This window comes from Sorex araneus, chromosome 9 (genome assembly GCF_027595985.1).
Source record: "Sorex araneus isolate mSorAra2 chromosome 9, mSorAra2.pri, whole genome shotgun sequence".
In the NCBI taxonomy this organism is placed as follows: Eukaryota; Metazoa; Chordata; class Mammalia; order Eulipotyphla; family Soricidae; genus Sorex; species Sorex araneus.
The window spans coordinates 33114532-33246281 of NC_073310.1; the positions used below are offsets into that span (position 1 = coordinate 33114532).

Consider the following 131750-nt stretch of genomic DNA (forward strand, 5'->3'; position numbering starts at 1 on the left):
AACTATATAAATAAAAATTTAAAACCACTCGTTCTTTGGGAGGTAGAAAAAACATCAAGGATTTTAATTATACTGATCACTCACTATGTGTCAGCTACTGGGTCTTGTGTTTTCTACATAAAATTATTCATTGCAAGATCTCTGTGAAGAAGGAGCATAATGTTAGAGTTAAAGAAACTAAGTATCAGAATGGTTGATAAATTTTCCAGGGATGCATATATAGTAAAAGAAAAAGACTTGTATCCAGTTCATTCTAATCTTATATGCTGTATAAAAACAATATAGATATAAGGACCTATATAAAGATGTAGATATGATTTTATAATTTATGCAGAAATAATGTCGGAAGAAAAGACTCACGTAGTGGGAAACTTCCATCCAACTGACTCAGACTTAGTTGCCACAGTTCCTAACACCCCCAAAAAGAGGGGTCCCACTGTGGGCTTTGGGTGGACCCGGGGTGAGTAGCAAAGCTACTCTGGAATTAAAATGGGACAATCTAGAAAGCATAAAAGCACGGTCTTGATGTAAGTTGTTATGACTTAAGAGACAGGACCCCCATGGGGAAGGACAAGCTGAATCAGCCTGAGGACTTAGTCTGGAATTTATGGTAAACGTCTCGCTTGCCCTCAGAGCCTAGAGAACCAAGTTTAGAAATCTATATCTTACTGTGTTTATCCAAATAACTGCAAGTATTAACAAGAATTAAATTTATTTGTTTAATTTGTACAACTAAGGGGAAGGAGAAAAGCAATATAGAAGTCCCTGAGAAAGAGCGTCTCCTTGAGTTAATCCCCCCGAGAGAATTACCTCCACCAAAACACTTCACCTCTGTAAATGATCAACCACACCTACATGCAGTCCAATACCTAGAACCCCCTCTGATGTTCTATAAGTATGTTAACAGCTCTACATTACATGGGCCATTTTTACCATCTATCCGTGTGTCCTATCTCTTTGTCCTTCTTCTGGGGAAACCTGGGGAGTCATCCCCTGAATGCATGCATTGCGCACCCACACACTGAATTCATAAAGTTACTCTGGAAACTTTGGTGGTGGGTGAGAAAAAAGGTTCTCGCTAAACTTCATTTCTAACTGGATCTTCATCTTCATCCCGACCATTCTCATTTATTTCCTCTGTGCATGCCATCCATTCCACCTCTTTAACCATAAGTGTTTTATGAAAATGAGAACTAGAATTTAGTGATTCAATAACGTATTACTTCCCATTAGTCCAGTTAGGTATAATTTTTCTGTTCAATTACAGGAAAGATAAAGCAGGTTTTTTTTTTTTTTTGCTTTTTGGGTCATACTCGGTGATGCTCGGGGGTTACTCCTGGCTCTGCACTCGGAAATCACCCCTGGCGGTGCTCAGGGGACCATATTGGATACTGGAAATCAAACCTGAGTCAGCCACATGCAAGGCAAATGTCCTACCCGCTGTGCTATTGCTCTAGCTCTCGAAGCAGGTCTTTTCTACTCTGTTACTTTTTTTCTTGTTTACTTTCTTACTGCATTTTGGAGTGTGGGGTTTGTACCCGTGGATGCTCAAAGCCTACTTCCAGCTTAGTGCTTGGAGTTGCTCCACTTGGGGGATTAGGTGGTGCTGGCTAACCCTTTGAATAGTCTTCTGGCCGCTCTGGTTCTTGCCATCATGGTGAAGATGAACATGATAAAATATAACTTGAATTTGGATTCTCTGAGAAAAATATAGCATCACATTTTGTTTTCTTGACTCAAAGCTTTGGATATAAACAATATTTCTGACTGGCCAGAGACTGTCTTAGCTACTAGTTCCTGGAAGAAAAGGGAGAGGTTTTCACATTTGTTGTACTCCTACCAGTTAAATTCTTTCATCCAGAATTTTTTGATGCTTGTACAATCATGAGACACACCCACAGTGCATAAAAATGCTAAATTATGGGGCTGGAACAATAGCACAGCAGGTAGGGCATTTGTCTTGCACACAGCCGACCCGGGTTCGATTCCCAGAATCCCATATGGTCCCCTGAGCACTGCCAGGAGTAATTCCTGAGTGCATGAGCCAGGAGTAACCCCTGTGCATTGCCGGTGTAACCCAAAAAGCCAAAAAATAAAAATAAATAAAGTAAATGCTAAATTATGACACCGTGTCTTTTCTTTTAATCTCAGATTGCTTAAACATTTATTCAAACATTGTCCTGTACTGGATTAATGAGACAATTACTGATGCCATATTAAAGTCAGAAGTCTGTGCATTTAGTTACCCTCTGAATAATTAGTGTAGGAAATTGAGAATCTCCCATTAATAATTATTACTAATTAGTAAAGAGGTTGAGGACCCAAAGGGATGATTTCTAGCTCTACCTGAACCAGACATGAAGAACAGGTGGGAATCCTCAATCATCTTCGTTCAGTGGTTTTTACAAAGATCATAAAACCACAGAACCTAACTGAGCCTATTTTATCTCCCAAGATCAGGATGGTGTTGGAGTGTGGATTGTGGGGACAGGGTTGGACAACAGAAGGGGCAAGACTGCTGACCGCCACAACAGGATGCTCTGGAGCTGGTAGTCAGAAAAATCAGCTGTACCAACTGCAACACCATCAAATATTCATTGTCAAGTTGATAAACTGGAAATAAAAAGTAGAATATTTATCAGGGCCTGTTATCCCAACACTTTTCTACTAGTCTCAGGAATTGTACTCATAAACTCAGGTCCATTTTATGTTACAGAAACTCTGACATCTGATATTTTTGCCTGAAAACTTGCACTCCTGTCTTGAGATGAAACACGAAAACATTCATTCATCAGCAGCACTTTAGCTTTTCCTGGGACCTTTCTAAGTGACCTCAAACCAAATACGTGTGAAAGGGTAAAATGTAAAGCAGCTACCTTCCTGAGGTACGAGGCACCAGAGAGTATGGAGTATCTTCCTCATTTCTTCTTTTATTTTTGTTTGGGAGCCACACCCAGTGGTTTTCAGGGCTTACTCCTCGCTATGTGCTCAGGGATCATTCCTGACAGGCTCAAGGAACCATATGAAGTGCGTGGAATTGAAACCAGGTTGGCCAAATGCAAGGCAAGCATCCTGTACTATTGCTTGGCTCACTTTTTTCTCATTTCTGAGGGGGTCCCTTCACCTTAAAGGAAGACATGATTTATTATCTTGAAGGGACTTTAGGGAAAAGGAGCAGACTCATCACCTGGGGTTCTTTACCAGTGAACTGTAAAGATGTAGTATGCACTTCCTCTACTTTTTTCTCCTTGACCCTGTGATCATCCTGCCTGCTCCTTCCCACTAACTTCCTTATCACAACATGGAAGATAAGGGAACATGATTATGTGAAGCAGTTTTTCTTTCTTCTCTGGCCTCCTACCTGGACATAGCACCATGGAATAGAAATAACCAGGAGGAAGACATGTAGGTACTCAGCATGGCAACTGAAGGTGAAGCCAACTAAGGGAAAGACTGTTTCTGAGGCATTCATAGCAGATTTTAAGCTTATCCTCACACTGGATTCTCCAGGGACATTTTAAAACCATAACTCCTACTTACAGAGATTTGTATTTATTAGTATAGTAGAGCATGGTCAGGGGCTTTAAAATCTCTCCACATGTGCATTTAGTGTTGGAGAGGACTCAAATAATTCCACTCCTCTGGGGTGGGGTCAAGAACCTATAGCAAATGACTTTGGTCTATAGGGGTAAGAGGGCCAGGATAAACTCATAACAACCCTCAACTGGGGGTCTCCTGGGTTGGAAGTAATAGCTTGAATTTGAAGTAATAGTTGTTTCCTTTGTTCTTTGGGTTGACTAAGTAACTGTCCTGCCTCTCCCTGCACTACCATCACCCCTGCCATAGTTAAAAAAGTATAAATTGACACACTTCATAATTTCTAGTAGTAAAATCTTGGAAGATGAGAACTAAAGGTGAATTTGGGGGTCCTTTTGGTTTTCATGAGGTATAGGGAATGTAAGCCTTCCTCTGGAATCCTAGGGTGTTTTATATGGGTATCAATTAGAGGAGTTGCATTTATTGACTTATGTGTATGTTAAAAGTGAAGGAGTAGAAAACTGCCAAATTTCTAGCTCAATAAAAGTATAATATATTCAGATATCTTAATTACTTGCATAAGAAGTTAGTTGATAAATCAATATAATGCACTGCCAAATTAAGTGATATTATGGGTCAAGATACCCAATGTGTTTTAGTCTCTTTTTTTAAAAAAAATCTTAACCCTTTTCAGCATTCAGACTTTGTCCTATTTGATCATTTATGGTCCATTAAGTCATTTTAGGGAATTTAGAATCATGGAATATCCTGAAGAAACAAGACCTGATATAGCAGGTCTGAGGCGGGACCTGGAATTTTGTTTCCTTTTTTATTAGGTTACTATGACATTATTATTAGCTAATTACTTTATTATTATTACAGACTAATGCTTACACAGAGTATTATATGTTTAATGCATACAAAGTGTTAATTTGCTATATTCATGTGTTGCAACATCACCGTGTAATGCATAATTATTATTTCATTCTTCTGGAGAAGGGTCTCTTAGCAACTTTGAAGTTTATATCAGGTTCATTTGTCTGCAATCATGATGTGGTGATCTGAATTTCTAACAAAATCCCCTAGCTGTCCCCCCTGCTGATCCAAAGATCACATTCTAGCAGCTGGAAGGGAGCTATTTCTGGGACTCCTCTTGCATCTGAAATATTAATCCAGGAAACTTAATCATTTTTGCTGTGATCAGTCCCTGTGGTTAGCAAAGTTGTTTTTGGTTTTTCTCAGGTTTACATGAGATGTGTGCACATGTGCATTTTCACACACATGTGCACATACATGCACACACACTCCAAGAGTGTGACTGAGTGAACAAATTGGAAGCAGGAAAGAAGACAATCTGAGAAGTCCATATGGCAGAAGGAATAGAAGGACAAGAAGAGAGTTCACTAGTTCTAGGCTATTTATCTCAAAATGTTTCAGTTTCTATCTCTGCACAAACCATTTGCCCTTGGCTAATAAAAGTATTGTAAAAATTACATAAACAGTTTTTTGTAAAGTTCTGTAAACTGAAATCACAGCTAAATGTTAACCCTCACAGATGACACTTTCAGCAAATGTTTTTAGAAGATCAACTCTGCATAGCCCTAGTTGTATTCCTGAGTGAAAGGCTTAGCTTATTCATACCTCATTTATGTTGAGATGAATGAATTCCTTGTTATGGGTACTGAGAGACTGGAACACCCCTGATAGGAGAGACATGAGAAGGTCATTACTGCAGGGATAATTACTTCAGCAGGTTTTGTTATTTCTCCATGACCCTGGGATCTTTCCAGAAACCTGTGGTGGCAGGACATTCTGACAGTAATCTAGTGATAAGCAAGAGTCTTTTATCAACAGACCCTACTCAGATCCACTGTAGGGGGATTGCTCTTAAGTCATTTACATCTCTGTAATTCATATGAAGGCTGAAGCCAGTGACCTCAGCATTGGGTGGAACCTGATATTATTTATGATAATCTAGACTGTCAGTCAGCTCCTGGATCCCAAACACCTCCGTCAACTTAAATTTTGGAGAGAACATGCACATAAAGCTTTGCTTGACTCTTGAGAGCTGTTCATTTTATATGAGTTCCTTAGAGTAGGTGAGCACTGTCAATGCAATTATGTATAAGAGGAGCTAGCAAAGAGCAGACAGCGACTCTGAACCCCATATCTACTGTATGAATAAACTAAGAAACTTATTTTCCTCTCAGGACTTTGGTTTTCCCATCTTTGTTATAGTGATTGTGACAGTCAACAACCCTGCTTTCACTTGAGTGTCATCTAAGAATGTTTTAAAAGTACCAAAAAAAGGACAGGAGTAGGGGAGGAAGTTGTCAGAGAACAAATGTGGTGGTGTTCAATTCAAATGCAGTGAGCAGATGCTGAGACAGCCAGACACAGGTTGAACAAAGAAGATCTGGGAAATTTCAGCATGGACCGACGAAGTCTTAGAGGATGTTGAGAACTGAGACTTTTGTTTGGTGTGTAAATGGCACAACAATCATGCTGTCAGGTTGGAGCAATAGTACAGCTAGTAGGGCCCTTTTCATGCACGCAGACGACCCCAGTTCCAGACCCAGCACAACATATGGTTCCCCAAACCCCCATAGGATTGATCCCTGAACCTAGAGTCAAGATTGAACCCTGAGCACTGCTAGGTATGGCTCCAAAATGAGCAAATAAATAAATCATGTTGCCTATATGTTGGAGATATTTACAAAAGAAAGGACTGAATTGTTGCATAAGAAATAACTGAATTTTTGAGACATGTCATTGAGTCATTCAGAGATTAAAATGTTGCCTTAGGATAACATGTGAAATATATTATCAAGATGCTAATTATTGAAGTTAAAATATGAGGTACTGGAAACACAGGGAAATTTTAATAAATAGTGATGCTGTGAGCTTTTGCTTAAAAATCAGGAATATGTTGGTGACACGGAGTGCTAAACCGAGCATAGTGTCACAGGTAAGTGACAATTGCATAGATCAAACTGTAGTAGTGGGTGTTCTGGTACTGTTACTAGCCACTGCACATGCTCCATGCAGTTCTACTCTGTGTGATCTCACCTGTGGGGAGCAGAGTGGATAAAATTCACCTACACAAATCTCTCTCTTACTGGAGTGACAAATCCTGTTTGATACCACTGGAACAGTATCTAGGGATTATCATACCAAAAATGAGAAATGCAGTGGGGTGTGGTAGCAGAAGGGGAGGAAAGAATCTGTTGATTCCATGTGCTATGATTTGACCTGAATCAAACCTTTACTCACATTTAAAGCAAGTACTGGGACTGGAGCAATAGCACAGCGGGTAGGGCATTTGCCTTGCATGCAGCTGACCCGGGTTCAATTCCCAGCATCCCATATGGTCCCCTGAGCACCACCAGGAGTAATTCCTGAGTGCAGAGCCAGGAGTAACCCCTGTGCATCGCCGGGTGTGGCCCAGAAAAGCAAAAAAAATTTTTTTTAATTAAAAAAGAATAAAGCAAGTACTGCCATACTCTACAAAGGCACCATGATTATGTAGAGAATTGAATATTTGCTGTATAACTCACAATTCTCCATTCCTGCCTCTCAACTAAGAATGTGTACACACAAATCAAACAATGTCTCCCGACGACCTGGCTTTGACATAATTTTTGGCAATTTTTTTTTCTTGTTCTGGTATGATTGAACCCAAGTCCTCACACATGCAACACAAATGCTCTACTGCTGAGCTACTTACTCCCCAACAGTCAGGTGGTTTCTGATGTGCTCCTGGACATGACTAAAGAGAAGTTGGGGTCTCCCTGAGGAAGCGCAAACAGCCAGACACTTACTGCTTGCACTCTCCAGCCGGACCAGGCAGTTGAGGAAGTCATCAAAGCCCATTTGGAGCTCTTGGTCCACATACCTGAGGATGATCATCTGCAGAAGGTGACTGCTCAGTTGGAAGCCTATGGGGTTGGGGGAGAAGATATGGTCCACCATGGCTGAACCCTGAGGTGTTTACTTTGGGGGAGTTCCCAGATCCAGTGGAGGACCATAGTGTGACAGTTTGTGTCTGTGTGCCAGCAAACTCTTAGCTGTACTTTCATCAGTTTCAAGAATGTGGATCTTAATTGTGGCACCCACATCATCAAAGGGTTTTCTCATAGGACCTTATTGGGGGGAATTTAACGCTTGCCAATGTCAGAACCCCACTCCATTCTGCAGAGACTTCCTTCCAGTTCTGTTTTTTTTTTTGTTTTTTGTTTTTTTTTTTTTTTTGCTTTTTGGGTCACACCTGGCGATGCACAGGGGTTACTCCTGGTTCTACACTCAGGAATTACTCCTGGCGGTGCTCAGGGGACCATATGGGATGCTGGGATTCGAACCCGGGTCGGCTGCATGCAAGGCAAACGCCCTACCCGCTGTGCTATCGCTCCAGCCCCGACTTCCTTCCAGTTCTCACAGCTTCCCCTGCTGCTGTACTGCCAGCAGGCCTGGGACAATTCCAGCACTGACCCCTAGAGTAAGGGGACATTTATCAAGTAGATTTTGCTTTATTTTTTAATTTATTTTTAAAAACAACAGTATGTTTATTACTTTTTTTCTAGTTATCTTTTTCTTTTTTGGAGTGCCAGTGATAAAATTGAGTATCACACACATTCAAGGCACGTACTCTACTACTGATCATGTCCCTGGTTCAAGGAAAAATGAAGCTAAAGATGTTGGACTCCTGGGACTGGAGCAATAGCACAGTGGGTAGGGCATTTGCCTTGCACGCAGCCAACACGGGTTCGATTCCCAGCACCCCATATGGTCCCTCGAGCACCGCCAGGAGTACAGGAGTAATTCCTGAGTGCAGAGCCAGGAGTAACCCTGTGCATCGCCAGATGTGACCCAAAAATAAAAAAAATGTTGGGATCCTGAAAATTGTGTGCCCCAGAGGGGATGCTGTATCCCACAGTGCCTGATGTGTACAGGATATTGGTCACATATATCCTTGATTGAATGAGGGCTCTGGGCTGGAGCCAGGGACCCACATGAGTGCTGCTCCTCTACAGGCCTCTAGTTTTTGTTTTTGTGGCCTCTGGACTTCAGTTTTCTCCTCAGTTAAATGACAGCTTGAGGGGCTGGAGTGACAGCACAGCGGGTAGGGCGTTTGCCTTGCACGCGGCCAACCTGGGTTCGAATCCCAGCATCCCATATGGTCCCCTGAGCACCGCCGGGGTTGATTCCTGAGTACATGAGCCAGGAGTGACCCCTGTGCATCACCAGGTGTGACCCAAAAAGAAAAAAAAATAAAATGACAGCTTGAAAAGGGAAAATTTCTTTTAAGATCTGCTCCTTAATGCTTTGACTTCTAATCAATGTTCAATGAGTGCCACTCTCCCTCCAAGCTCCCAACCCCCTTCCATTTGAACCTACAGTCCTACTTTCTAGGAAAAGTTCATAATATTGCTTAGGACCTCACTAAGGCCTTCCTGTCTCCCCAGTCCCAATTCCAGAAGGAGAAAGAGACCACAGAGAAATTTCTGGAATCTTTGCAGTGGTGTTTGCTACTGCTGATGCCTAGAGTCTTGGCATCTGCCCTCAGGGAGACCAGGAAAAAAAGACAGTGACCCTTTTCTTCCCTTTCAGCGAGTCAGGAGCAGAAATTCTGGCCATACTCCTCCTCTCTGAAGGGGGGCTCCCTTTGTCTGCTGCCTTATTCTCCTGCCATATAAAGGGGGCACCAGCCTGTAAGAAAACCAGGCTTTTCTCCTCCGTGGTACCCTCAGCATGTATGACTAGCTCTGTTCTCTTCTCCCATAAGACTGAGGAAATTTGTTATTTTGTACATCCTGTCCCCTGATCAGATCATGAAGCAGACAATGTTTGCAGATGTTAGTGTGCCTTGGAGAGAACTAGATTATAACTTTTGGCAGGGCCAAGGGGCCATATTTATGAGGCATTCTTTGTGAGAATCATTACAAAGCTTGGTGGAAGCTGGTGTGTGTGAGGCCATGGAGCCCCTAGAGATCCCAGAGTTTCACATGGCTACAGTGAATGTCATATACAGTGATATGACTAAGAGCTTGGTAACACAACCTGGAATCCATCTGGTGTAGCACTGTAGCACTGTCATTCCATTGTTCATTGATTTGCTTGAGCAGGCACCAGTAACGTCTCCATTGTGGGACTTGTTACTGTTTTTGGCATATGGAATATGCCACAAGTAGCTTGCCAGGCTCTGCCATGCGGGCGGGATACCCTGGTAGCTTGCTGGGCTCTCCAAGAGGGACAGAGGAATCGAACCTGGATCGGCCACGCACAAGGCAAATGCCCTACCTGCTGTGCTATCGCTCCAGTCTCCATCTGGTTTACAGGGAGCAAAGTGCAAACAACAAGTGAGACATCTGGGTTGAAGTCATTCTGCTGGAGACAAAAATCAGGGACGTAGCCACAGGTGGCAGAAGGGGACATGAGTTCTATGAACTCCTCCCTGACTCTAAATGACAGGATCAGGTCTGCCTTCCCTGCCTGTCTGTGAAAATGACCTCTTAACTGCAGAAATGAGAAGGTTAGAAGAATCACAGCTTGCCACCAAAGTGTCCCATGCTTGGAAAGAAAACTCAATCAGAGGCTAAGAGTCCTCTGAGGGTCAGACTATGTCCATTCTAAGTGGATGCATTTTTTAAAAATTCTGCCAATATTGTTCAGTGGTTTCAACCAGGCTCTGCTGTGAGGAAAACAAGTCTGGGCCTGAGGCCTGGCTCTGCCCCTCAAAGTTCTGTGCTTTCAAGAAGGACCAGCACAGGTCAGTCTGGCCCCTCCAGGGGTCATGGGCTAAGCCAGTAGCCACTTCAGATAGCACCTGACATGTTATGGTTCTGCCCATTCTGAACCCCCCAATTTTTCCCTACCTGCAGCGTTCAGGGCGATCCGCAGCTCATAGGAGGACATGGTGCCAGATTTGTCAGTATCAAATTGGAGGAAAAGATTCTAAGGAAGGAGAGCAGAAGAATGGAGAAACATAGAACTCAAAAAGCTAACATGACCCAGTACTAAGGACTGACCAAGAGAGATGCTTGACAAGGGCCAGAAGCAATGGCTAGGTTGGCCCTCCAAGAGAGGACAGTTCCTGTTGTTGAAACCCAGGTTGCTTTTAAAACTATGGAAGGTAAGTATTGGAATTTCATAACGATTTCCTTTCTCCTTTCCTTCCTAAACATGAAGTCCTTTAGCCTGCAGCTCACTGACCTTTAAATATCCCCTCGCTGTGGATTTATACAATCCCCCTACAGTTTACAGACAATTCACTATCAGGTTACGTACAATCCACTTCTTCAGTTTATCCCAGAACACTTTGAATTCATCAAACTCCAGCTTTCCATTGCCACTGGTCTGTGTCAAGTGCGTTAAGGAAGGAAGACATGAGCAGTGTTTCAACCCAAATCATCTTGAGGAGAACCTCAGATCTGAGATTTCCCAAGAGGGGGCATATGGACTGATGTGGAATGGCTGACTTTAATTATGAAACTGTGAATGACTGGAGAGGAGACATGGAAGCACTGAGATGCTGGTGATACCAGAAGGTGAAAAACATTCCACACAAAATTCTTCATTTTCCCAAATGAGTCCCCAAAGTGGCAACAAGATACCCAAGTCCCTGTATTATCGAAGCTCAAACATGAAAGCTTTGTTACTGTACCTCACAGTGAATCAATTAAAAAAAATGCACATCTACATAGTGATACACTAGCTTCAAAATAAAAAAAAAATCCCCAAGTCTCTATAGAAATATCCCCACTCACGAGTCTGTGCTGCTTGACCACAACACCCAAAAGGAGAGAGAGAACAAAAGGGAATGTCCTGCCACAGAGGCAGGGTGGGGAGGAGGGGGGATAGGATGGTGATGGTGGGAGGGATACTGGGATTATTGGTGGTGGAAAATGGGCACTGATGGAGGGATGGGTCCTCGATCATTGTGACTGGAATGCAAGCACAGAAGTTTATAACTCTGTAATTGAACCTCATGGTGATCCACTAATAATCTGTCACTGTCACTGTCATCTCGTTGCTCATTGATTTGCTCGAGTAGGCTCCAGGAACGTCCCCATTGGGAGACTTGTTACTGTTTTTGGTATATCGAATACACCACGGGTAGCTTTCCAGGCTCTGCCGTGTGGGCGAGATACTCTCGGTAGCTTGCCGAGCTCTCTGAGAGGGGCGGAGGAATCCAACTCAGGTTGGCTGCGTGCACGGCAAACGCACTACCCACTGTGCTATCACTCCAGCCCTCCACTAATAATAATTTAAAAAAAAATTTTTAAATAGAGTCTGTGCTGCTTGATTCTTCTTCAATTCTAACAACCCCAGGGGACTCCAAGACTTTGGTTTTTCTTTGTGAAAAAAAAAGAGTCTCCAGGTTAAATAAGCCATGTTTTAGGAAAGTATGCATTTTCCAATCTAGGAAAATACCTAATATTTATTACTGCCCACATATTCAGAAGGATACGTCCATTAGAGAAATAATGTTTTTACAGGAAATCAGGCTTAGCTTCTTGAATTGGATGTCCTTCCCTGAAATTGAATAAAAACAGAGTTTAGTTGGCCTCTAATATGATTAACTTATTCTTGGGTGCTGAGAGTACCTAAGTCGTTAGACCCTGGCTGGTGAGGGTGCTGATATTTTCACTCTTTTAGGGCTGCTGCTGAGAGTTGACATTGATGTGATGTCTTGGGGAGAGAAGTCACACAATATGAGAAAAGATTTTGGTTTCGATTTTGTTAGGAGGAGAAAGCCTAGCTGTGCTCAGGGCTCACTCGTGGCTCTGTGCTCAGGGATCAACCCTGGTGGCCTCCACCAGCAAGGCAAATGCCCTGCCCGCTGTACTATTGCTCCGGGTCCAAGAAAAAAAATTTTTAATTTTTTAAAAATTTTCTATGCATTTATTCTAGCTTTTAAAATTTTTTAAATTTTTTAATTTTATATGCATTTATTCTAGCTTTAAAATGACTTATTTTCTATGCATTTATTCTAACTTTAAAACGTTCTTTTCTTTTCCTTTTTGAAGTCAAGTAAGTAGCTTTTATTGAAAGAAATTGAGAGATTTGTGAGAGGAAAGTGCGAGAGAGAGAGAGAGAGAGAGAGAGAGAGAGAGAGAGAGAGAGAAGTGTTCAAGAAAGGTCACAGGCTTGGAAAAAAAATCCCTAAAGTTATTTCAATCATCTATAGGATGTCATCTATAGTAAGTTTGGTTATGTTCAAACGTAACAATATATTATGTCTATATGTGATAATATATTACACAGCCTCTAAGAATCATATTTTTAAATCATATTTCATGACATGAAAAAAGAACCTTCTGAAATTTAATTTAAAAGTCACTAGTGGGCTGGAGCAATAACACAGCGGGTAGGGCATTTACTTTGCATGCGGTCGACCCGGGTTCGATTCCTAGCATCCCATAAGGTCTCCTGAGCACCGCCAGTGGTAATTCCTGAGGGCAGAGCCAGGAGAAACCCCTGTACATCGCTGGGTGTGACCCAAAAAGCCAAAAAAATAAAAGTCACTAATAAGGGGCAGCTAGTACAGTGGGCAGGGCATTTGCGCATTTCTGGCACCCCATATGGTCCCTTCATCCCTGCCAGGACTGATCCTTGAGGGCAGAGCCAGGAGTAAGTCATGAAAACAGTCCAGAGAGGCTCTCCAAAATAAAATAAACCCAAAAAACTTATTGGAAAAATTTGAATACTCCTACACAGCAGGTAGGGCGTTTGCCTTGCTCGTGGCCGACCCGGGTTTGATTCCTTAGTCCCTCTTGAAGAGCCTGGAAAGCTATCAAGAGTATCCCACCCTCATGGCAGAGCCTGGCAAGCTACCCGTGGCATACTCAATATGCCAAAAACAGTAACAAGTTTCACAATGGAGACGTTACTGGTGCCCGCTCGAGCAAATTGATGAACAACGGGACAGACAGTGCTACGACGGGCAGTAAGTACTCCACTGCCAGTGGAAATGGAAGAGACACTTTGGAAAATGGGCAGGCTGTTTCTTAGAACATTAAGTCCAGAATTACCATGAAGCTTAATGGTAACATCAAACCCAGAGTTACCACTGAATCCAGAGTTACCATGCAACATGTAAACACATAAAAAAGTGTTTACATGAATGTTCACAGTAGCATTATTTATAACAGCCCAAACAGTCAACAACCCAAATTGTCCTTCAGTGGTTCAAAGAATCAATGACACAGAATGTTCTCATAAAATAAAATATTCTTCAGCCATCTATTAAAAGAAATGGAATCTTGATACCATACAGTATGTATGAACTGCGAAAATGTTTTGCCACAAAACAAAAAAAGAAGCAGACAAAAGACCACATAACACATCATTCCATTTATATGAAAAGTTCAGAATAGTCAAATTTATAGAGACAGAAAGTAGTGGTTGCCAGGGGAGAAGGAAGAGGGGAGTGACTAGGGACCAGTTTATTTTTGAAGTAATGATGTGTTCTAAAATTGACTGTTGGGGGCCAGAGCTATAATACAGTGGGTAGGGCATTGCAGGCAGCTGACCCAGATTTGATTTCTGGCATCCCATATGGTCCCCCGAGCACCACCAGGAGTAATTCCTGAGTGCAGAGCCAGGAGTAACCCCTGAGCATTGCTGAGTGTGACCAAAAGAACAAAAAGTAAATAAATAAAATAAAAAATAAAATTGAATGTAGTTGGGACTGGAGAGATAGTACATTGGGTTGGACATTTGCCTTGCATGAGGCCAACATGGATTCAATCTCCCATATCCCATATGGTCCCAGGAGCACTGCCAGAAGTAGTTCTTTATTTTTGGCTTCCACCCCCAAAATAAAGTACAATTTACTATAGTAGAGCTTTGAACATACTGGATTGCTCAAGAAAAAACACTGGATTTCATACTTTAAAAGGGAAAATTGTATATCTGAATTAAAATTCAAAGCTTATTAAAAATAAAATTGTACCTATGATTTAATGTGGATTACATTTGAGATTTAATAAATATACCAATTAAATGTTTACATTCCTATTTAGAACTATACACATATACACATGAATATGTACACTCACAGCAGCACACACAGGCTACATATACCATACTATACACAAATTAATAGCACATATTAATAGCAATTACTAATTAGATTTGGTGATTTATAGATTTGTCATTAGGTTTTTCTGCAGTTTTGAGAATTTCTACCATAATATTGTATAACTTTTTGTGATCAAGAAATAAGCAATGAGAGCTACTTTAGAAGCTGAGTTGCACCAGGGAGCCTGGGGTGGCTGGTGGATACATATCCATTACATATCCTCTCAATAGGATCCCTGAGGTTCATGTGGGTGGTGGGTGGTGGGCGTAAGCACTTACTCTTTTGCAGCATAGCATTTAAAACACTCTGGAGTTCCTCTGCTGTCACTTCCAAGTCCTGTTGAAGGGGAGATAATTGCTTTTTATGGCGTGTTGAGTCTTTGCTTCAATTTCTTTCAGTTGAGAAGTTGGTTTGATTGAAATGATAGCACAGCCTCAGAACCCTGCTGTAGGCCCCTGTACTGTGTTCTGTGTGGCTTTAGCCTCCGCACTTCGGTAACCTGTGAGCCACCCAGGAAGGGCAGGGAGACAAAACATGCTTTTCCAAATCCTGAGCTAAGACTCTTCAAACAACCCCTGTGTGAAGGAACCTTTAAGTTTAAGTTCCCAAACGCCGTGAAACAGCATAATCACTTGGATAGCTTTTTAAAATAATCCTACGGGCTGGAGCAATAGCACAGTGGGTAGGGCATTTGCCTTGCATGAGGCTGATCCGGATTTGATTCCCAGCATCCCATATGGTCTCCCAAGTACCGCCAGGAGTAATTCCTGAGTGCAGAGCCAGGAGTAACCCCTGTGCACCACCAGGTATGACCCAAAAAAGAAAAACAAAAATCCTATGGAGGCTGGAGAGATAGTACAATGGGTAGGGTATTTGCCCAGCACACAGCTGATAGGACCAAGATCCTATCATTGGTATCCCATATGGTCCCCTGAGCACTGCCAGGAGTAATTTCTGAGTCCAAAGCAAGGAATAACTCCTTATCATCAGGTGTGGCCCTCAAACAAGTTAACAAAATATTTCCATGTTGGGGTTTATCGCTAGGACCATATCAATAAAAAGACCTGAGCATATGGTTCAATGATTATTTAAATAAAAACTCTAAGACTCAATTTCAGGACCATTGATTTAACATCCCATGGGTATTTATTAGAAATGCAGAGTTCTGGGTCCCTCAGAAATGTTTCCTTATTTTTCAGGATGCCTAGGTGGTTTCTGCATACATGACAACATGAGAAACACTAATTTAAGACTCTGTTGAGGGCTCTGAATCAGCAGAGTTGACACACAATCCCCAGTAGAGTTATTTTAACAAATGCCCACCCCACTTCCATTTCTGGAGCCTCTAGGTCCTGTAAAACAGAGGATGAGGATGTTCATGCCTAATGGAACATTTCAGACACAGCCCAAGCTCCTACTGAACAGAAAGATGGAACGAGGTGTCCAGATCATCCAATTGATCGGAAGAGAGCCATTAATTTCAAAAAGTACATTTAGTTGTTAACAAAAGTTGATGAGTTCTTCCACAACCTGACAAACCGAGGTGTCCATTCTCCAAGTTCTTTTCTTTTATCCTAATGCCTCCTCACTCAGGAAATGCTTTTACCAGCTCAGTCCTTCAGATAATACTGAAAGTTAAACATTTACCACTCTCTATCTGCCTCCCTGTACTTCTCTTTTCATGTCCAGGGTTGCAGTAAGCTCTGTAGTATAACGAAGCCACATGGGTCCCTGCCTCTCTCCACCTGTCTTCTTGTCCTCCTTATAAACATGGTGCTTGTAATTCCATTAGGATGCATCTCACACACATCTTAAGGGGGATTCACAACTCATGGGTAAGGAACAAATACACTTGTTAGCACTTCAGTTGGTTTATCAGGCTAATACTACTTATGGCTACCGATAGAGAGACTTCAGAGAACATGGGTGGAGAAGTTTCTAAGAGGACAGTAGAGGCCCGAGGCAAAAGTGGGGAAGATGCAGATCCCCTAAGAACAGCCCAAGTTCCTGCAAGCAAGATGAGCCGAGAGTATGCAAATGAAGTGAAGGAGAAAGAGGATGACAGTTTCCCCTTTTCCTTTGCCTTCTTGGCCTGCTGCCAAACAAAAACATGCCTCTGACTTTAGTGGATAAAATTCTAGTCACTATGGATTTGCAACAGTGGTGACCTCCTCAAATAATATCTTCTTTGACCTTAGCACAGAGTGATATAAAGAGAGTGATTTCTTGGGTAGGGTTCAAAAATCCACTTCTTAAAGCTTTCTTAGCTGGCACTGACAGCATTGGGGCCTGGTCTGAGTTCAGTTGGATATTTTTGGCCCCTAAATAGTAGCAAACAGGAGATGTGGATGTGCAGGAGGAAACCACCTTTAGAGTCTCTCTCAAAAATTCAGGGCTGCTCTCTCTTTGGGATAAGTTGACACTTGGGTCAACAGACATTTAGCACCAGACCTTGGGCACTGAGCCTCAAGGAAGCATTATTACACCACTGAATAAAGAAGCTGAGTCCTGGGCTGGAGAGATAGCACAGCGGGTAGGGCGTTTGCCTTGCACGCGGCCGACCCGGGTTCAAATCCCAGCATCCCATATGGTCCCCTGAGCATGGCCAGGGGTAATTCCTGAGTGCAGAGCCAGGAGTAACCCCTATGCATCGCCAGGTGTGACCCAAAAAGCAAAAAAAAAAAATAAAACAAAATAAAATAATAAAAAATAAAAAATTTATTAAAAAAAAAAAAAGAAGAAGCTGAGTCCCTCAACAGTGCAGGGATTGAGTCAATGGGAGCCAATGGGAGCCCTACCTCACCAGCAGTTTGTTTGAACAGGGCCCGGAACTGCTGCTCCTCCTCTGTCTCCTGTCCAGGTGCAGTTGGCTTCTGAGGCTGAAAATTAACCAGAGGAACTTTTAAGACCCACATAAAAATATACCAAAAAACCTGATTTGTTTTTTCCCCAGAAAAATGGCAGGAAAGAGGACCGTTGGGTTGGCAGTGGTCTGCCTGCGAGAGACACTGGGGTCTCCTTGCAGCCTCATGATGCTATGGTCTTCTGAGCTGGGCTCAGAACTGGCCTGTCTGTCATCTTTTTTTTTTTTTTGCTTTTTTTTGGGGGTCACACCTGGGGATGCACAGGGGTCACTCCTGGCTCTGCACTCAGGAATTACTCCTGGCGGTGCTCAGGGGACCATAGGGGATGCTGGGAATCGAACTCGGGTCAGCCCCATGCAAGGCAAATGCCCTACCTGCTGTGCTATCACTCCAGCCCCCTATCTGTCGTCTTAAGAGCAATCTGACACTTGATGAAGGCTCTTGGGGAAAATCTGGAATGATTTATTAATGATTAACAGAATTGGTTGCAACCATGTACATTTACAATTGAGATGGGTAAGGGAATCTGATGCCTGATGAATTTTACGGTCCTAGCTAAGTTGCCACCTCTTTCTGCGCTTTCTGAATCTTCCCATGTCTCACTCTTGGATGTAACTACTGGCCAAGTCATCTGGCAAGGTAGGTGGCAAAATCTTTGAGAGCAAGAGGCCTTTTGATACTGGGCCTAATGCATGGGGAAAGTACAGTAAGTGTTTGAAGGTGTTTTGCTTGGTTTGGGACCCTGTTAATAAATAAGTCACAGCCCTAGTAGTAAAGAAAGAAGCAGCAAGTTTACTGCTAAAAGCTGAGCTCTGCTCACTTTTTGTAAGTATTGGGCCATACCTCACACAATTACTTTTGGAAGTCTCACAACCCTTGGATAAGTACAAAAGTGAGCCCCCAACACAAAAAGTACAGAGGAAGTAATGTGTTTCCCCAAGTATATGTTAAAAGAATCCACCCACTTCTCTAATTTTATTTTTATTATTTTTCTTAAAACTTTCTTGAATGCTTTTGAGATATGAAGGGTTCTAAGGCATCTGTCTTCTCCAGAGATTTAGAATCAAAATGTATCCCTTATTGTTGGTAACTATTCCTTGAACTTCAGAATTTTAGATGTTTGCTATGCTTAGAAAGAAGTTTTCAGGAGTTACTGAATCCCTCCCTCCATATAATATGAAAAACGCTCACCTCAGTAAGGTAAATGTCCACATTTTCATCCAAGTCCCTGTGGAGGCAAAAAATACTCTGACAACTGTGGTACAGGGATGTACCACTGAATATTTGTGCTACTGATCTTCTTCTTTTTCAATGATGTCTACATTACACAGTGTCTGTAGGCACCAGACATTTGACCTCTCTCCTCCATGAGCAGGAAAATGAGAAAGGTAGGTATAATCATCTTTAAGGGAGAATTTACAACTTATGAACTTGTAAAAGTAGCACTGTCATCCCGTTGTTTATTGATTTGCTCGAGCGGGCACCAGTAATGTCTCCATTGGGAGGCTTCTTGTTACTGTTTTTGGCATATCCAATACACCAGGGGTAGCTTGCCTGCTCTGCAGTGTGGGTGGGACACTCTCGGTAGCTTGTCAGGCTCTCTGAGAGGGACGGAGGAATCAAACCCAGGTCGGTCACATGCAAGGCAGTGCTAAAGGGCACAGCGGGTAGGGCATTATTATTATTATTATTATTATTAAAATTATTATTTTGTCAGTCTGGCAAAAATAATAATAATTATAATAATAATGATAAACCAGCAATCTTTCTTTAGTTTCTGGTTTTCATGGAAAATTGGTTATTTTTCTCTATATATATTTTGGGAAACCTATAGTGTTGGTAAGCTATCATATTGAGAAGAGGAGAGACTTTAGTTTTTGTTAACATAAAAAATATTTGGAAGACTCCTTCATATAGGTTGAAACTTCCATCACTCCCCATGAAACACTGCTAAAAGCTCAAAGAGAAAGCAAAGAAGCAAAAATCAGAGGGAATCCAGGGTTGTCCCTTCTTTCCTCACCCTCTGGGGCACGCATAGCCCTTTCAGAACTTTGGTTTCTGGACCCCTTTGATTTCTGGACCACATTCTGCAGTGTGAAGCCATCTACAAATGATGAGGACCCTAACCTATCACTTTAATGGGTCAGATAACTTGTTGTGTAGGATTGGCACATCCTGGATTTCTCTTTTATTCTTATACCTTTTAAGAGTTGTCATTTGCAAAGATCCAGTGCACATGGAACATTTTCCAAGGTAGACCACGTGCTGGATCACAAAACATACCTCAATAGAATCAGGAAGACAGAAATTGTATCAACTATCTTTTCAGACCATGATGCACTGAAAATAGAAGTTAATCACACACAGATGCAGAGAATCAAATCAAACACCTGAAAATTAAACAACTCAATGTTGAACAACAAGTGGGTCAGGGAGGAAATCAAGGAAGAAATCAAAAGGTACCTAGAAACAAATGAGAATGAAGACACGAGCTACCAGACCTGTGGGACACAGTTAAAGCAGTGTTAAGGGGAAATTTTATAGCTCTGCAGGCATTTCTCAGGAAGGAAGAAAGGGCCCACATAAATAACTTGACTTCACAGCTCAATTAACATTGTTAAAATGGCAATGCTTCCTAAAGCATTGTACAGATTCAATATGATCCCTATTAGGATACCCATGACATTCTTCAAAGAAATGGAGCAAACACTCATGAAATTCATATGGAACAATAAGCTCCCACGAGTAGGTAAAGCAATCCTTGGGGAGAAGATGGGAGGCATCACCTTCCCCAACCTCAAACTCTACTACAAAGCGGTAATAATTAAAACAGAATGTATTGGAACAAAGGCAGAGCCACAGACCAATGGAACAGAGTGGAATATCCTGACACACACCCTCAAGTATATGATCATCTAATCTTTGATAAGGGAGCAAAAAATGTGAAGTGGAGCAAGGAAAGCCTTTTTCACAAATAGTACTGGCAAAACTGGACAGCTACATGCCAAAAAAAAGGGCTCAGATCTCTACCTAACACCATGTACAAAAGTCAGATCAAAATGGATTAAAGACCTCAACATCAGATCAGAATTCATAAGGTACGTTGAAGACAAAGTTGGCAAAACCCTGCACAACATTGAAGCTAAAGGTATCTTCAAAGAAGACACACCATTGACCAAGCAAGCGGAAACAGAGATAAACAAATGGGACTATCTTAAACTAAGAAGCTTCTGCACCTCAAAAGAAACAAGGACTAAAATACAAAGACAGTCTACAGAATGGGAAAGGATATTCACCCAATACCCATCTGATAAGGGGTTGATATCAACGATTTACAAGACACTGGTTGAACTCTATAAGAAAACATCCAACCCCACCAGAAAATAGGTCAATGAAATGAACAGAAACTTTCTCAAAGAAGAAATTCGAATGGCCAAAAGGCACATGAAAAAATGCTCTTCATCCTTAATCATCAGGGAGATGCAGATCTAAACAATGAGATATCATCTCACACCATAGAGACTGGCCACATCCAAAAGAACAAAAGCAACTGGTGTTGGCTCGGATGTGAGGAGAAAGGGACTGTCCTTCACTGCTGGTGGGAATGCCAACTGGTTCAGCCCTTTTGGAAAACAGGATGGGCGATTTCCCCAAAGTTAGAAATTGAGCTCCCGGGGTTGGAGCAATAGCACAGCGGGTAGGGCGTTTGCCTTGCACGCGGCCAACCCGGGTTCGAATCCCAGCATCCCATATGGTCCCCTGAGCACCGCCAGGGGTAATTCCTGAGTGCAGAGCCAGGAGTAACCCCTGTGCATCGCCAGGTGTGACCCAAAAAGAAAAAAAAAAAAAGAAATTGAGCTCCCATTTGACCCAGCAATCCCACTTCTGGGAATATATCCTGGAGAGGCAAAAAAGTATAGTCGATGGTTGAAGAAACTCTGGTACATCTATACAATGGAATACTATGCAGCTATTAGAAAAAGTGAGGTCATGACGTTTGCATATAAGTGGATCAACATGGAAAGTATCATGCTAAGTGAAATGAGTCAGAAAGAGAGAGACAGACATAGAAAGATTGCACTCATCTGTGGAATATAGAATAATAGACTATAAGACGAACACCCAAGAATAGTAGAAATAAGTACCAGGAGGTTGTCACCATGGCTTGGAGGCTGTTCTCTCATTCAGGGCAACTCAGAGAAGGGAACAGCAAGTAAAATGTGGTTGTTGGTCATGTGGGGGAAAGATGATGCGGGCCAAATATAGACTAGAGACTGAACACAATGGCCACTCAACACCTTTATTGCAAACCACAACACCTAATCAGAGAGAGAGAACAAAAGGGAATACCCTGCCATAGTGGCAGTGTGGGGTGGGGGGAGACGGGACTGGGGAGGGGGGGAGGGATGTTGGGTTTACTGGTGGTGGAGAATGGGCACTGGTGAAGGGATGGGTTATCAAACTTTGTAAGGGAGAAACATGAGCACAAAAATGTATAAATCTGTAACTGTACCCTCACGTTGACTCACTAATTAAAAATAAACTATTAATTAAAAAAAAACTTAAAAAAAAAAGTATAGTCGAAATGACATCTGCACTTGCATGTTCACTGCAGCACTGTTTACAATAGCCAAAATCTGGAAACAACCCAAGTACCTGAGAACAGATAACTTTTTTATTTTGTTTTGTTTTTGCTTTTTGGGTCATACCCAGTGATGCACAGGGGTTACTCCTGGCTCTGCACTCAGGAATTACTCCTGGCGGTGCTCAGGGGACCATATGGGATGCTGGGAATCGAACCCGGGTCGACCGCGTACAAGGCAAACACCCTACCTGCTGTGCTATCGCTCCAGCCCCTGGAGAACAGATGATTTGTTAAAGAAACTCTGGTACATCTACACAATGGAATACTATGCAGCTGTTAGAAAAAATGAAGTCATGAAATTTGCATATAAGTGGAAGTTATATGCAATTATATATAATTTATATATAAATTATAAGTGGGGTGGGGGGATGGAGTGGGGGTGGGAAGGATACTAGGATCATTTCAACATAGAAAAGTACCATGCACTGGTGGAGGGATGGGTGTTTAATCATTGTGAGATTGTAACCCAAACATGAAAGCTTGTGACTATCTCACAGTGAGTCAATAAAATTAAAAAAAAAAAAAGAAAAATATCATGTTAAGTAAGATGAGTCAGAAAGAGAGAGACAGGCATAGAAAGATTGCACTCATCTGTGGAATACAAAGTAACAGAATGGGAGACTAACACCCAAGAATAGTAGAGATAAGTACCAGGAGGTTGGCTCCACATCTTAGAAGCTGGCCTCACATGCTGGGGGAAAAGGTAGCTCAGATAGAGAAAGGAACACCAAGTAAAGTGTGGTAGGAGATCCTGCTCGGGATGGGAGATGCATGCCGAAAGTAGACTATAGATCGAACACGATGGCCACTCAATACCTCTATTGCAAACCACAATACCCAAAAGGAGAGAGAGAACAAAAAGGGTGTGGGGATGGGGTGGTGAGGTTAGGAGGAATACTGGGATCATCGGTGGTGAAGAATGAGCACTGGTGTAGGGATGGGTGCTCGAGCATTGTATGACTGAAACAGAAGCACGAAAATATGTAAATCTGTAATTGTACCTCATGGTGATTCACTAATAAAAAGCACTGTAGCACATCCCATTGTTCATTGATTTGCTCGAGCGGGCACCAGTAACATCTCCATTGTGAGACTTGTTGTTACTGTTTTTGGCATATCGAATACGTCATGGGTATCTTGCCATGCTCTGCCATGCAGGCAGGATACTCTCGGTAGCTTTCAGGGCTCTCCGAGAGAAACAGAGGAGTAGAACCCATGTCGGCCACGTGCAAGGCAAATGCCCTACCCGCTGTGCTATCGCTCCAGTCCTGCAGATCACTAATAAAAAATTTAAAAAAAAGAAATTGAGCTCCCATTTGACCTAGCAATACCACTTCTGGGAATATATCCCAGAGAGATATATTTTAAAATATATATATATATACTTATAAAAAAGTATAGTAGAAATGACATCTGCACTTGTATGTTCATTGCTGCACTGTCTACAATAGCCAAAATCTGGAAAAAACCCGAGTGCCAAAAAACAGATGACTGGTTAAAAAAACATTGGTACATCTACACAATGGAATACTATGCAGCTGTTATAAAAGATGAAGTTATGAAATTTGCATATAAGTGGATCGACATGGAGAGTATCATGCTAAGTGAAATGAGTCAGAAAGAGAGGGACAGACATAGAACGATTGCATTCATTTGTGGAATATAACATAAGGGGAGACTAACACCCAAGGATAGAAGAGATAAGGACCAGAAGGGTTCAGGAGGGTTGCTCCACGATTTGGAAGCTGGCCTCACCTGCTGAAGGAAAAGGCAGCTAAGATAGAGAAGGGACCATGAAGTTAAGGATGGCTGGAGGGCTCGCTCGGAACAGGAGACGCGTGCTGAAAGCAGACTATAGACGAAACATGATGGCCATTTAATACCTGTATTGCAAACCATAAACACCTAAAAGCAGAGAGAGAGTAAAAGGGAATGTGTCTGCCACAGAGGCGGCGGTGGGGAGGGGATATGGAGTGCGTGTGGCAGGAGGGATACTGGAAACATTGGTGGTGGAGAATGGGAACTGGTGGAGGGATAGGTACTTGATCATTCTATGACTGAAAAGTAATCACAAAAATTTTTAAGTCTGTAACTCATGGTGATTCACTTAAAAAATTTTTTTAAAAAAGCAATAAGGAGTTTTACTTAAGCTCCTTTAAAAAGAGAGAGAGAGAGAAAGGAAGAAAGAGAGAAAGAGAGGAAGAGAAAGAAACCTTCCTTCAGGTTTCTTAGATCGTGAAAAGATGTCAATGGGGTATGGCCCCAACAAGCCCTGGTGACTTCTCTATGAATGAGTCATTAAATGAAGAGATTGTCCCAATAATTACTCACTGGGTAATGGCTTTCTTCTCTGAAAAGATCCTCAGGCAGAAATCAGCTTCCAGATGAGGCTCAAAAGTGCTGGGAATCAGTATGTATTCTCCTGGGGGTAGTTTAAACCTCCCAGACACTTCTCTCAGATTAATGAATGTTTTGCTTCTGGCCAGTGAAGCATGGTATCTGAAGAAGTCTTTGTTTAAGTGTTCATTTTCACCTGGACACTGCAATAGAAAAACAAGAGGGGTGGTTCTTTGGGGGATGGCCTTGGACACAATCTGGGGACTGACTTTTGACTCTCTAGAGTGAGAATGAAGAGGAACTGAGAATTCAGAGCTCAGAGGGTGGATTCAAAAGTAATTGTGCTGGGGCTGGAGCAATAGCACAGCGGGTAGGGGGTTTGCCTTGCACGCGGCCAACCCCGGTTCGATTCTTAGCATCCCATATGGTCCCCTGAGCATCACCAGGAGTAATTCCTGAGTGCAGAGCCAGGAGTAACCCCTGTGCAATGCCAGGTGTCACCCAAAGAGAGAAAAAAAAAGTAATTGTGCTCCCACCTACTTTGTAAATGGCATAGCCAATGGTCAGCATATTGGCACCAAATCTCTTGAGTTTTCTTCGATCTTTCTGCATCAAGGCTATGAGATAAGAGCACTCCTCGTGCCCCTCATCTTTTTCAGTCAGGGACAATTTTATTTGTGGATTAGTCCAAAAGGTATCTGTAATTTGAAAGAGACAGATTATTTTTCCTTCCTTAAAAAAAAAGCAATAAAAAAAGCAATGAATAAAAAACCACATAGACATACACCTATTTTTCCGAGATATATATATATACACATATATATATACTCCCAAACCTTAAAAAATAATTCCCTTTCTCCGTATTCTGATCACCCTCTTGTCCTACTTTCAATAATCCTTGTGAGAATGCAAAGTGCTCCTCCATTCACTTCCATCTTCTTTGGAATGCAGCATTTAAAAACCACTTTTTCTGGGTTTAATTGAATACAATGTGCTTCATTTTATTTTTTCAATTTTTCATTTCAAATTACAGGGTGTCTCTGGTTGTTCCCTAGCACCCACACAATAGTTGTGTGATTTGGGTAGAACTGACCTCATTTTCCAGCTCCAAGGGTGAACTCTGGTTTATGCTAGCCTCTCTTGTCACAGAGAATTGGAACAAAGCCAATTAGCTCCTAGGATTCTTTGGACTACACCAACTCAAAGAATTTTCAGTTAAAGTGATGCTCAGAGTTTTTATTAGATGGGCTTTAGAAGTTTCAACTGAGCATTTGAATGAATGAGGACTCAGGAAGGACCCTGGATGCTGCTGGCAGCACTCCTGTGAATGAGGAAGAAGTCGACAGATGAAAGACAGTAGAATAGAGAATTATAAATAAAAGGACTGAGCAAGCTGTACCTGAAACCCACCATACCTCTCTGAACTTTGCAATAATGCCAAAAAATAAGTTATTTTTCATTACTAAACTTCTCATGGAAGATAACCCAACTAGTTAAACCAGAGATTTTCCCTGAGCAAATTTTATCCACAGTCCTTTTTTTCCCAGTCCTCACTAATATTTTTTCTTTAAATTCATGTTTAGAGTTTTCTCTGGGGTCTTGGTCCTCCTACAAGGATGTCTCTGAGTTACAATGGAAACTTGGAAGCGATGGAGAGATACAGGAACAAACCCTACCCCCTACCAACCCAGGAAATTGCGGCAGCCCCCAGCTGTGGAGCCCCGAACCCAGCTTCCTTGGTGGACGGTCACCTCCCACTTGTGGAGGGCATCTTCTTCCAATGCATCTGGTGTGAGGGTGCATATGTCAATTTTGTCAAAATGGTTCTTGAAGTCCTTCAATGCCATCCTGCATTAGAGTGGAGAGATAGTACATGGAAGTGAGGGCGATACATGAACCCTTCATTTTATTAGTCATTAAACAAACAGTTTCTGAGTAACTGTTCCTGAAATCAAAAACTGGGAAGAACCCAGATATGAGGACATATGAAACAGATCAACACAAAATAGGTTTTAAAAAGTTGAAAAGGTCTAAGAAGCCAAAGAAGAAACAAAAATATTGATTATATGTTAAGTGTTATAAAGGAAAATAAAGTAGGGTGAAAAATGAGAGTGTAGAAGAGTGACATTTTTCCTATTTTTTGAGACACTGTGGTTTACAGTACTGTTAATTATAAAGTTTCATGCATATAGTGTTCTAACTCCATACCCTGGGGTAGAAATTTTAAAGGAAGGGCTCATTCCTCTGGTGGAAATCTGAAGCCAGGAGGATATGCAAAATGAGTCTCTGGAGTGACAGGCAGATGAAAGTTCTGAGCTTGAAGTTCTCATGAAATACTAAGAAGGCCATTGAAGTGGGGAATGAAAATAAGGGAGATGACCCTAAGATAATGGTGGGTGAAGAGGTCATCAAAAGGCTTGTGGTCTTTATTCTGAGAAAGAGAACCACTGTGAGGTATTAACAGAAAAGCAACATGATCCATGGTTCTGTTGAGGGTAGAATTCAGCGGCAGAGATTAAATTAAACCACTAATTAGGATACTTCTTGCCTAGGTCAGGGTAAGAGTGGTTCAGTCATAGGAGAGGAGGTGATTTGAGACACATTCTAAAGGTTAATCCTACAGGATCTGCCAATGGATTAGATGAATGCTGGAAGGAATGAAGGGTTAGTAGAAATTTTTGGTTTGAACAGAGAGTATAAATGAGAATATATTAGAACAAGTTTGGGAAATAGATCAGGAACTGAGTTTTGAATATAATAGACTGAGATCCAAAGAGAGATTTTGAGTAGTATACACTTGAGTAAATAGATCTGAACTTTTAAGGAAAGGAGCTGAAAATTTAAAAATCCTGGGAACTATTAAGGTTGACTAAAATATCCTTCTTTCTCTGAAACAAAGTTTGTCTTTGTTTACAGCTTCAAATTTTTTAATTGTCGAAAGTGATAAAGTTGTCTTTTGTTATAGGTGTCTTTGAATATCTTAGAATAAGGGAAGTTGGTGGATAAACAACAAAGTGATTAGAGGGTCAGAACTTCCAGTCCCACCCTCACATGTTCAGTGAGGGAAGAGGGAGTGAAGAACTGAGTGCTAACAGATTCTTGCTTCTCAATTCTTCTCAGAACCTTGTAGCTTCTGAGCTTCATGAGGACAGAGGCTCTTTTGTTTGAAACTTTGTCTTATGCTTTTTCTTATCTAGATGTTGTTTAATATCCTTTAGTGTCCTTTATAATAAACTAATGACTTTGAGAGTAAAAGGGTTTCCAGATTTTTTTAAGTTGCTCTAGCATTAATCAAGCTTTATAACTATCTCACGGTGTTTCAATTTTTAAAAATAAATTAATAAAATACTGCCGGGACTTAAACCTATGTAAGACATGTCTTCTGTTTCTCGAGTTAAATCCTTTGCCCACATGTTTAGCTTATTTGTTACCATAGGCTTTTATAATTGTTGCCTTGAAGTACGGAGAATTTTTAATATATATGACTTATTTTGCCAGTTGAGCAGGAAGTTACAAGTGAATATTGAAACTAGGAAAGAGATATTCATGTAATTAATAATAAAAAATGAAATGGTTGTCTTTAAAACTATGGAAGACAGAACAACAGCTGTCTACTGAGGTTATGTTCCAGGGTAAATTAATGGGAAAACCAGAATATTAGTGTGCTGCTCTATGCTACTATTTAAGAATATGTGATAAGGAAAAAGAGGAGTCAGGAAATAATTGACTGGTTTCAGCACAATAAAAGGGATAGAGATAAGTGTCACTGTCACTGTCATCCCATTGCTCATCGATTTGCTCGAGCGGGCACTAGTGATGTCTCCATCATGAGACTTGTTACTGTTTTTTTGTTTTTTTTTTTTGTTTTTGCATATAAAATACACCACAGGTAGCTTGCCAGGCTCTGCCATGCAGGCAAGATACTCTTGGTAGCTTGCCGAGCTCTCCGAGAGGGGCAGAGGACTCGAACTCAGGTCGGCCGCGTGCAAGGCGAACACCCTAGCCGCTGTGCTATTGCTCCAGCCCAAAGCTAACTATAAATCAGAAATTTGTGGTATTTCATGTTTGGAAGAATGGATTATTTTGGAGTGTCAAAGATATATTAAATAATGAAGAAAGTTTCTAGGGATAAAGTCCCATAAAAAGTTTCAGTCAGGGGCTGAAGAGATAGTATAGGAGTAAGAAGCTCGCCTTGCATGGGGCCATCCCTGAATCCCAGGTACCACATATGGTTCCCTTGAGCATCATTAGTGATCACTCAATGAACTGGATATGGTTCCAAACCCAGTCCCCCTCCCCTGATATTTCAGTTAAACAAAGATATTCAGCTCTTTGGAAAGTCTGGATTAGGTATTTTACCTCCCCAATTAAGGCAGTATTTCCAGATGCTCTCAAGGTAGTTGTTTTTAAGGATTCTTCTCAAGGAAGGCATGAAGGAAATGGATGTGTGGACGCAGGAATGCCTTCTTCAAACTCATTATTCAATTTGGATCATAGATAGCGTAGAAGAGGGAAGATGGGCTTGAGAACCCACATTTTCTACATCACACTAATTTCCTTGAGAATTTTTTTTTCCTTTTTGGATCACACCTGGTGATGCACAGGGGTTACTCCTGGCTCTGCACTTAGGAATTACTCCTGGCGGTGCTCGGTGAACCATAATGGGATGCTGGGAATTGAACCCAGGTCGGCCACGTGCAAGGCAAATGCCCTACCTGCTGTGCTATTGCTCCAACCTCTCCTTGAGATTCTTAAGCAACTGAACATAGAGAAGTGGTGACTATTCCAAATATTGCAATTAAACTCCATGCCGACCAAGGCATGAGTAAGATGTTTGAGATAAATGTTTGATGTTTGAGAAATAAAATAAAACATAGGCAGAAAGGCAGGTTTGTTTATAGTGAAGAACCACGAGGACACAATCATATCTGTGAGGCAATTCAATTTAAACAAAATGTAAGTAAACAAGAACCATACCAGAATTCCCCATCATCGAGAGCAGCATGACATAGCCGCTTCTGCTCAACTGGATCAACAGAATGCCACTCACAAGAACTAGAAATAAACAAAGTCAGAATTCAGATACAAGGTAAAGAGCAGTAACAGAATGAACATGGGGGAGAAATACCTCCCTGGAAACTATAATATATATCTACTAACTGAACCCCAGAACTGTACCAGGAGACTTAGGGACCAATTGAAAAATACATTTTCAAGTACGGCTGAATGAATAAACCTGGTGACCATTGGCCCTTCCTCTGTAGAAGATTATCACAGGGCCATCAATGGGAAAGAATACCACCAGAGTAATTACAAGATCCCAGCTGGAAGCCAAAGTGCATGAAGTGCATTTAAGTGTCTCAGACCACTCACTTAACCTCTCCTTTATAAGCTCGTACTTTGAAAAGTGCACCTTACACACAGCCTGTGAATATAACTACGTGTACCTTCTTTATGTGTCCTTGCTAGAAGTCAGAAAAGATTCTGTCAGTTAGATGTGCCCATCTAATGGAAAAGAGGGCTCAGAGGAAGAGCTGTCAATCATATTCCAAATCGGGAGTTCTGCCTCATAGCTCATGGTGTTCTGTGACTACCCACAGTCACCTTAAAATATAATTGACCTTGAACAACTCAGAAATTACAGGTGGTTGACATCCCACAGAATTGAAAATCTGTATATAATACACTCTCTCTCCTTATTTCTGGTTGCTGCATCTTCATACTCAGTGAACCCACATCCAAGGTTGTTTGAATTTGGGAAAGTACATGTTGATAGGAAAAAAGGATCCTATTAACCATGTGTTATTTGAGGCTCAGTGTAGTTCACATTAAGTTGCCATCACTGCAGTGCTATAACCACTGTGTCTACTTTATTCACACCCTGAGATTCTGGACTTCTGGGGGATGGTGCAAGTAAAATAAGTTGATACAGACCAAGAAATAGGGGATTCCTAGTAAAGTATACTGGGAGAAAAATATATGGAACCTAAACCAGCCCAATAGCAAGAAGCCTTTAAGACAGAGAACCTAGCTGAGGAAATCTAGAAAACCAGAGATGCAAAATTCCAGGTTCAGAGGACGGCTGAAGCCCTTGGGAAGAAAGACTCCACTGTCGAACAAAGGGTACACAGCCAAACTGGATTTAATCCCAACACCACACAGTCCCCTAAAACCATCAAAAGTGATCCCTGAGTGCAGAATCAGGAGTAAGTTCCAGAACTCCTGATTTAAAAAACATTTAAGATGATCATCAACAACTCCAAGCTCTCCACCTTGACAATAACACAAGAACTACATTGGGTGGGGCTTTGGGAAAAGTATATAAACTAACATGGCATAGGAAAAGGTGCACATTCCTCACGTCTCTCCCCATTCTGAGTAAATGGCCCTCATTGCTGCCTGTGATGTGTTTTTGATGGTTTTTTTGTTTTTGGTGGTGCTATTTTTTGTTGGGGTGCCAGAGCTGAATTCCAGGCTTTGCGCTTGGGGGGGTCACTCTTGGCAGACTTGGGGGAATGTATGGGTTGCCAGAAACCGAACCCAAGTTGGCCGTGTGGGAGTCAAATGCCCTTCTTGCTGTACTATCGCTCCAGCTCCTGAACCTGTGACTTTTAGAGGCTGAGAGGAAGCATGAACAGAAACTCGGGCTGATTTTCTTTCTTCCACAAAGAGTCAATTCCTTGCTCCAGCCTGAAACCACGGCTCTCCAAAAAAAAAAAAAAAAAAACTTGGGTAGTGGAGACCAGTTTCTGCACTGTGGAGACCAAGGAAAATTCAAGCTCAGCTAACAACTGCCTTGTGGGTCTGTTGGGATGCCAGCGTCCGCGCTGCATAGTTGCTCATGGTGACTTTATTTAATTAATTAATTAATTAATTAATTTTTGCTTTTTTGGGTCACACCCGGCAATGCTCAGGGGTTACTCCTGGCTCTGCACTCAGGAATTACTCCTGGTGGTGCTCAGGGGACGATATGGGATGCTGGGAATAGAACCCAGGTCGTTCACGTGCAAGACAAACCCGCTGTGCTATCGCTCCAGCCCCCAGAGTGACTTTATTAGTCCTAACCCATACTAGGAATGTCCCCGGGTGACTCAGGTAGGGTGAGCAGAGAAGATGAAAGCACTCTTTTCTCTAGGCTTCTACCCTCACTCCTCACGTCACCCAAGTGACCTGTAACTTATGGTGACACTACCAGGAGTTTGTGACCCGCAGCATGATGTGTGGACCACCCAGGGGACCTGCTTCTTCTGGTGAGTCACCTCTCACCAGCTGCAATAGCAAATTTTTCTCCAACTCTGACTCCAATTTAAATCCATGTGTAGGCAGAGGCAGAACAAACCATTAGGTCCAATAACCCTGTGACCCAAAATAATCAGTTTCCAGCTCCACTGGCCTAAATGGAAACACAGTATGCCTTATCTTATAAAAATAAGTAAGGCTTAATTTAAGAGAATATCTGAGGTGAACAAATGGGAGTCATAAGCTGCTTTGTGACAATCCTCCTGACCTGATTAGAAACAAAGATTCATTTGCCTTTAAAAAACTATTTTCTTTACCCTTTAAGGCCTCAGACAATAGCCTGTATTTTGACTTTAGTGTCACCTATGCTAAAGTCCCTCTGTGTGAGAGGTTCTTTCTCTTCTTTTCTTTAGTTTTAATAAAATTTTCTACATGCTTCAAACTTTCAGTCTGAAGTAATTATTCTGACCTTTTTCATTCTTGGAAATCACTGAGAACTTGGGAATTAAACAATCACTGCAGAGAACTGCCATTCCTATATCTAAAGCATCCCTGTCCTCTACTTGCTGTACTCTTGAAATCAAGCAATTCTACACATCTTATATATATAATATGAAGCGATTTCATGAATCTTGGTTTCATTATTTCCGTCCTTTCCATTTCCACCAGGAGAGGGCGTCCGCACCTTCCCTGATATCCTGTAGTTAGGTCTCAGCCAAGGCCCTTCCTCGAAAGAACACTGAAGACAAGGGAGGTATGGACAGGGAGGGGTGTGGGTTGGGATATCCAGTGGCAGCAGGACAAGAGCAATCATGGGGATATCAACAGTCTCTAAAATGTGTTCTGTGTCCTCAGGCTAGATTGGCTAACAAAACTCACCAAACCACTGATATTTGACAACCTGGCAGCTTTGTCTGTCTGAGATGCTGACAGATACGATTGGCATTATTGCTTTATTTAAGTTCTAAACTTTCTATAACACCTGAGCCTTAGGTGAGCGGAGGAGGCAGCAGGGACACAAGATAGGAGAGGTTGTGGTCGAGGAAGGAGGGAGTGAAGAGGTATCTTAGGGAGGATACTGCTTGTGCACACTTAAGCATCCCCTCATCACAATCATCTGAGCTACTTCTCAAGGAACAGGTGGTGACACAATCTAGAAAGGCAGACCTTTCGTTATGATTGGGGTCAAATAAATATTTGTGGTCAATTACTATGTAATGCACACATTTCCTATTCCATTTCCTCTATTTCATAACCAGGTAACCGGACCTCGGGTTGATGCTCAGAATATCCTATAGAGAATGACCTCCTTGGCAATATTTCGAGAATTTGCACATCCAAAATAGCCATTACCATCTTTTCTTCCACCCAAAATGCCCACACACATACACACATGGACATATACATCTTATTCATGACTGGAGATAAAGCCTTTCACAAAGTGGCGAGTTACAAAAGATCCCTACAGGAAATAATGTTTCAGTCGCATAAATACAATTATATAAAAGTTAACAATTCATTATATAAGAATCCTTGAGAATCAAGATGGAAAGCAAAGTGGCCTTAGGGACAGAAAAGGGAGGAAGTAAGATCATCCAGAACCAGGAAAAAACTGTAGATAAGCTTCCTCCTTCAAGTGTCTGCACAAGTCAGCCCTGGTTCTGTAAACCTTCCCAACAAGAAGGTGGGAACTACCTGTCACTCCAAGACCCATTCCACTCCACCTGGCCCCATGGGTTCCGGATTCTGATGAGTTTGGTTCTCTGGTCTTGGAAACTTACCTAAGAAGACAAAAACATCAGAAAAATGTGAAAGCATAAATTCATGTACTAATTACAGAGGTAGTTCAACTCCAGTCAGAACTGGAGTTCTTCACTACAACACCTTGAAAGCATGAAAAAATTCATTTGTTTTTAATCGGTCCTTGGATTTTCCTAATTACTATTTAACATAGTGGCTAGCATTACCAGTGATGTTCTATTAACCACATCAAAGTGCTTATGCTGCATCTGTGAAATAAAGCAGAATTGTAATTAATGAGAAATTTATCCACAAAAATGAATGATTTTTTTTTTCTAAATGGTATCTTTCCAGAGATGGATGTAGAGGCTTATTTTTTCTGTGATGCTAAAAATCTAGAACAGCAAAAGGTAGAGTAGTTCTCAGAAGTACTTAGAAAACTGGTGATAGATTTTCCTCATCCTTAGCATTTTACTGATGAATGTGCAAATATGAGTGCATGTTAGAAATTTAAGCAGTAATAATGAAAACAATTTCTAAATATTCTAAATCTAATATTCTCCTCATTTCAGGTATCATATGAAATCCTCTGCATTGGTAACCCTTGAGTCAGTGGATAAAGTTGATTCTGCCCTGGAGCAAGAGAGGGAACTGGTGCACATTACAGAGATTTCGAGGGAAAGAGTGGAGACAAAAGCTTCTGTTCACCAACTAATCAGAAGTCGTGTGCATTTGTCCTATTTATTTGACACCAATTGTGTTTTTGATGTGTGAAAATTTGTTACTGCAAGGCTTACAGTGTATGAGGTTTATTAATAAAAATGTGTCGGGGGATAAATTCCTTATAGGTAGAAAGCAGAAACAATGAACAGAGATAATGGAGGTTTTTGTTGTTCCTTGAAATTGTGCTTGGAAAGAAGACTTAACATTAAAAATCACATGCGGGGGGGCTGGAGCAATAGCACAGTGGGTAGGGCGTTTGCCTTGCACGCAGCCCACCCGGGTTAGAATCCCAGCATCCCATATGGTCCCCTGAGCACCGCCAGGGGTAATTCCTGAGTGCAAAGCCAGGAGTAACCCCTGTGCATCGCCAGGTGTGACCCAAAAAGAAAAAAAAGAAAATCACATGCGGGCTGGAGCGATAGCACAGTGGATAGGGCACTTGCCTTGCACGCGGCCGACCTGGGTTGGATTCCCAGCATCCCATATGGTCCCCTGAGCACACCAGGAGTGATTCCTGAGTGCATGTGCCACGAGTAACCCCTGTGCATCGCCGGGTGTGACCCCAAAAAATAAACAAATAATAAATAATAAATAAAAATCACATGCCTGAGTGAATCCCAAAGATAGCAGCTCGCCAGAGATCCCTCCAGACCCCGTTCTGAGCCAGTTCCCTGGGACACCTCAGATGGAGTGGGTGTGCCCTCTCCGCCCACTCCAGATGAAACCCCAGTGGCCACGAGAAGAAAAACATTCAGGGACTAAGACTCCAAGCCACATGGTGGCAGCAGAGACATGCTGGCCCTTCTGTCTTCCCTCCCGCTTGGGGTCCTGGTTTACGCTCAAGATCTGCCTCCAGGCTCCACCTCAGCGCATCAACGGCCTTGATCCAGAGAGTCCAAAATGAATCTCAAAATAGATTAGCTCCTTATAGAAATGTCTTTGGACCCCAGTGATTTACAATTTTACAATTTCGGAAGTGCATGACCGCAAAGGTGGCCACGTAACCTCTTATGATATTCATAATAAGCAACTCTGTAGCACTGTCGTCCTGTCACTCATCGATTTGCTTGAGCGGGCACCAGTCACGTCTCCATTGTGAGACTTGTTGTTACTGTTTTTGGCATATCGAATACACCACGGGTAGCTTGCCAGGCTCTGCCATGTGGGCAGGATACTCTCGGTAGTTTGCCAGCTCTCTGAGAGGGACGGAGAAATCAAACCCGGGTCGGCTGCGTGCAAGGCAATAGAAAATAAATTATCTAGCATGTGTTCCTGGCAGGCAGGCTTGAATGGTGGTGGGAAAATTCGAAATAATGGTGGTGGGAAGGTGCAATGGTGGTGGGATTGGTGCTGAAATATTGAACATAATCAAGTAATGTGAACCTTATGAAAATAAATTTTTTAAAAACCACATGCCTACTCAAGTGTACGATTGGCAAGTTATGTATAGGTATAGGAAAAGGTAGCTAAAGGAATCCTATTATATGTGTCACCTTAGAGATGCTCCGCCCACAATACCTTTGTGAGAAGGAAGGAATGGACATTCATCTGTATGCTTTACTCTCCACTCCTTTGTAGTGCTTCTCAAAACGTGGGCGGCCATAGGAGGAGTTCAGAGATGCCTGAGTCCTCTACAAACTGAGTTTGGAACTTACCTCCCAGAATCACAGACTAGGCAAAGACAAAGCTTTGAAGTTCATTAAACTGAGAGAGTCAAGTATTTGGCTTCTTCTTTTCTTCATCCTTTTCCTTCCTTCCTTCCTTCCTTCCTTCCTTCCTTCCTTCCTTCCTTCCTTCCTTCCTTCCTTCCTTCCTTCCTTCCTTCCTTCCTTCCTTCTTTTTCTCATCCTTCCCTTCTTTTTCCCCACACATCCTTCAAGGACCTCTCCTTCAAAATCCAAACTCCAAACTCAACAGAAACAAGAACTGTTCCAGAGGAGCATAATGATCCCTGGGGATCCCTGGACTAGAACTAAGGAGGGTTGAACTTGGGAAAGTTAATTTTTGAGGCATTTTTTTGGAGCTACTACTAACACAATACTCAGGGGTCACTCCCATGGGTGCTTATGGAAAATTGTGGTTCTTCTGGGGCTGGAGTGATAGCACAGCGGGTAGGGCGTTTGCCTTGCACGCAGCCGACTCGGGTTCGATTCCCAGCATCCCATATGGTCCCCTGAGCACTGCCAGGGGTAATTCCTGAGTGCAAGAGCCAGGAGTAACCCCTGTGCATCGCCGGGTGTGACCCAAAAAGCAAAAAAAAAAAAAAAAATTGTGGTTCTGGGGATTAAGCACAAGGATCCTTCCTACAAAATCCTTTATTTCATCTCCCTGACCCATGAATGTTAATTTTGTCAATTTGTCAAATTTGTCAATTTGCCGATGCCATAGGATGCTCATGTATTTGGTTATATGTTATCCTGGGTATGTCAGTGAAGGTGCTTTTGGATGAAGTTAGCATTTGAATAGAGTGAATAAATAAGATGATCTTCCCAATGTGGGTAGGCCATGTGTAATCAATTGAAATTCTGAATAAAACAAGAAGAAAAGGAAATTTTGCTCTCTGCCTCATAGCAAAGCTAGGACTTTGGTCCTCTTCTGCTCTTGGATTGGAACTTGCACTATTGGTTCTGCTCTTTCTTTCTTTTTTTTTTTTTTTTTTTTTTTTTTTTGCTTTTTGGGTCATACCCTGCGATCCTCAGAGGTTACTCCTGGCTCTGCACTCAGGAATTACCCCTGGCGGTGCTCAGGGGACCATATGGGATGCTGGGAATCGAACCTGGGTCGGCCGAGTGCAAGGCAAACGCCCTACCCACTGTGCTATCACGCCAGCCCCTCTGCTGTTTCTTTAGGAATGCGAACTAGAATTACATCTACTTGGACTAGAACTGCCATTTGACAGATGGGTGATCATTGACCTTCTCAATATCCATGATCACACACATATGCATATGCTATACATTCTTTTTCTCTGGAAAACCTCGCAATAGTACTAATGTGGAATTTGGAAAGAAAAAAACATCCAAACAAAGACCAGTTTCCTTTCCCTGCTAAACAGGCAGAGGATGTTGGAATGTGTGACAGCACGTTTCTGTTTTCTGTTTTGAATTACAGTCTGCTGCTCCTAGATGCAACATTCTCTGAAATGTCTGGAAGTGTTGTTTAAACTACAAAGCACAGAATAAGTAAATAGATAAACGTGCCAAGTCTATCTCTGCATCCTGTCAATAGGGATTCGTGTTGCCTACCTGGTCAATTCCCGTCACAGTGTAGGCATGACCCTTAATAAGGCCCAGAGGTGTCCTGGCTTCAGAGTCAGCAGCACTGTTTATCTAAAACATAAAAAGAGTAGCATTGGACGCACAATGTAAGTCAAACCTTCCTTTCCTGGCTAGCTCTAGTAGGGTCTGGCCCTCCCAGTCTTTGCCTGCCCTACTTTTTCCCCAACAGTGGACCTGGAACATATCATATTACTATATAAGACATCCCCGAGACAGATATCGGTGACATACAGCAGTTCCTAGTCCAGCCCAAGGCGAGGAGCCCCTCAATCAGACTCCAGTGAAGAATTTTCCTTCTGACCACAAATAGAACAACTTGACTATCCCCATCATGTAGCAAGATAAAGAAATAAACTCGAGGAGAGAATAAGAAGCAGAAAATAGTATTACAACTTTATGTGATATACTTGAAAACTAAGAAGAAATGGATAATTTAGTAGCAAAGTATAAATTTCCAAGTTTCTATTGATTTCAAGAGAAAAGTAAAACTATTAGGTTCCATAATTAGACAAGGTAAAGTATATCTGTAGTACTGTAGCACTGTTGTGCCATTGTTCATCTATTTGCTCGAGCAGGCGCCAGTAACGTCTCCATTTTGAGACTTGTTAATGTTTTTAGCATATCAAATACATCACAGATAGCTTGCCAGGCTCTGCTGTGTGATACTCTTGGTAGCTTGCTGGGCTCTCCAAGAGGGACGGAGGAATTGAACCTGGGTCGGCTGTGTGCAAGGCAAACACCCTACCCTCTGTGCTATCACACCAGTCCAAAGTATATCTAGTGTATGCAAATGTAATTAGAAAAGTGACAGATTTTTATCTACTTATGTTTTTATAAAATTTGAAATGAAAGAACTATAAAAGTATATAAGATTCTGCTTAATAAAATAAAATTGATCTATCCCTATGTTTCTGTATATTTATGTGTGCCTACTTTTATATAGAAAGAGAGAAGTGTGAAGGACACATACCAAGAGCAATTAATATGTAAGAGGAATAGAGAAAAATACTTTAAATATCTCAGGGTTGTTTCATCTGGTACAGCAAATATGTTTTATCTTTATAATTAAAAAAACATTAAAAACTTCTGTTTTAATTAAAATAAGTAACACGGCTCTTTCTCCACTCCCACCCCCAAACTTATGATCCTCCTGTATGTCACCAGGGCATCTTCCCAAATCTCTAACTCTATCACAGTAACTTGAATACCAGCAAGTAAGTGACTGCTTACATCAATGGAACAGCTCACAAGGGAGCCCCGCTTCAAGGCCTTATCTAGGATCTTGTAGAAGTTGTCTGGAATTTCTTTAGTTGTGAAGGTCTCGGCCACCCCCCCAGTGAAGTCTTCCATAGCCTCAATGGCGCTGCCCCACTTCAGAGCCTCGTAGCTCCCATTTAACCTGAAAAGCAGGCAAGAAGGCTTGGAAACTGCTGCAGGGAATTAAAAATACCACCGACCGACTTAATAAGAACCATCCCTTATGCCTTGTTCTGGATTGTATGGAAACAGGTTTAATCAGTGTTCTTGGTTTTTCAAGTTCTGATTGTGCGCACTGTCCTAGTATGCATTGTCCTCCCGTTGTTCATCGATTTGCTCTAGCAGGCATCCAGTAACGTCTCACAACAAATTGTGAGACTTGTCGTTACTGATTTTGGCATATCAAATACGTCATGGGTAGCTTGCCAGGCTCTGGCATGTGGGGGCGTGGGGGGGATACTCTGGGTAGCTTGCCAGGCTCTCCGAGAGGGACAGAGGAATCGAACCCCAGTCGGCCTCGTGCAAGACAAATGCCCTACCTGCTGTGCTATCGCTCCCGCCCAAGTTCTGATTACTTTTATTTTTAAAAAGAGCTGGCCCTGGAGAAGACTCCCTAATGAGGACATGAGATGATGTGCCTGGAAGTAATTTCCTTTGTCATTTCAAGAATATTAATTCTCGAATCATTGAATCATCAGTGACATAGGTGTTTGCACATATCTGGGTGAGCACGTGGGTAAAGGGGATACCTTTTGATCTTCTTTGATAATTTAATCCTATTACGCTGACTTCGTCATTGATTTAACCCATTTACATTTACTTTATTTTTGCTCTGTGGATGAACTCATGGAATTGGAGGCATGAACATCCATCCTAGCTCCTCTCTCTGATGATAGGAGCCCCATGGTTTTCATATTAAGGTTGAACTCAAGAGGGATTCACAGGGGGAGCTCCGTTGTCATTGAGTACAGAGGGCTTCTGTGGCCTTTTGCTGGCAAGTTGGTGAACTGGGAATTGGGAGTGCAGGAGGAAGATAAGGCCATTTGACTAGTGATTAAAAATGGTGGCCTTTGTTTTGGTGGTGGTGAGATATGGTGACTGTTCACTATTATAAATAAGGTATCTTAACTACAACAATAATACAAATATATACACAAATAATATAATGACCTTGATTCTACTTTTTTTTTTTTTTGGTTTTTGGGTCACACCCGGCGATGCTCAGGGGTTACTCCTGGCTCATGCACTCAGGAATTAGTCCTGGCGGTGCTCGGGGGACCATATGGGATGCTGGGATTCGAACCTGGGTCGGCCACGTGCAAAGCAAATGCCCTACCCGCTGTGCTACTGCTCCAGCCCCTGATTCTACTTTTAAAAAATTATTCTTATATTTTTTAGGCACCATGCTCTATAATACTGCAAATGGTGTGCTTTCTTGCCTAAATTATTCCAGCATCAAACTCTCCCGAAGAATGTTTGCTTCCTTCAACCATTTTCCTAGTGTCTCCCCATCTTATTCCTCCCCACCCAAAATCTCCCCACCCCACTGGTCTACTTAAGACCGGTTGTCAATTTCTATTGCCTTTGGGCATTGATGACATTCCTAAGTTAGACCAGTTGCTGGAAAGAGTTGCAAAGAAGAGGAAGAGGTAGCTGGTGTTTAATTTGTGCAGAGTTTTAGTTTTGAAAAATAAAAGTTCTGGGTATGGATGATTAATATGTTTGCAAAACTCAGTGAATGTACTGACACTTTCCGCTGATTTTATATTTAATGGTTAAGATAATAAATTCACACTTTTCTTAAAGTAAAAGAAAGGAACATTACAAAACAGTGGGCAGCAGAAGTTAACACCTCAATCTTTCAATCTCTACATCTCAGATCTTTCAGTTCTGGCAGGGCTTGTTGGAAAATCTGGAGAATCAAGTAGGCATCCAGAATATTCATCCAGTTATCCCACTTGCTCTTTCCTTTTTTAAAAAATTTGACTCACCATGAGATACACAGTTACAAAGATGTTCATGATTGGGTTTCAGTTATACAATGTTCCAACAACCATCCCTTCACCAGTGTACATTTCCCACCACCAGTGTCTCCAGTTGCCTCCTGGCACCCTACCCTAGCTGCCTCTATGGCAGACACTTTTCTCCTCTCCCTCCCTCCCTCTCGCGCTCCCTTCCTCCCTCCCTCTCTTTTTTCTTTCTCTGTCATCTCTCTCTTTTCTTTCTTTCTCTCTCTCTCTCTGTCTCTCTCTCCCTTTGGGAATTATGGTTGGCAATACAGGTACTGAAAGGTTTCATGTATATCCCTTTACCAAATTTCAGCACTCAGTTCTTGTCTAGAGTATTTCCAGCTATCATTGCCATAGTAGTCTCTTTTCTATCCTGCCCCCCACTCCACACACACACACACACACACACACACACACACACACACACGTGGCAAGCTTCCTACCAAGGACAAGACCTCCTGGCCCTTGTTTCTACTGTCCTTGTGTATTAATCTCATACTACATTCTTTCATATCCTACATGTAAATGCAATGAGTATATGTCTGTCCCTGTCCTTCTAACTCATTTTACTTAGCATGATACTCTTCATGTCTATCCATTTATAGGCAAATTTTATGACTTCATTTTTCCTGGCACTGGTTGTATTCAATTGTGTAGATGTAGCATTGTTTCTTTATCCAGTGTTCTGTCGTTGGGCATTTGGTTATTTCCAGATTCTGGCTATTATAAATAGTGCTGTAAAAGTCAAGAGCAGATGACTTTTCTAGGATGGGATTTTGGGCCCCTAGGGTATATTCCCAGGAGTAGTTTTGCTGGTTTATATGAGAGCTAAATCTCTAGTTCTTTGAGGAATGTCAATATTGTTTTCCAAAAAGGCTGGCATTCCCACCAACAATAAATCAGAGTCCCTTTCTTCCTGCATTCATGCCAGCAATGATTGTTTTTGTTCTTTTTATGTGTTCCAGTCTTTGTGGTGAAAGATGGTATCCCGTTGGTGTTTTCGGTTTGCAACTACTTGATGATCAGTGATGTAGAGCAGTTTTTCATGTGCTTCTTGGTCATTTGTATTTCTTCTTTGAGGAAGTTTCTGTTCATCTCTTCTCCCCATTTTTTGATGGGCTTGGGTGCTTTTTTCTTATGAAGTTCTACCAGTACTTATATGTCTTTGATATTAGCCACTTATCAGAATGGTACTGGGTAAATAATTTTTCCCATTCTGTGGGCTGTCTTCATATCTTGGTCACCATTTCCTTGAGGTGCAGAAGCTTCTTAGTTTAGTGGAATATTTGCCTTTACCTCCCCTTGGTCAGTGGTGTTTCATCTTTGGAGATGCCTTTAACTTCAGTGTCATGGAAGGTTTTGCCTACCTTTTCTTCCATATGCCTTATGGATTCAGGTCTGATGTTGAGGTCTTTAATCCATTTTGATCTGACTTTTGTGCCTGGCATTATAAGGATGTCTGAGGGGTTTTCTTTTGGGGGGGGAGGGGAAGAGGGGTTTGCATATAGTTGTCCTTTTTTCCCAGCACCACTTGTTGAAGAGGGTTTCCTTGCTCCACTTCATATTTCATGCTTCTTTATCAAAGATTAAATGATCACATGTTTGAGAATATGTGTCAAGATAGTCAACTATATTCCAAGACCATGCTGTTTTAATTACTACTGCTTTATAGTACAGTTTGAAGTGGGGAAGGTGATGAATGCCTCACATATTCTTTTTCCCAAGGATTTCTTTAACTATCAATGGGGGGTATATTGTTATATATGATTTTCAGAAGTGTTTGATCAATTTATTTGAAAAAATGTCATAGGTATCTTTATAAGGACTGCATTGAATCTTTGGGGATTATTGCCATTTTGGTGGTGTTAATTCTCCCAATCCATGAGCAAGGGATGTGTCTCCATTTCCTAGTGTCCTCTTTTATTTTTTGAAATATTGTTTTATAGTTTTCTTTATATAGGTTCTTCATTTCTTTAATTAAACTGATTCTGAGGTAACAGTTTTCTGCAGCACAATTGTGAATGTGATTTTTTTAATATCTATTTTTTGTTTCATTATTTGTACAAAGGAAAACCATTGACTTTTCCTTATTGATTTTGTAACCTGACACTTTGTATATATGTATATATATATATATATATTGTTTCTAGAAGCTTTTTTGGTAGAGTCTTAAGGATTTTCTAAGTATATTATCATATCATCTGCACATAGTGAAAGCTTAACGTATTTCTTTCCTATCTGGATACCCTTGATACACTTTTTCTTGCCTAACTACTATGGTAAGTATTTCCAGTACATATTGAATAAGAGTGACTGTTACTGTTACTGTTACATAATGCGATTTGAAGACAATCACTGGACTAGAGGTGTTACTGACTGGATCCCATGGGATATCAAAAGAACGCCTGGCTGCCCACCTATGAGATGGTCAGACTTTTTCGTCAAGACCCTGGATAAACGGTTTGATGCTCTTCATGTTCCTAGAGTGAGCAGATGCCATTGGGCTACACTAGCACGCGACAGGGACAAATGAAGACGTTACTGCCGCCCATTCGAGCAAATTGATGAGCAACAGGATGACAAGTGACAAGAGATACAAGTGATTGAATATGAGTGGCAATACTGGGCAACTTTGTCTTGTGCCTGGTCTTAGAGAGGCTTTTAGTTTTCTCCCATGAGAATAATGCTTGCTGTGGGTTTGTGATAGATGTTTTTGACTATATTGAGAAAAGTTCCTTAAGTTCCCATTTTGTTGACAGCTTTTATCATTAACAGGTGCTGGATCTTGTCAAAAATTACATTTGAATGCAGGTGGAGAAAGAGGATGGGTGCTGCCATTATAAATGAACAAAAGACAAAAAAAAAACTGTTGTGGTTGCTCCATTAGCACCTAATCATAACCAAACCCCAGCAGAGAGATTCCTATTGTAGCACCTGTAAATGTGGTACCTCTATCTCCTGCTCCCTAGCCCTCTGAAAGGATACTGGGGAGTATAGAGTCCCTGAGACAAGGGCTGCCCAAGCTTGGATGCTAGCACTCACTTGGCATAAGCTTTTTCCAGCAAGGCGCTCCAGAACTCGTTTTGATCAGCAGAGTGGAGGAAGATTAAACGGTCCCTGAATGTGGGCAGCCGATCATCGATCACCACATCCAACCATTCATTGTATTGCCAGAACTGTTGGCCGAGGAAAGAAATAGAAATTATGTGATGTCTCATATGGAGGGCTAACCCATACAGAGGGTTAATCCCATTGCAATGCATATCACCTTGGTTTTTTTTTTTCTTCCCCTCCAGACTAAATGGAGAATCTTGATGAAAATTGCAATACGGGGGTTTCCGGAGCCACCTCCAGGTGAGGGCCGGGGTGGAGGTCAAGGACAGAGCTTTGTGGAACCTGTGGGACCCAGGCAGGTGACAGACCCATTTCCAGGTTTGAGCTGCAAGGACCTAGTACCTCTGTAAGTGAGGCTGTCTTCTGCCCGGGTCCTGACGATCCCATGGAACTCTGTCATCCTAATACCTCTGGTATTAGGTCCAGCGTGAAAATCCAAACTGCACAGTTCACAGTGGTAAAACAATGCAGAAACCCACCAAGCTTAGTGAGTGGAGAAGCTAGCCGAGATGACCCAACCAGTAATAGTGAGCTATATAACCTCTCTAACAAGGAATTTAGAAGGGAGATATTTGGGGGGCATAGGGAGCTAAATGAAACAATGGAACACGCTGCCAATAAAATATAAAAATATTTGAGAGCATAAATTAGGAAAATGCAAACAAAATTATAAACAGAAATGACATATCTGAAAAACCTGATAGGTGAATTGAAAAACTCAGTGGAAGGCCTCAGCTGCTGAAGACAGAATCAGTGAGCTCCAAGATGAGATACAGAGACTCTCCAGAAAACAGCAGAAAATGGAAAGAGTCTCAAAATAAACCAACAGATGTCAAGAGGAAATCTGGATAAGGACAAGAAGAATAAAAAGAATATTGAAGTCCCAGAGGGACAGGAAGAAAACCCTCATGAAGGAGAAACTTTGAAGACATAATTACTGAGACATTCCCAGAGCTGAAGAGCACATGCAAGCAGATTCAGGAGGCTCAAAGTGTATCAGCTAAAAAAATCCAAATAAAATACTTGAAGACAGATTCTGATCAGAATGACAAAAACCATAAACAGAGACAAGTTCTGAAAGCAGCAAGACCAAAGAAAGAAAAGGCTTATAAAGGAGCATGCTTAAGATTTACAGTAGCCTTTTCTGATGAAACTTTCAGGGCCCGAAGACAGTGGTGCAATACAGTGGGGAAAAAAAAAACTCAATGAAATAAACGCCTCACCAAAAATACTTTACTTAGCTAGACCTCTCATTCATATCCAGAAGGAACACATAGCTCACAAACAACAACTTAGGAACTTCATAGACTCAAAATCAAGGTTGCAAGAACAACTAACCGGGCTACTTTAAGACAAGACAAACCCCTCAAATACACCAAACTTTGGCATAAATATGGGACAAAACCCCATAACAATAATCTTTCTCAATGTCAATGGGCTAAATGCATCAATTAAAAAACACAGAGTGGGGCTGGAGAGATAGCACAGTGGGTAGGGCGTTTGCCTTGCACGCGGCTGACCCGGGTTCAAATCCCAGCATCCCATATTGTCCCCTGAGCATGGCCAGGGGTAATTCCTGAGTGCAGAGCCAGGAGTAACCCCTGTGCATTGCCAGGTGTGACCCAAAAAGCAAAAAAAAAAAAAAAAAAAACACAGAGTGGCAAATACTTTTAAAAATTCCCTGTCGGCCGATTGGGAGTATCCCCCGTTTCTCAGTCCAACTAGCCTATCTCCTGCTTGTTAAGATTGAGTCAAAAGAGAAGAAGCGCTTTTGTTTTTACAAAGCCAGCAAAAATTCAAGAAAAAGGAATCCATACTGCATTTTTTTTCATTTGCTATCCCTTATTCACTGAGAAGCTTCAGTCCTTTTGTAGAACACCAAAAGTGGTTTCTGTTTGCTGAAATAAAAGCAAAACCTCTTCCCCACCTTTCTACCTGGCCTGGCATCCAACTCCCAGAGACTGGGGCCCTGTAAATGACCTTACGTCTCTGATTTATTTTATCTAAATCCTTTTTAATTCTATTAGAACTTATTTCTTCTGAACTATCCTGAATTTCTCAATGTTTTTCTGCCGATGTCATTTCATCAAAGCAATTCAAAAAATTCAAGGTGAACAGTGCTCTGGATAGTGCCGTCTAGGAGAATCCACATATATTCCCCCTTTTTGTCTAAGTAACATATATTTAAGCAAATGATTTGCTCGATTTGCTCATTCAATAATGGCTTGTCCTGTACTCTTATACGGAATTCCCGTAAAATGATTGATACCATAAGCAGAGAAAAAAATCACACATCTTTGCAGAGGTATAAGCAAGTACATTATCAGTTTTCATTGTCTTAGATACACCCATAACAGCAAATGCTTCCAACAAATGAGTAATCACAGCTCCTGCTTTTTCCGAAGATAACGCAGAAGCCCATCGAAAATGTGAATAGGTATCAAATTGATTGATGAACATATTTTTGTTTACCAAAAGCTGGGACAATAGTTACATCCATTTGCCAAATTTAATTTGCCTTTATACCTCAAGAATTAGCTCCCAAAGGCAAATGAGGCATATTGATTGCTTGACAAGTAGGTCATTGCCTAATAATGTCTTTAGCTTGCCTCCAAGTAAGGGCATATTTGGTTTTCAACACACAAGCATTTTGATGACGTAAGGCATGAGATTTTTCTACATTTATTACTAAAGCAAACAACTTATCAGCTTGATCATTTCCCTGAACTAATGAACCAGGTAAACCCATATGAGCTCGCACATGAACAATGTATAAAGGATGTTTGCGGTCTCTCAAAACTTGCTGCAAATTTTTAAATAAAGAAATAAGCTAAGAGTCACTCAAAGGCAAAGCAACAGTAAGTATATGATTGACAGTCCAAGCTGCATACTGAGATTTCGTTACAATATTTATTGGTTCAGAATAATTTTGTAAAGGAGAAATAATTGCAGACAATTCATTCTTCTGAACTGATTTATATGGAGCTTGTAAAACCTTGTCATTTTGCATATGAGTATAAGCAGCCTTTCCTTCTTTACTAGCATCTGTGAAGAATGTAACAGTGGACTCAATAGGTTCAGCTTTTATAATGTTAGGCCAAATCCAATTAGTAAATTTAATAAATTGAAATATCATTTGCTTTGGAATGTTGTTATGAATTTTGCCCAGATAATCAGTGCAAGCAATTTGGAGTATCATGCTAAGTGAAATGAGTCAGAAAGAGAGGAACAGAGAATTAGTGCACTCAATTGTGGTATATAAAATCTTATAATATGAGACTAACAGCCAAGAACAGTAGAGATAAGGGCCAGGAAGATTGTTCCACAGTTGGAAGTCTGTCTCATCAGCTGTGGGAGAAGGCAGCTGGGATAGAGAAGGGATCATTAAGTCAATGATGGTTGGTGGGATAGTTCAGAATGGGAGATGTGTGCTGAAAATAGGCAAAGAACCAAACATGATGGCCTCTCAGTATCTGTATTGCAAACCATAAGGCCCAAAAGTAGAAAGAGAGTTAGAAGAAAATTGTCTGCCATAGAGGCAGGGGGTGGGGTGGCAGGGGATATTGGGGACATTGATGGTGGAAAATGTACAGTGGTGGAGGAATGGGTGTTCAATCATCGTTTGACTGAAACTCATCATGAAAGTTTTGTAACTGTGTATCACGGTGATTCAATTTAAAAAAAAAAAGAAAAGAAAATTGCATATGGGCCACACGATGGAGCTCAAGTTTCACTTTCTTAAGTTTCGCTAAGCTACTTGCTGAGCATCCTACCCTACCAAGGACTCTGAGTGGAAGACATAAAGAAGAACAGGGTTCACACCTGGACACCACAATGGGACTCTGAACTAGTTGTTCACTCTCACAAGAGAAACAAGAGAAACGTGGTTGTTTGAGGTTTGTTCTGCTCCCACACAGCCTGATCTTTCTGTCTGCATGCCAGTTTGAAAAGCATTAAGTGTAGAAAGGTTGAAAACCACAGGTCTATTGCCTTGGTTATAACTACTGATCCATAGACTGGTATGCAGGTATGCAGGATAAATGTCAGGAGGAAAAGGTTAAAGAATGTTGGTCCAAGATATTCCTTTACTTCATGTCCCTCTTCAAGTAGGGATGGACTGTCTAAGAATATTTTTGCTACACGCTCTCTTCTTGGGAAGGGGATACCCCTGGATCTCTCCCGCAGGCAACACATGCTCTTAAATCCTTTGGGATGTCTTTTATAGCCTCTGTGTTTGAGTTTTTGACTTTTACACAGAGAACTTATTGTAATGCAGGTGGGCACTTGTGCCAGATACACAAATACAAGAGGCTTGCATATGGACACATGCACAGAGTGCACACATATCCTGAGAACCCTGCAAGGCAGATATCATAATTCAAGGCCCAATTTTAATGAGGGAAAAATAGTGAATTTGGGCTCACCCACTGAGATGACCAACCCAACTAATTAGAAGAAACAAATTTTGCTATCTGGCCGGTTCCTATTCAAGGCCTAGACTGGATGAAAGATTATATAGGAAGGGCAGATGGAAACACAGGAAACAAACGCCCAAGGAAGTTTCAATATTCCTGTAACTCTCCCAGAGTTCACATAGGAATTCTCAGTGTGTCTTTAAAGGGATTTCAGCAGACTCTGTCTTTTGTTTACCAGTTTATGCCCCACCCCACCTCCTGTTTGGTAGTATTGGGGTTAAAGCCCAGGGTCCCAGGAATACAAATCAGTTTCCTTATCATGACCCTATCATTCTGACTCTTGAGTTCTTATTTCATTAAAAGCACTCATCTCCCAATTTGTATTTCATAAACAAGGAAATTCTCTCAGTTTATGAGAAATTACCTAGTATGCAATCGTGGTTGTTTAATGATGGTGGTTAATAATGTATTGTACATAGGACAGGTCCAAATAGGCTCTACCATATAGCCTATGTGTTCAGCAGCTAGCTTTGAATAAGTACCCTCTATGATATTGGCACACTAACAAAATTTCATAATGATGAATTTTTAATAATATGCCATTTTAGAATGTACCTCTATCTTTAGATTCTACATGATGATTATTTTAGGTAACTTATGATTAAAGCACAATAAATTTCAAATAAAAAAATCCTGGACAAAGGAGCCTCTAGAACTTGAAGTTTGGCTTCATTCTGTTCCCTTGCAATACATTCAGAGGTTATTCTGTAACAACACAAGGTTTGAGCATGGATTTGGACAAAGTGTCACATAGAAGAGAATCACATTCCTCTTAGATTATCAAGCAGTTACAGAAACACATGGCCACTGGTCTGAAAGAGGCAGTCCACTGACCAAGATGCTCCCTTACCTGGAAGTGGAATATTCCTGCATAACCGGGGCCAAAGCTTTGGTCCTGAGGAACAACTCTAGCCAGAGCTTTTTCATTAAGTGTAAGGGAAGCAATGGCGGCCAATAACCAGCAGTCACCTGAAAAATGAAAATTCATAAATCAGAGTTTTTACCTACAATTAATGGTGAATGGGAAACTCTATGTCAGAAGACGTAGAGAATTCCATGTCTGGCTGTGCCTTGTGAATTACTTTTTTAGAATACAAAGATTATCTGTAGGATATCATTGGTTTGTCCTTTCTCCCTTGCCACAAAGAGTTTAGGTTTATCTGGTAATAATCTCTAAACATTTTAAGACAACATTGGTATGTCCTGTTCCATGCCACAGGAAGCTTAGGTTTATCACAGTGCTCCTGAGGCACTTCCATTCCACTGAGTTTATCTGTAAACTCCTCTCCATGCTCTCTTCCCCAACCAGTCTATCACCTTTTTCCCCCAATCAGACTCTGTTAACTTGTAAGGTCAGATTCCTCAGAAATCTATGATTTTATATGTATGAGTGAAATATTGTCTTTCTCCTCTATTTATGTCTTTTAATAGTTTACTTTAAAGCAATGCCCCTTTTTGTATAGACACAGGAAGACAATCATGCTTATATGCTTTGTAATTTGGGATTTAATTGGCTTTGAATATTATTCATTCCCGGACATCTGCTTTCTCGACTTAAGCCTCAATTGCCCTTAGTCCCTAGCACCCCCAAAGCAGGGTCCTGATGAGGGACTGAAGGGACCCAGGGCAAGCTGTGAGCTACCCTGGCATCGATATGGGCCAGGCCAAAGCGCCACAATTCTTAACTATAAGTTAAGATCTTGATCATGGACAAATGCTGTCATGATCCAAAAGCATCAGCGAGACTAGGACCCTGCTAGGGATAGGAAAGACTAATCTAGCCTGAGCACTGTAGTCTGAGATCAAATGACCCCAGGAGAGCAATTCTATTAGTTTAATGTATCTCTTACTGTGTCCATAAAACACACGCACATTTGCCTTTAGGCCAGTCACCTTGCTGGATAAGATGCTGTCCTGGAAGTAGCTTCCCCTGAGGGAAGGACCTTACATCCTGCTGATTGTATGATGATACCCATGTGTAAGCCCCAACCCCTCCGGCTGGGGGATTTATCTAGACTATAAGAGGGGGATTGGGCAAGAGTGAGATGGAGAGAGAGGAGTGAAGGGAAATGAGATTGAAATAACTGTAATTGAGACCAACTAGCCTGGCTCCCGTTCCTTCCTTCACCTGCGCATTTTCATCAACCTCCCTGGGGTGGGGAGAAGTGGCGTGAGACTACGGAATGTGAGCGGCGGGATAGAGATAGAGCACCGCTGCCCTGTGCCACTTTTGTGTGTTTACACAATTATCAACAAACAATTTTTCTTCTCCTGATTTCTCTTCCCTTCTCACTTTAGACAAACAGGTGTCATTGTCTTGGCCTTATTGCAGGATATGCTTACCTGGATTTCAGGTTGCATTACGCATCAGCTATGTGAAATTCCAGTAAGTTTCCTACCAGAAGACCAAGGATGCAAATGTAGTGTGGGTTTGGGGAAGGAGGGCAGGTGAGCAGATATTTTTACCTACCTGGGGGAAGGGGTTCAGAAAGAACTTTGCATTGAGGTACTAGGTATGCCTTGAGGGAAGCTGGGTTCTATCTCCATCCATCATTTTATAATTAGAGGAGAGCCTTGCCCCATCCCTACATGCTGTCCCTTTTTCACCTCACACAAACTAATAATTCCTGCTGGTAACACACTAGTTAGCTGCAGAAATAGACTATTCTCACAACAGTCTTCATCATTAAAATAGAGCTAACCCAGCTTCACTGTATCACTGTCATCCCATTGTTCATCGATTTCTCAAGCGGACGCCAGTAACATCTCCATTCGTCCCAGCCCTGAGATTTTAGCAGTCTCTCCTTACTCGTCTTTCTTAATGATTGGAGGCTCTTTCAGGGTCAAGAGAATGAGACCTGTTATTGTTACTGTGTTTGGCATATCAAATACGCCACAGGGAGCTTGCCAGGCTCTTCTGTGAACCCAGCTTATTCTACTGAAATTCCTTCACAATACTCTGGAGATGGCTCTAAAACATTTGAGCCAGATTATCCCCACAAAAACTGATATCATTAAAACTGAAGGTTCTAGCTCTAACCCTGACTACCTTGTTGAAATATCTTCACAAGCAGTGAAGACAGCCATTGCTTGTGAAGTCAATAGAAACATGAAAAGTGCCTTGTAAACACCACTCAGATCTTGTGGAAACTGGAGCGCCATTGTCAGTTCCTACAAAGCATAAGAGCCATGGGAAGACAAAGGAATTCAGCCTTTCCAGCCAACAGGGACAGAAGTTCAGGTAAGCTCTCAAGTTCATCAAAGTCTTCAACACTGGTCTAGGAGGACCTCAAAACTGCAATTCTTTAAAAGGTAATGGAAGTGAAAGAAGCACTGGAAGAGAAATTTTATCATCTTAAGGAAAAGGTGATACAGAAGATTTTTTCTTTTTCTTTTTCTTTTTTTTTTTTTTTTTTTTTTGCTTTTTGGGTCACACCCGGCAATGCACAGGGGTTACTCCTGGTTCTGCACTCAGGAATTACCCCTGGCGGTGCTCAGGGGACCATATGGGATTCTGGGAATCGAACCCAGGTCGGCCGCGTGCAAGGCAAACGCCCTACCCGCTGTGCTATTGCTCCGGCCCCGGTGATACAGAAGAATATTAAAGAGCTCATCCAAATGGAATTGAAGGTGTAAAGAAATATAGTTATGAATCACAACAAAAAGTTCAGCGTATCAGAAATTCTATAGGTATACATACGTCAGGACAAAATAAAAGCCCAAATGAAGAGGTAATTTAAAAGAAATATTTAAAAATGGAAGAAATATAAGGCATTTAGTAGCAAAAGTCATATGCCTTGAATCATAGGAATAACAGGAGAAGAATGAGAAAAAGATAAATAACTGATGGAAATTAAATTGCTGGGAACTTTGAACAGATTGATTAGGCCCAAATAGTACCCCATCAAAAAAATCCTAGCAGAACTATTCCAAAGCACATTTAATAAAGATAATAAGAACTAAAGAGAGAAACAGATTATTTAAAGCAGCAAGAAGAAAAACCTCAAATACAAGGAAAATGAGATTTAAAAAAACACTATAATCTCTTAAAGAAACTAAACAAGCAATAAAGGAATGGACTGGCATATTGGAAGTACTGAATGAAAAACTTTAAACCAAGGCCTTCCACCTCATAGAGCTGTCATTTAGATTTGGGAGGAATGAAAGCTATCTCAGATAAACAAGAGCTGGCAACATGTGCTCAATCTAACCAACCCTACAATATATATTGAAGTGCTTCTACAAAAAGCTAATGACTAATTGCAAAATCAAACAAAATTCACATGGAAAAATGGCAACACATTTATTTGTATCTATAATATTTCTCTAAGTATCTTTCTCTATAAAAAGGCATAGATTGGCTTTCTGAATAAGTAGAAAAAAACTAACATCATGCTGACCAGGAAACATTGAATTCACAGGATACATACAGACCCAGAATAAAAGGATTGGAAGCAGTGATAAAAAGGAGAGAGAGAAAAAAAAAAAGGAGAGAGAGAAAAAGAAATATCAGGGACAGTTCAAATAGCATTCCATTTGGTGAGATTGGCTAACCCAGGTTCGAATCCCAGCATCCTCCATGGTCCCCTGAGCACTTCCAGGGGTAATTCCTGAGTGAAGAGCCTGGAGTAACCCCTGTGCATCGCTGGATGTGACCCCCCAAAAAAAATTTCCTCGGAATGAATGGAAATTAAGAAACAAACTTATTAAAACCTGTACAACAAAGCAAAAGCAGTATTAAGAGGGAAATTCATTGTAATATAGGCCTACATTAGCAAAGAATAAAAAGTTCAAATAAAAAACCTAAACATACATTTTAACAACCTAGAAAAGGAACAAAATAGGAATGAAAAAATGAAAACTAGAGCAGAAATCAATGGTATAGAAATCAAGTAAACATAAAAAGATCAATGAAACAATTGAAAAACAAAGGCTTTTTGGAAAACAATGCAGACTCCCATTTCACCCAGCAATACCACTTCTGGGAATATACCCTGGGGGCACAATAATACACAGATGGAAACACCATCTGCACTTCTATGCTCATTGCAGCACTATTCACCATAGCCAAAATCTGGAAATAACCGGAGTGCCCGAGAACAGATGAGTGGATAAAGAAACAATGGTATATCTACACGGTGGAATACTATGCAGCCATTAAGAAGAATGAAGTTATGAAATTTGCTTATAAATGGATGGAAATGTAGAGTATCCCTTCTGAGTTAAATGAATCAGAAGGAGGGGGACAGGTATAGAATAAGTGCATTCATTTGTGGGAGGAGACTAATACCCAAAGGCAACAAAAACACAGAACAGGGAAAATGGTCTTCAGTAGAAAGCACGCCACTTAGGGGAGTGGGAGGATTGGACAAGGAAAGGAAGAGGAAGAGAGAGCTGGAAGTATGCATGAAACCCTATTTGAAACAGTATCATAAAACAAAGTATCAAAAGTGACTTTTTTTTTAGTGTCTCTCATAGAAGCGGTGGGTGGGTGAGAGGAAAACAAGGATGGGGAAACAGGTGGAGGGAAGCCGACAGGGGTGAACGGATGAGTGTTGAAATATTATGTTCCTAAAACCAAATCATGAATAACTTTGCAATTCACAGTGAATTAATAAAAAAGATAAAACTGGGGCTGGAGTGATAGCACAGAGGGTAGGGCGTTTGCCTTGCATGCGGCCAACCTAGGTTCGAATCCCAGCATCCCATATGGTCCCCTGAGCACCGCCAGGAGTAATTCCTGAGTGCAGAGCCAGGAGAAACCCCTGTGCATTGCCAGGTGTGACCCAAAAAGCAAAAAACAAAACAAACAAACAAAAAAAGATAAAACTATAACTTTCCAAATTAAAAAAATAAATAATAAGAATAGAGCCCTGAAGTTATCCAGCTACTTCACTTCTTGATGTCTACCTCTCAAAACCAAAAAATTTATCCACAAAGACATACACACACCTGTGTTTATTTCAGCACTACTATAATAGCCAGGATTTGGAACCAACCCAAATGTCTGATAGATGAATGAATAATTAATATTTTTATTTTCTAGGGGACATGCCCAACAAGTACTCAGGGCTTACTCAATATAGACTCAAGAATCATTCCCGGTGGTCTCAGAGGACCATATAGGGTGACAGGGATCAAGCCCGGGTAAGCTGCATGCAAGGCCAGTACTACTCAGTACTCTGGCACTAGATAATAAATTTGTGGTATACATACACAATAGAATGCTATGAAGTTATAGGAATGATGAAATCCTGACATTTGTTGCAACCTCTGTGGACCAGGAGTATGTCACATTAAGTGAAGTAAGTCAGAGGAAGACAAGTACTGGATGTTCTCACTTATCTATAGTTTATATAATAACATAGACAAGGGAATCAAAAATGGGCAAACCTTGGCCCTAGATTACAGAAATGAAAATGTCAAGGAAGGAGAGAAATTGAGGAGGGAAATAAGTGGTGATTTGGAGGTAACGTAGGGAAAATGATTGGAGAATCTTTGATGCAATAGTGGAATGAATGTGAGGTACTTGTGTATATCAAAACCACTATGACAAACAATACCTCAAGCCTGGGACCCAAACTACAGTTAAACCTAATAATGTTCCTATTAGGTATTGTCGGACGCAGAGCGGGGCAGGAGCAACTCCATCATGCCTGGTTCCTGCTCCACGTCCTGTTTTACTTAAACCTTTTTGTTTTTCTTAAAATCCCCGCTTCTCCCCCTGGCCATCTGCAAGGGAAGGACAACTGGGCTGAAAACTCAGCCTTGGCAAATAGTTTCATAACCGCTATTCACTGTCTATAGAAGCCACCCAGACACAAGCAGGGTGGGTAGCTGCCAGAATGTTCTGAAAACATGTCTAGATTACCCATCTATAACCGCTTGTTTATGCTATTTGAAAGTATGTTTTCTTCTGAATCATGAAACTTACATTTTTACTCATGCTTTTGTTAAAATTTGTACGTATAGGTTGGGATGTTGTGAAAAACTAAAAATAAAAGAAAGGCGCGGGCAAGGGAAGGGACGGAGCCAAGATGGTTGGTCTCACCACAGTTTATTCCAAACTTCTTTCTCCATTCTCCTCTGATTCTCCTCCTCTTCTTCCTCCCCCATCCTACTTCATTCTCTCTCTCTCTCTGCCTCTCTGGAATTTGCCCCCAGCCCCCTCATACAGCTACCTTAAATCTCCCATATCCGCTCCACTCTGGATGCCGCAGGCTGAGGCCTATGCGTAGGTGTGGTTACAATCCATAGGAGGTAAAGTTCTATCCCTTAGGGGAATGCTTTCACTAGGACAGAATCTCTCTCAGCAGGACATCCGCCCAAGAGCGGAATCCCATGGGTGTGTTTCTCCTCTCTTTGTCCGACTAACATATAAGTATTCATATTATAAGTCATTTTGTAAGGACATAGCAAGAGACGCATTAAGCTTATAGAATTGCTTTCTGGGGGTCACCTCGATCTCAGACTACAGCTCTCAGGCCAGATTAGTCTTTCCTAGCCCTAGCAGGGCCTAGTCTCGTCGTTGCTTTTGGATCATGACATGACATGCCCAAGACCAAGCTCTTAACATATAATTAAGCATTAGGTGCTTTGGCCAGGCCCATCTCGATGCCAGGGTAGCACACAACTCACCGCTTGCCCTGGGTCCTTCCCGTCCCTCGTTGGGACCCTGCTTTTGAGGGTGCTAGGAAGTAAGGCCAGCTGAGGCTTAAGTCAAGAAAGCAGATGCCCAGGAATGAATAATATTTGAAGCCAATTAAATCCCATGTTACCAAAGCATATTAATAAATGTCTTTCTTTGTCCATACAAAAAGGATATTGTTTTAAGGTAAACTATTCTAAAGACATAAGAGAGGAGAAAGACAATATTAACTTCAAGACAATAAGACAATATTAGGGCCGGAGCGATAGCACAGCAGGTAGGGCGTTTGCCTTGCACTCGGCCGACCCGGGTTCGATCCCCGGCATCCCATATGGTCCCCCAAGCACCGCCAGGAGTAACTCCTGAGTGCAAAGCCAGGAGTAACCCCTGAGCATCGCTGGGTGTGACCCAAAAAGCAAAAAAAAAAAAAAAAAAGACAATATTAACTTACACTGTCCTAGCAAGGTCTGACCTTACAAATTAACAGAGTCTGATTAGGGGAAGAGCAGATAAACTGGTAGAAATGGTTACAGATAAACAAAGGAATGGGAGTGACTTGGGAGCACTTTGATGGGTGTGACTGATAAACCTAAGCTCCTAGTGGCAAGGGGAGCAGGACAAACCAGTGATATCCAATAGGATGTAAGCAGATGTAAGCACTGACTATAAAATTTGCAGCTATTCCCTTGCTCAGGGTCTTGCTTACGCCTACGTGCCTAGAAGCTTGACCCCAGCTAGCTGACTAATGAACCCCACTTGTTTTTTACACTACTGGCTGAGCTCTTTGTGCGGATTCAGAGGAGGAAATTATCAACACCGAACCCTAACAGTATTTTCCTGAGAGATTGGAGGGAATCTGAGATCATTAGTAGAGAGAGAGAGATGTTGACACTGGTGGTAGGACTGGAGTTGAAATGTTATATGCCAGAGACTCGATTATTAATACAGGTTTATAAATCATGGTGCTTAAATATAAAATAAAAATTCAGAAAAGAAATAACTTTGCACTGTCTTGGAGCACTTTTGGGAACTGGTGCCTCTCGCTAATCCAGACTCAGTTTAGTTGTACATAACAACAGTTCAAACTGCATCTGCTTTCAATGCGTTTTTAGTTTTAAATTTGTTAATGATTCATTTTTCCCCAGTTCTCTTTCATGTTAGCATATATCTAGGAAAACTAATAAGTGAAGTCAAGCACCAAATGTTCACATCAAACTCCTACAGACAATCTATTTGCCCACAGTGACTCTGGGGTTCTGTGTCTAAGTTAACAGTTCACCTTGTATGCAGTGTAAACGTCAGCATAAACATTTCATCATGGTCCATGTTATTAATAACTGAGTAAGCGTCTGAGTCTGTTCAGTGTTACTGACAAGTTTGACGTCTTTCATTAATTTCGGTGTTACTTTTTTTCAGATACAACAAAAGTAAACCAAGCTCAATTTTGGACGAAACCTGAAATACTCCCTATTTGGAGGCAGTCAGGTAAACTGTAGGAAGAATATTAGGTTGCTCTGAGGTTGGGTGGTCTTCCCCAACATATGAAACCCCATGTGTGACAGTGTGACATAGGCATATGTTTGGATGTTGCTTCTAACTATTTAACACTCCCATGACATTGAATAATTTATGTAGATGATCCCTCATCTCTGAAATCAGTAGAATGATTCATCTCTGAATCTGCAGAATCAGGAAGGTAATTTGGGATGATAAAATTAAGCAATATATCCTTAGAAGAATGTCTAAGGTAGCCAAGTTAGTGTATGTGTTCTGAAATGTATTCTGAAAAATGTATGTGTTAGAAATACAGATTAATTCATCTAGATATCTCTGTTATCTCTGTGGCCCAGGACCACGCATACATTCATTTACAAATGTTTAAGGGGCTTGGAGTCGACTGAATCCTGTTAAGCCAGGGAACAGAGCAGCAAACTGGAGAAGGAGGAAGCAGTGAGGTAGCAGTGACTCTCTCCCATTCTGTGTAAATGTCCAGGACTCTCAGATATTTGGGCTGTGGTGGCAGCTCAGATGCCTCCACAAGGTGGTCAGTTCCACCACTTCCTCTTCAGGCTCATCTCCCTCCACTTACCAAGCTCTCCTTGGCAGATATCGGTCCTGGTGGCCCCTCCAAGAATGAATTCTGGGTTTTTCACTATTTCCTACAAGAACAAGAACAGTGTTAAAGTGAGCCTCCACTCTTCTGCAGTACGATGGAGCAGGTTCTGGGTCTCTTTGCTTCCTTGGGACAAAGGGTATTTTCCTTGATTCTTTCCCCAGTGAATGGACATAAGGCTGTAGGGACTCTACACCCTGAGATTATCTTTAGTAGATCAATCTGTGTTGGGGCTGGACTGAGCAATTCAGGATGTAGCACTGTCATCCCATCGTTCATCAATTTGCTCAAGCGGGCACCAGTAATGTCTCCATTGTGAGACTTGTTGTTACTGTTTTTGGCATATTGAATACGCCACAGGTAGCTTGCCAGGCTCTGCCATGCAGGCAATTCAGGATGAGCCCATGTAAACTGTTCCACACATGGGCAGGAACATAGGGACTCATGAAAATGGGCAAGATTTCTCATGTGTCCTGACTGATTTGGATGAGGCTGAACATCTTTTTCTTTTGGCTGCCTTAGTAAATAATTTCCTAAATTTCAGTAAACTGAAATTGTCAATCTTCCTTTTCTCACAGATGCTTGGTGCTTATTTGTTGTTAGTATGCAGATACTAGGTACTTAGCTTGTTAATTGTCAGTATGCAGATCCTAGGTAACTTAGTTTGTTTTCAGTATGCAGAAAAGCTTTCAGCTTTATATGTTCTTCCTGTAACTCCTTTGTTGATGTCCTCACTCTATTGAGCCCTTTAGAGTATGAACAGTAGGATGATAATAAAAGGAGATTTCAGGGCTCTCTACCTTTGTCACAGATCTGAGAGAACCTGGGCCCTCCATGACATTAATTTCTTTTGTGTTCCTTGTCTCAGCGCCTCCAGCTGAACAAACGTTCATGCAACAAATCCCTCAGGGAGAAGTTCCACTTTTTTGACCAGCCATTGAGTGCCACCTTCTGACCAAATAGACTCCAATCTTGCCTCTGTTAGCCAAGCACTGAGGCTTTCTCCCATGGCATTCGGGCCTTGAGTCAGGAGTCTGAATCCATGGCTTTGGTACCTACCCCCGCCATTATGAGCATTTTAACCCCTGTGAGCTTTAAATTCCTCTGTATAAAAGAAAGTAGGAAGGACTGGAGGGATAGCTCAGAGTCACAAAGTGCCTGGAAAGCATAAGGATGAGAGTTTATTTGGTGTTGCTGCCCACATGAAGCTATCCAAGTCAGGCAATTACTGGTGCTACAACCAAATGTGTGATCTCCGGCCAACTGCAGTCAGATGTACACGTTTACCCCAGATATACCCCACATAGCACACGTGTGAGCACCATAATGATCCCCAGTCAGAACCACAACCAAAATGTATGAAAACCATGGCAGGCTTGTGTGTGACTCCTAGTCTTTGTAATAAATACGGCAACAATGAGAAGGGAAAGATGAAGAAGGAGAAAAAAATTAATGAGGTAATACATACATCTGCTTAGGATTAAATATAAATTCCCACTTCCTGCCCAACTTTTTAAATATGCATTTATATATTAAGAGATATATGCATATATATCTTTCATATAATTTGTATACTATATGTAATATAGTATATGTATATAATTATCAATACACTTGTAAATAACATGAAAGGTGGTGTAGAAAACTTTAATAAAGATATGTTAGAAAACTTATATAAGACCTATGCATTCTTTCATGTTTTATGAGAAGAGGACCCAGATTCCATTTCTGGCATAGACTGCTGTCAGAACAGTAGAGAAAGAAGGTAACTTCTGGGACTATGAGTGACCATAAACAGGGTGAAAGGCACATAGATTTGGAACCCCTAAGGCTAGGATGGAGAGATGGTGTGGGAAGGACCTCTCTCAGAACATCCTTGGTTATCTCTCAGATAACTTCCTTGGTTATCCAAGGAAGAAGCCAGTAGAACTGATAGTCTGTGAAGGTTGGAAAAGGTAATAACAAATCTTGATTTACAAATGAACATTCTGCAATTCAGCAGATGCTCCATCATGTGTTGGATTTGAATGCAGAATACAAACTTTTCCTACCTAATTGTATACACCAGCAATGAAAACAAAAAACACCTCACCATTATCTGGGCAAAGACTTTGGGGAAAACTCAGCCTTGAATTTTCTTTTTGTAGCTCCCCAAATCATTTTTCCTCTGGTCTGTGTCCCAAAGAATCTAGGGAAAATGGTGATTTCTTTGGAGGAAGAAGGATTCTCAGGAGGAAAAGCTGAGACCTGCATTCAGGGAGGACTCCCTGTCAAATTCTGTGGCCTTCGCAAGTACTCTCACTTTCATTATTACTTTCTTAAAAACTAATTGGCCACACATGGTGGTGCTCAGCACTTACTCCTGACTCTGATACGATGGGAGTGGAAGGGTGGAAAATCAGGTCAATTTAATCAGTCACTTTAAATTGTGCCTATCCCCGGAGATGGGTGTCTGAGGCCCGCCCTGCCCCAGCTCCTGCAGCCAAAAACCTGCAGAACTCAACTGCTGCCATGCTCGAGGCCATTTTCACACGCTCCAGCTGAGCCTCACCCACAAGTGAATCCACAGAAAACTGGGACTTGTATGCGGGACCTGTGACTGAAAACTTTGGGGTTCAACAGAACTGAGAATGAGTGACTTCTCCCCAACTCCCCATTTCTGGCAATATGGCAGTCACACCCACAAGCTACCTCTGGCTGGTGCCAGATAATCCAATCAATGGCCATGATCCAGAGACTCATTATAAATCTTGGGGCTGGAGCAATAGCACAGCGGGTAGGGCATTTGCCTTGCACGCAGCCGACCCGGTTCGAATCCCAGAATCCCATATGGTCTCCTGAGCACTGCCAGGGGTAATTCCTGAGTGCAGAGCCAGAAGTAACTCCTGTGCATCGCTGGGTGTGACCCAAAAAGCAAAAAAAGAAAAAACAGAGACTCATTATAAATCTCTTGGGAGAGAGCATAAAACAACTCGCCATAGCCATGCCGCTGGACCCCACACCAGGCTGTTTCATTCGGGGCACCATGAAGGGGGGCAAATTAGGCCTCTCTCCACCCCAAGGGACCCAGCCCTGGCAGCTGAAAACCTCCAGAACCCAACCAGCGCCATGCTCATGGCCACTCTCCACAAGCTGGGGCTGACCCTTAGCCGTGAGTGAACCTATCCCAGGACCGGACGGCATCCACGTGACATCTCATACCTCCCACCACTCATATTTCAATAGTAACAAGAGTGGATTCCACAGGACTCATTATCACCCACCTACGAGATGGTCAGACTTCTTCAAAACCCTAAACAAACGATTTGAGGCTCTTCGTGTTCCTGGAGCAAGCAGATGCCGTGGGGCTACACTAGCACATGACAGGGACAAAGGGAGACGTTACTGGCGCCCGCTCAAGCAAATCACAGATCAACAGGATGACAAGTTACAAGTGATACAAGTGAAAGTAAAAGGCAACCAATCTTAGGAGTAAATATATTTTTACAGAAATATATATATACATATATATGTATATGCACACAAGTCTCAACCTTTAACAATATGTTAGTAATCTCTTATAGAAGGGCTTAATGGCCTAATGGCCCCTGGATGAAATACAACAATCTTCATGCACTTTCCTCTAAGGAAACTTTTTTGGATCATTTTCAGTGGTTTATTCATAACCAACAATACAAAATAAATTATTTCGGTTCTGCTTTGGGGCAGGGATTGGGGTTCGGGATGGAAATATCTGAAATATGGTGGTGGGATGGTGTAATAGTGGTAGGATTGGTGTTCAAATAGTAAATGTAACCAAATATTGTGAACCACTTGATAAAAATACAATTAAAAAATAATAATAATTGGTTCAAAAATAAATAGATAAATAAATAAATAACTTGTGTCCATGAAACAGAGAGCCTGTGAGTTCAGATGTGTGGCCAAGAGCCACCTCCCCAGGCCTCCCCAGCAGCGAAACAAAGAAATAGGGAACTCAACGATAAATAGTCAAACTGGCCCATTTAATTGCATAACCGAAATAACCTTTACACAAAACCTGAGGGGGCTGAGGTACAGGACTGTATGTAGTTGTGATTGACCATTTTCAGAGCTAAAGCATTTTGGAGGCAATTCTCTTGTGGGGATCAACTCAAGGAGACACCCTGTCTCCCCAGGGCATCTATATTGCTTTTCTCTTTCCCTTGACACTAGTCCATATTAAACAATTAAGTTTACTTCTTATTAATACTTGCAGTTACTTGGATAAACACAGTAAGAGATACAGATTCCAAAACTTAGTTCTCTGGGCTCCAAGGGCAAGCTAGGCTATTGCTATAAATCCCAGACTAGGTCCACAAGCTGATTCAGCTTTTCCTACTCCATGGGGTCCTGACTCTAAGACATCATGGCTTGTGTGAAGACTATGCTTTCTGCTTTCCAGACTGTCCCATTTTAATGCTGTGACATTTTCGCTGCTTGCCCTGGTTCCTTCTAAGTCCCATGGCGGGACCCTCCCCCTTTTTGGGGTATTAGAAACCATAGCAACTGCAGCCTGAGTCAAGTAATTATAACAGATGCCCAGGAATAAATATATATCAAAGTCAATTAGCTCCCACATATTAGAAGCATGGCATTAATGATCTTTCCATGTTTAAGCAAAGAACATTACTCTATAGTATAATATGAAAGCTATAGGGGGAAGGGAAGAGCAAGTAATTCACTACAAATACAAAATCCAGAGCCACCAGAAGGTTTGAATCTATAAGTTACTGAGCCTGACTTGGGGAATTTAGTAGCTATCAGTGAGAGGTAAAGCACAAAGGAAAGTTTAAAGACAAACTCGGGGCGTGGGGGGGGCGGGTTAGGGCTGCTCGTAAGAGTACCGTAAGCTTCTCTAGGGTAGGAAAAGGGACAATTCACTGATGAAGTCTGAAACACTTAGGGTTAATATCTAACAGGAGCCAATCATATTAAATAATGGGATGACTGGGGGGTGGGATATGGCAATAGATAAAAGGAGCCCCCAGCCTTCCTTCCCCCCTTCTTTCTCCCTTCCTCCTCTCCCCTCCTGACTTCCTCCTCTTCCCCTCTTCCAACCTCCTCTTCTCAATCCCCACTTCTCTTTCTCTCTCTCCCTCCCTCTCTCTCTCTCTCTCTCTCTCTCTCTCTCTCTCTCTCTCTCTCTCTCTCTCTCTCTCCCTCTCTCTCTCTCTCCTCTCCTCATCCCTGCTCCCCAAGCATAAGAAGATCTCATAGGCCCAGACAGCCAGACAGGCAGAGCTCTGATGCCCAGTTACTGATAAGGTACTGAGCGCTGGAGTCTCACCAAACACAAGTATCCATGGCCTAAGAAATCTGGAACATGATGACAGAACTTTTTGGTACAGTTTGGAAGTCCAGTTATAGGTGCAGAGCACACACACATATTGTCATGGCTGGAGATTGAGGAAAGCATAAAATGGAGAGAGAGTGATGCAGGGTTAAGATCTGGCCATCATTCATGGGAGCTAGTGAACTCTGTGGAACGAGATAAAAGGAGACAGGAGATTGTTCACGGGAAAGGGCAACATCAGGGACAGGACCAATGACATTATTCATGGGTAAAGGTATGACCTGGACATCTGGAGAAGATGCTGTACCCAACTACTTTATTTCTTTTAGTCTTTCAGGCTTTGGGTGCAAATCCTTCATACAATTCTCAAGAACCCACCAGTGCAGGAAAATCCACTTCCACACTATCAGTTCTGCACTGAAGGATCACTCCTGGAGAACCACATGGGGTCCCAGGGTGAGAATCCAGGCGGGCCAACCACGTTACACACTGTGCTGTCATTCCAGCTCCACGGACAACTAGTCTTAAAGGGGACCTAAAATGGATGCAGAAGTCTGGGAGGTCCCCACTTAGGCAGCTGTCTGAGCTGAGTGTGGAGACGCCTTCCTTCCCACCTTGGCTGCAGCAGCCCTCTGTAGCCTTAGCTGCCACAGCTTCTCAGTACTGTGTTATAACTGATTCTGTTTGGTTTACAGGAGCATTTCTGTTTTATCATAAAGTACCCAACTATGAACCGGTTGAGGAAAGTACAAAAGGAGGAAACTCAGTCTCACAGAGTGAACACTAGTCATCAGATCCATCCCTGGTTACATAACATACATCGGTATAACCAGTGTTTCTGTGAGCGGGTATGTTCATAGACCTCATTCAGAGAGCTCTGTGTATGTATACTGAAGGCGCAGTTGTGTTGTGGATGAAGCCCATGTTCTACACCCATGTGCCATGTGCCATGAAGCAGCGTATATTTAAAGTTGTGGTTCCACCAGGCCCACACATGTATGACTTGTGTGGGGATGTGGGATATACCCATCCATGCGTAAGTCACACCTATATGAGTACTCTGGGTGTATGACTATTCTGAGTGCATAACATTTGTGCCAGGGAGTCATAAATATCTGTGTAGACCCCAGAGGTAATATTATTTAGGATTAGAGGATGAGATTTTCCTGAAACTGAAATCTGAGTTGAGAAGCAAATCTGAAGGGAATCCAGAATACAGCTTGGAAACCCAGGAAGGAGCAGGTCTCAGCACTATGAGCTGATTTTCTAGGAAGACCAAGAATGAAGCAAGAAGGAAGTTCTATTCTCAGAGACTGTAAATGTGCATGATCAAGGACTCTTTCAAACACACATATTTTCCTCTACTCAGCAATTAATTTGAAAAGGGAAAATTCACATTTATAACAGGGCTGAACACTATGATTGAAAGCTGTATGCTAGTCTCAAGATATGTGTGTGCATATCCCTGCTATGGGTGGGAGTAAGTATAGATGCAAAGGAAACTTGAGCCTGTGAGGATGAGGGCTATGTAGAGTCTGCAGGGGGGGTGGGGAGGAGGAGGGCATAGTCTGGACTAAAGGGATATTCATTCCTTCTGTTTGAAAGTGTCGGGTTTAGGCTGGGAAATTGGGGGAAGAATTTTATGGAAGAAAGAGGATAGATGTCGACAGACAGAGAGATGGGAAGAGAAAGGAAGTCAAGACACGCCGGAATCAGAGGCCTTGGATTAACTGCACTGTGGTCATTTTCCCCACAACCAATCAGTCTAGGATACCCCATCATTTGAGACCCATTTAATATTTCTTACGTAAACAACCCTCCAAGACGACACCCTGGGGAAATTCTCTTTTCTCTGAGTTGAGCTTGTCAGCCCCCTATGTGTGTCCCCAGATTATCCTCCCTGGACTCTCTCTAGGGCAGGGCTCGCTGGCTCCCACCTTCCTGTCCTGTTGACATCCCTGATTCAGCTGCTCTTGTGTGCCTCTCCCCTGCTTCCAAACACAGCTGTGTTTGACAAGAAGGTGGCACTAGGGTCCTGCCCCAGAGCCTCAGGCACTACCCAAGGGCTGAGCAGAAATGTAAATAGCACCCAAGCCACAAAGGTCTTCTGGAGGAATACTGACAACTCTCACCGTGATTCTGTTGCTCCCCTCAGTCCATACTAGGAACCTTGGATCTCTATCCTGCCCTCAGTCTGTCCTACAGGGAAACACTTCACCCTCTGAAGTGTCAGAGGGTTTTTGTTTTAAAAACATAGACAGGTTGGGGCTGGAGCAATAGCACAGCGGGTAGGGCATTTGCCTCGCACGCGGCCGACCTGGGTTCGATTCCCAGCATCCCATATGGTCCCCTGAGCACCGCCAAGAGTAATTCCTGAGTGCAGAGCCGGGAATAACCCCTGTGCATCGCCGGGTGTGACCCAAAAAGCAAAATATATATAGAGAGATAGATAGACAGGTTAAAAATAGATAGGTTAAAAGTAATATAGACGGGCTGAAATGATAGCATAGCGGGTAGGGCGTTTGCCTTGCACACAGCCAACCCGGGTTCGAATCCCAGCATCCCATATGGTCCTCTGAGCACCGCCAGGAGTGATTCCTGAGTGCAAAGCCAGGAGTAACCCCTGTGCATAGCCGGTTGTGACCCAAAAAGCAATAAAATAATAATAATAATAATAATAATAATAATAATAATAATACAGGTATATATTTAAAACAACAGGATGAGAACGCTATTCAGGATGAGAACGCTATTCAGGTATCCCAAAGAGGAATCGAAAGAACTATGCTAGGAGTATCACATCTCACTCAAGTGAGAGAAGGAATCCGGAGTTCTGACCTCCGTCGACGGTCAAGAATCAGGGACGCTGTCTCGTTTGCCAAGACATCAAAAATCAGATGGGCTGGTCATGTAATGCGATTCAGAGATGATCGCTGGACTAGAGCTGTTACCGATTGGATTCCACGGGATGTCAGAAGACCTCGTGACCACCCACCAAATCTGACCCTCCAGGTCAGATTTCTTCATCAAATCCCTGAATGAACGATTTGAGGCTCTTCGTGTGCCTGGAGCAAGCAGATATCATTGGGCTGCACTAGCACATGAAAGGAACAAATGGAGACGTTACTGGCGCCTGCTCGAGCAAATCAAAGATCAACGGGACAACAAGTGATACAAGTGATACAGGTGATATATTTAAAACAGTAATATTATTTATGCAAGAAACTGTGTCATTGAAAAAAATCTAATGTGTAAGAGCAAATGAAGATGATGATGACACCAGTAATAGTGAAACTCATTTATTATAACCTATGTGTCCAACATCAGGGACAGTGACAATTATGGTTCCCACTTTAGTTGTGAGTCCCACCTATGGTTTCCATAGGTGAAGAGACTGAGGCTTGTGGAAGCTAATCTTATGACCAGAGTGAGAGGGGAATAAAAGGAGTGATAATGTGGGACTAACATGCAACATGTAATCTCAGGTCCAGTCCTCTTTGCAGTCTCTTCATCGCCCACCACAGCCTGACTCTGCAAGGAGCTGTAGCTAGGTAGGTCCTCTTCCCAAAAGAGGAAGGGCCACCAGTGCCCATTCAGAGGTCAAGCCCTCGTTGACTCAGAGTTAGCATAGAGATACCAGTTAGCAACCATTGGAACCAATACCTCAAGGTTGTTTGGAACTGGGTGACATGAATGCTGGCACCCCTTCAGAGAGGAGATATGTGTGTGTGTGATGGGGGAGAGAATTCTGCTCATGTGCATTCTAGTGTACATCACGTGTTTACCAGCACTCAGGCAACCATCCACCGCAGTATTCTAGGCTCAGAACTGGAAGCTATGAACACTTTATATGTTTCCCATGTTAGCACATCCATTTTGTGGGGAATGAGGGGCTGCCTCCTCTCATGTTTTGCTCAAGGGTGGTCCTATCACTTGAAACAATGTTTGACTTATCCTGGCTGAAACTTTGACTCCCACTCATTGCCTAGTAAGACCCTCTCTTTGTGCCAACTTCAGTGGGAGTCAGAGAATAGAGAACAGAGTTCAGACAGATACCTTAGGCATGAACACACGCGCAGACAGACATGTGTGTGTGTGTGCGCGCGCGCGCACACACACACACACACACACACACACAGAACACCCTCAATCTACTGGCATTTTCCTTGCATCATTTATTCTCTCTCAACAGTCTCTCATACGTATCTCTCAAGAGTTGACTTGAAAGATGGCCTAAATTGAACTCGATGGAAACCTCACACTCCTCTTCTCCTTGCTGCTCTCTTTCTCTGGGTCTCACATCCTCCATGACTCTCACCCTCTATCCCTCCTTGCTGCACTCACCCATGGCCTTTTCCACACAAAGGGGATCTGGGGCCTCTCGCTGTAGAAAAGAGAGGAGTTGTTTGCTGGAAAGTCCACGTCCTCGAACAAGATGCCCTTCTTGAGGGATTCTTGCCTCAGTTGCTCAAAGCTCTGGCCCGAGGAATGGGTAATGCGGGCATCCTTGGGGGTTCGGTGCTCCTTTAGGCTTGAGGGCCGGTAGAGGTAAGGCATGATTGCTTTAGCTGGCAAGCTGGTGGTAATAGGTGAAAAGAAGTGAGATATGAATGCCAATGAGGAAGGAAAAAGATGACCTGGGCTGAGTGACCTTTGGTCTCTCCTTTTTTGCTTGGGAACCTCCCTGTCAGACTGAGATGGGGCACACCCTGATGGCAAACTGTAAGGATTACCACAGAAACTCTCACAGAAACTGGTGCAGACCCAGAAGCGCTGTGAGTCCACGCCTAAGCTGGAAGTCCACGCCTAAGCCTTGTGAGAGAGCTTCTGGGTCTTCCACTGGAGGAAGAGAGGATTTTTTTTTGTAAGGAAGGAGAGCAAGAAATCAAATTGATCAAATAGGTGGCAGGATGCATTTGTTCTGCAAATGGGAAAATTGCACACTGTGTGATCCTGAATTGTACCTTAAATTTAAAAATTGTAAACTTTAGGGGCTGGAGCAATAGCACAGCGGGTAGGGCGTTTGCCTTGCACACAGCCAACCCTGGTTCGATTTGCAGCATCCCATATGGTCCTCTGAGCACCGCCAGGAGTGGTTCCTGAGTGCAGAGCCAGGAGTAAGCCCTGTGCATCGCCAGGTGTGACCCCAAAAAGCAAAAAAAAAATAAAAAAATAAAAAAAAATTGTGAACTTTATAGATAAAAGGAAGTTTAGTGAATCCTTTCAATATGTAAGACATGAATAGAGTTGACAAAGCCCACTCAAAGGTTATTTCATTTTTATTTGGAGCAGGTTTAGCCAACTTTATCTATCAAGAACTATTTAGTCAATGTTCTTATCTCTTTGGTACAGATCACCCATGTTGCAAGTACTGTAGCTTGTAGATATAGTGTGAAAGTAGACGTGGATATGTCAGGAGCCAGGACAGGCTAAACAAAATGTGTCCAAGTGGCATACTGATTATATAGAACTGAAGGTTATTGAAGAGTAACATAACTAAGAAGTATGTTTTGCCCAATTATCTGTCTTCTTAAAAACTGTTGGATATCATTGGTTTGTCCTTTCCCCCTTGCCACTAGGAGCTTAGGTTTATCAGTCACACCCATCAAAGTGCTCCCATTCCTTTGTTTATCTGTAACCACTTCTACCAGTTTATCTGCTCTTCCCTTAATCTGACTCTGCTAATTTGTAAGGTCAGAACTTCCTAGGACACTGAATATTATAACATTGCCTTTCTCTCCTCTTTATGCCTTTTGAATAATTTACTTTAAAGCTATGTCTTTTTTGTATAGACACAAGAAGACAATATTATGTTTTTGTAACTTGGGACTTAATTGGCCTCAAATATTATTCCTTCCCGGGCCTCTGCTTTCTCCACTTAAGCCTCAGTTGCCCTCAGTTCCTAGCACCCCAAAGTAGGGTCCCCGACGTGGGACAGGAAGGATCCAGGGCAAGCGGTGAGTTATGTGCTACCCTGGCATCGAGATGGGCCTGGCCAAAGTGCCTAATTCTTAACTATAAGTTAAGAGCTTGATCATAGACAAATGCTGTCATGATCCAATAGTAATTATGAGACTGGGACCCTGCCAGGGATAGGAAAGACTGATCTGGCCTGAGCACTGTAGTCTGAGATTGAAATGGCCCCAGGAGAGCAATTCTATAAGCTTTAATGCATCTCTTATTGTGTCCATACAAAATGATTAATATTATGAATTCTTAAATGTTTGCTGGCTGAGGAGAAGAGAAACACATTCATGGGACTCAGCCCTTGGGTGGATCCTCCTGCTGAAAGAGAATTAAGTCCTAGGAGAATCATCCCCTGAGGGAAAAGAACCTTACCCTATTGCTGACCACACCTATGTGTATGCCCCAACCCCCTCATGCTGTGGAGATTTAACTAGGCTGTAAGAGTGGGTTGGGGGGGCCAGAGCCACGGGGGCCAGAGCCACAGATCGAGAGAGAGGAGTTCCAGAGAGGAGCAGAGAAGGAGAATGAAGTAGCATGGGGGAGGAAGAAGCAGGAGAGTTCCAGAGGAAAATGTATAGAGGGAAGATTGGAATAAACTGCAAGTGAGACCAACCATCTTGGCTCCGTTCCGTTCCTTCACCTGCCTTGCTGCCCGCGCCCCTTTTCTTTTTATTTTTGTGTTTTACACAAAAAACAGAAAATATATCCTTTTCTCCCTGTACCTGGAAGCTGGAAACTGCCTTGTCACCTATGATTATGAAGGTTTATCCTCTGTAAAAAAAAAAAAAATCATGCTAAATTTATTTGTATTTTTTTTTCAAGATCATAGTTTATTACTTCAGATAAAAAGATAGTATACATATTAGGGAATCCCTTAAAATTCAACTCTAAGAGTTATACACCATCTAGTACTTTTGCATCGAAAGTTAACCAAAGAAATCTCAAAACACCTGAAAACCCCACTATTAACATGAACTATGTAATAAAAAATTTGGCATTTAATTTGTTCAATATATAGTATTTACATTATGAACCAATGATGATACGATAAACCGTGATAAAGACATAGTAAAAATAAACTTTAAAAAGGAAAGGCTTATATTCTTATGATGTGCTAATTATCATAATTATATATAAAAATTGAAACAAAGCAGAGCTTTCTCTTACAAATTCTTAATCATCTGAGTTGTAGTCATTACTTGCTAACAATTTACATGCAACATCTGCTAGAAGTGACATTTGATTTTCTTTCCCTCAAGAAAGTGTGAGTAGATAAATGACATTTAAGCAGAGACATTAATTTACTCATGGACAGAAAAAGAAAAAACTGTACTCAAGATTAGTACTGGTCACAAGTCTCTTCCCTATAGAAGTGATAAAAACAATAAGACCCAGAAAAGGAACAGAAATTCCGAACAGGGGATACATAGGCAAAGTACCATCAGTGGCGCAGCTCAACGACTTGGAACCAACCAGACACGGATCCTGTCCCTCTCCTTCACTGATGAGAGGTCTGACCCGTCAGCAAATATGTCTGAAACAAGTGAGGGGCACCAGGTGTACGACTAGTTAAACTTTAGAAATACTAGGATGGAGGCAGAGTGGCCACGAGGAGGGACAATTTCTCTAGAATTCAAACTATATACAGCACAACTGGAATGCAGCCCATCCCAAACTGGCTTCGTGAAACGATTGGACCTTGATGACTTAATAATTAAAATTATAACAAGTGTAATAATACAAAAGATTTACATGGGAAGCAAACTCCAAGGGGCATTTTATAGTACTGTGCTGTCTCAATTTTAAAAATAATTTTGCCAAGTATACATCTCAACTGAGGTCTATGTAGAAAACGTCCTAATAGATACAGATATTTACCTTTGGTGAGTTAAAGGCCTTTTTGTGACTTCTGTCTGCACTGTAGGCAGGATGCGGGGAGTACGTGCACATGGGGAAAAACTCAAACTGAGGCCATCCCACAGACGCGAGTGTGGGGAGCTGGGGGTGCTTCGGGGCGTCAAAGCACGCCAGAGACCCGGGCAGGCAGCCGTGACAACGGCAACGAGGAATGAAATGCCAACGTGGCAGTGTGACTTTCGGAACAGAGAGAGGAAGGCCTCTCGTACCAGCAGAATCCTGCATACACACAAAGGGGACAAGCCACCCACCAATTAGTAACAGAAAAGCCAATTCTAGAATGGAAAGTACAAACTGCAGAAAACCAGAAGTCAACAGAAAGAGAAAGAAACAAGCAAACGCCTGGTTTCCTTGAGAAGGGAACGCTTCATTCCGAGCGGGGTTACTTGGTGAAGGCGGCCACCACGGCCCACAGGACCTCGCTGGTGCTGGCCTTTAGACACTCCACCTCGGGATCCAGGTCAAGAAGCTGCCGCACACGCTTGGTGGCTAAATCGTATTGCTCGTCCAAAAGAGGAGCAAAAGCGTTCTCCAGAACGTCGGAGGCGTGGGCTAGGTAGATGAGGGCCAGCAGGCGCTTGTCCATGCGGTGAGGGTCGTTCACCCACCTGTCGAGCACGGCTTCTTGCACCTTCTTGATGAGGCGCTGCTTGATGCTGTTGTTGGTGAGAGGGTGGGTGGTCGTGTCAAAGAGGAGGAAGTTCTGCTTCTCCGTGGTCAGCACGCCCTTCTCCACCAGGTTCTTAGCTAACCGTTCCCTTACGTTTCTTAACTGATAGTGTAACTTTAAAGGGTTCCATGTCTCACCACTCAGTAATTCAATCCAATTCTGGACCGTTTCTGGAGGCTGAGTCTCCTTAACGTGCTTTAGAGCTTCATCAAGAAGAACATGCCCTGTTGGAGCATCTGACTTACAGATCACCTTTCGTGTTAACAGACTTCTACGTCTCATTCCACAAGCCTCTGGTTGTAACCTTCCTCTCAATGCTAATTCAATCAACATACAGCCACGTAATCCAGATGATATACAGTCATTCCAAAAGGATGTGTGACCCTCTCGGTCCTTGAGGCCCAGCAGCAGCACCTCCTCCATCAGGGTCAGCCGCGTTTCCTTGGAGTCGCCTTGTCGTCGTCGTCCTGCTCGTCTCGGCGGCCCTGCGCGTCGTCCTCGCCGCCGCCGCCGCCGCCGCCGCCGCCGCCGCCCGCCGCCCGCTCCTTGTCGGCGGCGTTTCGCGACGCCTCGGTGCGCCGCTGCACCAGGCCCGAGCTGCGCTGGGTCAGCGAGGTCATGGCTCCAGCCGAGGCGCCGCGCCGCGCCGCGCCGGCCCGCACCGCCGGGGCTGCCTCAATTTATTTGTATTTTATATTTAAATCAAGAAGTTTTTGATCGCGCCTTTTCCTCACTTTTTTTTTTTTTTTTCCTTTTGGGTCACACTCAGCAATGCACAGGGGTTACTCCTGGCTTTGCACTCAGGAATTACCCCTGGTGGTGCTCAGGGAACCATATGGGATGCTGGGAAATCAAACCCGGGTCGGCCGCGTGCAAGGCAAACGCCTTACCCTCTGTGCTATCGCTCCAGCCCCCTTCCTCACAATTTTTAACTTTTTTCTTATTACAAACAATTCAGATCCTGGGTTTCATATGCATATAATATCATGTATATTTATTAGATAGGTTCTTTTCCCTGCTAAACTGGCCTGTGTCATTTAATTCATACATTTTAAAAGTATGTCACTCAAGAACAGATAGGGTATAGGAGAATCTTCCTTTCCTTTGATTATACTATGTAAATGAATGGATTATATGTTAATAAAACCATATTTACAAAAGTAGGGAGAGGATAATTCTCATACTGTTGGAATTTGGTGACTCATGACCTCACAGAGCACTCTGCTTTTCCTCTAGGGCACAGATGACCACCACTTTTTAAATAAATTTCCTCACAGTTGGTGTTGGAAAATATTTTTTTTAATAGACATTAGCACTGTAGCACTATAGTCCTATTGTTCATCGACTTGCTTGAGCGGGCACCAGTAACGTCCCCATTGTGAGACTTGTTGTTACTGTTTTTGGCATATCAAATACGCCACTGGTAGCTTGCCAGTATCTGCGTGCGGGCAGGATACTCTTGGTATCTTGCTGGGCTCTACCAAGAGACGGGCAGAGGGATTCAACCCGGGTGGGCTGCATGCAAGGCAAATGCTCTACCCGCTGTGCTATTTTTACCTTAAATATTTTTTATTCTCTACTATTCATAGATATAGAAAGTACACATATAAAAAGTGTATGATTTGATGTTTTTGTGATTTTGTGGATGCATGAAATTACCACCAAAATCAAGATATTATGGGCCCAGAGGGATGGTATAGCAGGTGTTAGGGTCCGGTGTCGAGAACTTCCCCCTCCGAATCCACACAAAGAGTTCAGCCAGTAATGCAACACACAAGCAGAGTTTATTAAGCCAGCTAGCTGGGGTCAAGCTCCTAGGCACGCAGCCTCAAGCAAGACCCTGAACAAGGGAAACGCTCCAAGTTTTATAGTTGATGTTTACATCTGCTTACATCTTAACCCACACATACAAATTTTTAACAAAAACGCAAGTGAAAATGCTAGTTTCATGATTCATTCATGATTCAGAAGAAAACATGATTTCAAGTAGTACAAACAAGCAGTTACAGATAGGTGATCTAGACATGTTTTCAGAACATTCTGGCAACTCCTCACCCTGCTTGTGTCTGGGTGGCTTCTAGAGACAGTGAATAGCGGTTATGAAAGTATTTGCCAAGACGAATTGTCCTTCCCTTGCAGATGGTGGGGGCAGTGGGAGGGACGGTGTGGAAGTCAGGGTTTTAAGAAAAACAAAAAGGTTTAAGTAAAACAAAACGTAAAGCAGCAACCAGGCATGATGGAGTTGCTCCTGCTCCGCTATGTGTCCCACACAAGTAGGGTGCTTACCCTGCATGCAACCTATGAAGTTCCATCCCCAGTTATTAAAGAAGTTATTAAAGCTGCTTATTTTTTCCCCACAGTCCATAAGTGTTGAATCTTTTGTTTTGTTCTGTTATGTCTAAGATGCATTTGGTCCCGAGTCCTACGTATTTTTCAACTCTGACTTTACATATGAATTTCAAGTCTGTGAATGCTGTTTGAGTTAAAAAAAAAAATCTCTATACTTCTATTTATCTTTTTGAGGCTTGTTTGGGGCCAGTTTTCAACCTTGTGGAAACAGTTTGACCTTTCCTTGTCTTACTCTGTTTCGGTTTTAATTGTTTGGGGGGCTCCTAAGTGGTATCCAGGAAGTACAGTGACCACTCCTGGATATACATCACCAGTTTTCTCCAGTATTGTTAAACAGAGCTGGGGAACACAGAGCTACAAGCAAAAATGCTTGGGGGGAGGGGTCATGTGGTATTAGGAATTTTTCTTGGGGCTTCCTGCATGCAAAATGTGTTGCAGGATTATAGTATAGCAGTATAGTATAGTATAGTATAGTATAGTATAGTATAGTATAGTATAGTATAGTATAGTATAGTATAGTATAGTATAGTATAGTATAGTATAGTAGGTAAGGCTCTTGCCTTGCAAACAGCCAACCCAGGTTTGATTCCCAGCACTCCATATGGTCCCATCTAGGAGTGATTGCTAAGTGCAGAGCCAAGAGAGCGGGGTATGGTCCAAAAAAAGCAAACAAACAAACAAACAGAAAACATGTGTCCTGGCCCTTTGAGCTGTCTTTATCCTCAATTACCCAGTCTTACTTTCAAGAAGACAACTTAACAGCACTGCTCAGAAGACTGATTCTTTCATTACTGAGGTAAGACATTTCTGACCACTTACTATCCTAATTGTGGAGTTTTTCCAATCTTAGAGCCCTCTGAGCAGTAGGCACTGTTTCATCTGCAGTTTTCAGATGTTTTACCCTTGGTTCTGGGTAGTTTCCAGTTTTATATCCATATATATGTATATCTCTGAACAAGAAAACATATATCTGTTTGTTTATGTACAGTTCACTTCTCTTCTGACCAGGAGACCATTTGTAGATCTACCAGTTTTTTTTTTCTTTTTGGGTCACACCCAGCAATGCCAGGGTTACTCCTGGCTCTGCACTCAGGAATTACTCCTGGCGGTGCTTGGAGGACCATATGGGATGCCAGGGATCGAACCCGGGTCAGCCGCGTGCAAGGCAAACGCCCTACCCGCTGTGCTATTGCTCTGGCCCTCTACCAGTTTTTTTTTTTTTGTACTCTGATATGTAATCTCTATCTCCCTTAGTTTCACTGGACTACATTTTATTGCCTCATCACAGGGAGTCTGCAGAAATCCATCTCAGTTCCCTCTGCTTGTGACAAGTTCTTGAGGTAGTGAGCGGAGGTGTTCAACACATAAGACTTACCTTAGGAATCATTGCTTTCTATTGCCTGAACTTCTTTGTCCTGAAAATAATTTCTAATGTGTTCTGTATTTTATTTGCTTCAGGCAAGATAGTAAATCAATTCCTAGCTTCATCTTTTGGAGAAACAGGTTGCAGCTGACCTTCCACATGTGCTGTAGGCTTTCTAGAATGCATTTCTTCCTCAGATTAATTTTTTCCTATTTATTCCTCATTTCATAAGTTGTTATCTCTTCACTAGGTGAATCTTCTCTAGACTCAATCTGCTTTAACAGTTATGTGATAATAAAATTCTATTATGTGATAGTATGTCTCCATTTAGAATGATTACTTTCTCACTTTCTCGTTCCCCTTCCTTAGATTCAGAAATCAGTTAATGATTTATTGAAGTGGTTACTATAATGTTTTCAAAACTGTTAGGACCAAAACCACCTCTCAGTATTCAGAGAGAAAAAGAGTCCAGCAGGATTGCAAAACACACACCGAGACTTTATTATTCCAGCTAGCTGGGGCCGAGCTGTCCTGCTGAAGCAGGAGCTCAACCCCGAGGGCTTACAGCAGAGGGTTTATATAGCCATCCTGGGCACACAGGCCACAGGAGTAGGCACAAAGATAAACAATTCCAAAGGCAGAAATAACTTCAAGCATTTCATAAATGAACAAAAGCATACAGAAACCATATATCAAGAAAACATTCCCAATTAGGGAGCCATTCCCAATTCCCATGCATCAAGAAAGCAAGGCATTCCCATACATCAAGTAAGCATCTTATCAGTTAGACACCTATCAGTTAGACACAGGATACAAGACACGGGTGCTTTTCCAGCTCCGTGTCTGTGTAAACACCAGTTAGTACCTTTAGTCCATTAGCTCAATCATATATCCTTCACGGCCAGAGCTGCTTCCCACCAACTGGTACTGTTAACCAATTACCTCAGTGAAGCCATATATCCTTCTTGACCTGAGTTGTCTCCTACAAACTTTATGGCCAGAGTGAGAAGAGGCGAGTTAGCCGCTTCTCACATTCCCCCCTTTTCTATGATCATACTGAATATCTGCCTCTCACACAAACATCGTATATATACATATACATTCACATACATAAATATCCTGTATTTCTGTGAAAGAATTGTAAAGTGCACACAGTCCTCTATGCTCAAAAAGTTGTTTTGATATAGAAGGCCAAATAGATTTCTACTTTTTTTTCCCCCTCTCTTATGCAGATTCTACCACCTTACTGGAAAACAAAGATGCTGCTCTCGCTTATGAAAAATTAATAGAATCTTAAAGAATGTTAGGGGCGGCAGATCTCTGCCCGGGGGAGGCTCGGAGAGACAAAAGAACAAAACCAAGACAACTCTTTCTGCAAATGCATGGGGTTTATTTAAGCCAATATAGCTATATTGGGACCTTCAATTGTGCCTCAATAGCGTGGCATAACTGAAGGCCCCGAACTCAAAAAGCTAGCTGTTTTTATACCCTTTTGGGGGAGAAATGAAAATCTCACATATCAAAGGGAATCACATAGGTCACTTAATTTGCATATCTAAACATTTGTTGACAAATGAAAATCTCACATATTGGGGGAAAATTACATGTATTGAATCAAAGGAGAATCATACATATCAAAGAAAATCACAGGTATTGGATCAATAGGAAAACCATACAAAAGGGAAAACCACACCTATTTCACTTAATATGCTAATTTCAACATTTGTTGACCGTTCTGAGCAGATGTTTGTTTACAGTTCCTAGGGGCAGTTTGTTGGCCCATTTGGTGACAGAGTCCTGCCCAGTGGAAGGTCCTGAAGACATCTTTCAAAGTAGTCAAGTAGTTACAAAGGGCAACTTCAGCGGTTAACCCTTAACCTGCCCTTCAGTTCTTGACTCTTAACCTGCCCTCCTCTTCAAGAAAACCTGTAAACTGCTAATGGGAAAAATAAAATAAATTTTAAAAAAAGATTACTGTACTTCAAAAAGAGCTGTCGGAATTAGAAAAGTAAAATCAGGGGGCTGGAGCGATAGTACAGCGGGTAGGACGTTTGCCTTGCACTCGACCGACCCGAGTTCGATTCCCAGCATCCCGTATGGTCCCCTGAGCACTGCCAGGGGTAATTCCTGAGTGCAGAGCCAGTAATAACCCCTCCCTGTGCATTGCCAGGTGTGACCCAAAAAGAAAAAAAAAAAAGAAGAAGAAGCTGAACCTTGCTCCAAGAAGGAACAAAGGTCAAGAAAAGGAATTTCAAAGACCACTCCAACCCTACCTACCCGCTTGGCAACCACTAAGGAACAGACTCATATAGGTAAAAGAAAGCCCCATTCCCAAGGGCAGCTTGAGAAAAACTCTATAAAAACCATCTTGAACAAAGGAAGCGTGCTCATATGGTGCCCAAGCCTATGTGCTGCTTGTGTCCATGTGTCATGGCAAAGCACATATGGTGCCCGAGCACATGTGTCACCCACATCTCCTGTCTTGAGATGTGTACTTTTATGCTTTCCTATCTAATGCTGGGATATATGTAGGGGGTCTCTCTGCCTTTGGAGAAACCTGTGTTCTCTCTTGAACACTTATTCTCTTTCTCTGCCTCCTTCTCCTTCCTTAAAACCTCCAAATAAAGTCTGTTTCACTTCACTGCTTGTCTCCTAAAATTCTTTTCTGTGAGAAGGCAAGGACAGACTTTTCCTTCCTGCAAAGAGCAATTCCTCGATCCAGCCTAAATCCACGAGAAATCAGGTGGTAGATGTCAGATGTGGTTGATTGTGGCTGATGGGACTCAGGTCCGTGACATGCAGGGACTCATCCGTCCTAACCTTGCCAGCCAAGCCCAGGGTGGCAGAGGTGGATCAGGAGAAAGGGCTGTCTCTCTCCTCTCCCCTTCACATAAGTCACCCCAGGGGTTCACCAACATCACAAGTGTAGTAAGTTATTTTAGTAATAATTTAATATTCATTCTTCTAAATCAAAACTATGACCACATAGAAGCTCATCAGTGATAAACCTTCTAATTTAACAAAGGGAACCTCAGTTGTTTTAAACTTTCTGTATTATTATTATTGATGAAGGTAAGTAGACAGAGGAGGGCCCATGGCAATAGAATTCTCAGGAAGTAATAAAATCAAGAGCTCAAAGCTGCCAATGCTGTAGGCAAGTAGATAGGGAAAGGCCCTGGGCAATGAAATTTAGATTATCAAAGTCTCCGGGAAGGAGAATCTTAAAATTGATCCACCTTGTGGATTCAGAGAACAAAAGACCGGATAAGACCATCAGCAGACCCTGAGGATAATGGACCCCTCCCCACAGGAAGTTCCTCAAACTCTGCCTTAATCTGATTAATTCAGCCCAAAGAAGGCCATCACCATTCCCAACCTCCCTGGTAACCTCCTTAGCAACAAACTCTGGAAAGAAGCCCCACGTGGGGGCAGGTTGAAGAAACCCTATAACAGGCCACCTTGAACAAAGGAAGGGCGCGCACATGCTGCCTGAGCCCAGGTGCTGCTGGCGCCCACGCAGCGGAGCTCATGCGGTGTGCGAGCACATGTTGCCGCATCTCCCCCCTTGAGATGTGTACTTTCAAGCTTTAGTGTCCAGTGCTAGGATGTGTGCAGAGCTCTCTCCACCCTTGGAAAAGCCCGCGTTCTCTCTTGAGCGCATTATTCTTACTATTCTCTCTCCCACTTATCCCTTCCTCCTTCCCTCAAAAACCTCTAAATAGGGGCTGGGGCAATAACACGGCGGGTAGGGGGGTAAGGTGTTTGCCTTTCATGTGGCCGACCCGGGTTCGATTCCCAGCATCCTATATGGTCCCCTGAGCACCTAGGGGTAATTACCTAGGGGTAATTCCTGAGTGCAGAGCCAGGAGTGACCCCTGTACGTCGCTGGGTGTAACCCAAAAAGAAAAAAAAAATAAACCTCTAAATAAAATCTGTTTACTTCACTGCTTGTCTAACTCCTAAAATTCTTTTCCATGAGCAAGACAAGAACCCAGTAACCCAGGTCCCGGGTGGTAGAGGTGGTTGGAGAGAAAGTGACAGTCTTTCTCCTCCCCACTTCACATCAGTCACCCGTGGGGCCCACCAACATAACCAAGAGCCCACCTTCTGAGCTCAGGCCTGATAAGACTTTCATTTGGCACCAGCAGCAGACCCAGAGAAGGCTGGACCCCCCTTCAAGAGAAGCTCCTGCAGGAACCAAAGGCCAGGACAACCTCCCTAGCAATGGGCTTTTACCTAGAAAGAAGCCCCACGTGGGGGCAGGTTGGGAAAACCCCTATAAAAGCCACCCTGAATAAAGGAAAGGTGCATATGCTACCCAAGCCCATGTACTGCTCGTACCCACGTTAGCCAAGCACATGTGTCACCTGAGCACCTGTGTCGCCCACATCTACCCTCTTGAGATGTGTCATTTCATGCTTCCATATCTAATGCTGAGATGTGTGTAGGGGCTCCCTCCACCTTTGGAGAAGCCCGTGTTCTCTCTTGGGCATGTTTCTCTCTCTCACTTTCACTAAAACCCTCTTTCCCCATCCTAAAACCCTCCAAATGAAATCTGATTTCTTCACTGCTCGTCAACTACTGAAATTCTTTTCGGCGAGGCAAGAAAAGAGAAGGTTACTTGGTGACCCTTGGTAAGGCCTAGGACTGACTTTCCTTTGCTGCAAAGAGAAAATCATCCCTCCAACCTGAGTCTGTGGCTCTCTCTGAGAAATGGGGCTTCTGGGATCAACTCCCGTGCCTAGAAGACCAAGTGGACATAAAGTGGGGCTTGACAGCCACCTAGTGGGGCTGGTGGGGTTCTGGCGCATGCCTCGCAGCAGCTCATTGCAGACTATCAGCCCTACTCTTCCCAGCTGGCCCCCGGGTGGCAGAGGCAATAGGAAGAAGTGACCGTCACTCTCCTTCCCTCACATAAGCCATCCATGGGGGTCCACCGACTTCATTATTATTAATGTTGTAAAAAACACCTTATATTTACTTTCTTTTTTTTCCTTTTTGGTCACACCTGGCAACGCTCAGGGGTTACTCCTGGTTCTGCACTCAGGAATTATTCCTGGCAGTGCTCAAGGGACTATATGGGATGCTGGGAATTGAACCCAGGTCAGCCGCGTGCAAGGCAAATGCCCTACCCATTGTGCTATCACTCCAGCCCCAAAACACTTTATATTTAAATGTTTCTCCATTACTAGTAATTTAATTTAAATAAATTCTTCAATATAGTATTAATTAATTAAAGGATAAGACTTTTAAAACCAGGGCTGGAGAGAGTACAGCAGGTACAGCACTTTCCTTGCACTCAGCCAACCTGTTTGACCCCTGCCCCCCCATTATCATCCCCAGAACTTTCCAGGAGTGATCCCTGAGTGCAGTGCCAGAACAAAAACAATAAAAGAATTTTTAAAATAGTAGTGTTTTATTATGTTCCTACCCAAAAAAAAGGGAAATGCTATTTTTCACAGACAAAAAATTATTTTTAAAATATTTGCAGCTTTCAGGGCAAAACCCAGTGTGATCCCTGGCACAACAAATGGTCCAACAGCTATAAGTAAGACCTAAGCCCAACTAGATGGGGTTCAAAAATACATATATTTTATACATATGCGTTATAGCCTGAATAGATATGCATGAAACAAAATAGAAATGATTACTCACAGTTCCAGAAGGCTGAATCTAAACACTGGACATGGGAGTCTCCCGGTGGACAGTTCCACAATGAAATTGATCACATCATATTTAATTGAAGGTTTTGCCTGACCGATGTCAATGTTGTCCCAAAATTCCAAACGGGATTGGACCACCGTCTCCTTGGTGCAAAATTCTACTTCACAGAGCAGGGAGAAAAGTCTGTAAAATTTAAGTCTAAGAAGGCAACTCCCAGAATGACCACCACTGGGAGCTCTTTGGCACAATTGCAGCAACGTGGGAATATGCCGTCCTTGACAACATCAACAAGGAATACGATCGACTGGTTCAGCACCTCCATGACTGTGTGAAGAATGCCGAGAGTGAAAAAGCCACAAACAGACACCTGTCTTTGGAAACTCTTGAGCTCATTCATCAATGTGGTTTGACTCGAGCCTCAGGCAACCACAAGCTACTCTCCGAGCTCACAAAGCTGTGCAGAGATGCGATAAAGGAAGACCGCAAAGAGAGAAGAGCAGCAGTGTTGGCCAGTGCAGCAGAAGCCGGGAAAAGTATTCACAACGCTCGCCTGTCCTTCGCCAACTACAAGACCAAAATGACTGCCCTCCGACGTCCCGATGGATCTATCACATCTTCCAGAAAGGCAATGTAGAGGATTATTCACGACTTCTACTCAGATCTCTTTGACAGCCATGTCCACCTGCCCACATACCGAATTCCGCAGGATGGATATGTCGTTCCCAACGTCCTCCCTTCTGAAATCCGACATGCCATTTCGCTGGTAAAGACGCGAACAGCACCTGGTCCGGACAAGGTCAGACCCGAACACCTGAAGAATATGCCACCAGTACTCCTCAATACACTGGCTCGACTCTTCACACGCTACCTGTCTGAATGCAAGGTTCCATCCCAGTGGAAACTCAGTAGGACCGTTCTGTTGTACAAGAAGGGAGACATCCACGACATCGACAACTATCTCCCAATCTGCCTGCTGTCTGTCATCTACAAGTTGTTCACTCATGTCATCCTGAATAAAATAGGCAGAACACTAGATGAAGGACAATCATGTAAGCAAGCCGGGTTCTGAAGATTATTCAGCACGATCGACCATATCTACACAGTGACCAAACTCCTTGAAGTTTCGGGAGAGTTCAAGATGCCGCTCTGTCTAACGTTCATCGACTTAAAGAAGGCCTTCGATTCTGTTGAGACTGAGGTGGTCATCAAAGCCCTGGCCAAACAGGGCATTCAAACTCAGTATATCAAAATCCTCCGTGAGCTGTATTGTGGATTCACCACCAGGATCTCACCATTCTACAAGGAAGTGATAATTGATGTAAAGAGAGGGGTGCGGCAGGGTGATACCATTTCACCGAAACTCTTCAGTGCCACCCTTGAGAACATCATGCGACAACTAGAATGAGAAGGAATGGGAGTGAAGATAGACGGTCGGCAATTACACCACCTCCGCTTCGCTGATGACATCGTTCTCATAACACCAAACATTGGCCAAGTGGCACAAATGCTGGCCAACTTCGACCACGAGTGTGGAAAGGTCGGATTGCAGCTGAATATCAACAAGATGATGTTCATGAAAAACAAACTGGTCCCTGAAGCTCCATTTGCTCTCAATGGAACGAACATCTCCGAATGCAGCAGCTATGTGTACCTGGGTTGGGAAATCAACATGAGGAACGACTTAGTGCCAGAACTGCGCAGGAGGAAGAGAGCAGCGTGGAATGCCTTCAAGAGCGTCGAAGAGGTGGTTAAGAGAACAAAGAACCTTTGACTTTGGGCACATCTTTTTGATTCCACAGTTCTTTCTGCACTAACATATGCCTCAGAGACCTGGGCCCTACACAAACAGGATGAGAACACTATTGGGGTATCCCATAGAGGAATTGAAAGAGCTATGCTAGGAGTATCACGTCTCACTCAAGAGAAGGAATCCAGAGTTCTGACCTCCGTCAATGGTCAAGAATCAGGGACGCTGTCTCATTTGCCAAGACATCAAAAATCAGATGGGCCGGTCATGTAATGCCATTCAGAGATGACCGCTGGACTAGAGCTGTTACCGACTGGATTCCACGGGACGTCAGAAGACCTCGAGGCCGCCCACCAACTAGATGGTCAGATTTCTTCATCAAATCCCTGAATGAATGATTTGAGGCTCTTCCTTTTCCTGGAGCAAGCAGATATCACTGGGCTGCACTAGCACGCAACAGGGACAAATGGAGACGTTACTGGCGCCAGTCCGAGCAAATCGAAGATCAACAGGAAGACAAGTGATACAAGTGATACAGTCCTCAGGCCAGGTTAGTCTTTCCTAACCCCAGCAGGGTCCTTATTCAGCCACTTCTTTTGGGGTCAGGACAGTTTGTTCCATGACCATGCTCTTAACTTATCAAACTTCTTATGGTGCTTAGCCTGCTCCTTTTCAATGCCAGGGTAGTTTATGATTTGCACTGGGTTCATCCAAGTCTCTCACTGGGATCCTCCTTTTGAGAGTGTTAAGAAGAGAAACTAAGGCTTATCAAATAAATATGATGGAAACCCAGGAATAAGTATAATTCGGAGTCAGTTAACTCCCATGTTACAAAAGCATAGCATCAGCTATCTTCTTGTGTCTATACAAAAAAAGGACATCACAGGGCCTGGAGTGATAGCACAGCAGGCAGGGCGTTTGCCTTCACGCGGCCAACCGGGGTTCGATTCCCAGTATCCCATATAGTCCCCCTGAGCACTGCTAGGGGTAATTCCTGAGTGCAAAGCCAGGAGTGATCCCTGTGCATCGCCGGGTGTGACCTAAAAAAGAAAAAAAAAAAAAAGGGCATTGCAGGTGGGCACCCCATGCAACACTGGAGAATTCTCCGGCCCTATACTGAGCCAATTTCACCAGGATGCCCCAGATGGAGCAGGTGCAGTCTCCCCGCCTTCTCCAGATGGAAGCCAGGCACCATGAGTTACACATGTGGGTGTCAGGACTAATTCTCCAATCCGCATTGGAATAGCTCCCTATGTCTCTGGAACTAAACCATTTATAATTTAGAATCTCAGAAGCATGCGTCCTTTCATGATATACAAAGTGAGCAATGGAAAACAAATGATCTAGCATCTGACCCTGGAAGGCTGGCTTGAGTGGTGGTGGGAAAATTCAAGAAAATTATAATGCCCAAAAGTAGAGAGAGAGTATCTGAGCAATTGTCTGCCATAGAGGGAAGGTAAAGACTGGGATGGAAGTGGGGGAGATAATGGGGACATTGGTGGTGGAAAGTTTGCACTGGTGGAGGGATGGGTGATCGATCATTGTATAGCTGAATCTCAAATATGAAAGCTTTGTAATTGATTCTTACAGTGGTTTAATAAAAAAATATTTTTAAAAAAGGATATTGCAATAGAGGCTGGAGTAATAGCACAGCGGGTAAGGCGTTTGCCTTGCATGCGGCCAACCCGGGTTTGATTCCCAGCATCCCACATGGTCCCCTGAGCACTGCCAGGAGTGATTCCTGAGTGCAGAGCCAGGAGTGACCCCTGTGCATTGCCAGGTGTGACCCCCCCCAAAAAAAAAGGATATTGCAATAGCACAACGGGTTAGGCATTTGCCTTGCATGCAGCTGACCCAGGTTCGAGTCCCAGCATCCCATATGGTCCCCTGAGCACTGTCAGGGGTAATTCCTGAGTGCAGAGCCAGGAGTGACCCCTGTGCATCGCCAGGTGTGACCCAAAAAAGCAAAAAAAGTAAATAAATTAAATACATAAAAAATTTTAAAAGGATATTGCTAAATCACGCAAAGGACATGAAGAAAAGAGAAAAGCAAAATAGGATTAGGAGTGCCTGATGGAATTGGGTGTGCCTCAGGAGCACTGTGATGGTGCGCAACTCAATAAACCTAACTTCCTGTGAGAGGAGAAAGGACAAACTAATGTTATCCAACATCTGTACTTCCAGAAGTCCCAGCAGTCATGCCCGAGAACCACCTCCACCACCGTGTAAGTTCAACAGTAAAAAATTTAACTCCAGCTAGATTGACCTTTTAAAAACTGTGGATTTTCTGACATCTCCAAACTCTACAACACCGACAATCTAGTAGTAGCATGCCGGATTAGATGAGATGTAACGTAGAAACCAACCAATCTGGACTAACAAAAACATTAACACAGAAACTTAACTTAGGGGGTGGTGGGGGGAAGGATACTGGGGACATTGGTGGTGGAAAGTGTACACTGGTGGAGGGATGGGTGTTCGATCACTGTAAGACTGAAACTCAAACATGAAAGCTTTATAAGTGTTGCACACAGTGATTCAATTAAAAAAAAAACTTAACTTGTAACAATATTTTAATAATCCCTCAGACAAGGACTTAATATCTGCATGGTGAGATACAATAATTTTCACTAATTTTCTTCTAATAAGATTTTTTTTTGATCATTCGGTTAGCCATTTATGGATAATAGCACCGTAGCACTGTCGTCCCATTGTTCATCAATTTGCTCGAGCGGGCACCAGTAACGTCTCCATTATGAGACTTGTTACTGTTTTTGGCATATCGAATATGCCATGAGGAGCTTGCCAGGCTCTGCTGTGTGGGCAGGTTACTCTCTGTAGCTTGCGGGCTCTCCGAGAGGGACGGAGGAATTGAATCCTGGTTGCTGCATACAAGGCGAACGTCCTACCTCTGTGCTATCGCTCCAGTACATATTATTTATGGATAATAAGCAATATAAAATAAATTATTGTGAGCTTGCCATGGAGAAGGATGCAGGCTTGATGAGTGTTTGGGAAAATGAAAACAATGGTGAAGGGAAGGTGACAGTGGTGGTGGGATTGGTTTTGGAATACTGAATACCTGTAAGAAATAATCATGAACTGCCCAAAAGTAAAGAGAGAGTAAGAAGGAAGGTGCCTGCCATGGAGGCAGGCGGTGGGGTGGGGTGGGGGGTGGCAGGAGGGATAATAGGGACACTGGTGGTGGAAAATGCTCATTGGCGGAGGGATGGTGTTCGATCATTGTATGACTGAAATTCAATCATGAAAGCTTTAGAAACCTGTATCTCACAGTGATTCAATAAAAAGAAAGGAAAGAAAGAAAGAAAGAAAGAAAGAAAGAAAGAAAGAAAGAAAGAAAGAAAGAAAGAAAGAAAGAAAAGAAAGAAAGAAGAAAGAAAGAAGAGAAAGAAAGAAAGAAAGAAAGAAAGGAAGAAAGAAAGAGAAAGAAGGAAAGGAAGGAAGGAAGGAAGGAAGGAAGGAAGGAAGGAAGGAAGGAAGGAAGGAAGGAAGGAAGGAAGGGAGGGAGGGAGGGAGGGAGGAAGGAAGGAAGGAAGGAAGGAAGGAAGGAAAGAAAGAAAGAAAGAAAGAAAGAAAGAAAGAAAGAAAGAAAGAAAGAAAGAAAGAAAGAAGAAAGAAAGAAAGAAAGAAAGAAAGGAAGGAAGGAAGGAAGGAAGGAAGGAAGGAAGGAAGGAAGGAAGAGAGAGAGAGAGGGAGGGAGGGAGGGAGGGAGGGGAAGGAAGGAAGGAAGGAAGGAAGGAAGGAAGAGAAGGAAGGAAGGAAGGAAGGAAGGAAGGAAGGAAGAGAGGGAGGGAGGGAAGGAGGGAGGGAGGGAGAGAAAGAGAGAGAAAGAGAGAGAGAGAAAGAAAGAAAGAAAGAAAGAAAGAAAGAAAGAAAGAAAGAAAGAAAGAAAGAAAGAAAGAAAGAAAGAAAGAAAGAAAGAAAGAAAGAAAGAAAGAAAGAAAGAAAGAAAGAAAGAGAGAGAGAAAGAAAGAATCACGAACAACTTTATACAACTTCGTTTAATACATTGTGGGAGGCCAGAGTTGAAGCTATAGGACAGCAGGTCGGGCATTTGCCTTGCACGCTGCCACCCAGGTTCAATCCTCAGCATCTCATATGGTCCCCTGAGCAATGCCATGAGCAAATCCTGAGTGCAGAGTCAGGAGTAACCCCTGAACATCACTGGGTGTGACCCGAAAATCAAAACTAAATAAATAAGTAAATTAGGGTAATAAACTCATGCTTAAATCTCCCACTCAGAAAGGAAAAAAAAAAAAGACAAAATCATGTCATTTGCTCCTACATGGATGGATCATGCTGAGTGAAGTTAGTCAGAAGGAGATGGACAAATGTAGAATGACCTCTCTTGTAGATGGGATATAAAGAAACATAGTGGGGGCTGGAGCAATAGCACAGCGGGTAGGGCGTTTGCCTTGCAAGCGGCCGACCCGGGTTCGATTCCCAGCATCCCACATGGTCCCCTGAGCACCGCCAGGGGTAATTCCTGAGTGCAGAGCCAGGAGCAACCCCTGTGCATCGCCGGGGTGACCCAAAAATAAAAAAAAAAAACAACATAGTAAGGAAAGTTAATATGTTGAAGATACAGAGTAGGAGCATTTTAAAGAGGAGAAAGAGCACATACGAAATTAAAAGAATGAGAATAAAATAAAAATTTGATTTTAATGTCTGTATTTTAATTTTACTTCAGAAGTTTGGAAATAAATTTTGTAATTTGATTAAATAATTATGTGATTTTATAAATCATAAATTGCTCTTGCTATTTTGTAGGATGAACACTCTATCCTTTAACTTGCTATTAAAGAAAACATGAAAAATTATAGACATTTAATAAGGGAAGTATATATTCATTAGGTAAAATGAGAAGATATGATGGTTGATATTTTCTAGAAAAAATATCCTGTTTTTCCAGAATGCAAACAATCAAAAATCAGCAGATTAAATTGAAAGATTAACATAATCATTAGTATATGGTGAAATAAATCAACAACTGCATGAGAAAAAGCAAACAGCAATTATTCTGGCTGGAATAGTATGAAAAACAGGGCTCCAGCCCCTAAATTGGAGTTTTTAATATCTTTATTCTCCTTAGTGAAGAACTCCTGTTGTTCTCATAGCTCTTTTCTTGGAATTGCTTTCCTGAGCTTAGCTGATATTATCTAACTTTGTTAAGTTTATGAAAGCTCTTCTCTAAATTGTTTTGTCTTCACACCTCCAATTATTGTCATGATGCTTGCTACTAGAGATTTGTCTTTTTTTTTTTAATTTTGAAGTAAACGTACATGTTAACTGAGTACTGGTTTAGGACGATGTGTGTTATAAATACCAGTTATTAAGCTAGCAGCTAGTGTTTTGATTTAATACATACATTATTGCCTTTTGTGTACTTATGCAGGCACTTTTAAAAACTATACACATATATGGGCTGGGGCGATAGCACACGGGTAGGGCATTTGCCTTGCATGAGGCCAACCCGGGTTGAATTCCTTCGTCCTTCTCAGAGAGCCCCGCAAGCTATCGAGAGTATCCCACCCACACGGCAGAGCCTGGAAAGCTGCCCGTGATGCATTCAACATGCCAAAACAGTAACAAGTCTCACAATGGAGACGTTACTGGTGCCCGCTCGAGCAAATCGATGAGCAACGGAATGACAGTGATACAGTGATACAGACATGAATGGAGGAGCTCCATTAGGGTGTATGAATGGAGGACTCTATTAGAAACTATGCAGTTTCTAATTTTGAATTCCTAAAGGCCTTGGAGGGCAGAAACAAGGCTGGTAGCTCTATTTTCTCTTAAAGGACTTTATCTCTGTTCAACTATAGTTGAAAGCAGCAGCTCAGGGCACTTCTCAAAAATGTGTCTTGAGTAGGAACCTTTTAACTATGACTAAACCCACTACTTCACTGAGAAAATACAGAGTTTGGAATGTGAAGAGCTATTTTATACATCCACTTTGATAATACAACATTATCTATTTGTAAAGAACAGGAGATCTTCCCCTGATCCACTAAGGTTAACCCGGACAAAGACAAGTTAACTAACATTCGTACTTAAAAACAGCTTGAAACCTCTTTCTCTCCTTTTTTTTTAAAGAATTTTATTTTATTGAATCACCATGTGGAAAATTACAATGCTTTCAGGTTTAAGTCTCAGTTATACAATGTTGAAACAACCATCCCTTCACCAGTGCCCATATCCCACCACCTAAAAAAAAAAAAGCACAGTACACCTCCCATCCCGCCCCCCCTACCTTGTAACTGATAAATTTCACTTTACTTTCCATTTACTTTGGTTAAAATAAATATTTCAACACAAACATCACTATTGTTGTTAGGAGTACCCCACTAGAGTCAGACCTGTTGTGAAGAGATATGAGGTTGCACGGTTTTGGATTTCTGTACTTTAGCAACTAAGTCCAGGGAGATTTCTTCCAGATATTGGATCATTGCAAGCTTGTAAACCCCATCGGTGGTCGTCATAATATGGTAGTCACTATGCCCTTCATCCCCAGAAAGGAAGAGGCGAGAGAGAGAGAAATACCTTTCCCCTCCTGGGCGGGCATGGGGCCGCGGCTTAGTTCTCAGGCTGGAGACATTCTGCAAGGAGCTGCCCATGCCGAAAAATTTAGCTGGCATCTGGAGTCACGCTCGTGCAGCTGCGGAGAGGCCGCACATACGTGCTGCCCCTGGGATCACATCTTGGCGGCAGGCGGGGCCGGTGCCACCCCGAAACCTCTTTCTCTTAGCACAGCCCGAGAATCGTGAAAATGCAGAAATCTGTATGCTTTAGTTCAGTACAGACTCTCTACCTTTAGTTCCGCTTTTAGTATTCCATCAGGCTGTGCAATGGTCTTCTTACCCCAGTCCACAGTGTGTTATTTATGTGGGCATCAAGGAGCGCCCTTCAACGTGCAGACTTAAAATGCAAGTATTAACTCCTCAGGGTGTGGTGGGGCCCTTGCCTCAAAGATGTGAGGTCTTTGGTTTAACTCTGGAACTGTCAAAAACAAAGTAGCACTGTCACCCATTGTTCATCGATTTGCTCAAGTGGGCGCCAGTAATGTCTCAATTGTGAGTTTTGTTGTTACTGTTTTTGGCATATCAAATATGCCATGCATAGCTTGCCAGGCTCTGCCATGCAGGCGGGATACTCTCAGTAGCTTGCCAAGCTCTCCGAGAGGGGCGGAGGAATTGAACGTGGTCTGCCGCATGCAAGGCAATCAAGATGCATGTATCAAAGGGAACGAGGTGGACAAATATTTTTGCAAAGCCTGAATCTATTTTACCCAATATTCTTCTGAGTGTTTATTTAAAGACTCCTCAAAAATCTTTAGGTTAAAAAAGTGGTGTCTAGGGGCTGGAGCAATAGCACAGCAGGTAGGGTGTTTGCCTTGCAAGCGGCCGACCCGGGTTCGATTCCCAGCATCCCATATGGTCCCCCGAGCACCGCCAGGAGTAATTCCTGAGTGCATGAGCCAGGAGTAACCCCTGTGCATCGCCGGGTGTGACCCAAAAAGAAAAAAAAATCGGTGTCTATTGGCCAAACAAGTGGAAACATAAACAAATGGGACTACCTTAAACTGAGTAGCTTCTGCACCTCAAAAGATACAGTGACCAGAATACAAAGACAGTCTACAGAATGGGAAAGGATATTCACCCAATACCCATCTGATAAGGGATTGATATCAAGGATTTACAAGGCACTGGTTGTACTCTACAGGAAGAAAACATCCAACCCCATCAGAAAATGGGGCATTGAAATGAACAGAAACCTTCTCAAAGAAATCTGAATGGCCAAAAGACACATGAATAAATGCTCCTCATCACTAATTATCAGGAAGATGCAGATCAAAACAACAATGAGATATCATCCCACACCACAGAGACTGGCCCACATCTAAAAGAACAAAAGCAACTGGTGTTGGCGTGGATGTGGGGAGAAAGGGCCTCTCCTTTACTGCTGGTGGGAATGCCGACTGGTTCAGCCCTTTTGGAAAACAGTATGGACGCTTCTCAAAAAATTAGAAATTGAGCTCCCATTTGACCCAGCAATACCACTCTTGGGAATATACCCCAGAGATGCAAAAAAGTATAGTAGAAATGACATCTGCATTTATGTGTTCATTGCAGCACTATTTACAATAACCAGAATTTGGAAAAAACCTGAGTGCCCGAGAATAGATGACTGGTTAAAGAAACTTTGGTACATCTACACATTGGAATACTATGCAGCTGTTAGAAAAGATGAAGTCATGACCTTTGCATATAGGTGGATCAACATGGAAAGTATCATGTTAAGTGAAATGAGTCAGAAAGAGAGGGATAGACATAGAAAGATTGCACTCATTTGTGGAATATCAAGTAACAGAATGGGAGACTAACACCCAAGAACAGTAGAGATAAGTACCAGGAGGATCACTCCACACCTTAGAAGCCGACCATGCATGCTGGGGGAAAAGGCAGCTCAGATAGATAAGGGACCACCAAGTAAAGGGTGCTAGGAGGACCCGTTTGGATGGGAGATGTGGGCTGAAAGTAGATTATAGACCGAACATGATGGCCACTTAATACCTCTACTGCAAACCACAACACCCAAAAGGAGAGAGAGAGCAATAGGGAATGCCCTGCCACATAGGTGGGGTGGGGTGCCGGGGAGGACAGGGTGGGGATGGTGGGAGGGATGCTGGGGCCATTGGTGGTGGGAAATGGGCACTGATGGAGGTACAGACACTCGACCACTGTATGACTGAAATGTAAGCAGGAAAGTTTGTTAAGTCTGTAACTGTACCTCTCGGTGATTCACTAATAAAAAAATTTTTTTTCAAAGTGACCAGAAAATGGGGCTGGAGCAATAGCACAGCGGGTAGGGCATTTGCCTTGCATGCTGCAGACCCGGGTTCAATTTCCCGCATCCCATTTGGTCCCCTGAGCATCGCCAGGAGTAATTCCTGAGTACAAAGCCAGGAGGTAACCCCTGTGCATTGCGAGGTGTGACCCAAAAAGCAAAAAAAAAAAAAAAAAAAAAAAAGTGACCAGGAAAAAAAAATAAATTAAAAAAGTGGTGTCACTTTTCCGGTATTTTTATTTTATTCTTTTCGCTTTTTGGATCACACCCAGCAATGCTCATGGATTACTCCCGGCGGTGGTCGGGGGACCATATGGGATACTAGGCTTGAACCCACGTGGGCCGTGTGCAAGGCAAACGCCCTGCCCTTCTGGTATTTTTACAGCAGAGAACTACCAAGCGATTTTCACGCTAGAAGTCTTTCCTTGAAGCCACTAATTAGCTCCCACACCCGTGTGGGTCACCGCCGCCCACCGTAGGCGGGGGTCGCTTTGGCTGCTACGCTGAAAAGCTTTTGTCCCGCGGTCACTTCCGCAGCCCAATAGGAGGCCGCCGGGGGCGGTCCCGGAAGTGACGCGAGCGCCCTCTATTTCCTCCTACGCCCGAGAGAGCGGGTGACTCAGCTGTGGAGCGTCACGGAGGCTTTGAGTCCGTGTCTGTGAGGAGGCAGACCACGGACTTCTGGGTCTCAGCGTCTCTCCGGTAGGTGAGTGGCTTACTCTGAGGGAAAAGTAGAGCTGCCGTTTCTGCGGCAGTCGGCGGCCAGTGTGAGCGGTTTCCTTGAGGTGGGCTTGGGGACACATCTCCATCTGGGCATCTGTGGAAGGAGCTTGAGGAGGACGGTCCCGGTCCTGGTTGTTTCCACACAGACGTTATGGATTTCCACACAGAGGTTACTATGGTGCCTCTCCTGCTCTCTTTCCCCTCCCTCCCCATCTCTTTTCTGTTTTGCTTTTGGGGTCACACCCGGTGATGCTCAGGGATTACTCCTGGCTCTGGCACTCAGGAATTACGCCTGTGCACGCGCGACCATATGGGATGCTGGGAATCGAACCCCCGTTGGCCCGTGCAAGGCAAACGCCCTACCCGCTGTGCTATATCGCTCCAGCCCCCCTTTTTTTTTTCTTATTTTAGACGGTGGTTTGTAATCCTGTTACTGGAGGGTTATCATGTATATCTCTTTACCTCCTTTCAAAAATACCCAGTTCTTGTCCAGAGGGACCATTTTCAACTATCATTGTCACAGCGATCCCTTCTGGAGCCTACAGTGCTCTCCACTCCGCCCCCATCCACGTGCAAGCTTCCAGTCGTGGACCAGCCGTCCTGGCCCTACTTTCTGTTATTTTTGGGTATTATTCACATATCATGTTATTGTCTTATTTATGTCAGCAAATGAGTGTGATCATTCTATGTTGGTCCCTCTCTGATTTCACTCAACAATGATACTCTCCATATCGATCCGTGTGTAAGCAGATTCCAAAACATTGGTTTCTTAATGCACATGTATCGGTGCCCCCAAATGTCATTCTCGTTGAGAGTCAGCCAAATATTCTCTCCCCCCCCACCATTTTGGCCATGCACAGGGGTTACTCCTGGCTCTGCACTCAGGAATTACCCCTGGCGGTGCTCAGGTGACCATATGGAATGCTGGGAATCGACTGGAATGGCCACGCGCAAGGCAAATGCCCTACCCATTGTGCTATCGCTCCAGCCCCAGTCAAATATTCTCGAGTTGCTGTTGTGTTAGAGAAAGATTAAACATAACATTTAACTTAGTGTATAGCACATAATATTTGTTATTATCATTAATGGACACCTGAATATTATCACCAACATTATTAGTGCAGTTTTGATCTTGCATAAATTTTATTTACATGAATCACAGCAGACTTTGAAGAATACAGCAAAGGAAGAAAAAGGAATGACAAGCAACTTTATTTTGTTCTTAAAGGTAATTTACATAGGTGAGCACAAGCATACAAACAGGCAATTCTTCAAAGACACAGAAACTCAGTAAAATTTTTTGAATTAGCTATTTAGAATCCTTTATTAAAATTCCAAATAGTGAAGTAATAATCTCTTGTCATTTAGAAATGCCATCATGCTTACTGATAATTCAGTCAGATTTAGTCAGATTTGTTTGTTTTGGAGGCACACTTGGTGGTGCTCATGTATCAGCCCTGACAGTGATCAGGGGACCGTATGTGGTTCCTGGGATCAACCTTGGTGGGCCAGATATGCAAGGCAAGTTTACTCTCTGTACTATCTCTTTGGCTACTCAACCTGTGAAATAAGAGAGTGATATCTATGGCATTGATATCTTAGAGTGGACTACAATAGAAAATAGTTTTGTGGATAGTGTTCCAAGGTAGCTATTGACACTCAGATAGTGAACCGGGGTCTACAGTAATTTTCTTATTACTTATTTTGTAACAGAAGTGATTTCATAATTCAGTCCAGGGAGCTTTAGAGTGGCAGGAAGAGAGCCAGGTGAACAGCCAAGCAAAAAGTTTGACTAGTGAGGATGTATATTCTGTGGGGAAAAGTTGTTATATTGGGTCCTAAGAAGATGTCCAAATCAAAATATAGAATTGTATGACTTTAAGAATCAAATCCGAAGTAAAAATCTTAAAAGTAACCAAATAATGTGGAGAAATGCCAGACTGGCTCCAGATGAACAGATGAACAGATCTGCAAATTAGGGATGCTGCAAGAACTAGAAGAGACTGAAATAAGAGAGGAAAGCTGTGTGTGTGTGTGCTCCCAATCTGAGATCACAGTCTGAGAGCCTCAACTGCCCTCCACATACAATATTTATTGCTTAAAACTAGTAATAATCAGAAGGAGAACAATATTCCTTAGCCAAATACCTATTTTAATCTATTCAGGTTAAAGTTTTACACAATTATTATGTATCTTAGTATATCGGGATGAACATCTTTGTAATGTCTTTTCTCAAGGGGAGATCCTTCAGGGAGAGGGAGCAGAAATAGAGCAGTTACAGTACCCCCAGCCCCTCACCCCCAGCAGCATTCTTCCTGCCTCCAGGCACCAAGCATCCCGGCTTTAAAGGTCCCATAGACTACACATCCTGTCTATCTCCTTTATTGATCTATCTAGTCCCTGACAGAGAAACAGATGATGGGAAAACATGTTCAAAGTGGCAGTGATAAGAGTTGAAATATACTAAAATGTGTGATCTGAATATTAGCATATAGAAAGATCAAAATTGCATTGAGAGATGTTATTGTCACTGTTGCCCCATTGCTCATCGATTTGCTCAAGTGGGCACCAGTAACATCTCCATTGTGAGACTTGTTACTGTTTTTGGCATATCGAATACGTCATGGGTATCTTGCCAGGCTCTGCCATGTGGACGAGATACTCTCGGTAGCTTGCCAGGCTCTCCAAGAGGGACAAAGGAATCGAACCCAGGTCAGCCATGTGCAAGGCAAACGCCCTACATGCTGTGCTATCGCTCCAGTCCTAGAATTTTGTATTGAAAAGATGAATGGTTGTTGGATATCATTAGTTTGTCCTTTCCCCCTTGCCACTAGGAGCTTAGGTTTATCAGTCACACCCATCAAAGTGCTCCCGAGTCACTCCCATTCCTTTGTTTATCTGTAACCATTTCTATCAGTTTATCTGCTCTTCCCTTAATCAAACTCTGTTAATTGGTAAGGTCAGAACTTCCTAGGACACTGAATATTATAACATTGCCTTTCTCTCCTCTTTATGCCTTTTGAATAATTTACTTTAAAGCTATGTCTTTTTTGTATAGACACAAGAAGACAATATTATGTTTTTATAACTTAAGACTTAATTGGCCTCGAATATTATGCCCTTCTGGGCATCTGCTTTCTCCACTTAAGCCTCAGTTGCCCTCAGTTCCTAGCACCCCAAAGTAGGGTCCCCGACATGGGACGGGAAGGATCCAGGGCAAGCGGTGAGTTTTGTGCTACCCTGGCATCGAGATGGGCCTGGCCAAAGTGCCTAATTCTTAACTGTAAGTTAAGAGCTTGATCATAGACAAATGCTGTCATGATCCAATAGTAATTATGAGACTGGGACCCTGCCAGGGATAGGAAAGACTGATCTGGCCTGAGCACTGTAGTCTGAGATTGAGATGGCCCCAAGAGAGCAATTCTATAAGCTTTAATGCATCTCTTATTGTGTCCATACAAAATAATTAATATTATGAATTCTTATATGTTTGCTGGCTGAGGAGAAGAGAAACACATTCATGGGACTCTGCCCTTGGGTGGATCCTCCTGCTGAAAGAGAATTAAGTCCTAGGAGAAGCATCCCCTGAGGGAAAAGAACCTTACCCTATTGCTGACCACACCTATGGGTATGCCCCAACCCCCTCATGCTGTGGAGATTTAACTAGGCTGTAAGAGTGGGTCGGGGGCCAGATCCACGGAGCCAGATCCACCGGGGCCAGATCCACAGGGCCAGATCCACAGATCGAGAGAGAGACCGAGAGCCGGGAGAGAGGCAGAGAGAGAGAGAATGAAGTAGGATGGGGGAGAAAGAAGCAGGAGGAGAATCAGAGGAGAATGGAGATGGACATGAAATAAACCGATCGAGCAACCAGTTTGGCCTTCTTCCTTCCTTCGCCTGCCTCGCTCGCCTGCGCGCCCTTTCTTTTTATTTTTGTGTTTTACACAAATGCTCATGAAAATCAAGAAAAGAACAGACTGATTTAAGAACAAGGAGTCTGAGAGACTTGTAGCTGGAATTCTTGTATATAAATAGTTCAGTTTTTGTTTTATTTTTAAAAAGAACTATAGGGGCTGGAGCTATAGTACAGTGACTAGGGCATTTGCCTTGTACACTGCTGACTCCGGTTTGATCTCCCGCATCCCATATGGTCCCCAGAGCACTGCCAGGAGTAATTCCTGAGTGCAGAGCCAGAAGTAACCCCTGTGCATCACCAGGTGTTACCCTCTTCCCCCCCAAAAAAGCATAAAAATCAATAACAAACAGAACTATGTACCAGGAAAAAAGCTTAAAACTGTTATCAGGTGGGAAAGATAGGTAGGGCATTGCCTTGCATGCAGCAAACTAGGGTTCAATCCCCATAATCACATATAGTCCTGTGAATGTTATGTGCACATTTAAGTTATTGTTATGATCTGTTGTATTTTTAGTTTAAGAAAATAACCAGATACTGTTGGAACAAAAAAGGGTGAAAGTTTATAAAAACCAGACCTAAACATTTAACAGCAATCAACCGTGCTAGCTACATAAATCCCTCAGAGATTTACAACCATATGTGCTGATAAGGGGTGGCAAAGACCATGCTCTGACCCTGAGCCTTACAAAGACACAATTTGCTCCTGTTTGAGATGTGGCTATAACTGAAGTTAGCTTTATTGATGTGTGTCTTTAAACAATTTCTTGTTTTAAACATAAGAAAAAACTATAGCTAATCTTGCACGATCTTAATTGACACTCTGGAATGTAGTTTTAGAGTATAAATACAATCTCAGTTTTTGAATCATTTATCAAATGGGTTAGAGTCCCACAACCCATTGTAATATCCCTTTGCCCATTGTGATGAAATAAGCTTCTGTCCTACTCCCCTTTTGTGTCTTGGCTATTTTATTTAAGTTCTGATGAATTTGGGCATAACCCCCAAACCCTGCCATGAGTACAGATATAGGAGAAAGCCCTGTCATTACTGGATGTGACCAGACCATGCTCTCCCCGCTCCCTGCCACAAAAAAAGTAAAAAAGACGGGGCCGGAGCGATAGCACAGCGGGTAGGGCGTTTGCTTTGCACGAGGCCGACCCGGGTTCGATCCCCAGCATCCCATATGGTCCCCCAAGCACTGCCAGGAGTAATTCCTGAGTGCAAAGCCAGGAGTAACCCCTGAGCATTGCTGGGTGTGACCCAAACAACAAAAAAAAAAAAAAAAAGAAAAAAGGCTATGGGAAGCCAAATAGATAGTAGAGGTCATTATGGCACTTACGTTGCATGCAGCTAATTCCGATCCCATCCCTAGTACCTCATCATATTCCGCAGCCCCAGCACTGATAAGCATAGATTCAAGATATTTACCCAATACCCATCTGATAAGGGATTAATATCCAGAATATACAAGATACTTGTAGAATTGTATAAGAAAAAAAACTCCAACCCCATCAAAAAATGGGGAGAAGAAATGAACAGAAGTTTCCTCAAAAAAGAAATACAAATGGCCCAAAGGCACATGAAAAAGTGCTCCACATCACTAGTCATCAGGGAGATGCAAATCAAAACAACAATGAGATATCATCTCACACCACAGAGACTGGCACACATTCAAAAGAACAAAACCAACCGGTGCTGGCGTGGATGTGGGGAAAAAGGGACGCTCCTTCACTTTGGTGGGAATGCCGACTGGTCCAGCCTTTCTGGAAAACAATATGGACAGTCCTTCAAAAACTAGAAATTGAGCTTCCATATGACCCCGCAATACCACTTCTGGGAATATATCCCGAGGATGCAAAAGAGCACAGTAGAAGTGATATCTGTACCTATATATTCATTGCAGTACTGTTCACAGTAGCGAAAATATGGAAACAACCCGAGTGCCCTAAAACAGATGACTGGTTAAAGAAACTTTGGTACATCTACACAGTGGAATACTATGCAGCTGTTAGGAGAGATGAAGTCATGAAATTTGTTTATAAATGGATAAACATGGAGAGTATCATGCTAAGTGAAATGAGTCAGAAAGAGAGGGACAGACATAGAGGGACTGCAGTCATTTGTGGAGTGTAGGGTAGCATCACATGAGGCTGACACCCAAGGACCGTAGATACAAGGGCCAGGGGGATTGCCCCATAGCTGGAAGACTGCTTCATGAGCGGAGGGGAGAAGGCAGATGGAATAGAGAAGGGATCACCAAGAAAATAATGGCTAGAGGAACTTGGGATGGGAGATGCGTACCAAAAGTAGATAATGACCAAACATGATGACCTCTCAGTGTCTGTGTTGCAAGCTATAATGCCCAAAAGTAGAGAGAGAGTATGGGTAATATTGTCTGCCTTAGAGGCAGGGGAGGGTGGAAAAAGGGGGGGTATACCCAGGATATTGGTGGTGGGGAGTGTGCACTGGTGGAGGGATGGGTGTTTGATCATTGTGAGATTGTAACCCAAACATGAAAGCTTGTAACTATCTCACGGTGATTCAATAAAATTTTAAAAATTTAAAAAAGAAAAAAAGAGCATAGATTCAAGAATAGTCCTTCAGCACCACTGGGTGTGGCACAAACCCATAAAAGAATACAAGGATTGAGACATTTTTTGTTTGTTTGCCTCTTGGCCTCACCAAGCAGTGCACAGGCTTACTCCTGGTTCTGCACTCCTGATGTGGCTCAGGGTACCACTTGGGGTATGAGTGATTGAACCCTGGTTAGCCATGTACAGGCAAGCACCCTCCCTCCATAGTCTCTCTCTAGCCTCTTTTATTTAAAATCTAACTTTAATTGAGGTATATTGAATTTTGTAGACTCTGAATTAAATATCTGGAATTTAATTACGCAGCTGAGAGATGATGGCATTCGATAGTGTACACTGCAAGTGAGTGATCTTAACAGCATGCAGACAGCAGTATCATGAATGAATTCAGGAAACTGCAACAGCTGATTCATCTCAGTGACTGGAACATGGACAACAGATATAAGCTGAACTGGTAATAACAGAGCACCATCCTCCTGGCAAGGCACAGCTGTGAACTTGACAGTGGAGTGGTCTCTGGGTGTGCCAGAGTCTAGGGCATCTCCACTACAGCTCTAAACAGATGTTGCATTTGCCAGATTTCCCCAAATATATGAAACTAAGTTGGTTCCCTTTGTCCACTGACTGGACACCAGGTGGAATGTTGACTCCATAAGCTTTCACTTTACCTGCCCCCATCTGCCCTCTTTTCTAAGGACCTTTGACTCTCCACCTCTACATGCACATGCTAAGACACCTCCATGGTTGTACACATACTGCTCTTAAGCCATCTGTACACATACTGCTGTTGAGAATTTCAGTAATTCCGGGCTGGAGCGATAGCACAGCGGGTAGGGGGTTTGCCTTGCACGCGGCCGACCCAGGTTCGATCCGCAGTATCCCATATGGTCCCTCGAGCACCGCCAGGAATAATTCCTGAGTGCATGAGCCAGGAGTAACCCCTGTGCAATGCCAGGTGTGACCCAAAAAGAAAAAAAAAAGAATTTCAGTAATTCCGAGCTGAAAGCATTCAAACTGCAGAACTTCACATCTGGGAACGTTGGTTTATTTAGAAGACTATATTGGGCTCAGGAGCCTGTGAGAAGCCCAGGGGAGTGGCAGTTCTTTTCTATTTTTTTTTTAATTTAACTTTTTTTTAATGTAGGAGTACTGCTATTTATTCAGCCATTGATTAAATTGATTGAACTGAGTATGAACTTCACTTAATTTAACTATTATTGAGGCACTTTTTAGCCTGTAGGCTTTGAGGTGAAGGTCTGGAACTTGATCTCCCAGCTAAGAAACAATGTCATGTGAGGGTATACACTGAGAGACTCTTGGTAGGAGCCACACGTATTTAATGAAACTACAGTGGAAGATCAGGCTCAAGGAAAAGGGCATGGACTACAGAGACAAGCTCAACAGGTAACGGCACCCCATGGCCCAGCGAGATAAGACTGCAGGCCTGGAAGATACTAACTCTTTGACAGGCTCAGTGGATTGTAGCAGAGTCTTTCTGTTACCAGGTTTCCTAACTACTGGCTCTTCTTCAGAGTCTGTGTACCCTTAAGCTATCTCTGTTTTTAGGCTGTCTGTTTTTGGATGGGTTTTTTGGAGGGTGGGCCAGACCCATTGATGCACTTGGCTCTACACTCAAGAATTATTCCTGGCAGGGGCCGGAGCGATAGCACAGTGGGTAGGGCGTTTGCCTTGCAAGCGGCCGACCCGGGTTCGATCCCCAGCATCCCATATGGTCCCCCAAGCACTGCCAGGAGTAATTCCTGAGTGCAAAGTCAGGAGTAACCCCTGAGCATCGCTGGGTGTGACCCAAAAAGCAAAAAAAAAAAAAAAAAAGAATTATTCCTGGCAGTTCTTGGTGGATGTATGCAATGCTGGGGATAGAACTGCTGCATGCAAGGCAAGTGCCCTATTCTTTATACTGTCTCCAATCCCCAAGGTTGTCTTTTGTTTGTTTTTTCTTTTTGAGTCACACCCTGCGATGCACAGGGATCACTCCTGGTTCTGCACTCAGGAATTACCCCTGGCAGTGCTCAGGGGACCATATGGGATGCTGGGAATCGAACCTGGGTCAGCCGAGTGCAAGGCAAATGCCCTACCCGCTGTGCTATCACTCCAGCTCCCCAAGAATCAAGAAGATATTAGTTGCTTATCATTTGCTTCTAGTGAACCTTTACTGATATCTCTAACAATTTCCCTTCTATCAGTAATAATAGAAACAACTATAGTATTTTGTTTTTGATGTACACATTGTATATAATAATAAGAGAGAAACGATATACCCAAACTAACTCAACTGTTGGTCTAAAACTTGGCCTAAGTTCCAATATCAGTCAACTCCAAATTATATATGTTGTATCTGTTTATATGTTGTGTAATTTTTGAACAACCTTAGAAGAAAATGTGAGATGGGAGAATGGCTCTATGTTCTTCAATGAGAAGAAACAGTAATCTTAAACCGAGTTTTTGTTGTATTTGTGAGTTTTGAGAAGCCAAGAAGGATGATTAACGATTGTATATCTTACACATATGCTCTATGTCTTTCAGTACTGGGATGAAACTAAAATATTTGCCTAGTGGGGCTGGAGCAATAGCACAGCGGGTAGGACGTTTACCTTGCACTTGGTTGACCTGGATTCGATTCCCAGCATCCCATATGGTCCACTGTGCACTGACAGGGGTAGTTCCTGAGTGCAGAGCCAGGAGTAACCACTGTGGGTTGCCAGGTGTGACCCAAAAAGCAAAATAAAATAAATAAATAAAATAAAAGATTTACCTAGAATGACCTGCCTTCTAGAAAGTCTACTGTGCTCAAAGTTTCCTGGCAAGCTATCCATCCGTGTTGTATTTGATATGCCAAAACCAGTAACAAGTATCACAACGGAGATATTACTTGGTGCCTGCTCGAGCAAATTGATGAGCAACGAGATGACAGTGATATAGTGTTAGTTAGTTTTAAGACCTCAATACTGGTGGGGTGGGAGCAATAATACAGTGGATAGGGTGCTAGCCTTGCAAATGGCCAAGGCCAGGTTTGATTCCTGAGCCTGCCAGGAGTGATCCCTGAACTCTTCAACAGAGTGATCCCTGAACAGAGCTAGGAGTAAGCCTTGAACACAGCTACATGTGGCCCAAAAACAAAACAAAAATAAAAAGAACTTAATATGCTAATAATCAGATAAGTAAGGAAAGGCAGATTTTTCATAAATATCTGTTAGAATAAAAAAGTCAGACTGTAGTCTCAAAAAGTGATGTTGTAGTGACCAAAGCAATAATACAATGGGTAGGATGTCCCATGAATGTGGCCAAACCAGTTTTCATCCCAGCATCCCTAACTGATGAATTACTAACTGTAGAACCAAAAGTAACCCCCAGTCAGAGGTAACCTAAATACTTAAAAAAAAAAAAAATACCCAGGGTTTGAGATAGGTGTGTTACATTCTTCCACCTGGAATGAATTCAAATCTATAAAACCACATATGGTGGAGAAAGCACAACCAGGAGTGATCCCTGGCACAAAAACAAATAAACAAAAGGCCTGCTCAGATACTGGTATCACACACAGTCAGAGGTAAAATTAATAATGAATATAGATGAGAATTTTATTCAAAATAAAAATTAAGGTACTGCAGCGACAGCACACTGGGTAGGGCATTTTCCTTGTATGCAGCAAACCCGGGATAGATTCACAGCATCCCATATGATCCGACAGCACTGATATAGAAATGCCTGAGTGCAGTACCGAGGATTAACCTATACACTTTGCACCCTGTGGCCCTAAAACCAAAAATAAATAAAGAATGCAAAAAATATCTATTTACATTATTTCTATTCACCTTCACCTATGTAACCACTGAAATTCATCACACAAAACACTTTCTTAGATCGAACAATATTGTGACATGATTTAATAACAATTTTCCATAAGGAACAAAAGTTAGTGTAAGAAAACAAATTTACAATGAAATGTTGTCAAAACCTTCAGTAAACTTTCGTAAATATCGAAGTGGGAAAATGAAAAGTATTTATTAAGGAGTTTATAAACAAATGAAAAGTTTTATAATACAAACAAGAAAAATAACAATTTCTTTTCATTAATCACTGTGTATTTGAATTCCAGTCAAGGAACCAATTAATAAAGAATGAACATGAGTTATTGTTAATACTAAAAGACATTCTGAAACACAATGCAACCACAGGACTTTTCGGAATATGTCAGTCGGCCATTGCAGCAGAGACAGGAAGGAAAGATGGCTCACATCCAGGCAAGCAAGTCAATAGCCAGGGGGGCCACTATAGCTCCTCACCGCGGGGTGGGCACGGGCGGCCTGGCTTCTTGAGGGCAGCGGAGAGCCGCGCCTCCCTCTAAGGCCATACCACCCTGAACTCGCCCGATCTCGTCTGATCTCGGAAGCTAAGCAGGGTCGGGCGTGGTTAGTACTTGGATGGGAGACCGCCTGGGAATACCGGTTGCTGTAGGCCTTTTGCGGGAGGGGGGGCCTTCCTGTCTTTCATTTTCTCCCCCTGGCCTCTGCCTTGGCGCGGGGGAGGGCCACGGCCCCTGGCCTCCGTCCTGCCCTTCGCCTGCGGCCCCCCGCGACCCAGGTGCCCCGGCCCCTCCTTTGGGCCACCACCCCCGTGGTGCCGCTCGCCTGAGGCCTGCGGCCCAGCCATCCCACCCCACCAGCAGCTCCTCACCCGGACCGTGCACCCCGGGCCCCGACCCCCGCCTCAGCCCCTGGGCCTTGTGCCTGGGGAGGGCCGGGGCAGGGCCCCGCAACCGGCAGCCTCCTGGGGCATCCTCCTCCGAGGACCCCGGGGCGGGACACCTCCCGCAGGGACGTCGCCCGGGCTGTGTGCGTGCGCCTGTGTGTGTGCCTGTGTGTGTTTGTGTGTGCGTGCGTGGGCCTGATGGTGCCTGTGTGTGAGTCTCTGGGTGTGTCTCTGTGTGTGGGTGTCTCTATGTGTGTGTGCGCGTGCGTGTGCGCAGGTGTCTGCGTGTGCGTGTGCGTGTGCGTGTGCGTGGAGTGGGGCCCCCGCCGGCCCCCGCTCCGCCCGCAGAAGGAGGTCCCCTGGGCCTGCCCCGGCCCGCCGGCCCTGCCTGTGCGCCTGCCCTGCAGCCCCTGCTCTCTTCCTCCTGCGGCCTCTCCGGTCCCCTGGAGGGAGGGTGGCAGGCCGGGCAAGCTGTCCCCTCTCCTTCAGCCCTCGGGCGACACCCAGGGCACCCACGGGGCCCAAGGCGCACCCCGGCCCCGCGCACACGCAGCCCCGCAGTGCAGAGCGCCCCGGTGGGGGAGCACCCGGCCAAGGGGCACCCAGGTCTCCTGGCCCACGCGAGGGGATTCCCCCACCTTCCCATTCCCGCAGGCGCCGGGCCAGGCCCGGGGCCTGCCCCGTGACGGCGCCCTGGGCCACCCGCAGGAGCGCCCGAGCGCCCGCCGGGCCAAGTGCAGCAGCGCGACCCCTCGCGCACCGGGAAGCGGACACACGCAGACAGACAGGGTCCGGGGGCGCTGGGCAAAGCCGCCCGGCCGCGGGCCTTCCCCGGCCGCGGCCCACGCCCCCACGCCGCCCCCGGCCCCCCGGCCCCCGCGCCGCGCGCACCTGCGCCCAGAACCGCTGCAGAGACAAGCGGCCCGGTGCCCCGTGCGCCCCTGGGGGCCGAGCGCAGGCGGCCCGACGCGGTCCGGGGGGAGGCGGGGGCGCCGGGGCGCCGGGGCGGTGCGCCCCGGCCGGCGTGCGTGTGTGCGTGTCCGTGTGTCCGTCTGGGGGCGGGTGTCCGGCTCTCGGGCTCACACGCACGCCCTTGGAGGAGGCTGGCTGGCGGGCGGTGCCGGGCGCCCCCCCCCGCCCGGGTGGCCTTTCCCGCGCGGATCCCGTGGCAGGCGGGCCGAGCTGCGCAGGGAGGCCCGGTGGGCGGCCGGGCTTCTTGAGGGCGGCGGAGAGCCACGCCTCCGTCTACGGCCATACCACCCTGAACGCGCCCGATCTCGTCTGATCTCGGAAGCTAAGCAGGGTCGGGCCTGGTTAGTACTTGGATGGGAGACCGCCTGGGAATACCGGGTGCTGTAGGCCTTTTGCGGGCGTGGGGGGCGGGGGGGGCCTTCCTGTCTTTCATTTTCTCCCCCTGGCCTCTGCCTTGGCGCGGGGGAGGGCCCCGGCCCCTGGCCTTGGTCCTGCCCTTCGCCTGCGGCCCCCCGCGACCCAGGTGCCCGGCCCCTCCCGGGCCACCACCCCCGTGGTGCCGCTCGCCTGAGGCCTGCGGCCCAGCCATCCCACCCCACCGGCAGCTCCTCACCCGGACCGTGCACCCCGGGCCCCGACCCCCGCCTCAGCCCCTGGGCCTTGTGCCTGGGGAGGGCCGGGGCAGGGCCCCGCAACCGGCAGCCTCCTGGGGCATCCTCCTCCGAGGACCCCGGGGCGGGACACCTCCTGCAGGGACGTCGCCCGGGCTGTGTGCGTGCGCCTGTGTGTGTGCCTGTGTGTGTTTGTGTGTGCGTGCGTGGACATGATGGTGCCTGTGTGTGAGTCTCTGGGTGTGTCTCTGTGTGTGGGTGTCTCTATGTGTGTGTGCGCGTGCGTGTGCGCAGGTGTCTGCGTGTGCGTGTGCGTGTGCGTGTGCGTGTGCGTGTGCGTGGAGTGGGGCCCCCGCCGGCCCCCGCTCCGCCCGCAGAAGGAGGTCCCCTGGGCCTGCCCCGGCCCGCCGGCCCTGCCTGTGCGCCTGCCCTGCAGCCCCTGCTCTCTTCCTCCTGTGGCCTCTCCGGTCCCCTGGAGGGAGGGTGGCAGGCCGGGCAAGCTGTCCCCTCTCCTTCAGCCCTCGGGCGACACCCAGGGCACCCACGGGGCCCAAGGCGCACCCCGGCCCCGCGCACACGCAGCCCCGCAGTGCAGAGCGCCCCGGTGGGGGAGCACCCGGCCAAGGGGCACCCAGGTCTCCTGGCCCACGCGAGGGGATTCCCCCACCTTCCCATTCCCGCAGGCGCCGGGCCAGGCCCGGGGCCTGCCCCGTGACGGCGCCCTGGGCCACCCGCAGGAGCGCCCGAGCGCCCGCCGGGCCAAGTGCAGCAGCGCGACCCCTCGCGCACCGGGAAGCGGACACACGCAGACAGACAGGGTCCGGGGGCGCTGGGCAAAGCCGCCCGGCCGCGGGCCTTCCCCGGCCGCGGCCCACGCCCCCACGCCGCCCCCGGCCCCCCGGCCCCCGCGCCGCGCGCACCTGCGCCCAGAACCGCTGCAGAGACAAGCGGCCCGGTGCCCCGTGCGCCCCTGGGGGCCGAGCGCAGGCGGCCCGACGCGGTCCGGGGGGAGGCGGGGGCGCCGGGGCGCCGGGGCGGTGCGCCCCGGCCGGCGTGCGTGTGTGCGTGTCCGTGTGTCCGTCTGGGGGCGGGTGTCCGGCTCTCGGGCTCACACGCACGCCCTTGGAGGAGGCTGGCTGGCGGGCGGTGCCGGGCGCCCCCCCCCCCCCCCCCCGCCCGGGTGGCCTTTCCCGCGCGGATCCCGTGGCAGGCGGGCCGAGCTGCGCAGGGAGGCCCGGTGGGCGGCCGGGCTTCTTGAGGGCGGCGGAGAGCCACGCCTCCGTCTATGGCCATACCACCCTGAACGCGCCCTGATCTCGGAAGCTAAGCAGGGTCGGGCCTGGTTAGTACTTGGATGGGAGACCGCCTGGGAATACCGGGTGCTGTAGGCCTTTTGCGGGCGTGGGGGGCGGGGGGGGGGCCTTCCTGTCTTTCATTTTCTCCCCCTGGCCTCTGCCTTGGCGCGGGGGAGGGCCCCGGCCCCTGGCCTTGGTCCTGCCCTTCGCCTGCGGCCCCCCGCGACCCAGGTGCCCCGGCCCCTCCCGGGCCACCACCCCCGTGGTGCCGCTCGCCTGAGGCCTGCGGCCCAGCCATCCCACCCCACCGGCAGCTCCTCACCCGGACCGTGCACCCCGGGCCCCGACCCCCGCCTCAGCCCCTGGGCCTTGTGCCTGGGGAGGGCCGGGGCAGGGCCCCGCAACCGGCAGCCTCCTGGGGCATCCTCCTCCGAGGACCCCGGGGCGGGACACCTCCCGCAGGGACGTCGCCCGGGCTGTGTGCGTGCGCCTGTGTGTGTGCCTGTGTGTGTTTGTGTGTGCGTGCGTGGGCCTGATGGTGCCTGTGTGTGAGTCTCTGGGTGTGTCTCTGTGTGTGGGTGTCTCTATGTGTGTGTGCGCGTGCGTGTGCGCAGGTGTCTGCGTGTGCGTGTGCGTGTGCGTGTGCGTGTGCGTGGAGTGGGGCCCCCGCCGGCCCCCGCTCCGCCCGCAGAAGGAGGTCCCCTGGGCCTGCCCCGGCCCGCCGGCCCTGCCTGTGCGCCTGCCCTGCAGCCCCTGCTCTCTTCCTCCTGCGGCCTCTCCGGTCCCCTGGAGGGAGGGTGGCAGGCCGGGCAAGCTGTCCCCTCTCCTTCAGCCCTCGGGCGACACCCAGGGCACCCACGGGGCCCAAGGCGCACCCCGGCCCCGCGCACACGCAGCCCCGCAGTGCAGAGCGCCCCGGTGGGGGAGCACCCGGCCTAGGGGCACCCAGGTCTCCTGGCCCACGCGAGGGGATTCCCCCACCTTCCCATTCCCGCAGGCGCCGGGCCAGGCCCGGGGCCTGCCCCGTGACGGCGCCCTGGGCCACCCGCAGGAGCGCCCGAGCGCCCGCCGGGCCAAGTGCAGCAGCGCGACCCCTCGCGCACCGGGAAGCGGACACACGCAGACAGACAGGGTCCGGGGGCGCTGGGCAAAGCCGCCCGGCCGCGGGCCTTCCCCGGCCGCGGCCCACGCCCCCACGCCGCCCCCGGCCCCCCGGCCCCCGCGCCGCGCGCACCTGCGCCCAGAACCGCTGCAGAGACAAGCGGCCCGGTGCCCCGTGCGCCCCTGGGGGCCGAGCGCAGGCGGCCCGACGCGGTCCGGGGGGAGGCGGGGGCGCCGGGGCGCCGGGGCGGTGCGCCCCGGCCGGCGTGCGTGTGTGCGTGTCCGTGTGTCCGTCTGGGGGCGGGTGTCCGGCTCTCGGGCTCACACGCACGCCCTTGGAGGAGGCTGGCTGGCGGGCGGTGCCGGGCGCCCCCCCGCCCGGGTGGCCTTTCCCGCGCGGATCCCGTGGCAGGCGGGCCGAGCTGCGCAGGGAGGCCCGGTGGGCGGCCGGGCTTCTTGAGGGCGGCGGAGAGCCACGCCTCCGTCTACGGCCATACCACCCTGAACGCGCCCGATCTCGTCTGATCTCGGAAGCTAAGCAGGGTCGGGCCTGGTTAGTACTTGGATGGGAGACCGCCTGGGAATACCGGGTGCTGTAGGCCTTTTGCGGGCGTGGGGGGCGGGGGGGGCCTTCCTGTCTTTCATTTTCTCCCCCTGGCCTCTGCCTTGGCGCGGGGGAGGGCCCCGGCCCCTGGCCTTGGTCCTGCCCTTCGCCTGCGGCCCCCCGCGACCCAGGTGCCCGGCCCCTCCCGGGCCACCACCCCCGTGGTGCCGCTCGCCTGAGGCCTGCGGCCCAGCCATCCCACCCCACCGGCAGCTCCTCACCCGGACCGTGCACCCCGGGCCCCGACCCCCGCCTCAGCCCCTGGGCCTTGTGCCTGGGGAGGGCCGGGGCAGGGCCCCGCAACCGGCAGCCTCCTGGGGCATCCTCCTCCGAGGACCCCGGGGCGGGACACCTCCCGCAGGGACGTCGCCCGGGCTGTGTGCGTGCGCCTGTGTGTGTGCCTGTGTGTGTTTGTGTGTGCGTGCGTGGGCCTGATGGTGCCTGTGTGTGAGTCTCTGGGTGTGTCTCTGTGTGTGGGTGTCTCTATGTGTGTGTGCGCGTGCGTGTGCGCAGGTGTCTGCGTGTGCGTGTGCGTGTGCGTGTGCGTGTGCGTGGAGTGGGGCCCCCGCCGGCCCCCGCTCCGCCCGCAGAAGGAGGTCCCCTGGGCCTGCCCCGGCCCGCCGGCCCTGCCTGTGCGCCTGCCCTGCAGCCCCTGCTCTCTTCCTCCTGCGGCCTCTCCGGTCCCCTGGAGGGAGGGTGGCAGGCCGGGCAAGCTGTCCCCTCTCCTTCAGCCCTCGGGCGACACCCAGGGCACCCACGGGGCCCAAGGCGCACCCCGGCCCCGCGCACACGCAGCCCCGCAGTGCAGAGCGCCCCGGTGGGGGAGCACCCGGCCTAGGGGCACCCAGGTCTCCTGGCCCACGCGAGGGGATTCCCCCACCTTCCCATTCCCGCAGGCGCCGGGCCAGGCCCGGGGCCTGCCCCGTGACGGCGCCCTGGGCCACCCGCAGGAGCGCCCGAGCGCCCGCCGGGCCAAGTGCAGCAGCGCGACCCCTCGCGCACCGGGAAGCGGACACACGCAGACAGACAGGGTCCGGGGGCGCTGGGCAAAGCCGCCCGGCCGCGGGCCTTCCCCGGCCGCGGCCCACGCCCCCACGCCGCCCCCGGCCCCCCGGCCCCCGCGCCGCGCGCACCTGCGCCCAGAACCGCTGCAGAGACAAGCGGCCCGGTGCCCCGTGCGCCCCTGGGGGCCGAGCGCAGGCGGCCCGACGCGGTCCGGGGGGAGGCGGGGGCGCCGGGGCGCCGGGGCGGTGCGCCCCGGCCGGCGTGCGTGTGTGCGTGTCCGTGTGTCCGTCTGGGGGCGGGTGTCCGGCTCTCGGGCTCACACGCACGCCCTTGGAGGAGGCTGGCTGGCGGGCGGTGCCGGGCGCCCCCCCCCCGCCCGGGTGGCCTTTCCCGCGCGGATCCCGTGGCAGGCGGGCCGAGCTGCGCAGGGAGGCCCGGTGGGCGGCCGGGCTTCTTGAGGGCGGCGGAGAGCCACGCCTCCGTCTACGGCCATACCACCCTGAACGCGCCCGATCTCGTCTGATCTCGGAAGCTAAGCAGGGTCGGGCCTGGTTAGTACTTGGATGGGAGACCGCCTGGGAATACCGGGTGCTGTAGGCCTTTTGCGGGCGTGGGGGGCGGGGGGGGGCCTTCCTGTCTTTCATTTTCTCCCCCTGGCCTCTGCCTTGGCGCGGGGGAGGGCCCCGGCCCCTGGCCTTGGTCCTGCCCTTCGCCTGCGGCCCCCTGCGGCCCAGGTGCCCCGGCCCCTCCCGGGCCACCACCCCCGTGGTGCCGCTCGCCTGAGGCCTGCGGCCCAGCCATCCCACCCCACCGGCAGCTCCTCACCCGGACCGTGCACCCCGGGCCCCGACCCCCGCCTCAGCCCCTGGGCCTTGTGCCTGGGGAGGGCCGGGGCAGGGCCCTGCAACCGGCAGCCTCCTGGGGCATCCTCCTCCGAGGACCCCGGGGCGGGACACCTCCCGCAGGGACGTCGCCCGGGCTGTGTGCGTGCGCCTGTGTGTGTGCCTGTGTGTGTTTGTGTGTGCGTGCGTGGGCCTGATGGTGCCTGTGTGTGAGTCTCTGGGTGTGTCTCTGTGTGTGGGTGTCTCTATGTGTGTGTGCGCGTGCGTGTGCGCAGGTGTCTGCGTGTGCGTGTGCGTGTGCGTGTGCGTGTGCGTGGAGTGGGGCCCCCGCCGGCCCCCGCTCCGCCCGCAGAAGGAGGTCCCCTGGGCCTGCCCCGGCCCGCCGGCCCTGCCTGTGCGCCTGCCCTGCAGCCCCTGCTCTCTTCCTCCTGCGGCCTCTCCGGTCCCCTGGAGGGAGGGTGGCAGGCCGGGCAAGCTGTCCCCTCTCCTTCAGCCCTCGGGCGACACCCAGGGCACCCACGGGGCCCAAGGCGCACCCCGGCCCCGCGCACACGCAGCCCCGCAGTGCAGAGCGCCCCGGTGGGGGAGCACCCGGCCAAGGGGCACCCAGGTCTCCTGGCCCACGCGAGGGGATTCCCCCACCTTCCCATTCCCGCAGGCGCCGGGCCAGGCCCGGGGCCTGCCCCGTGACGGCGCCCTGGGCCACCCGCAGGAGCGCCCGAGCGCCCGCCGGGCCAAGTGCAGCAGCGCGACCCCTCGCGCACCGGGAAGCGGACACACGCAGACAGACAGGGTCCGGGGGCGCTGGGCAAAGCCGCCCGGCCGCGGGCCTTCCCCGGCCGCGGCCCACGCCCCCACGCCGCCCCCGGCCCCCCGGCCCCCGCGCCGCGCGCACCTGCGCCCAGAACCGCTGCAGAGACAAGCGGCCCGGTGCCCCGTGCGCCCCTGGGGGCCGAGCGCAGGCGGCCCGACGCGGTCCGGGGGGAGGCGGGGGCGCCGGGGCGCCGGGGCGGTGCGCCCCGGCCGGCGTGCGTGTGTGCGTGTCCGTGTGTCCGTCTGGGGGCGGGTGTCCGGCTCTCGGGCTCACACGCACGCCCTTGGAGGAGGCTGGCTGGCGGGCGGTGCCGGGCGCCCCCCCCCGCCCGGGTGGCCTTTCCCGCGCGGATCCCGTGGCAGGCGGGCCGAGCTGCGCAGGGAGGCCCGGTGGGCGGCCGGGCTTCTTGAGGGCGGCGGAGAGCCACGCCTCCGTCTACGGCCATACCACCCTGAACGCGCCCGATCTCGTCTGATCTCGGAAGCTAAGCAGGGTCGGGCCTGGTTAGTACTTGGATGGGAGACCGCCTGGGAATACCGGGTGCTGTAGGCCTTTTGCGGGCGTGGGGGGCGGGGGGGGCCTTCCTGTCTTTCATTTTCTCCCCCTGGCCTCTGCCTTGGCGCGGGGGAGGGCCCCGGCCCCTGGCCTTGGTCCTGCCCTTCGCCTGCGGCCCCCTGCGGCCCAGGTGCCCCGGCCCCTCCCGGGCCACCACCCCCGTGGTGCCGCTCGCCTGAGGCCTGCGGCCCAGCCATCCCACCCCACCGGCAGCTCCTCACCCGGACCGTGCACCCCGGGCCCCGACCCCCGCCTCAGCCCCTGGGCCTTGTGCCTGGGGAGGGCCGGGGCAGGGCCCCGCAACCGGCAGCCTCCTGGGGCATCCTCCTCCGAGGACCCCGGGGCGGGACACCTCCCGCAGGGACGTCGCCCGGGCTGTGTGCGTGCGCCTGTGTGTGTGCCTGTGTGTGTTTGTGTGTGCGTGCGTGGGCCTGATGGTGCCTGTGTGTGAATCTCTGGTTGTGTCTCTGTGTGTGGGTGTCTCTATGTGTGTGTGCGCGTGCGTGTGCGCAGGTGTCTGCGTGTGCGTGTGCGTGTGCGTGTGCGTGTGCGTGTGCGTGGAGTGGGGCCCCCGCCGGCCCCCGCTCCGCCCGCAGAAGGAGGTCCCCTGGGCCTGCCCCGGCCCGCCGGCCCTGCCTGTGCGCCTGCCCTGCAGCCCCTGCTCTCTTCCTCCTGCGGCCTCTCCGGTCCCCTGGAGGGAGGGTGGCAGGCCGGGCAAGCTGTCCCCTCTCCTTCAGCCCTCGGGCGACACCCAGGGCACCCACGGGGCCCAAGGCGCACCCCGGCCCCGCGCACACGCAGCCCCGCAGTGCAGAGCGCCCCGGTGGGGGAGCACCCGGCCTAGGGGCACCCAGGTCTCCTGGCCCACGCGAGGGGATTCCCCCACCTTCCCATTCCCGCAGGCGCCGGGCCAGGCCCGGGGCCTGCCCCGTGACGGCGCCCTGGGCCACCCGCAGGAGCGCCCGAGCGCCCGCCGGGCCAAGTGCAGCAGCGCGACCCCTCGCGCACCGGGAAGCGGACACACGCAGACAGACAGGGTCCGGGGGCGCTGGGCAAAGCCGCCCGGCCGCGGGCCTTCCCCGGCCGCGGCCCACGCCCCCACGCCGCCCCCGGCCCCCCGGCCCCCGCGCCGCGCGCACCTGCGCCCAGAACCGCTGCAGAGACAAGCGGCCCGGTGCCCCGTGCGCCCCTGGGGGCCGAGCGCAGGCGGCCCGACGCGGTCCGGGGGGAGGCGGGGGCGCCGGGGCGCCGGGGCGGTGCGCCCCGGCCGGCGTGCGTGTGTGCGTGTCCGTGTGTCCGTCTGGGGGCGGGTGTCCGGCTCTCGGGCTCACACGCACGCCCTTGGAGGAGGCTGGCTGGCGGGCGGTGCCGGGCGCCCCCCCCCCGCCCGGGTGGCCTTTCCCGCGCGGATCCCGTGGCAGGCGGGCCGAGCTGCGCAGGGAGGCCCGGTGGGCGGCCGGGCTTCTTGAGGGCGGCGGAGAGCCACGCCTCCGTCTACGGCCATACCACCCTGAACGCGCCCGATCTCGTCTGATCTCGGAAGCTAAGCAGGGTCGGGCCTGGTTAGTACTTGGATGGGAGACCGCCTGGGAATACCGGGTGCTGTAGGCCTTTTGCGGGCGTGGGGGGCGGGGGGGGGCCTTCCTGTCTTTCATTTTCTCCCCCTGGCCTCTGCCTTGGCGCGGGGGAGGGCCCCGGCCCCTGGCCTTGGTCCTGCCCTTCGCCTGCGGCCCCCTGCGGCCCAGGTGCCCCGGCCCCTCCCGGGCCACCACCCCCGTGGTGCCGCTCGCCTGAGGCCTGCGGCCCAGCCATCCCACCCCACCGGCAGCTCCTCACCCGGACCGTGCACCCCGGGCCCCGACCCCCGCCTCAGCCCCTGGGCCTTGTGCCTGGGGAGGGCCGGGGCAGGGCCCCGCAACCGGCAGCCTCCTGGGGCATCCTCCTCCGAGGACCCCGGGGCGGGACACCTCCCGCAGGGACGTCGCCCGGGCTGTGTGCGTGCGCCTGTGTGTGTGCCTGTGTGTGTTTGTGTGTGCGTGCGTGGGCCTGATTGTGCCTGTGTGTGAGTCTCTGGGTGTGTCTCTGTGTGGGGGTGTCTCTATGTGTGTGTGCGCGTGCGTGTGCGCAGGTGTCTGCGTGTGCGTGTGCGTGTGCGTGTGCGTGTGCGTGTGCGTGGAGTGGGGCCCCCGCCGGCCCCCGCTCCGCCCGCAGAAGGAGGTCCCCTGGGCCTGCCCCGGCCCGCCGGCCCTGCCTGTGCGCCTGCCCTGCAGCCCCTGCTCTCTTCCTCCTGCGGCCTCTCCGGTCCCCTGGAGGGAGGGTGGCAGGCCGGGCAAGCTGTCCCCTCTCCTTCAGCCCTCGGGCGACACCCAGGGCACCCACGGGGCCCAAGGCGCACCCCGGCCCCGCGCACACGCAGCCCCGCAGTGCAGAGCGCCCCGGTGGGGGAGCACCCGGCCTAGGGGCACCCAGGTCTCCTGGCCCACGCGAGGGGATTCCCCCACCTTCCCATTCCCGCAGGCGCCGGGCCAGGCCCGGGGCCTGCCCCGTGACGGCGCCCTGGGCCACCCGCAGGAGCGCCCGAGCGCCCGCCGGGCCAAGTGCAGCAGCGCGACCCCTCGCGCACCGGGAAGCGGACACACGCAGACAGACAGGGTCCGGGGGCGCTGGGCAAAGCCGCCCGGCCGCGGGCCTTCCCCGGCCGCGGCCCACGCCCCCACGCCGCCCCCGGCCCCCCGGCCCCCGCGCCGCGCGCACCTGCGCCCAGAACCGCTGCAGAGACAAGCGGCCCGGTGCCCCGTGCGCCCCTGGGGGCCGAGCGCAGGCGGCCCGACGCGGTCCGGGGGGAGGCGGGGGCGCCGGGGCGCCGGGGCGGTGCGCCCCGGCCGGCGTGCGTGTGTGCGTGTCCGTGTGTCCGTCTGGGGGCGGGTGTCCGGCTCTCGGGCTCACACGCACGCCCTTGGAGGAGGCTGGCTGGCGGGCGGTGCCGGGCGCCCCCCCCCGCCCGGGTGGCCTTTCCCGCGCGGATCCCGTGGCAGGCGGGCCGAGCTGCGCAGGGAGGCCCGGTGGGCGGCCGGGCTTCTTGAGGGCGGCGGAGAGCCACGCCTCCGTCTACGGCCATACCACCCTGAACGCGCCCGATCTCGTCTGATCTCGGAAGCTAAGCAGGGTCGGGCCTGGTTAGTACTTGGATGGGAGACCGCCTGGGAATACCGGGTGCTGTAGGCCTTTTGCGGGCGTGGGGGGCGGGGGGGGGCCTTCCTGTCTTTCATTTTCTCCCCCTGGCCTCTGCCTTGGCGCGGGGGAGGGCCCCGGCCCCTGGCCTTGGTCCTGCCCTTCGCCTGCGGCCCCCTGCGGCCCAGGTGCCCCGGCCCCTCCCGGGCCACCACCCCCGTGGTGCCGCTCGCCTGAGGCCTGCGGCCCAGCCATCCCACCCCACCGGCAGCTCCTCACCCGGACCGTGCACCCCGGGCCCCGACCCCCGCCTCAGCCCCTGGGCCTTGTGCCTGGGGAGGGCCGGGGCAGGGCCCTGCAACCGGCAGCCTCCTGGGGCATCCTCCTCCGAGGACCCCGGGGCGGGACACCTCCCGCAGGGACGTCGCCCGGGCTGTGTGCGTGCGCCTGTGTGTGTGCCTGTGTGTGTTTGTGTGTGCGTGCGTGGGCCTGATGGTGCCTGTGTGTGAGTCTCTGGGTGTGTCTCTGTGTGTGGGTGTCTCTATGTGTGTGTGCGCGTGCGTGTGCGCAGGTGTCTGCGTGTGCGTGTGCGTGTGCGTGTGCGTGTGCGTGGAGTGGGGCCCCCGCCGGCCCCCGCTCCGCCCGCAGAAGGAGGTCCCCTGGGCCTGCCCCGGCCCGCCGGCCCTGCCTGTGCGCCTGCCCTGCAGCCCCTGCTCTCTTCCTCCTGCGGCCTCTCCGGTCCCCTGGAGGGAGGGTGGCAGGCCGGGCAAGCTGTCCCCTCTCCTTCAGCCCTCGGGCGACACCCAGGGCACCCACGGGGCCCAAGGCGCACCCCGGCCCCGCGCACACGCAGCCCCGCAGTGCAGAGCGCCCCGGTGGGGGAGCACCCGGCCAAGGGGCACCCAGGTCTCCTGGCCCACGCGAGGGGATTCCCCCACCTTCCCATTCCCGCAGGCGCCGGGCCAGGCCCGGGGCCTGCCCCGTGACGGCGCCCTGGGCCACCCGCAGGAGCGCCCGAGCGCCCGCCGGGCCAAGTGCAGCAGCGCGACCCCTCGCGCACCGGGAAGCGGACACACGCAGACAGACAGGGTCCGGGGGCGCTGGGCAAAGCCGCCCGGCCGCGGGCCTTCCCCGGCCGCGGCCCACGCCCCCACGCCGCCCCCGGCCCCCCGGCCCCCGCGCCGCGCGCACCTGCGCCCAGAACCGCTGCAGAGACAAGCGGCCCGGTGCCCCGTGCGCCCCTGGGGGCCGAGCGCAGGCGGCCCGACGCGGTCCGGGGGGAGGCGGGGGCGCCGGGGCGCCGGGGCGGTGCGCCCCGGCCGGCGTGCGTGTGTGCGTGTCCGTGTGTCCGTCTGGGGGCGGGTGTCCGGCTCTCGGGCTCACACGCACGCCCTTGGAGGAGGCTGGCTGGCGGGCGGTGCCGGGCGCCCCCCCCCGCCCGGGTGGCCTTTCCCGCGCGGATCCCGTGGCAGGCGGGCCGAGCTGCGCAGGGAGGCCCGGTGGGCGGCCGGGCTTCTTGAGGGCGGCGGAGAGCCACGCCTCCGTCTACGGCCATACCACCCTGAACGCGCCCGATCTCGTCTGATCTCGGAAGCTAAGCAGGGTCGGGCCTGGTTAGTACTTGGATGGGAGACCGCCTGGGAATACCGGGTGCTGTAGGCCTTTTGCGGGCGTGGGGGGCGGGGGGGGGGCCTTCCTGTCTTTCATTTTCTCCCCCTGGCCTCTGCCTTGGCGCGGGGGAGGGCCCCGGCCCCTGGCCTTGGTCCTGCCCTTCGCCTGCGGCCCCCTGCGGCCCAGGTGCCCCGGCCCCTCCCGGGCCACCACCCCCGTGGTGCCGCTCGCCTGAGGCCTGCGGCCCAGCCATCCCACCCCACCGGCAGCTCCTCACCCGGACCGTGCACCCCGGGCCCCGACCCCCGCCTCAGCCCCTGGGCCTTGTGCCTGGGGAGGGCCGGGGCAGGGCCCCGCAACCGGCAGCCTCCTGGGGCATCCTCCTCCGAGGACCCCGGGGCGGGACACCTCCCGCAGGGACGTCGCCCGGGCTGTGTGCGTGCGCCTGTGTGTGTGCCTGTGTGTGTTTGTGTGTGCGTGCGTGGGCCTGATGGTGCCTGTGTGTGAGTCTCTGGGTGTGTCTCTGTGTGTGGGTGTCTCTATGTGTGTGTGCGCGTGCGTGTGCGCAGGTGTCTGCGTGTGCGTGTGCGTGTGCGTGGAGTGGGGCCCCCGCCGGCCCCCGCTCCGCCCGCAGAAGGAGGTCCCCTGGGCCTGCCCCGGCCCGCCGGCCCTGCCTGTGCGCCTGCCCTGCAGCCCCTGCTCTCTTCCTCCTGCGGCCTCTCCGGTCCCCTGGAGGGAGGGTGGCAGGCCGGGCAAGCTGTCCCCTCTCCTTCAGCCCTCGGGCGACACCCAGGGCACCCACGGGGCCCAAGGCGCACCCCGGCCCCGCGCACACGCAGCCCCGCAGTGCAGAGCGCCCCGGTGGGGGAGCACCCGGCCTAGGGGCACCCAGGTCTCCTGGCCCACGCGAGGGGATTCCCCCACCTTCCCATTCCCGCAGGCGCCGGGCCAGGCCCGGGGCCTGCCCCGTGACGGCGCCCTGGGCCACCCGCAGGAGCGCCCGAGCGCCCGCCGGGCCAAGTGCAGCAGCGCGACCCCTCGCGCACCGGGAAGCGGACACACGCAGACAGACAGGGTCCGGGGGCGCTGGGCAAAGCCGCCCGGCCGCGGGCCTTCCCCGGCCGCGGCCCACGCCCCCACGCCGCCCCCGGCCCCCCGGCCCCCGCGCCGCGCGCACCTGCGCCCAGAACCGCTGCAGAGACAAGCGGCCCGGTGCCCCGTGCGCCCCTGGGGGCCGAGCGCAGGCGGCCCGACGCGGTCCGGGGGGAGGCGGGGGCGCCGGGGCGCCGGGGCGGTGCGCCCCGGCCGGCGTGCGTGTGTGCGTGTCCGTGTGTCCGTCTGGGGGCGGGTGTCCGGCTCTCGGGCTCACACGCACGCCCTTGGAGGAGGCTGGCTGGCGGGCGGTGCCGGGCGCCCCCCCCCGCCCGGGTGGCCTTTCCCGCGCGGATCCCGTGGCAGGCGGGCCGAGCTGCGCAGGGAGGCCCGGTGGGCGGCCGGGCTTCTTGAGGGCGGCGGAGAGCCACGCCTCCGTCTACGGCCATACCACCCTGAACGCGCCCGATCTCGTCTGATCTCGGAAGCTAAGCAGGGTCGGGCCTGGTTAGTACTTGGATGGGAGACCGCCTGGGAATACCGGGTGCTGTAGGCCTTTTGCGGGCGTGGGGGGCGGGGGGGGGGCCTTCCTGTCTTTCATTTTCTCCCCCTGGCCTCTGCCTTGGCGCGGGGGAGGGCCCCGGCCCCTGGCCTTGGTCCTGCCCTTCGCCTGCGGCCCCCTGCGGCCCAGGTGCCCCGGCCCCTCCCGGGCCACCACCCCCGTGGTGCCGCTCGCCTGAGGCCTGCGGCCCAGCCATCCCACCCCACCGGCAGCTCCTCACCCGGACCGTGCACCCCGGGCCCCGACCCCCGCCTCAGCCCCTGGGCCTTGTGCCTGGGGAGGGCCGGGGCAGGGCCCTGCAACCGGCAGCCTCCTGGGGCATCCTCCTCCGAGGACCCCGGGGCGGGACACCTCCCGCAGGGACGTCGCCCGGGCTGTGTGCGTGCGCCTGTGTGTGTGCCTGTGTGTGTTTGTGTGTGCGTGCGTGGGCCTGATGGTGCCTGTGTGTGAGTCTCTGGGTGTGTCTCTGTGTGTGGGTGTCTCTATGTGTGTGTGCGCGTGCGTGTGCGCAGGTGTCTGCGTGTGCGTGTGCGTGTGCGTGTGCGTGTGCGTGGAGTGGGGCCCCCGCCGGCCCCCGCTCCGCCCGCAGAAGGAGGTCCCCTGGGCCTGCCCCGGCCCGCCGGCCCTGCCTGTGCGCCTGCCCTGCAGCCCCTGCTCTCTTCCTCCTGCGGCCTCTCCGGTCCCCTGGAGGGAGGGTGGCAGGCCGGGCAAGCTGTCCCCTCTCCTTCAGCCCTCGGGCGACACCCAGGGCACCCACGGGGCCCAAGGCGCACCCCGGCCCCGCGCACACGCAGCCCCGCAGTGCAGAGCGCCCCGGTGGGGGAGCACCCGGCCAAGGGGCACCCAGGTCTCCTGGCCCACGCGAGGGGATTCCCCCACCTTCCCATTCCCGCAGGCGCCGGGCCAGGCCCGGGGCCTGCCCCGTGACGGCGCCCTGGGCCACCCGCAGGAGCGCCCGAGCGCCCGCCGGGCCAAGTGCAGCAGCGCGACCCCTCGCGCACCGGGAAGCGGACACACGCAGACAGACAGGGTCCGGGGGCGCTGGGCAAAGCCGCCCGGCCGCGGGCCTTCCCCGGCCGCGGCCCACGCCCCCACGCCGCCCCCGGCCCCCCGGCCCCCGCGCCGCGCGCACCTGCGCCCAGAACCGCTGCAGAGACAAGCGGCCCGGTGCCCCGTGCGCCCCTGGGGGCCGAGCGCAGGCGGCCCGACGCGGTCCGGGGAGAGGCGGGGGCGCCGGGGCGCCGGGGCGGTGCGCCCCGGCCGGCGTGCGTGTGTGCGTGTCCGTGTGTCCGTTCGGGGGCGGGTGTCCGGCTCTCGGGCTCACACGCACGCCATTGGAGGAGGCTGGCTGGCGGGCGGTGCTGGGCGCCCCCCCCCCCCCCGCCCGGGTGGCCTTTCCCGCGCGGATCCCGTGGCAGGCGGGCCGAGCTGCGCAGGGAGGCCCGGTGGGCGGCCGGGCTTCTTGAGGGCGGCGGAGAGCCACGCCTCCGTCTACGGCCATACCACCCTGAACGCGCCCGATCTCGTCTGATCTCGGAAGCTAAGCAGGGTCGGGCCTGGTTAGTACTTGGATGGGAGACCGCCTGGGAATACCGGGTGCTGTAGGCCTTTTGCGGGCGTGGGGGGCGGGGGGGGGCCTTCCTGTCTTTCATTTTCTCCCCCTGGCCTCTGCCTTGGCGCGGGGGAGGGCCCCGGCCCCTGGCCTTGGTCCTGCCCTTCGCCTGCGGCCCCCCGCGACCCAGGTGCCCGGCCCCTCCCGGGCCACCACCCCCGTGGTGCCGCTCGCCTGAGGCCTGCGGCCCAGCCATCCCACCCCACCGGCAGCTCCTCACCCGGACCGTGCACCCCTGGCCCCGACCCCCGCCTCAGCCCCTGGGCCTTGTGCCTGGGGAGGGCCGGGGCAGGGCCCCGCAACCGGCAGCCTCCTGGGGCATCCTCCTCCGAGGACCCCGGGGCGGGACACCTCCCGCAGGGACGTCGCCCGGGCTGTGTGCGTGCGCCTGTGTGTGTGCCTGTGTGTGTTTGTGTGTGCGTGCGTGGGCCTGATGGTGCCTGTGTGTGAGTCTCTGGGTGTGTCTCTGTGTGTGGGTGTCTCTATGTGTGTGTGCGCGTGCGTGTGCGCAGGTGTCTGCGTGTGCGTGTGCGTGTGCGTGTGCGTGTGCGTGTGCGTGGAGTGGGGCCCCCGCCGGCCCCCGCTCCGCCCGCAGAAGGAGGTCCCCTGGGCCTGCCCCGGCCCGCCGGCCCTGCCTGTGCGCCTGCCCTGCAGCCCCTGCTCTCTTCCTCCTGCGGCCTCTCCGGTCCCCTGGAGAGAGGGTGGCAGGCCGGGCAAGCTGTCCCCTCTCCTTCAGCCCTCGGGCGACACCCAGGGCACCCACGGGGCCCAAGGCGCACCCCGGCCCCGCGCACACGCAGCCCCGCAGTGCAGAGCGCCCCGGTGGGGGAGCACCCGGCCTAGGGGCACCCAGGTCTCCTGGCCCACGCGAGGGGATTCCCCCACCTTCCCATTCCCGCAGGCGCCGGGCCAGGCCCGGGGCCTGCCCCGTGACGGCGCCCTGGGCCACCCGCAGGAGCGCCCGAGCGCCCGCCGGGCCAAGTGCAGCAGCGCGACCCCTCGCGCACCGGGAAGCGGACACACGCAGACAGACAGGGTCCGGGGGCGCTGGGCAAAGCCGCCCGGCCGCGGGCCTTCCCCGGCCGCGGCCCACGCCCCCACGCCGCCCCCGGCCCCCCGGCCCCCGCGCCGCGCGCACCTGCGCCCAGAACCGCTGCAGAGACAAGCGGCCCGGTGCCCCGTGCGCCCCTGGGGGCCGAGCGCAGGCGGCCCGACGCGGTCCGGGGGGAGGCGGGGGCGCCGGGGCGCCGGGGCGGTGCGCCCCGGCCGGCGTGCGTGTGTGCGTGTCCGTGTGTCCGTCTGGGGGCGGGTGTCCGGCTCTCGGGCTCACACGCACGCCCTTGGAGGAGGCTGGCTGGCGGGCGGTGCCGGGCGCCCCCCCCCGCCCGGGTGGCCTTTCCCGCGCGGATCCCGTGGCAGGCGGGCCGAGCTGCGCAGGGAGGCCCGGTGGGCGGCCGGGCTTCTTGAGGGCGGCGGAGAGCCACGCCTCCGTCTACGGCCATACCACCCTGAAAGCGCCCGATCTCGTCTGATCTCGGAAGCTAAGCAGGGTCGGGCCTGGTTAGTACTTGGATGGGAGACCGCCTGGGAATACCGGGTGCTGTAGGCCTTTTGCGGGCGTGGGGGGCGGGGGGGGGCCTTCCTGTCTTTCATTTTCTCCCCCTGGCCTCTGCCTTGGCGCGGGGGAGGGCCCCGGCCCCTGGCCTTGGTCCTGCCCTTCGCCTGCGGCCCCCCGCGACCCAGGTGCCCGGCCCCTCCCGGGCCACCACCCCCGTGGTGCCGCTCGCCTGAGGCCTGCGGCCCAGCCATCCCACCCCACCGGCAGCTCCTCACCCGGACCGTGCACCCCGGGCCCCGACCCCGCCTCAGCCCCTGGGCCTTGTGCCTGGGGAGGGCCGGGGCAGGGCCCCGCAACCGGCAGCCTCCTGGGGCATCCTCCTCCGAGGACCCCGGGGCGGGACACCTCCCGCAGGGACGTCGCCCGGGCTGTGTGCGTGCGCCTGTGTGTGTGCCTGTGTGTGTTTGTGTGTGCGTGCGTGGGCCTGATGGTGCCTGTGTGTGAGTCTCTGGGTGTGTCTCTGTGTGTGGGTGTCTCTATGTGTGTGTGCGCGTGCGTGGTGCGCAGGTGTCTGCGTGTGCGTGTGCGTGTGCGTGTGCGTGTGCGTGGAGTGGGGCCCCCGCCGGCCCCCGCTCCGCCCGCAGAAGGAGGTCCCCTGGGCCTGCCCCGGCCCGCCGGCCCTGCCTGTGCGCCTGCCCTGCAGCCCCTGCTCTCTTCCTCCTGCGGCCTCTCCGGTCCCCTGGAGGGAGGGTGGCAGGCCGGGCAAGCTGTCCCCTCTCCTTCAGCCCTCGGGCGACACCCAGGGCACCCACGGGGCCCAAGGCGCACCCCGGCCCCGCGCACACGCAGCCCCGCAGTGCAGAGCGCCCCGGTGGGGGAGCACCCGGCCTAGGGGCACCCAGGTCTCCTGGCCCACGCGAGGGGATTCCCCCACCTTCCCATTCCCGCAGGCGCCGGGCCAGGCCCGGGGCCTGCCCCGTGACGGCGCCCTGGGCCACCCGCAGGAGCGCCCGAGCGCCCGCCGGGCCAAGTGCAGCAGCGCGACCCCTCGCGCACCGGGAAGCGGACACACGCAGACAGACAGGGTCCGGGGGCGCTGGGCAAAGCCGCCCGGCCGCGGGCCTTCCCCGGCCGCGGCCCACGCCCCCACGCCGCCCCCGGCCCCCCGGCCCCCGCGCCGCGCGCACCTGCGCCCAGAACCGCTGCAGAGACAAGCGGCCCGGTGCCCCGTGCGCCCCTGGGGGCCGAGCGCAGGCGGCCCGACGCGGTCCGGGGGGAGGCGGGGGCGCCGGGGCGCCGGGGCGGTGCGCCCCGGCCGGCGTGCGTGTGTGCGTGTCCGTGTGTCCGTCTGGGGGCGGGTGTCCGGCTCTCGGGCTCACACGCACGCCCTTGGAGGAGGCTGGCTGGCGGGCGGTGCCGGGCGCCCCCCCCCGCCCGGGTGGCCTTTCCCGCGCGGATCCCGTGGCAGGCGGGCCGAGCTGCGCAGGGAGGCCCGGTGGGCGGCCGGGCTTCTTGAGGGCGGCGGAGAGCCACGCCTCCGTCTACGGCCATACCACCCTGAACGCGCCCGATCTCGTCTGATCTCGGAAGCTAAGCAGGGTCGGGCCTGGTTAGTACTTGGATGGGAGACCGCCTGGGAATACCGGGTGCTGTAGGCCTTTTGCGGGCGTGGGGGGCGGGGGGGGGGGGCCTTCCTGTCTTTCATTTTCTCCCCCTGGCCTCTGCCTTGGCGCGGGGGAGGGCCCCGGCCCCTGGCCTTGGTCCTGCCCTTCGCCTGCGGCCCCCCGCGACCCAGGTGCCCCGGCCCCTCCCGGGCCACCACCCCCGTGGTGCCGCTCGCCTGAGGCCTGCGGCCCAGCCATCCCACCCCACCGGCAGCTCCTCACCCGGACCGTGCACCCCGGGCCCCGACCCCCGCCTCAGCCCCTGGGCCTTGTGCCTGGGGAGGGCCGGGGCAGGGCCCCGCAACCGGCAGCCTCCTGGGGCATCCTCCTCCGAGGACCCCGGGGCGGGACACCTCCCGCAGGGACGTCGCCCGGGCTGTGTGCGTGCGCCTGTGTGTGTGCCTGTGTGTGTTTGTGTGTGCGTGCGTGGGCCTGATGGTGCCTGTGTGTGAGTCTCTGGGTGTGTCTCTGTGTGGGGGTGTCTCTATGTGTGTGTGCGCGTGCGTGTGCGCAGGTGTCTGCGTGTGCGTGTGCGTGTGCGTGTGCGTGTGCGTGGAGTGGGGCCCCCGCCGGCCCCCGCTCCGCCCGCAGAAGGAGGTCCCCTGGGCCTGCCCCGGCCCGCCGGCCCTGCCTGTGCGCCTGCCCTGCAGCCCCTGCTCTCTTCCTCCTGCGGCCTCTCCGGTCCCCTGGAGGGAGGGGTGGCAGGCCGGGCAAGCTGTCCCCTCTCCTTCAGCCCTCGGGCGACACCCAGGGCACCCACGGGGCCCAAGGCGCACCCCGGCCCCGCGCACACGCAGCCCCGCAGTGCAGAGCGCCCCGGTGGGGAGCACCCGGCCTAGGGCACCCAGGTCTCCTGGCCCACGCGAGGGGATTCCCCCACCTTCCCATTCCGCAGGCGCCGGGCCAGGCCCGGGGCCTGCCCCGTGACGGCGCCCTGGGCCACCCGCAGGAGCGCCCGAGCGCCCGCCGGGCCAAGTGCAGCAGCGCGACCCCTCGCGCACCGGGAAGCGGACACACGCAGACAGACAGGGTCCGGGGGCGCTGGGCAAAGCCGCCCGGCCGCGGGCCTTCCCCGGCCGCGGCCCACGCCCCCACGCCGCCCCCGGCCCCCCGGCCCCCGCGCCGCGCGCACCTGCGCCCAGAACCGCTGCAGAGACAAGCGGCCCGGTGCCCCGTGCGCCCCTGGGGGCCGAGCGCAGGCGGCCCGACGCGGTCCGGGGGGAGGCGGGGGCGCCGGGGCGCCGGGGCGGTGCGCCCCGGCCGGCGTGCGTGTGTGCGTGTCCGTGTGTCCGTCTGGGGGCGGGTGTCCGGCTCTCGGGCTCACACGCACGCCCTTGGAGGAGGCTGGCTGGCGGGCGGTGCCGGGCGCCCCCCCCCGCCCGGGTGGCCTTTCCCGCGCGGATCCCGTGGCAGGCGGGCCGAGCTGCGCAGGGAGGCCCGGTGGGCGGCCGGGCTTCTTGAGGGCGGCGGAGAGCCACGCCTCCGTCTACGGCCATACCACCCTGAACGCGCCCGATCTCGTCTGATCTCGGAAGCTAAGCAGGGTCGGGCCTGGTTAGTACTTGGATGGGAGACCGCCTGGGAATACCGGGTGCTGTAGGCCTTTTGCGGGCGTGGGGGGCGGGGGGGGGCCTTCCTGTCTTTCATTTTCTCCCCCTGGCCTCTGCCTTGGCGCGGGGGAGGGCCCCGGCCCCTGGCCTTGGTCCTGCCCTTCGCCTGCGGCCCCCTGCGGCCCAGGTGCCCCGGCCCCTCCCGGGCCACCACCCCCGTGGTGCCGCTCGCCTGAGGCCTGCGGCCCAGCCATCCCACCCCACCGGCAGCTCCTCACCCGGACCGTGCACCCCGGGCCCCGACCCCCGCCTCAGCCCCTGGGCCTTGTGCCTGGGGAGGGCCGGGGCAGGGCCCCGCAACCGGCAGCCTCCTGGGGCATCCTCCTCCGAGGACCCCGGGGCGGGACACCTCCCGCAGGGACGTCGCCCGGGCTGTGTGCGTGCGCCTGTGTGTGTGCCTGTGTGTGTTTGTGTGTGCGTGCGTGGGCCTGATGGTGCCTGTGTGTGAATCTCTGGTTGTGTCTCTGTGTGTGGGTGTCTCTATGTGTGTGTGCGCGTGCGTGTGCGCAGGTGTCTGCGTGTGCGTGTGCGTGTGCGTGTGCGTGTGCGTGTGCGTGGAGTGGGGCCCCCGCCGGCCCCCGCTCCGCCCGCAGAAGGAGGTCCCCTGGGCCTGCCCCGGCCCGCCGGCCCTGCCTGTGCGCCTGCCCTGCAGCCCCTGCTCTCTTCCTCCTGCGGCCTCTCCGGTCCCCTGGAGGGAGGGTGGCAGGCCGGGCAAGCTGTCCCCTCTCCTTCAGCCCTCGGGCGACACCCAGGGCACCCACGGGGCCCAAGGCGCACCCCGGCCCCGCGCACACGCAGCCCCGCAGTGCAGAGCGCCCCGGTGGGGGAGCACCCGGCCTAGGGGCACCCAGGTCTCCTGGCCCACGCGAGGGGATTCCCCCACCTTCCCATTCCCGCAGGCGCCGGGCCAGGCCCGGGGCCTGCCCCGTGACGGCGCCCTGGGCCACCCGCAGGAGCGCCCGAGCGCCCGCCGGGCCAAGTGCAGCAGCGCGACCCCTCGCGCACCGGGAAGCGGACACACGCAGACAGACAGGGTCCGGGGGCGCTGGGCAAAGCCGCCCGGCCGCGGGCCTTCCCCGGCCGCGGCCCACGCCCCCACGCCGCCCCCGGCCCCCCGGCCCCCGCGCCGCGCGCACCTGCGCCCAGAACCGCTGCAGAGACAAGCGGCCCGGTGCCCCGTGCGCCCCTGGGGGCCGAGCGCAGGCGGCCCGACGCGGTCCGGGGGGAGGCGGGGGCGCCGGGGCGCCGGGGCGGTGCGCCCCGGCCGGCGTGCGTGTGTGCGTGTCCGTGTGTCCGTCTGGGGGCGGGTGTCCGGCTCTCGGGCTCACACGCACGCCCTTGGAGGAGGCTGGCTGGCGGGCGGTGCCGGGCGCCCCCCCCCGCCCGGGTGGCCTTTCCCGCGCGGATCCCGTGGCAGGCGGGCCGAGCTGCGCAGGGAGGCCCGGTGGGCGGCCGGGCTTCTTGAGGGCGGCGGAGAGCCACGCCTCCGTCTACGGCCATACCACCCTGAACGCGCCCGATCTCGTCTGATCTCGGAAGCTAAGCAGGGTCGGGCCTGGTTAGTACTTGGATGGGAGACCGCCTGGGAATACCGGGTGCTGTAGGCCTTTTGCGGGCGTGGGGGGCGGGGGGGGGCCTTCCTGTCTTTCATTTTCTCCCCCTGGCCTCTGCCTTGGCGCGGGGGAGGGCCCCGGCCCCTGGCCTTGGTCCTGCCCTTCGCCTGCGGCCCCCTGCGGCCCAGGTGCCCCGGCCCCTCCCGGGCCACCACCCCCGTGGTGCCGCTCGCCTGAGGCCTGCGGCCCAGCCATCCCACCCCACCGGCAGCTCCTCACCCGGACCGTGCACCCCGGGCCCCGACCCCCGCCTCAGCCCCTGGGCCTTGTGCCTGGGGAGGGCCGGGGCAGGGCCCCGCAACCGGCAGCCTCCTGGGGCATCCTCCTCCGAGGACCCCGGGGCGGGACACCTCCCGCAGGGACGTCGCCCGGGCTGTGTGCGTGCGCCTGTGTGTGTGCCTGTGTGTGTTTGTGTGTGCGTGCGTGGGCCTGATGGTGCCTGTGTGTGAGTCTCTGGGTGTGTCTCTGTGTGGGGGTGTCTCTATGTGTGTGTGCGCGTGCGTGTGCGCAGGTGTCTGCGTGTGCGTGTGCGTGTGCGTGTGCGTGTGCGTGTGCGTGGAGTGGGGCCCCCGCCGGCCCCCGCTCCGCCCGCAGAAGGAGGTCCCCTGGGCCTGCCCCGGCCCGCCGGCCCTGCCTGTGCGCCTGCCCTGCAGCCCCTGCTCTCTTCCTCCTGCGGCCTCTCCGGTCCCCTGGAGGGAGGGTGGCAGGCCGGGCAAGCTGTCCCCTCTCCTTCAGCCCTCGGGCGACACCCAGGGCACCCACGGGGCCCAAGGCGCACCCCGGCCCCGCGCACACGCAGCCCCGCAGTGCAGAGCGCCCCGGTGGGGGAGCACCCGGCCTAGGGGCACCCAGGTCTCCTGGCCCACGCGAGGGGATTCCCCCACCTTCCCATTCCCGCAGGCGCCGGGCCAGGCCCGGGGCCTGCCCCGTGACGGCGCCCTGGGCCACCCGCAGGAGCGCCCGAGCGCCCGCCGGGCCAAGTGCAGCAGCGCGACCCCTCGCGCACCGGGAAGCGGACACACGCAGACAGACAGGGTCCGGGGGCGCTGGGCAAAGCCGCCCGGCCGCGGGCCTTCCCCGGCCGCGGCCCACGCCCCCACGCCGCCCCCGGCCCCCCGGCCCCCGCGCCGCGCGCACCTGCGCCCAGAACCGCTGCAGAGACAAGCGGCCCGGTGCCCCGTGCGCCCCTGGGGGCCGAGCGCAGGCGGCCCGACGCGGTCCGGGGGGAGGCGGGGGCGCCGGGGCGCCGGGGCGGTGCGCCCCGGCCGGCGTGCGTGTGTGCGTGTCCGTGTGTCCGTCTGGGGGCGGGTGTCCGGCTCTCGGGCTCACACGCACGCCCTTGGAGGAGGCTGGCTGGCGGGCGGTGCCGGGCGCCCCCCCCCGCCCGGGTGGCCTTTCCCGCGCGGATCCCGTGGCAGGCGGGCCGAGCTGCGCAGGGAGGCCCGGTGGGCGGCCGGGCTTCTTGAGGGCGGCGGAGAGCCACGCCTCCGTCTACGGCCATACCACCCTGAACGCGCCCGATCTCGTCTGATCTCGGAAGCTAAGCAGGGTCGGGCCTGGTTAGTACTTGGATGGGAGACCGCCTGGGAATACCGGGTGCTGTAGGCCTTTTGCGGGCGTGGGGGGCGGGGGGGGGCCTTCCTGTCTTTCATTTTCTCCCCCTGGCCTCTGCCTTGGCGCGGGGGAGGGCCCCGGCCCCTGGCCTTGGTCCTGCCCTTCGCCTGCGGCCCCCTGCGGCCCAGGTGCCCCGGCCCCTCCCGGGCCACCACCCCCGTGGTGCCGCTCGCCTGAGGCCTGCGGCCCAGCCATCCCACCCCACCGGCAGCTCCTCACCCGGACCGTGCACCCCGGGCCCCGACCCCCGCCTCAGCCCCTGGGCCTTGTGCCTGGGGAGGGCCGGGGCAGGGCCCTGCAACCGGCAGCCTCCTGGGGCATCCTCCTCCGAGGACCCCGGGGCGGGACACCTCCCGCAGGGACGTCGCCCGGGCTGTGTGCGTGCGCCTGTGTGTGTGCCTGTGTGTGTTTGTGTGTGCGTGCGTGGGCCTGATGGTGCCTGTGTGTGAGTCTCTGGGTGTGTCTCTGTGTGTGGGTGTCTCTATGTGTGTGTGCGCGTGCGTGTGCGCAGGTGTCTGCGTGTGCGTGTGCGTGTGCGTGTGCGTGTGCGTGGAGTGGGGCCCCCGCCGGCCCCCGCTCCGCCCGCAGAAGGAGGTCCCCTGGGCCTGCCCCGGCCCGCCGGCCCTGCCTGTGCGCCTGCCCTGCAGCCCCTGCTCTCTTCCTCCTGCGGCCTCTCCGGTCCCCTGGAGGGAGGGTGGCAGGCCGGGCAAGCTGTCCCCTCTCCTTCAGCCCTCGGGCGACACCCAGGGCACCCACGGGGCCCAAGGCGCACCCCGGCCCCGCGCACACGCAGCCCCGCAGTGCAGAGCGCCCCGGTGGGGGAGCACCCGGCCAAGGGGCACCCAGGTCTCCTGGCCCACGCGAGGGGATTCCCCCACCTTCCCATTCCCGCAGGCGCCGGGCCAGGCCCGGGGCCTGCCCCGTGACGGCGCCCTGGGCCACCCGCAGGAGCGCCCGAGCGCCCGCCGGGCCAAGTGCAGCAGCGCGACCCCTCGCGCACCGGGAAGCGGACACACGCAGACAGACAGGGTCCGGGGGCGCTGGGCAAAGCCGCCCGGCCGCGGGCCTTCCCCGGCCGCGGCCCACGCCCCCACGCCGCCCCCGGCCCCCCGGCCCCCGCGCCGCGCGCACCTGCGCCCAGAACCGCTGCAGAGACAAGCGGCCCGGTGCCCCGTGCGCCCCTGGGGGCCGAGCGCAGGCGGCCCGACGCGGTCCGGGGGGAGGCGGGGGCGCCGGGGCGCCGGGGCGGTGCGCCCCGGCCGGCGTGCGTGTGTGCGTGTCCGTGTGTCCGTCTGGGGGCGGGTGTCCGGCTCTCGGGCTCACACGCACGCCCTTGGAGGAGGCTGGCTGGCGGGCGGTGCCGGGCGCCCCCCCCCGCCCGGGTGGCCTTTCCCGCGCGGATCCCGTGGCAGGCGGGCCGAGCTGCGCAGGGAGGCCCGGTGGGCGGCCGGGCTTCTTGAGGGCGGCGGAGAGCCACGCCTCCGTCTACGGCCATACCACCCTGAACGCGCCCGATCTCGTCTGATCTCGGAAGCTAAGCAGGGTCGGGCCTGGTTAGTACTTGGATGGGAGACCGCCTGGGAATACCGGGTGCTGTAGGCCTTTTGCGGGCGTGGGGGGCGGGGGGGGGCCTTCCTGTCTTTCATTTTCTCCCCCTGGCCTCTGCCTTGGCGCGGGGGAGGGCCCCGGCCCCTGGCCTTGGTCCTGCCCTTCGCCTGCGGCCCCCCGCGACCCAGGTGCCCGGCCCCTCCCGGGCCACCACCCCCGTGGTGCCGCTCGCCTGAGGCCTGCGGCCCAGCCATCCCACCCCACCGGCAGCTCCTCACCCGGACCGTGCACCCCGGGCCCCGACCCCCGCCTCAGCCCCTGGGCCTTGTGCCTGGGGAGGGCCGGGGCAGGGCCCCGCAACCGGCAGCCTCCTGGGGCATCCTCCTCCGAGGACCCCGGGGCGGGACACCTCCCGCAGGGACGTCGCCCGGGCTGTGTGCGTGCGCCTGTGTGTGTGCCTGTGTGTGTTTGTGTGTGCGTGCGTGGGCCTGATGGTGCCTGTGTGTGAGTCTCTGGGTGTGTCTCTGTGTGTGGGTGTCTCTATGTGTGTGTGCGCGTGCGTGTGCGCAGGTGTCTGCGTGTGCGTGTGCGTGTGCGTGTGCGTGTGCGTGGAGTGGGGCCCCCGCCGGCCCCCGCTCCGCCCGCAGAAGGAGGTCCCCTGGGCCTGCCCCGGCCCGCCGGCCCTGCCTGTGCGCCTGCCCTGCAGCCCCTGCTCTCTTCCTCCTGCGGCCTCTCCGGTCCCCTGGAGGGAGGGTGGCAGGCCGGGCAAGCTGTCCCCTCTCCTTCAGCCCTCGGGCGACACCCAGGGCACCCACGGGGCCCAAGGCGCACCCCGGCCCCGCGCACACGCAGCCCCGCAGTGCAGAGCGCCCCGGTGGGGGAGCACCCGGCCTAGGGGCACCCAGGTCTCCTGGCCCACGCGAGGGGATTCCCCCACCTTCCCATTCCCGCAGGCGCCGGGCCAGGCCCGGGGCCTGCCCCGTGACGGCGCCCTGGGCCACCCGCAGGAGCGCCCGAGCGCCCGCCGGGCCAAGTGCAGCAGCGCGACCCCTCGCGCACCGGGAAGCGGACACACGCAGACAGACAGGGTCCGGGGGCGCTGGGCAAAGCCGCCCGGCCGCGGGCCTTCCCCGGCCGCGGCCCACGCCCCCACGCCGCCCCCGGCCCCCCGGCCCCCGCGCCGCGCGCACCTGCGCCCAGAACCGCTGCAGAGACAAGCGGCCCGGTGCCCCGTGCGCCCCTGGGGGCCGAGCGCAGGCGGCCCGACGCGGTCCGGGGGGAGGCGGGGGCGCCGGGGCGCCGGGGCGGTGCGCCCCGGCCGGCGTGCGTGTGTGCGTGTCCGTGTGTCCGTCTGGGGGCGGGTGTCCGGCTCTCGGGCTCACACGCACGCCCTTGGAGGAGGCTGGCTGGCGGGCGGTGCCGGGCGCCCCCCCCCGCCCGGGTGGCCTTTCCCGCGCGGATCCCGTGGCAGGCGGGCCGAGCTGCGCAGGGAGGCCCGGTGGGCGGCCGGGCTTCTTGAGGGCGGCGGAGAGCCACGCCTCCGTCTACGGCCATACCACCCTGAACGCGCCCGATCTCGTCTGATCTCGGAAGCTAAGCAGGGTCGGGCCTGGTTAGTACTTGGATGGGAGACCGCCTGGGAATACCGGGTGCTGTAGGCCTTTTGCGGGCGTGGGGGGCGGGGGGGGGGCCTTCCTGTCTTTCATTTTCTCCCCCTGGCCTCTGCCTTGGCGCGGGGGAGGGCCCCGGCCCCTGGCCTTGGTCCTGCCCTTCGCCTGCGGCCCCCCGCGACCCAGGTGCCCCGGCCCCTCCCGGGCCACCACCCCCGTGGTGCCGCTCGCCTGAGGCCTGCGGCCCAGCCATCCCACCCCACCGGCAGCTCCTCACCCGGACCGTGCACCCCGGGCCCCGACCCCCGCCTCAGCCCCTGGGCCTTGTGCCTGGGGAGGGCCGGGGCAGGGCCCCGCAACCGGCAGCCTCCTGGGGCATCCTCCTCCGAGGACCCCGGGGCGGGACACCTCCCGCAGGGACGTCGCCCGGGCTGTGTGCGTGCGCCTGTGTGTGTGCCTGTGTGTGTTTGTGTGTGCGTGCGTGGGCCTGATGGTGCCTGTGTGTGAGTCTCTGGGTGTGTCTCTGTGTGGGGGTGTCTCTATGTGTGTGTGCGCGTGCGTGTGCGCAGGTGTCTGCGTGTGCGTGTGCGTGTGCGTGTGCGTGTGCGTGGAGTGGGGCCCCCGCCGGCCCCCGCTCCGCCCGCAGAAGGAGGTCCCCTGGGCCTGCCCCGGCCCGCCGGCCCTGCCTGTGCGCCTGCCCTGCAGCCCCTGCTCTCTTCCTCCTGCGGCCTCTCCGGTCCCCTGGAGGGAGGGTGGCAGGCCGGGCAAGCTGTCCCCTCTCCTTCAGCCCTCGGGCGACACCCAGGGCACCCACGGGGCCCAAGG

At 49.8% G+C, this 131750-nt stretch overlaps 2 protein-coding genes, 16 non-coding genes and 2 pseudogenes across 20 annotated transcripts; 18 read left to right on the top strand and 2 right to left on the bottom strand.

Annotated features, from left to right (window-relative positions):
* Positions 1 to 2246: 2246 nt before the first annotated feature.
* CAPN9 (calpain 9) lies at positions 2247 to 67933 on the bottom strand. 3 transcript variants are annotated; one of them, XM_004620310.2, is made up of 20 exons: positions 67721 to 67933; positions 58039 to 58108; positions 49152 to 49270; positions 43755 to 43888; positions 38677 to 38845; positions 37414 to 37497; positions 33401 to 33486; positions 29444 to 29521; positions 26154 to 26314; positions 25007 to 25164; positions 24461 to 24669; positions 18676 to 18712; positions 17419 to 17499; positions 14899 to 14956; positions 12005 to 12069; positions 10822 to 10890; positions 10410 to 10488; positions 7359 to 7475; positions 5179 to 5237; positions 2247 to 2613 (listed from the first exon to the last, which is right to left on the bottom strand). In XM_004620310.2, the coding sequence occupies exons 1-20, from the start codon at positions 67931 to 67933 to the stop codon at positions 2587 to 2589; spliced, it is 2073 nt and encodes a 690-aa protein (XP_004620367.1). In that variant the 3' UTR covers positions 2247 to 2586. The 3 variants fall into 3 exon arrangements, with proteins under 3 accessions (XP_004620367.1, XP_004620368.1, XP_055003188.1); XM_004620311.2 differs by lacking the exon at positions 29444 to 29521; XM_055147213.1 differs by lacking the exons at positions 49152 to 49270; positions 58039 to 58108.
* Positions 67934 to 70168: 2235 nt separating this feature from the next.
* On the bottom strand, positions 70169 to 72614 carry LOC101549687 (Golgi phosphoprotein 3). Its single transcript, XM_004620309.2, is given in 2 exon segments — positions 70169 to 72385; positions 72388 to 72614. Coding segments are annotated over 2 exon segments (906 nt in total). The 5' UTR covers positions 72551 to 72614; the 3' UTR covers positions 70169 to 71642.
* Positions 72615 to 103511: 30897 nt separating this feature from the next.
* On the top strand, positions 103512 to 103630 carry LOC129398913 (5S ribosomal RNA; annotated as a pseudogene).
* A 1474-nt stretch (positions 103631 to 105104) lies between these two features.
* Positions 105105 to 105223, top strand: LOC129398824 (5S ribosomal RNA). Its single transcript, XR_008626701.1, has one exon. It is a non-coding gene; the product is annotated as a 5S ribosomal RNA (ribosomal RNA).
* A 1502-nt stretch (positions 105224 to 106725) lies between these two features.
* Positions 106726 to 106835, top strand: LOC129398914 (5S ribosomal RNA; annotated as a pseudogene).
* Positions 106836 to 108323: 1488 nt separating this feature from the next.
* Positions 108324 to 108442, top strand: LOC129398835 (5S ribosomal RNA). The gene has a single exon (XR_008626712.1). It is a non-coding gene; the product is annotated as a 5S ribosomal RNA (ribosomal RNA).
* Positions 108443 to 109930: 1488 nt separating this feature from the next.
* On the top strand, positions 109931 to 110049 carry LOC129398846 (5S ribosomal RNA). Its single transcript, XR_008626723.1, has one exon. It is a non-coding gene; the product is annotated as a 5S ribosomal RNA (ribosomal RNA).
* Positions 110050 to 111538: 1489 nt separating this feature from the next.
* LOC129398857 (5S ribosomal RNA) lies at positions 111539 to 111657 on the top strand. The gene has a single exon (XR_008626734.1). It is a non-coding gene; the product is annotated as a 5S ribosomal RNA (ribosomal RNA).
* Positions 111658 to 113152: 1495 nt separating this feature from the next.
* LOC129398868 (5S ribosomal RNA) lies at positions 113153 to 113271 on the top strand. Its single transcript, XR_008626745.1, has one exon. It is a non-coding gene; the product is annotated as a 5S ribosomal RNA (ribosomal RNA).
* Positions 113272 to 114766: 1495 nt separating this feature from the next.
* Positions 114767 to 114885, top strand: LOC129398879 (5S ribosomal RNA). The gene has a single exon (XR_008626756.1). It is a non-coding gene; the product is annotated as a 5S ribosomal RNA (ribosomal RNA).
* Positions 114886 to 116374: 1489 nt separating this feature from the next.
* Positions 116375 to 116493, top strand: LOC129398890 (5S ribosomal RNA). The gene has a single exon (XR_008626767.1). It is a non-coding gene; the product is annotated as a 5S ribosomal RNA (ribosomal RNA).
* A 1478-nt stretch (positions 116494 to 117971) lies between these two features.
* Positions 117972 to 118090, top strand: LOC129398901 (5S ribosomal RNA). The gene has a single exon (XR_008626778.1). It is a non-coding gene; the product is annotated as a 5S ribosomal RNA (ribosomal RNA).
* A 1495-nt stretch (positions 118091 to 119585) lies between these two features.
* On the top strand, positions 119586 to 119704 carry LOC129398912 (5S ribosomal RNA). Its single transcript, XR_008626788.1, has one exon. It is a non-coding gene; the product is annotated as a 5S ribosomal RNA (ribosomal RNA).
* Positions 119705 to 121198: 1494 nt separating this feature from the next.
* LOC129398807 (5S ribosomal RNA) lies at positions 121199 to 121317 on the top strand. Its single transcript, XR_008626684.1, has one exon. It is a non-coding gene; the product is annotated as a 5S ribosomal RNA (ribosomal RNA).
* A 1488-nt stretch (positions 121318 to 122805) lies between these two features.
* On the top strand, positions 122806 to 122924 carry LOC129398924 (5S ribosomal RNA). Its single transcript, XR_008626790.1, has one exon. It is a non-coding gene; the product is annotated as a 5S ribosomal RNA (ribosomal RNA).
* Positions 122925 to 124414: 1490 nt separating this feature from the next.
* LOC129398925 (5S ribosomal RNA) lies at positions 124415 to 124533 on the top strand. The gene has a single exon (XR_008626791.1). It is a non-coding gene; the product is annotated as a 5S ribosomal RNA (ribosomal RNA).
* A 1495-nt stretch (positions 124534 to 126028) lies between these two features.
* On the top strand, positions 126029 to 126147 carry LOC129398935 (5S ribosomal RNA). The gene has a single exon (XR_008626801.1). It is a non-coding gene; the product is annotated as a 5S ribosomal RNA (ribosomal RNA).
* Positions 126148 to 127642: 1495 nt separating this feature from the next.
* LOC129398946 (5S ribosomal RNA) lies at positions 127643 to 127761 on the top strand. The gene has a single exon (XR_008626808.1). It is a non-coding gene; the product is annotated as a 5S ribosomal RNA (ribosomal RNA).
* Positions 127762 to 129250: 1489 nt separating this feature from the next.
* On the top strand, positions 129251 to 129369 carry LOC129398957 (5S ribosomal RNA). The gene has a single exon (XR_008626816.1). It is a non-coding gene; the product is annotated as a 5S ribosomal RNA (ribosomal RNA).
* A 1488-nt stretch (positions 129370 to 130857) lies between these two features.
* On the top strand, positions 130858 to 130976 carry LOC129398968 (5S ribosomal RNA). The gene has a single exon (XR_008626827.1). It is a non-coding gene; the product is annotated as a 5S ribosomal RNA (ribosomal RNA).
* Positions 130977 to 131750: the final 774 nt, after the last annotated feature.

Coding starts and splice junctions, on each gene's coding strand:
- CAPN9 (XM_004620310.2), bottom strand. CDS start 67,933: ATGCCTTACCTCTACCGGCCCTCAAGCCTAAAGGAGCACCGAACCCCC. Junction 43,889..49,151: donor CAGGAATATTCCACTTCCAG/GTAAGGGAGCAT, acceptor CTCGGCCAACAG/TTCTGGCAATACAATGAATG. Junction 5,238..7,358: donor CCGGCTGGAGAGTGCAAGCA/GTAAGTGTCTGG, acceptor CTCTCCTATCAG/GGGTGTTCCAGTCTCTCAGT.